Source organism: Pongo abelii, chromosome 14 (assembly GCF_028885655.2).
Source record: "Pongo abelii isolate AG06213 chromosome 14, NHGRI_mPonAbe1-v2.0_pri, whole genome shotgun sequence".
In the NCBI taxonomy this organism is placed as follows: domain Eukaryota; kingdom Metazoa; phylum Chordata; class Mammalia; order Primates; family Hominidae; genus Pongo; species Pongo abelii.
Genome location: NC_071999.2, coordinates 55,748,484 through 55,892,662, shown reverse-complemented (window position 1 = coordinate 55,892,662; position 144,179 = coordinate 55,748,484). Strand labels below are relative to the sequence as shown.

Sequence of the window (144,179 nt, the reverse complement as noted above, 5' to 3'; positions counted from 1 at the left end):
GAGATTTAGATTAGATATTAGAAATAACTTCATATCTCTGCAAGACACCTAAGATTGCCTGGGGATTTTGAGAACAAGAACTTGGCTGAAACAGCTTAGGCTCTACCCTACTTGGAACCAGAAGACATTATCAACATCCTAGTTGTCCTTTAAAATGTGAGATTCTATCTGCCATTTCTATAGGCATGAAGATCTTAATTGATCTACTCAGAATCTACAGCAAGGCAGAAAGAATGCAGTGGAAGAGAACAAAAACAAACAAACAAAACTTGGTCCTCAGTCGTCAAGGGCCCGTTCTAACATTGGAAGTTAATGGTACTCTAACAAGACAGTGGCAGTGAAGGCCCTGGAGAAGGGAGAAAGGCAAAGAGGGCACTGCTTCACTTGTACTCTAGTTATTCTATCCATCAATCGGTAAGCTTGTAGAGGAGCTTTCAACTTCCATATGTGCAAGATGTTCTGTAGAATGCATGTAAGAAAGAAAAACATCCTTGCTTATTCTTTAAGAGCTTACAATCAAATTTGAAAAGATCCACACGTGAAATATTAAAAAAAAAACCATAACACAACAATCGGTAGCACAGTTGTGAAAGCAAGAAAAGGTAAGGACAATCAGTATGGACTGGACTCATCATGAATGAGAAGGCATTTATAAAGAGCCCCATAGGATGAATGGAACTTGAACTGTCATGGAAGAGTTGGTTGAGAGGGCATTTCAGGTATAGGCTAAACATAGGCTAAAACCTGAGGGAGGAATACTCCTGAATACCAGAGCATGTTGTTAAATGGAAGTTTCTGGCTATAGTGCAGATGTTTTAGAGAATACAGGAGGTGATGAAGTGAAATAGCTGAATAATTGGTGGTCACGGATTGCTTTTTATTTATTTATTTTTAAATTTTTAATTTTCGTGGGTACATATGTGTATATATTTATGGGGTATTTTGATACAGGCATGCAATGTGTAATAATCACATCAAGGTAAATGGAGTATCTATCACCTCAAGCATTTATCCTTTGTGCTACAAACAATCCAATCATCCTCTTTCAGTTGTTTTTAAATGTACAATAAAATCATTATTGACTATAGTCATGCTGTTGTGCTGTCAAATACTAGGTTTTATTCATTCTTTCCAACCATTTTTTTGTACCCATTAACCATCATCATTCCCTGCCACCTCCACCACTACTCTTCACAGCCTCTAGTAGCCATCCTTCTACTCTCTATCTCCATGAGTTCAATGATTTTAATTTTTAGCTCCTACAAATAAGTGAGAACATGCAAAGTTTGTCTTTCCGTGTCTGGCTTATTTCACTTGACATAATGACCTCTGGTTCCATCCATGTTGTTGCAAATGACAGGATCTCATTCTTTTTTATGATTGAATAATGCTCCATTGTATGCATGTACCACGTTTTCTTTATCTGTTCATCTGTCTGTGGACACTTAGGTTGCTTCCAAATCCTGGCTATTGTGAATTGTGTTGCAATAAATATGGGAGTGCAGATATCTCTTTGATATACTGATTTCCTTTCTTTTGGGTCTATACTCAGCAGTGAGATTGCTGGATCATATGGCAGCTTTATTTATAGCTTTTTTGAGGAACCTCCAAGCTGTTCTCCACAGTGGTTGTACTAATTTACATTCCCACCAACAGTGTGTGAGTGTTCCCTTTTCTGCACATCCTCACCAGCATTTGTTATTGCCTGTGTTTTGGATAAAAGCCACTTTAACTGGGGTGAAATGATATTTCATTATAGTTTTGATTTGCATGTCTCTAATGATCATGATGTTGAGCACCTTTTCATACACCTGTTTGCCATTTGCATGTGTTCTTTGGAGAAATGTCTATTCAGATCTTTTGTCTATTTTTAAATTGGGTTATTAGATTTTTTTCCTATAAAGTTGTTGGAGCACCTTACATTTCCTGGTTATGAATTCCTTGTCAGTTGGGTAGTTTGCAAATATTTCTGTGGGTTTTCTCTTCATTCTGTTGATTGTTTTCTTTGCTGTGCAGAAGCTTTTTAACTTGATGTGATCTACAAAAATGCTTTAAAAATCAGCCAGAGAATTCTAAATTTGAGGATGGAGAAAAGAAACAAGTGTCTGTTCTTAAGTAAGTCAAGGATATATTGAAAATGACATTTCAAAGACTTCTTTAGCAGCAACTTTCATAATTAAGTATTTCATATGGATTCTGTATAAAATAAAAGTTCATCTTGCTATTTATGCTTTTTTATATTAAAATATAGGGTGTTTTATTAACTGACTACTTGATTATTTTAGAACACACTTAAGAAGCCTAAGTATAATCAGATAACCTCAACATCAGTAGGACAACTGATACCGAAACTTAACTTGGAGCTTTAAACTCTTTTCCAAATGGTTTGTCCTTTAGATTTTCACTGCATCTAAGCACTGTGAGCTAGTTATTGCTCAGAAAACACCAATAACAGTAATAACAGCTAATATGGCAAAAAAAAAATTCAGACAACTTAACTATAGACTCTTAACAGTTTTATTTCAGATTCCCAATACAGTGTTTATATAATGCTCATGTGCCATTGAGAAGGGGTGCTGGAAATGAGTTTTCAGCATCAGTGTACCAGGACAGCAGGTCGAGCACAGAACTGAAGCCTTGGGCTCTGTCCTATCTCTAGGTCTAGTCTATTGCTTTCTTAGTCAAGTCATTTCCCCATTGTAGGTTTACCTAAAAAGACGGGATTAAGCTGAATAAACTAAAAGAAAAAAAAAAAACCACAACATTTTTCAGCTCAAACTTTATAAAACTACATTTGTTCATGTTTTGGGAGTTCCAGCATGAGCCTAGCTTGACATTGTAGGGCATAACAGGGCCTATTTTTCAGGTGGGTAGGAAATGTCTAGTTGCATAATGATAGAATTATCTTGGGAGAATAACCCACTAAAAGAGTTGAGCTCACACCCTTGGGTCAACCACAGTGCTCTAGCACTGGAAAAAGAGGACAACATTGAGTTATATTGTTTACTACTTAGAGCTTCTTTTGGCCCAGTCCCTGGGATTAGTAGTTAAATTCTAGGAAAATTTCAGAGACATTGGAGTACAAATTACTCATAAGACCACTTAAATTAATTAAGTAGTTTCACCTATGAGGAATCAAAACGCCTGACTCAAGCTTGTGTATGCAATAAGAACATTTATCTACATAACTGGATTTCAAAGGTAGGGCAGCATTAGTTTCATCCTAAGACTGGTTCTCCTTGTGCTCGCAGTATGGCTGCCAGTGGCCATGGGGGATATATACTTCCTGGTTTACAATGTAACATGAAATATGAGTCCTTGTTTTTATTCTGCTTATTTCATCTCGGATTATGGTGCCCATCCCTGTACTAATCTCAGGGGATGGAAGACTGCCATTGGCTTCAACTAATTAGGTTCTATCACCAGTGATCCAGATGTGGTCAGTTTCCTCTGAGGTATTTGGAAAATAGGTAGTTTTCTGAAAATTACTTTGGTTCTCTAAAGTACTAATGAATATTTTGCAGAAAATGAACACCTTCCGTGACTCTGACCCACTGGTGTCTGGGCTGGTGGGACAAGAGAGCATCTGCTGTTTGATGAAATAAATTTACGTTGAGGTCATCAGAACAGGAGGTTGTTGACAAGCATGGGTGTCTATAATAGTCTTGTAAGAGCTGAAAGTGTTACTGGCAATGAATCTGTATAGGTCTGCAGCAACCACAATTCTTGCCTTCTCAGAAGAAAGAATTTGGCTCAGGGGCATAAGGCAGAGTTGAGAGACTGAGGCAAGTTTTAGAGCAGTGGTGAAAGTTTATTAAAAAGCTTTAGAGCAGGAATGAAAGGGAGTAAAGTACACTTGGAAGAGGGCCAAGCAAGCAACTTGGGAGATCAAGTGCGCAGTTTGACCTTTTGACTTTGAGTTTTATATGCTGACATACTTACAGGGTCTTGGGTCCCTTCTCCCCTGATTCTTCCCTTGGGGTGGGCTGACCACTTGTGTGCTATTGCTTGGGAGGGGCCGCATGCGCAGTGTGTTTACTGGAGTTGTACACATGCTTACTTGAAGCGCTCCTCTCTTACCAGTTGATTGCTCCTAGAAGGTCATATACCAGTCAAACTCTGCCATTTTGCCTCTTAGTGTGCATGCTTGAACCCACTGGCCCAACTCCTGAGATCTTATCCGGAAGCTGCTGATCACCAGTTTCAGGTGTTTTCTATCTATTGGGAGGCTGCCTTTCCCTGGCACCTGGGTTTCTCATTCGCTGCTATTGACTTGGGCTGAAATTACATGTTCCATGCAGCTGGAAGGAAGTTCCTAAGAAAAGCTATCAAACACATGTGAGGATTGGAGACTACAGCAAATGCACAAGTGATGAACCTGCTGGCTGGTTCAAGAAAATTCAAGAAATATATTTGGACAGACCTCTGTCCAAAGATTTGGCTAAAATAAAGAAGAGCAGACACTTAAAAAAGTATTTTTTCTTTGATTCATGGTATAATTTTAAATCGTGAATCTAACCCATTTCTTGATAGGTGGGTTTGAACTGCAGAAATTCTAGTTCAACTTTTACCTCTTCTGATGGCATCATTTTAATGTTAATGCATGTTGATATATGTCTTCTTTCTTTAGCAATAGGACTTCCTTGAGCTGATTAGAGTAGCTGTGCCATCTGCAAAAACTCTACCTTAATACATCTACTTTAAAACCTTAAAAACCTTAATGCATCTACTTTGCATGTAAACAGGGAGCATGGCTGTGGCCTAACTGAATTTCAATGCCTGTAAGTGTGGTTTCCTGAAAAAGAAAATGAAACCCTGTCTCCATGTCTTTACAGCATGCATGCTTTTTTTTTTTTTTAAACTGTGCATCTGAGTCACACTGAACAACTCTCTTTCTACTCCAAAGGGGGAAAATAAGTTAAATTTATGTTTCATGCCTGTAAGGCATTTTAAAGTTAATCGGGCCCTTTGGGCCTAATTTAATTTGTGTAAGATTGCTGTTGATGATTAGAATAGCTATTTAAGATTTTTGTTAACAGTCTGTTAGGTGGACTTAATGGAAGCACTCCAAAAGCAGTCTGTTCACTTTCCCCTGTCAAATTCAGGTTACAGAGCCTTCACAGATGTGAGTAGACATCAATATGAAAAGGGGATAGAACACAAATTAAAATCAGAAGTGTACTCAAACTGCCAGTGTTGAGCTTTGGTTAAACACATCTGTCACATAAAAGCAAACACTCAGAGCCGTTACGTCTTGTAACAGTTGTCTTTATTTTTCATATCTTTGGCATTTTCATCATTTCATGTTAGTGCTGTCTTTGGAATTTTTCATACAAGTGATTGCTTTTTTAACATCACTGATTTCTCTACACAAACATTTGTAAGGCTTTTGTCCCAACACTACAAAGAGAGAGAATACCAAGCAGAGCTGGAATTCGAATGGTCTTGTAGAATCTGAAAAATCGGCTGACCAACACAGAGCACTTCAGCGAAGTGAATGTATTTGACTCATTCTGGCCAATATTAGATCAAACTCTCCCTTTGATTCCTGCTACATGGTTATTTTTCATCGTTTCAAAATTTACAGCTACCATTCTTATTTTACAGATGTCAGTGATCATAAGAAGCCCAGGTCTCCCTTCGGTACAATCAAGGAGATTTCAGGATGCTCTTGAGTCACTCTCCTGATATTTGTTATAAATCACATCTATTTTTTTCAGAGTTAAGATTTTATTTATCTCATTACTTTGCTTCATAGCTTTTACAATTTCATTCCTTTATTCTGTTTTCATTTTCTGTTTTCCAGGCATTGTATTTCAAAACCATGGCCCTTCTATTTCCTCTTTCTTATTATTTTTCTCTTCCATGTTCACTTCTGCCTTCCTTAATTTTCTTTCCCTTCCTTTACTCTCATTTCTTTCACAGAGTGAGTGATTTCTGTGAAAGCAAGGTAAGTATCTCATGGGCTCCAGCTAAGGATGCAACCACCAAATGCAAGATCAAGAGACAAATGAGCTCCACCTCCCCCAGCGCCATGTTCCCCTGCCCAGGAAACCTGCTTCCTATGTGGCTGGAGGGGTGGGGGCTGTGCACAGCAGTGAAGATGCTAAGAGATTACAGGCAGATATTTTGCAAATAATCTCTTTTAAAGTTATTGATTCATATAAGTGGAATATAAGATTTACGTTAATCCTATTCCTTAAATCAGAAATGTCTAATGTTATACTGTTTTATGCAGTGGGTAATTTACATTAAGAAAAAGGATTTTTTGAAAAACTAATAGGAAAGCTTGTGGATCATCCCACCCCACCCCACTTTTTTTCTGGTCACCCCTGCCTGGTCACCTCAACCTTCTGCTTTCTTATGCTGCCATTTGCACCATGCATCACATTATATCAGCTCTCTCTCTTTGTTCAGAACAAAATCCTTTTTACAGCAAAGTGGAGAAAATTCTTGATGCCATGAATGCTGAATGAGACTTAAATACAAAGGCCCTGCAATCACATTTCCCCCCATAATCAATTATGTAATTATAAAGCTTTGTCAAGCCATTGTATACCCCCTCAAATATATTTTAAAGAATTTTAAAGCTTTTGTTTCTACACCCCTGACAATGATGATAAAACACCCTTACCTCTCCCATTTCCACATGTCTATCACCTTTTTAATAATACTCTTGATAAAAACATGAGATCACTGATATTAAAGTAGAAAGGTCTTGCAGCTTTTTTTCTAGTTACTTAGATTTGTGGAGCTCTAATTTGATTGTGGGCATCCTTTATAAGGCTTGTTCCACCTTCTCCTGTGGAGCTATACAAGCTGTGACTCCTGTTTTAAGAACTATGTTCTCTTCTCTGTTGCAGACCTATGTTATATCTGCCTTAGTGCATGGGCTGCTGGTCAATGCTAATAGCTGGCTCTCAGGGAAAAAAGAAAAACCATCTGTGGCATCTGCCAATTTCTGTGGTGTAAATACTCTGAGCTCTGCCAATTTCAAGCTATCCATTTGACATTGCTGGACCCAAAGTTGGCAAGTGATGTGCACAATTGCCTTTTGCAAGAAAGTAAGAGCTGTCTTGGGGATTATTAAGCTACTCAAGAAGCATCTGCCTACTGGCACCCACTGCTTTTTTAATGTACTCTGGGAGGAGAGGGCATATAAATAGTGTTCTTGGCTTAAGGGGTTTACAGTCTAGCCAGGGAGAAAGAGCCCAAGCAATGACCAGAGAAAGCAGAGTGCAACAGTGATCCACAAACTCCACTGAAGGGATTCAGAGCAAAGCCCTCAAGAAAGGCACTTTAGCAAAGAAAAGTGTGTTTAAAGGATGCAGAGGGTTTCATGACATGGAGGAAAAGGGAAAAGGCATTCCAGGCAAGGGAAGGCTGGAAGGTTGGAATAGGCACGGAGTGTTCTTAGAAAAGACAAAACAGAATCTCAGACTGCCTGATGACCCAAACGGGAAATTTTTGGTACTATGACAGAATATTCACTTCCCTCTTTACCAGGTACTTTTACACACATGTTTCTTTTGATCCTTCCTATAACTGTAGGAGATTGGTAAAATACAATAGGTGTTATTATTATTATTATTATTATTATATTCACTTAGCAAAAAAGTATACTAGAAAAGTCAGAAAACTAAGGGAAGTTAAGGGCCCTTGTGGACCCCTTTAAGCCAGACCCAGAATGCTCTCTCCCCAGCTTATCGTACCCCCGTGTTATCACACCGCAGTCTGCTCTGAGGACCCTCATTAGGCAGTCCTCCCATACAGTAGCCTCTCAAACTGCAAGACTTTTCATTGCATGAGCAAGATCCATTTTTCCTTGCAATGAAACTGAAGAACTGCCTCAATGGCTTTACAAAGAAAAGCAAAGTCTATTTCTCTTCTAATGTCTGTCGTGAAAAGGGCTTTGAGGGCATGGTGCAGTGGAAAAGTCACTGAGCTGGGTATCAGAAGAGCTAGATTCAGGTTTGGGATCTGATTCAGGTTTGGGATATGATGGAGAGCTGTGTGACATTAGGCAGATGGCTTAACACTTCTGGGTTTCCATATACCTAAAGGACATACTTGTGGAAGAAGAAAATTACAAAATGAAAGAACTGGGATGCAAGAAGTAATGGTGAGCATGGAATCTGGCAAAGATTCAAGTAAAACAAAGCAAGGACTGAGTATATAAAATCATAATCATAACAAATTTTGACTATTACATGTAACAGCCAATCTCTTAACTGGGTCATAATAGTCAAGAAAGTGAAAGGCAGAAAAATGACAAAAAGAATAATTAGAATGTTAATAAGAAGAGTAACAGGATTTTGAAAAATTTGTGCTGGTTGATATCAACTTTTGGCACTTTTCTCTTTTTCTATACTGTTAACATAATTAATGAAAAAATAATAATTCATACTTCAAAAAATTTAAGAAGTTGCACATATTTTCAGTTTGAAATAGTATAAGCATTTTACAAATGTTATTTTAAGCTTTAAAAAGTGAGTAAAATTAATAACCAAATGGTGGAAGCAACCCAAGTATCCATCAATAGATGAATGAATAAACTAAAGGTAGCATGTTTATACAATGGAATATGATTCAGCCTTAAAAAGGAAATTATGACACATGCTACAACATGGGTGAGCCTTAAGGACATTATGCTAAGTGAACTAGACCAGTCACAAAAGGGCAAATACTATAGGATCCACTTATATGAGGTAACTACAGTAATGAAATCATCGAGACAGAAAGTAGAGTGGTGGTTGCCAGGAGCAGGGGTAGGGGAAAATGAGAGTTATTATTTAGTAGGTACAGAGTTACAGTTTTGCAAGATGAAAAAGTTCTAGAAATGGATGGTTGTGATTGGTGCACAACAATGTAAATGTACTTAATGTCACTGAACTGTACACTTAAAAATGGTTAAGGTGGTTCTTTTTTTCTTATATGTATTTTAACTTTAAAAATAATACTTTTAAAATGTGAGAAAAATTATCCTTGAATCTGTTTTATGTTAGTGAGTGAAAGCATCTCTAAGAAGAGAGTCAATTACTTTGTCAAGGCAGTCCCCAGCCTTTTTGGCACCTGGGACCTGTTTTGTGGAAGACAATTTTTTCATGGATTGGGTAGGGGGCGGCGGTTTTGGGATGAAACTGTTCCATGTCAAATTAGATCATCAGGCGTTAGATGAGAGCACAACCTAGACTCCTCACACGAGCAGTTCACAATAGGGTTCATGCTCCTCTGAGAATTTAATGCTGCCCTTGATCTGACAGGAGTCAGAACTCAGGTGGTAATGTTCACTCACCTGCCACTCACCTCCTGCTGTGCAGTCCGGTTCCTAACAGGCCGTGGACCAGCGGTACTAGTCCATAGCCTAAGGGTTGTGGACCCCTGCTCCAAGACACCAAGCCCACAGCACATCTGGTGGGGTCAGACATGACCCTTACCTTTCCTTCCCACACCCCTGTCCCCAGCTTCTCATTTCATGGGCCCTATTCACTGGAGCCAGTTTGTCTAATAACTCCAGAATCTGTGCTCCCTCTCAATTAGCACTCCAAGTTTTGGGTCAGGCCCTCATCATTTCTTACTTTGATCAACACATTAAAATCCTGGCCAGTCTCCCTTTTACCATCTATCCTCCACTCTGCAAGCTGAATGATCATTCAAAAGCATGAATCTGTTAAAAAGAAATCAAAAGAAGGAAAGAGGAAGAGATAGTGGTTAGCGATGTGAAATGAAGCAGAATAGTCAAGGAGAAAACGTAGCCTAGAAACACTTACGGATTGGCGTCTTTCAGGAGAAAAGAGTTAGTAAAGTTGTGGAGACAGAGAAGCCAGATAACAAGGAGTGAGAAGAAAGTGAAGAAACTAATATAAAATTGCCTGTTTTCCTGGCATTATGTTCCCCATTTGTTTGCCTGGCAAACATTTAGTCTTTAAAATCCAATCCAATGTCATCTTCTCCACAAAGTCTTCCTTAATATCTGCAGGCAAAGTTAAGAGCTTCCCTTGCCATACACCAGCGTGCCTTGTTCATGGTTTTACTATGGAATTTATTACATTCCTCTAATTATTTGTTTTTATCATTTTCTGTCACTGGACTGTGAGCCACTGGGGAAATACATTATTTTCTATTTCTCTTTGTACCCCTAGTTCCCAACATGATGTGAACAACATCTGTGCTGGTTGAATGAATGAATGGTGTTGAAAGCATCTACATCAGGGGTGTCCAATCTTTCGGCTTCCCTGGGCTACACTGGAAGAAGAATAATTTTCTTGTGCCACATATAAAATACACTAACACTAATGATAGCTGATGAGCTAAAAAAAAAAAAAATCGCAAAAAAATCTCATGTTCTAAGAAAGTTTATGAATTTGTGTTGGGCCACATCCAAAGCCATCCTGGGCTGCATGCAGCCTGCAGGCCACGGGTTGGACAAGCTTGACTATAGCTTTAAAGTGATCTTAATCTAATCAATTCTTCCCCACTCAGAAGAAACCTACTACATCAGAGTCTATTGAGAATCTATCTCCCTAATCACCCTCAGGCACAGAGTTATTATATATTGATATCATACACACTAAAAAATTCCATCATACAGGTCTAGAAATACTTCCATAATACAGTAATATTTTAATAGGGTCATAACACACAGCCACCCATTCTGCCTGTAGCCAGTCATGGAGCAATACATTTTGTACATAACCTGTAATTTCTTCTGGAGAGTGTAATTACAATGCCAATATGACATCTTATTTTTATTATTATTATTTGTTTAGTTAGTTAGTTAGTTATTTTTTGAGACAGAGTCTCACTCTGTTGCCAGGCTGGAGTGCAGTGGTGCAATCTTGGCTCACTGCAACCTCTGCCTCCCGGGTTCAAGCGATTCTTCTGCCTCAGCCTCCCGAGTAGCTGGGACTACAGGTGCCCACCACCACACCTGGCTAATTTTTGTATTTTTAGTAGAGATGGGGTTTCACCACGTTAGCCAGGATGGTCTAGGGGTTGATAAACTACAGTGCACAGGCCAAATCTGGTTTACTGCCTGATTTTGTAAATAAAGTTTTATTGGAACACAGCCTTGCCCATTTATTTACTTATTGTCTCTGGCTGCTTTCATGCTACAATAGAGTAGTTGCAACAGAAACTATAGTCTGCAAAGCCTAAACTATTTACAACCTGGACCTTTAGAGAAAGTTTGCTGACTCTTTTTCTAATGGATAAGCTAAAAGTATGTAAGTAAACATGATTTCATGTCTTATGATATGTCAGGTGAATGGTACAATCCTTTGGTTTAAGTTCTTAGTATTATACCTAAAGTATATCTACCATGAAATGCATTTTCCACTTTTCTTAGTCTCAACTGGTTAATCAAAAGAAATGGATTCTATGGCATAATTCAGGATGTTACCATTTGCTTTTTAGATCAGCTCTTCACCCACTGTTTTCCTGTCATACACATGGTGTTTTTAAAATTGTAAATGAAAACTCATTTGAACTTACATTAGTAACTTCTGTTAAATTATACTGGATTGCTTATTAAGTAAGCATTATTATCCACATTAAATCTGTCACAGATGAAAAAATTACACATAAAGAACACTGCTTGAGGCCCCAGGGCATGCTATAATATACACAGAGGCTCCTGAATACTTGGTTTTCCATGTGGATCTCTGATTTTGCTGAAAGAAGTCTATAAACTGATGTAGTCAGACAGCTCCCCACTGGCTACACATCTCTATAGAACTTAGAAGCATTGTTTATTTCAGCAGAGGTCTGGAATGAATTTTCCTTATAACTTAACTCCTGAAATGACTGTTTCAAAAGGTCAACTGTGGTGAACTTGCGTATGTGACTTGCAATCACAGCTAAGTCACGATCCTTCAGTTTTTCCAGAAGTCCACTAGAACGTTAGCTCCATGGCACTGTTATCTTGCATCTCCAGGTCCTGAAACAGCCCTTAGTGCATACTAGGTATTCAATAACTTTTTTTTGAATAAATGTTTTATGCAAATTCCATCACAAATATGGAGGATCTTAGGGGGTATTTTTGAAAAACAAAGAAAGTTGAAACTCCTTCACATGGAGTTTGGATGTTGAACTTAGAGGTTTGATTTAGCCATTTTTAAAAAACGAATGTGTGTGTATGTTTATTTAAGGTACCTTAGAGACAGGTGCAACCTATAGCCCAAGGACAATGTACAAAACCCAATGAGGGGACAAGCCTCCACTCTTTTATAAGATGCAGAAAGTTGCAGGAGTCTATCACTCTTACTGTAACCATGAGAACAGGCCAGAAGCACTACAAATGACAGTTTTATTTGTTGTTACTTTCATTTGCATGTTTCACACTCATCAGAGAACCCAGGAGCCAAAAATAAAAATAAAAATAAAAATCCCTCAAGTTAACTACATTTGCAAAAGGATCAAGCTCTTCCTAGAGAGAAGAGTCCCACAGCTGCTTTTGTCCCTAGGGACATGTTGGAAGGAGCACAGAAGAGGAAGGGAGAAACCAGCCTATCTTTAAACAAATTTTGGGTGATTGTATATGGGTTGGCATAACAGAGTAGAATCACAAGGTACCCCAGGAATAGAATTAGTCTGTACCCACCCAGCCTCCATTGAGTGGACAGGAGTCGTACACTGAAAGCTGGTGCCAGGGTAGGAGAACTGAGAAATACCCTCCCCAGGTACACCAGGTCTTCCCAAAGTACAAGTAGCCCACTGAGCACAGGAAGCAAGGCAGGAGAAGCTAGAGGGATTCTCCAAGGCATGTGAAGTTCATCCATTGCAAGGCAGTCCCCATTACACACTGGGGGTAAGGCAGGAAAGCTGAAAGAAATCCCCTCCTAAAAAGCACGGGGCTTTCACCAAATGCAAGGCAGCAGCCTGCAGTAGCCAGAGGCAAAGCAGGAGAACTGAGAGAAATAGATGCTCCCCAAAACCCTTTCAACTCTCCAATCCCCTCAACCTTACCCACCCACCTCACCCCTACCTCCACCCTCCCTACACAAGGTCTTTACTGAGTACATTGTAGCCACCTATTGAATGCTGGAGGAAGAGCTATCTTAAGGCTCTGAGATGTGGAGGCAGAGTTTAGGCAAAGGAAAGGCCCCAGCAACCCGAGAAGTTGGTGGCTGGGCTGTAAGGCATAAAAAGAACTTCCACAGTTTGGAAAGTTGGGGGCTGGGCTGTGTGAAGCTTGGAGAACTTTCCAGAGTCTTACTGTCTCTAGGATTCCAAGATATGCTGACAGAAAAGTACTGATCTTACTTTTCAGATATTAAAACCCGTCATAAACTGAATTCCAATAAGCTGCGACAAAGCTCAGACCCAACCCAACCACACAGAGATCAGATGGGCCCTGTCTCCAATCACAGGGGACTGACAGAACCAGGGCTTTGCCATTTTATAGGCATCAGTATTATTTGCCTCAGTCACTATCGTTGTTTCTACATGAAATGGTCAGCATACAACAAAACATGTGTATATGTATCAGCAGTGTTTGATTGTTTTAACAATGTTTATAGATAAATGATAGATAAATAGTTACTAATACCATGTTCATGGGTGAAAGATTTAATATTATTAAGACATCAGTTGTCTCCAAATTGATGATAGATTCATCGCGGTCCAAATCAAAATCCCAACAGGCTTTTTTTGTTTGTTTGTTTTTGTAGGAAATGACAAGCTAATTCGAAAGTTCATAGGAATGAAAAGCATCTAAAATAGGCAAATTCATTTTGAAAAAGAAGAACAAAGTTGGAGGACTAAGACGACCTGATTTCAAAGTGCAAGGCTTCAATAATCAAGACAGTTTGATACTGGCACAAAGATAGACAAAGAGATAATGACACAGACATTAGGTCCAGAAGACAGTCCAGTAATAGACTTTCACATATATGGACAACTAATTTTTGACAGTGCCAAGGCAATTCAGTAGAGAAAGGATAGTTTTGCAACAATGGTGCTGGAACATTTACATATCTGTATACAAAAAACCCCCAATTTTGATCTATGCCTTGCTTCATATGCAACAATTAACTAAAAATGAATCTCATATATAAATGTAAAATGTAAATCTAGGCCGGACACAGTGGCTCATGCCTGTAATCCCAGCACTTTGGGAGGCTGAGGCGGGTGGATCACAAGGTCAGGAGTTCGAGACCATCCTGGCTAAGACGGTGAAACCCCGTCTCTACTAAAAATACAAAAAAAAAAATTAGCTGGGCGTGGTGGCAGGTGCCTGTAGTCCCAGCTACTCGGGAGGCTGAGGTGGGAGAATGGCCTGAACCTGGGAGGCAGAGCTTGCAGTGAGCCGAGATCGCGCCACTGCACTCCAGCCTGGGCAACAGAGCAAGACTCCGTCTCAAAAAAAAAAAAAAAAAAGAAGTAAATCTATAAAACTTCTAGACAAAACATAGGAGAACATTTTTGTTACATTGGGTTAGGCAAAAATTTCTGAGATGCAACAACAAAAGCATAGTCCATAAAAAAAAAAAAAGAAAACAAATTGAAATACATCAAAATCTAAAACTTCTGTTCTTGGAGAGACACAATTAAGAGAATGAAACGAGAAGCTGCAAACTGGCAGAAAATATTTCTAAAGCCTATATATGATAAAGGATTTATAGCCAAAATATGTAAAGAACTTTTAAAACTCAATAATAAGAAAAGAAACAACACAATTAAAAATCAGGCAAAAAATCTGAACAGACACTTTACCAAAGGACATACACAGATAGCAAACAAATACAGGAAGATGTGCTCAACATCATTATTCATCAGGAAAATGCAAATTAAAACCACAATGAGATAACACTCCACACTTATTCGAATGACTAAAATTAAAAAGACTGACTATAGCAGGTGTTGGTAAAATGTATAGGAAATACACCTCTCATATGCTACTGGTGGGAATGTAAAATTGTCCACGTGCTTTGGAAACTTTTTTATAGTTTCTTAAAAAGGCAAACATACACCTACCACCTGACCCATCCATTCCACTCTGTGATGGTTAATTTTATGTGTTAAGCTGACCAGATCTTGGGTTGTCCAGGTATTTGGCAAGGTATTATTTTGAGTGTGTCTGTGAGGGTGTTTCTGGATGAGAATAATATTTGAATCTGTAGAACAGGTAAAGCAGATTGCTGTCCCCAGTGTGGGTGAGCCCCATTCGATTTGTTGGAGGTCTGAATAGAATTAAAAGCTGAGTAATAAAGAATTCTTTCTCTGCCTATCTTCAAACATGGACATGGGTCTTCTCAGATTAGAACTTACACCCTTGGCTCTCCTGAGTTTCCAGCTTGGCAACTGCAGACTTTGAACTTCTCAGCCCCAGTAATCACACGAGCCAATTCCTTATAGTAAATATTAATATATATGTACATACATACACACATATCTATATATTTATGTACATATATGTTTGCTGTAAGAAATTAGCCTGAACATGCGCTCATGCATGCACGCGTGTGCACACACACACACACACACACCCACAAGGTCCAATAAGCATTTCCTTTGAGCATGACCTTTGATGATTACATCAGGGCTCATAAAGTTTTGGACTTTGGAGCATTTCAGATTTTGGATTTTCAGATTAGATATACTCAATCCGCATCTCCTATTGCTTCTGTTCCTCTGGAAAGCCTAGACTATTACACACTCCTAGGTGTTTATGTCCCCAAAAATGAAAACATCTGTCTACACAAATACTTATAGACAAATGATCATAGCAGATTTATTCATAATAGTAAAGAACTAGAAATAACCCAAATGTTTCCGCAGGTAAATGGATAAACAGAATGTGGGTTATCCAGTGTAGCCATACAATTAAATACAATTCAGCAATAAAAAGAAGGGAACAATTTATGTATATATATATGTATATATATATGTATATAAAACCACATGGATGAATCTCAAAACTATAACGATGGGTAAAAGAAGCTAGATAGAAAAGACTATATATATGTATATACTGTATAATTCCATTTATATAAATTGCTAGAAAAAAATTAATCTATAGTAACAAAAAACTGATTAGAGGAGGGAGCATTGGACTGCAAAGGGGCATGAACATACTTTTGGGGGTAATGGGAAGGTTCTGCTTGGATTATGATGGAGGTTTACTGGAATGTACATCTGCCAAACTCATGAAATTATACACTTAAAATTGATGTAGATTATTGTACTGTATTGTAGGTTATATTTCAATGAAGTCATTTTTACAAAATGGAAATATACTGTTATACATATGCAAATATGTAACAAATGGTTTGGACGATCACTTCTGTACAAGAACTTTACATTTTCCTTTATATAGTTCCAGATTTTAAAAATGTGCTACAAAGTATATCAATGTATTTCTTGACAGAACTTAAATATTAAAAAAATCCAGTTTTATTACAAAGACTGGGGAAGTTGACAAAGATTCTCTGATTGGCCAAACTTTAGTCAGTCTCCTGAAACTTCCCCTAGGCCCATCTGGGAACTTCCTTGTAAAATCCAGTTTTAGAAAACAGCCCTGCTCAGTTGGTTTAGCAAGTGGTCCCATCCTCAATATCTGATCACCCTTGATATCTGATCGGGTTCCTCATCCTATACCATTCCCCTAACCACCCCGGGTGATGTCTGATCACTCTGGCCTGTCTTCAGCAAAAATCACATTACATTGGGTTAGCCAGAATTCCCCTTACCCCTGATATTTCCTCCTGGTAATTTTCCATCCACTGACCCCTACCCTGCTGCTTGGCTATAAATTCCCACTTGCCCATGCCATATTTGGAATTGAGCACAATCTCTCTGTCTCACTGCAAGACTCTGTTGCCATGGTTCCTATACCTTCACAATGCTCCTAAATAAAGTCTGCCTTACTGTGCTTTAACAAGTATCATCAAATAATTTTTTCTTTAACAAAGTACGGAAACCTTTAAGAAAAATTACAGATTACTCATAATCTCATCACTCAGGAAGAGCCTTCTTAGCATGTTTACTTAACTTAAATTAGTTACATGTGTGTATGTGCTTGGAAACATGACTGTACAGATGCACATAAAATTGAGATCATTCTGTATGTAATTTTTGTATCATGATTTTTTATTGAAGATTATAGAATGAGCATTTCCAAATGTCTTTACTTATTGTTTGAAAACATGATTTTTGTGGGAGCATATGGAATATAGTTTCCACTATATGAAAACACCATAATTTACTTAACTTATTCCTTATGGTTGGATATGTAGATTATTTTGAAAATTATAAACAATGCCCCAATAAATATACACATATGTTAATCTTTTTATGCATCCCTATTTGTTTTCTCAAAATAGATTTCTAGAGGTAGAATTTTTGGATCTAAAGCAATACAGACACTCCTCATTTTGCACAGTTCTGATATCATTGAGTTTTTGAAAAACATGGCATCATACAAAGAAAGAGCTGCCTGCATGTAAAGGCTATTGATGCCTATGACCATATTGCTCTTCCAAAAATAGTGCCAGTTTACATTTCCACCAGCAATCTACACTATACCCCAGCCAAATCTGGATAATGTCACTTTTAAAAGTCTTTGATAATTTGAGAGGTAAAAACATGGCATTTAATTCTTAATTTATTTTTCTTTATTATTAGAATGGTTTAACTTTTGTCATATTTATTGGTCATTTGTATTTCTCCCTTTGTGAACTGTACCCTGCTTTAAATCTTGAAGCAAAATGCTCTGCAAAGGCAAAATGGAATTTTCAAGCTTTCTATCTCTATAACAATTCCTCTACTCTCTCTCTCTGTAAAACTTTTAAATCTTTAGAATCACTAAAATAAAATATTTAAAACTTATGTAGGATAATATCAGGAAGTACAGAAGCAGTGAATAAATGATCCATAGTAGACAAATGCTGCTGGAAGAGAAAAAGTGAAACAGAAATCTAAACCTATCTTCCCTTAGCTTAATTAAAAGCTTTCAACCCCATAAAGTTTGAGTGGGGTCAGTATTCTCAATAAAACCATACCTTAGATACACAATTTTCCATTTCCTGTAAAAAGAAGCTATAGTTTGTTTCAAACTGTAGTTGTTGGAAATACAAATGTTTCAGGTTCAATGTATATTTATAATACGTAACTTTCTACAATCAATGTCATAAAGACCTGTTTATTTATATTCATTTATTTTTAATTTTTTTTACTTTTTTTTTTTTTTTTTTTTTGAGATGGAGTCTAGCTCTGTTACCCAGGCTGGAGTGCAGAGGCACGATCTTGGCCCATGGTGACCTCGCCTCCCAGGTTCAAGCGATTCTGCTGTCTCAGCCTCCCGAGTAGCTGGGATTACAGGCACACACTGCCACACCCAGCTAATTTTTGTATTTTTAGTGGAGATGGGGTTTCACCATGTTGGCCAGGATGGTCTCGAACTCCTGACCTCAGGTGATCTGCCCGCGTCGGCCTCCCAAAGTGCTGGGATTACAGGCGTGAGCCACCGCGCCTGGCCAGAATACATGTTTGAAATGATGAAGTTTATCATTAAAAGGACTATGTCTGGTCTGAAGCACATCTGTTAAGATAGGACAGAGAATGTCAAACCCAAATGGTCTTTCAGTTTCAGGGCTCAGCAAGGGCCGGGGGCATAGTAGGCAATGCCCTCAACAATTAAGTGCATCAACTAGAGTGAAGGATGTCTAAGTATATACTATTCCTACATTCTTAGGATTTTTGTTTTCATTTTTTAATGAGGCGATTTACAGACTACATAATTCACAGGAGTTACGTATTCAGTCTAATAAGTTTCAACAATTATTTACCGCTATAAATACTGATATTATCTCTGGCTCTGAATAAAATCTTCCTCACCATGCTTTCCTAGACATCACTGAACACTTTTTCTTTTTACCACCAAAACCAAAATATGCTTTCATCATCTCAGAAAGTTCCTTTGTGTCCCTTTTCAATTAATTACCTACCTCCTAAACCCAGAGGCCACTGGGTTTCTGATTTCTGTCACCATGTAGTCAGGTTTTATTGTTTATTGACTTAAATAACATGAATCAGCAGTATGTATTTTTGTGTGTGGGGGGGATTATTTTGCTGAATATGATATTTTAAAGTTTCATCTCTGTTGCTCTGGGTATCATTCCTTTTTACCACTGAGTTGTAGTTAACTGTATGGATATCCTACAATTTGCTTATCCATTCTCCTAATGATGGATATCAGGTTATTTTCCATTTGAGGCCTTTATGGACAAGGCTGCCATGAACATCGCTGCATGTTTTTTTATGGACCTAAGTTTTTGCTTTTCTTAGATAAATTCCTATGAGTGGAATTGCTGAGTTATGGTGGGAGTGTATATTTACCTTTATAAAAAATTGCCAAGCACTTCTCCACACTGGTTTTATCATTCTAAACTTTCACTAGCACTGCATGAAAGTTTGAGTTTCTCTTCATCCATGTCAACATTTATTGTCAGTCTTTTTTATTTTAGCCATTCTTGTGGGTGTATTGTGGTGTCTCATCATATGTGTGTGTGTTTTAATGAAGATATAAAGTTTAATGAGTTTTTGACAATTGTATAAAACCAGGTAATCACCATGTAAAACAATATACAGAGCGCTTCGATTATCTCAGAAATTTCCTTCTTTTACTTGGTTTTCTTCTTTGGGAGGCAACTACTTTCTAAATTCTATCATCATAGAGTTTTATCTCTTCTAGTAATTTAAATAAATGGAAAAATACAGTGTGTTAGTTACCTATTCCTGCATAACCAATTGCCACAAACTTAGGCTTAAAACAACAGCCATTTATTTTATTTTCTTATTTATTTATTTATTTATTTATTTATTTATTTATTTATTTTTGAGACGGAGTCTCGCTCTGTCACCCAGGCTGGAGTGCAGTGGCACGATCTCGGCTCACTGCAAGCTCCGCCTCCTGGGTTCACGCCATTCTCCTGCCTCAGCCTCCTGAGTAGCTGGGATTACAGGCACCCGCCACCACGTACGGCTAATTTTTTGTATTTTTAGTACAGACGGGGTTTCACCATCTTAGCCAGGATGGTCTCGATCTCCTGACCTCATGATCCACCCGCCTTGGCCTCCCAAAGTGCTGGGATTACAGGCGTGAGCCTCCGCGCCCAGCCAACAACAGCCATTTATTATCTTACATTTCCATAGGTCAGAAATCCAGCAGAGCGTGGCTGAATTCTCTGTTCAGGGTTTCACGAGGCCAAAACGAAGGTGCTGGCTGAGCTAAGAATCTCATCTGGTTTTCTTTCAAGCACCGATTGTCAACAGAATTCCTTTTCTTCTCATCCTTTCCACTCGGACCCCTCTTTCCTCAAGCTAGTCTGAGTTCTTCTCAAGCTCTGAATTCCTCTGCCTTCCCCTTCGGTCTCTGCTTTTAAGATTTCCTGTGATTAATTGGTTCTACTAGGAAAACCCTGAATAATCTCCCTATCTTAAGGTCAACTGATGAGTAACCATAATTACATCCACAAAGTCCCTTTTGCCACATAATGTAACATATTCATGAGTACAGCATCATGAAGGTCATAGGAGCCCAAATTTTGAAACCTACAGTAAATACTCTTTTTTTGTTGTTCATTTGCTGCAATCAGATTAGTATCTGATTGCAAGATTCAAGCATATTTTTGCAGTTATCAGTAGTAAAAAAAAATTTTTGAGAAGTATTCTATTATGTGAATATATGATAGTTTGTTTAATCATTCTCTTCGTGGATTGATAGGTGTTTTTCCAATTTTTGGCTTTTGTAAATAAGAATGCTAGGAATATTCTTTTGCAAGTTCTTTGTTAACATATGTTTGCATTTCTCCTGGGGAGTACCTAGAAATGTAACTGTTGAGTCATAAGGGATATATATGTTGAATTTTATAAGAAACTCCCAAACGTTTCTCCAAATTGCTTTCACCATTTTTTTACACACCCACCAACAATGTATAAGACTTTCAACTGCTCATATTCTCTCTACATTTGTTGTTGTCAACTTTTTCATTTTTAAAAATCATTCTAATGGCTGTAAAATTATATCACATTGTGGTTTTAATTTGCATTTTCCAGATGACAAATGAAATTCACCTACCATTCTTGTGCTTGTTGGCCGTTCATATGTCTTCTTTTGCCAAGTTTTTTGCCCATTTAAAAAATGAAAATTTAAAATTATTAATTTGTATATATCATAAGTACTTCATCAGATATGTACTGTGGATATGTTCTCCAGTTTGTGACTTGCCTATTCATTTCTCAATGATGGCTCTTGAAATACAAAATAATAATAATTATAATAATTTTCATAAAGTCCAATTTATCAATATTTTTGTTAGTATGATTAGTGTTTTTGTAGTTCTAAGAATACTTACCTATCTTCCTAGAAGCTGTATATAGGTTACAGATTATTTGTTTTTAAGGCTATGATACATCTCATATTAATTTTTTTGCTACAGAATGACATAGGGGTTGAAGTTGCCTTGATTATGGCGTATAAAAAGTCTTGATATCAACTTTGCTCTTCTTCAAAGCTATTTTGGAAGTTATAGGTCCTGTGCATTTCCATATGAGTTTTATTGCCAGCTTGTCAATTATGCAAGAAAAGCCTGCTGACGTTTTGAATAAGGTTGTGTTGAATCAATTTATTCATTTAGGAAAAAATTTACATCTTGACAATATTTGATGCCTTTGATCAATGAACACAGCATATCTCTCCATCGATTTGGGACTTCTTTAATTTCTTTCAGCAATGTTTTGTCATTATCAGTGTACAGGTCTTGCACATCTTTTGTCAAATTTATCCCTAATTATTTCTTGCTTTTTGATGTATTGTAAATGGCACTTCTTTTACAATTTCAATTTCTAATTGTTTGTTGCCAATATAGTAAAAAAAAATTGATTTTGGGTATTGACTTCTATCCTGTGAATATGCTGTACTTATTTATTAGTCCTAGTGATTTTTTTTTGTAGATTCTCATTCGATTTTCTACATAGATGGTCATGTTGTATGCAAATATAGTTTCACATCTTCCTTTCCAATCCGTATACCTTTTATTTATTTTTCTTGACTTATTACACGGATTAGAATCTCCTAGAATAATGTTGAATAGAAGTTGAATAGAAGGATGATAGTGGACATCCTTGCCTTGTTTCCAAACTTAGGGGGAAAATATCTTTACCATTAGCATGGTGTAGCTATAAGTTTTTCATAAAGGCACTTTGTCCACCTGAGAAAGTTTCTTTCTATTCCTAATTTCCAGCAAGTTTTTTTGTTTCTGTTTTTATCAGAAATATATGTAAAATTTTGTCAAATGCCTTTTCTGTATTTAGTGATATGATGATAGTTTGTTTTAGACCACTAATATAGTGTATTTCATTGAAATACTGTTCATTTTTCTTCAGCATTTTTTCTGCTTGTTTTGGCTTGGGTAGGTTCTATTTATCTACTTCCTCCCTACAATTTCCAATCTGTCATTAAGCCCATCGGTTAAATTTAAGTTTCAGTTTTTGTAGTTTTTACTTCTAGAAATTCTATTTTTTAGAGTGTTCATTTCTATGTAGAGATACCCTATTCTATTATTCACTGATACCATATTTTCCTTTAGAACTTTAAATCTCTTTATAATTGCTGTTTGTAGCCTTTGTTTGCTAATTCCAACATCCGAACCAGCTTGGAGTCAAATTCTATATGGACTGCCTTTATTTTCTTAGTATGGTCATACTTTTCTGTTTCTATGCATGTTCAGTATTTTTTGTTTAGAGACTGGACATTGTATTTAATACATCGCGGTAACTGGATTTTGCGATGTTCTTCTGAGGATGACAGGTTTTTATTCTATGAGACAGTTGATGTGTGTGAATTCCAGCTGCTAACTTTCCTCTTTCACATGCGCTGCTGAGATTGTGCTCAGTTCTCAGGGTTCTCCTTTGCTGCTCTCTGGATTTGCCACTGCATTATTTGTCAGTCAGTCAAGTCTTCGGGCATAGATGGGGCTCACCCTCTCAATGGTTTCTTTGTTTCTAGGTATCCCCCTAGTTTCCAGCTGCTCTGCTGTTCTTTATTCTTTATTCTGTTCTTTATTTTTCAGGGCCATAATGATTCACCTTCCTGCAGCCCAAGTTGTTGCATGGTTGGCAATGTGCTTAGAGAAAGAAAAGAAAAGGAAAGGGAAGGGAGAAGGGATGGAGGGAAGGAAGGAAGAAAGGGAGGAGGGAGAAAGAAAAGAAAGAAAGAAGCAGGAAGGAAGAAAGGAAAAGAAAAGAGAAGAGAAGAAAAGAAAAGAAAGGAAAGGAAAAGAAAGGAAAGGAAAAGAAAAGAAGAGACAGCGAAGCCATAGATCTGGCCTCATGTAATTTTGTCTTTCAGGACTAGACATTTTTCTGCATGCTTATTTGGTGGACCACTAGGGTCTCCTCCATGCCTTTGGAGTTTGGCTGTTAGTCAGGGATTTGAGCAGAGTTTATGTTCAGAACTTGTGTTTCACTTTTTCCCTTACTCTTTCCCTGCCAGGATTGTCCCTTTAAATTTCCAGCTGCTTTTCAATCCCTCAACTCTTATCTCTGGCACCTTTAACTAATAAAGATGTGGTTTTCTTCCACAATTTTCTGTAGCCGTAGACACAGGGATTGGGCCATGCCCTTGGGCCAGAAAGCCACAAACTCATTTTACCCCTTCTAATTGCAGGTTTGTGTACTTAACCTCTCCTGCAGCCTCAGTCAGATCCAGTTTTAAGACAGATTCACTGTCTTAAAATATTTTTATTTTATTTTACCCAGTTTTTATAAATGTTATTTGAAGGGTGGGTTCATGTGACCCACCCTGTTTACTCCTCTGCTACTACCAGCAGTAGCGATTGGTAACTATCTTCTTGTACCATTTAAAAAATATAATTGGAATCATTGTATACAAGTTCTGTGACTTTTAAAAAATACATTATGCCTAGACAATTTTTCCATGTCAGTATGGTAAGTCCTCACTTAACATCATGGATAGATTCTTAGAAACTGCCTATGATTTTAAGGAAACCAATGTGTAATGAAACTAATTTTACCACAGGCTGATTGATATAAATAAGAGTTAAGTTTCTATGGCATATTTCTGGTCACAAAAACCAACAAACTTCTAAATAAAGACCAAAACACTTTCAATATTAAAATTTGAATAAAGGTAAACGATATATACATTTAAGAAAGATTAATAAAAGCAAGCTATCTACATTATTTACCTGCTTATTCCATTTTACGGTCCAGACTGGCTGGAGCGTCTCCAGGCAGCGCAGGGTCAAGGCAGGAACCAGCCGTGGACAAGACACCATCCCATTGCAGGATGCACTCTCATACACCCACACTCACCCAGACCGGGACACTTCAGACACGCCAACTCACCTAATGCTCAGCTCTCCGGGAGGTGAGAGGAAACTGGAGTACCCAGAGAAAACCCATGCAGACATGGGGAGAATGTGCAAACTCCACCTGGTCAGTGGTCCCAGCCAGGAAGTGATTTCTTTTTTTCTTATCAACATGATAACAAAACAATGTTGAACAAAATGGCATTGAGGACCTGCTGTACTTAGATTGTTCTTTTTAATGGTTTCAGTGTATTTCTTAGTATGATATACTCTGAATTATTTATTCATCCCTCTAATTACGTAGATGAGGCTAAAGAAAATGAGCTTAACAAAATAAATTATCAAATGACCAAGGCTTAAACCAATGAATAGTTTGGCATTTACATAATATAAAGCTGACTCTTGAGCAACATGAGTTTGAACTGCATGGGTTCACTTATGTGCAGAGTTTTCTTTTCTTTTTCTTTTTCTTATTTATTTATTATTATTATTTTTTTGAAGTCTCACTCTGTCACTCAGGCTGGAGTGCAGTGGTGTGATCTTGGCTCACGTCAACCTCCACCTCCCATATTCAAGCGATTCTCCTGCCTCAGCCTCCTGAGTAACTGGGATTATAGGCGCCTGCTACCATGTCCAACTAATTTTTGTATTTTTAGTAGAAACGGGGTTTCACCATGTTGGCCAGGCTGGTCTCGAACTCCTGACCTCAAATGATCGGCCCGCCTCAGCCTCCCAAAGTGTTGGGATTACAAGCGTGAGCCACTGCATCCGGCTATGTGTGGATTTTTCAACCAAACCTGGATCAAAAATACAGTATTCCCAAGTATATAAAGAGGGCCGGCTTTTCCTGTACTTGGATTCTGCAGGGCCCCTGCAGGACTTGAGTATGCTTGGATTTTGGCATACGCGGACGTTCTGGAACCAATCCCCTAATGATACAGAGGGACAACTGTACTGACAACAAATACACACAGCATGCCTAGATATACCCATGCCTGTGTTTGTATATGAAATATAGCCTTGTTGTCAAAAGGATGGGCTTTTTGTACCCAAATCAATTGCTTCTCAACGGATCCTCTTGTCTTTCTGTTTCCTAGGGCTGCTCCTGTGCCATGAGGAGTAAGGGAGATGGCTCACAGCTGGTCTCTACACATGTTAGCTATTTGCCTTATTACACTCACAGATAGGGCAGCTTAGAGTACAGTAAGTTTCTCTATTCTACATCATTTCTTTGCCACATACACCTATGTCTTTTTCTTCTTTTAGCAATGACTATTACTTTTCTCTGATACCTCTTTAAGCTATATAATGCCCAACATTCTATCTTAAGCAAAATACTTAGCCACACCACACCTTTAAAACCGCAAAGACCTACTAAAATTTTAAGCTGTAACTAAAATTTTGTAACTAAATGCACCTCATATCCCTACAGATCCAACATGCAATAATATCAACATCCCTGAAGCTGAAATTTGTGCCATACTCCCGTGGTGCTTTCAAAGTTCCTGGGGCTGTTAAAAGGCCCTGCAGCTGTTGTTTTCATTAGCACCTGAAGTGCATAGGAGGTGCTCTGACAGTATTTGTCAATCATCATCTACTGCCTCAAAATGATGCCAAACACAAACTTTCCCACAAAGGAAATTGTGTCAAAGTTAATCCTTCAACAGTAGCTCTTAATGCACCAAAGAAAATTTACTTGTATTCACTTATCTTCTTTTGAATGTCATGAGTGATATATAATTTGATAAAAAAATTGCTACTCCCCATTCTACTTTTTGTTTTTTTGAGGGGAGTTATTATTATTATTATTATTGTGAAAAAACACATAACATAAAATGTAACATCTTAACCTTTTTTTTTTTTTTGAGACGGAGTCTCACTGTGTTGCCTAGGCTGGAGTGCAGTGGCGCCATCTCTGCTCACTGCAACCTCCGCCTCCTGGGTTCAAGTGATTCTCCTGTCTCAGCCTCCCAAGTAGCTGGGATTACAGGCATGCGCCACCCCACCCAGCTAATTTTTGTATTTTTAGTAGAGACGGGGTTTTGCCATGTTGGCCAGGCTGGTCTTGAACTCCTGATCTCAAATGATCTGCCCCCCTCAGCCTCCCAAAGTGCTGGGATTACAGGCATAAGCCACCACGCCCGGCCCATCTTAACCATTTTTAAGTGGCATTAAGTACATTCACATTGTCGTGAAACAGATCTCCAGAACTTTTTTATCTCGCAAAACTGAAACTCTATGCCCATTTAAAAAATCCTCATTTTCTTTTGCTTCCAGCCCCTGGTAACCGTTACCTTCTGCTTTCTGTCTCTATGAATTTGACTACTTTAGATACCTCATGTAAGCAGAATCACAGTATTTGTCTTTTTGTTAACTGGCTTATTTTACTTAGCATAATGTCCTCATGGTTCATCTATGTTGCAGCATGTGACAGAACTTTCTTGCTTTTTAAGGCTGAATAATATTCCATTTTATGAATTTACCACATTTTGTTTATCCATTCATGTCAATGGACATTTGTGTTGCTTGTAGCTCTTGACTATAGAGAATCATGCTGCTCTGAACATGAATGTACAAATATCTCTTCAATATACTGACTTCAAATTATTTGGATATATATCCAGAAGTGGAATTGCTGGATCATATATATGGTAGTTTATTTTTAATATTTTGAGGAACCGCTATACTGTTTTCCATAGCAGCTGCACAATTTTACAATCCCACCAATTGTGCATAAAGGTTCCAATTTCTCCGCCTCCTCATCAACACTTGATATTTTATGTTTATTGTTTTTTTTTTTAGAGTAACCATCCTAAGAGTGTGAGGTAATATCTCATTGTAGTTTTGATTTGCATTTCTCTGATAATTAGTAACACTGAGCAACTTTTCATATCCTTGTTGACCATTTGTATCTCTTTGGAGAAAGGTTTATTTAATTCATTTGCCTATTTTTTAATTGGTTCATTTGATTTTTTGTGGTTGAGTTGTAGAAGTTTTTATGTATTCTGGATATTAACCCCTTATCACATATATGATTTGCAAATATTTTCTTCCATTCTGTAGGTTGACTTGTCACTTTGTTGATTGCTTCCTTTGATGAACAAGAATTGTTTAAATTTGATATAATCCCATTCGTCTGTTTTATCTTTTTTTGCCTGTGCTATTGGTGTTGTATTAAAGAAATCATTGCCAAGTCCAATGTCATGGAGCTTTTCCCCTAGGTTTTCTTCTAGGGGTTTTATAGTTTTGGGTTTTTCATTTGGTCTTTAATCCACTTTGAGCTAGCTTTTGTGTATGGTATAAGAGAAGGGTCCAACTTTATTCGTTTGAATGTGGCTATTCAATTTTCCCAACACTATTTGTTGAAGAGGCTGCTCTTCTCTCATTAAGTGGTGTTGGTATCCTTGTTGAAGATCACTTGACCATATATGTGAGGGTTTATTTCTGAGTTCTCACCTCTGTTCTATTGGTCTGTATATCTTTCTTTATCCCAGTATGACACTGTTTTGATTACTGTAGTTTTGTAATATATTTTGAAATCAGAAAGTATGGATCCTCCAACTTTGTTCTTTTTCCAAATCGTTTTGGCTATTCAGGGTACCTTGAGATTCCATATGGATTTTAGGATAAATTTTTCTGTTTCTAAAAAAAATGCCATTGGAATTTTGATAGAAATTGCATTAAATCTGTAATCACTTTGGGTGGTATGGACATATTAACAATATTAAGTCTTCCAGTCCATGAACATGAGGTATCTTTCAATTTATTCACATCTTCTTAATTTCTTTCAGCAATGTTTTATAATTTTTAGTGTATGAGTCTTTCACATTTTTGTTTAGGTTTATTCCTAAATGTGTTATTTATTTTGATGCTACTATAAGCAAAATTGTTTCCTTAATTTTCTTTTCAGATTGTTCATTGTTAATATACAGAAACCACTTTTTCTTCACAGTATTAAAGACATATGTGTCACATAAACACAAAACCATCAGCTCAAGGTTTTTTATAGATTATTGTAGTTTTAATTTTATAAGATAATGTTGCAATGTATAACATTAAAATTTAAAGTGTTCAATTATGTTATTGTCAAATGCCATCATTTTTTAATGACAAACTTCCCTCCATCTTTTTACATTGTATAATTATATGTAAACAGATCACCTGAGTTCAAATTAAATCTTTTTTTTTCAACTTTTATTTTAAGTTCAGGGGTACATGTGCAGGATGTGCAGGTTAGTTACATAGGTAAATGTGTGCCATGGTGGTTTGCTGGATCATCCCATCACCTAGGTATTAAGCCCAGCATGTATTAGCTATTCTTCCTGATGCTCTCCCACCCCTTACCCCCTGGCAGGCCCTAATGTGTGTTGTTCCCTGCCATGTGTCCATGGGTTCTCATCATTCAGCTCCCACTTATAAATGAGAACATGCGGTGTTTAGCTTTCTGTTCCTGCATTAGTTTGCTGAGGATAATAGCTTCCAACTCCATCTGTGTCCCACAGGACATGATCCCATTCCTTTTTATGGCTGCATAGTATTCCATGGTATATATGTACCACATTTTCTTTATCCAGTCTATCATCGATGGGCATTTATGTTGATTCCATGTCTTTGCTATTGTGTATAGTGCTTCAGTGAACATACACATGCATGTATCTTTATAATAGGATGATTTATATTTCTTTGGGTATATACCCAGTAATGGGATTGCTGGGTCAAATGGTATTTCTGCCTCTAGGTCTTTGAGGAATCACCATACTGTCTTCCACAATGGTTGAACTAATTTACACTCCCACCAACAGTGTAAAAGGATTCCTTTTTCTCTGCAACCTCACCAGCATTTGTTGTTTTTTGACTTTTTAGTAATTGCCATTCTAACAGGTGTGAGATGGGATCTCATTGTGGTTTTGATTTGCATTTCTCTAATGATCAGTGATGTTGAGCTTTTTTTATGTTTGATGGCTGCATGTATGTCTTCTTTTGAGAAGTGTCTGTTCATGTCCTTTGCCCACTTTTTAATGGGGTTGTTTTCTTCTTGTAAATTTGCTTAAGTTCCTGGTAGACTCTGGATATTAGACCTTTGTTAGATAGATAGATTGGAAAAATTTTCTTCCATTCTGTAGGTTGTCTGTTCACTCTGATGATAGTTTTCTTTGCTGTGCAGAAGCTCTTTAGTTTAATTAGATCCCATTTAAATGATCCCATTTGTCAATTTTGCTTTTGTTGCAATTGCTTTTGGCATTTTTGTCATGAAATCTTTGCCCATGCCTATGTCCTGAATGGTATTCCCTGGATTTTCTTCTAGAGTTTTTATAGTTTTGGGTTTTACATTTAAGACTTTAATCCATCTTGAGTTAATTTTTGTGTATGGTGTAAGGAAGGGGTCCAGTGTCAATTTCTGCATATAGTTAGCTCGTTCTCCCAGCACCATTTATTAAATAGGGAATCATTTCCTCATTGCTTGTTTTTGTCAGGTTGTTGAAGATCAGATGGTTGTAGGTGTGTGGTCTTGTTTCTGAGTTTTCTATTCTGTTCCATTGGCCTATGTGTCTGTTCTTGTACCAGTACCATGTTGTTTTGGTTACTGCGACCTTGTAGTATAGTTTGAGGTCGGGTAGCATGGTGCCTCTAGCTTTGTTCTTTTTGCTTAGGATTGTCTTGGCTATTCAGGCTATTTTTTGATTTCATATGAATTTTAAAATAGTTTTTTTTCTAATTCTGTGAAGAAGTCAATGGTAGTTTAATAGGAATAGCATTGAATCTATAAATTACTTTGGGCATTATGGCCATTTTCATGATATTGATTCTTCCTATTTACGAGCATGGAATGTTTTTTCATTTGTTTGTGTCGTCTCTTCTTTTCTTGAGCAGTAGTTTGTAGTTCTCCTTGAAGAGGTCCTTCACATCCCTTGTTAGCTGTATTCCTAGGTATTTTATTCTCTTTGTAGTAATTGTGAATGAGAGTTCATTCATGATTTGGCTGTCTGCTTGCCTGTTGTTGGTGTATAGGAATGCTACCAATTTTTGCACATTTAGTTTGTATCCTGAGACTTTGCTGAAGATGCTTGTCAGCTTAAGAAACTTTTGGGCTGAGATGATAGGATTTTCTAGATATAAGAACAAAGACAATTTGACTTCCTTTCTGCATATTTGAATATGCTTTATTTCTTTCTCTTGTCTGATTGCCCTGGCCAGAATTTCCAATACTATGTTGAATAGGAGTAGTAAGAGAGGGCATCCTGTCTTGTGACTATTTTCAAGGGGAATGCTTTCAGCTTTGGCCCATTCAGTATGATACTGGTGTAGGTTTGTCATATATGGCTTATTATTTTGAGGTATGTCCCATCAATACTTAGTTTATTGAGTTTTTAACATGAAGGGATGTTGAATTTTAGCAAAGGCCTTTTCTGCATTTATTGAGATAATCATGTGGTTTTTGTCTTTAGTTCTGTTTATGTGACAAATCACATTTATTGATTTGTGTATATTCAACCTTGCATCCTAGAGATGAAGCTAACTTGATTGTGATGGATAAGCTTTTTGATGTGCTGCTGCATTGGGTTTGCCAGTATTTTGTTGAGAATTTTTGCATCAATGTCCATCAAGGATACTGTCCTGAAGTTTTCTTTTTTTGTTGTATTTCTGTCAGGTTTTGGTATCAGGATGATGCTAGCCTCATAGAAAAAGTTAGAGAGGAGTCCCTCCTTTTCAAATTTTTGGAATAGTTTCAGTAGAAATGGGGGTAGCTCTTCTTTGTACCTCTGGTAGAATTCAGCTTTGAATCCATCTGGTCCTGGGCTTTTTTTTTTTTGGTTGGTAGGCTATTTATTACTGCCTCAATTTCAGAACTCATTATTGGTCTGTTCAGGGATTCAATTTCTTCCTGGTTCAGTCTTGGGAGGGTGTGTGTGTCCAGGAATGTATCCATTTCTTCTAGATTTTCTAGATTATGTGCATAGAGGTGTTTATAGTATTCTTTGATGGTTGTTTGTATTTCTGTGGAGTCAGTGCTGATATCCCCCTTATCATTTCTGATTGTGTTTATTTGATTCTTTTCTCTTTTTGTCTTTATTTGTCTAGCTAGTGGTTTATCTATTTTATTAATTTTTTCGAAAAACCAGTTCCTGAATTCATTGATTTTTTGAAGGGTTTTTTGTGTCTCTATTTTCTTCAGTTGCACTCTGATCTTGGTTATTTCTTGTCTTCTGCTAACTTTGGTGTTTGCTTGCTCTTGGTTCTGTAGTTCTTTTAGCTGTGATTTAGGTTGTTAACTTGAGATCTTTATAGCTTTTTGATGTAGGCATTAAGTGATATAAATTTCCCTCTTAACACTGCTTTACCTGCATCCCAGAAACTCTGGTATGTTGTCTCTTTGTTCTCCTTAGTTTCAAAAAACTTATGAGTTTTAAGGCATTAGTTTCTGCCTTAATTTCATTATTTACTTAAGAGTCATTCAGGAGCAGGTTGTTCAATTTCCATATAGTTGTGTGGTTTTGAGTAAATTTCTTAATCTTGAGTTCTAATTTGATTGCACTGTGGCCTGAGAGACTGCTATGATTTCAGTTCTTTTGTATTTGCAGAGAAGTGTTTTACTTTGGCTAATGTGATCAGTTTTAGAGTAAGTACTGTGTGACAATGATAAGAATGTATATTCTGTTGTTTTTTGGTGGAGAGTTCTGTAGATATCTATCAGGTTCTCTTGATCCACAATTGAGTTCAGGTCCTGAATATCTTTGTAAATTTTCTGTTTTGATGATCTAATATTGTCAGTGGGGTGTTAAAGTCTCCCACTATTATTGTGTGGGAGTCTAAGTCTCTTTGTAGGTCTCTAAGAACTTGCTGTATGAAGCTGGGTGCTCCTGTATTGGGTGGATATATATTTAGGATAGTTAGCTCTCCTTGTTGAATTTAACTATTTACCATTATGTAATGCCCTTCTTTGTCTTTTTTTTTTTTTTTAACCTTTGTTGGTTTAAAGTCCATTTTGTTAGAAACTAGGATTGTAACCCCTGCTTTTTTCTGTTTTCCATTTGCTTGGTAAATTTTCCTCCATCCCTTTATTTTGAGCCTATGTGTGTCTTTGCATGTGAGATGAGTCTCTTGAAGACAGCATACTGATGGGTCTTGACTCATCATCCAGCTTGCCATTCTGTGCCTTTTAATTGGGGCATTTAGCCCATTTACATTTAAGGTTACTATTGTTATGTGTGAATTTGATCCTGTCATCATGATGCTAGCTGGTTATTTTGCAGACTGGTTGCTTGATAGTGTCACAGGTCTGTGTACATCAGTTTGTTTTTGTCGTGACTGGTAATGGTTTTTCCTTTCCATGTTTAGTGTTTACTTCATGAGCTCTTCCAAGGAAGGCCTGGTGGTTACAAATTTCCTTAGAATTTGTTTGTCTGAAAAGGATATTATTTCTTCTTTGCTTATGAAGCTTAGTTTGGCTGGATATGAAATTCTGGGTTGGAAATCCTTTTCTTTAAGAATGTTGAATATTGGCCCCCAGTCTTTTCTGGCTTGTAGGGTTTCTGCTGAGAGGTTCGCCATTAGTCTGATGGGCTTCCCTTTGTAGATGACCTCGCCTTTCTTTCTGGCTGCTCTTAACATTTTTTCTGTCATTTCAACCTTGGAGAATCCAATGATTGTGTGTTTTGGAATTGATCTTCTTGTGGAGTATCTTACTAGGGTTCTCTGCAGTTCCTGAATTTGAATGTTGGCCTGTCTTGCTAGGTTGGGGAAGTTCTCCTAGATGATAACCTGAAGTATGTTTTCTAACTTCATTCCATTTTCACTGTCTCTTTCAGGTACCCTAATCAGTTGTAGGTTCAGTATCTTTACACAATCCCATATTTCTTGGAGGTTTTGTTCATTTCTTTTTCTTTTTGTTCTTTTTTTTATTATTCTCATTTGCCTGTCTTATTTCAGAAAGCTAGTCTTAAGCTCTGAGATTCCTTCCTCTGCTTGGTCTATTCTGCTATTGATACTTGTGATTGCATTGTGAAGTTCTCATGTTGTGTTTTTCTGCTCCATCAGGTCAATTATGTTCCTCTCTAAACTGGCTATTCTGGCTATCAGCTCCTGTATTGTCTTATCATGATGCTTAGCTTCTTTGCATTGGGTTACAACATGTTTCTTTAGCTCAGTGAAGTTCTTTATTATCCATCTTCTGAAGCCTACTTCTGTCAATTCAGGTATCTCAGCCTCAGCCCAGTTCTGTGCCCTGCTGGAAAGGTGTTGTGGTCATTTGGAGGAGATAAGGCACTCTGGCTTTTTGAGTTTTCAGCATTTTTCTGTTGATTCTTTCTCATCTCTGTGGGCTCATCTACCTTTGATCTTTGAGGTTGTTGGCCTTTGAACGGAGTTTTTGTGAGGTCTTTTTTGTTGATGTTTTTGTTGTTTTCTCTTTGTTCTTCTTTAAGCAGTCAGGCCACTCTTCTGTAGGGCTGCTGTGGTTTGCTGGGAGTCTGCTCCAGGCCCTAGTTGCCTTGGTATCACTACTGAAGCCTGCAAAATGGCAAAGATGGCAGCCTCCTCCTTCCTCTGGAAGTTCTGTCCCAGGGGGTACTGACCTGTTGCCAGCCTGAGCTGTACCTGTAGGAGGTGGCTGGAGACCCCTGTTGGGAGGTCTCACCCAGTCAGGAGGAATGAGATCAGGGGCCCACTTAAAGAAGTAGTCTGGCTGCTTTTGGGTAGCACAGCTATGCCGCATGGCGGCGGACACTTCCTCGTCCAGTCTGGACTCTCCAAAGCAAGCGGACCAGAATAGCTGAGTTGATCAAACTGCAAAGATGGTGGCCACCACTCCACCTGGGAACTCAATCCATGTTAGGCAGACTTCAGCTTGTCACCACTGGCTGGCTGGAATTCCAAACCAGTGGGTCTTAACTTGTGAGGTGCTGTGGAAGTGGGGCCCACAGAACAAGACTGCTTGGCTCCCTGGATTCAGCCCCCTTTAGGTGTACCTAGGGATGGATCTCCCACCTTGCAAGGAATCCTGGGGCTGGAGTATGCAAAACTCCTGGGTCTCTGTGTGTGGCTGACTGGCTCCTCTGCTGGGACTCCACACAGCTTATGAGGGGATCTCTGGATATGCTGATTGCAAAGATCCATGAGAGAAGCATGGTTTCCCACGTGGGATCACAGAATCACTACCTGTTTCCCTTGGCTGGGGGTAGGAGTTCCTTTGGCGCTGTGCTGCTCCTGGGTGGGCCATAGCCCCACCCTGCTTTTCTTTGTTCTCTGTGTTTTGGGCTATTTGCCTAGTCTGTCCCAATGCAAGAATCTGGATATTTCAGTTGAAGGTGCCAAATTCACTCACCTCTTTTATTCCTCTCTGAGAGTGCTGCAGACCGCAGCTGCTTCTAATCAGCCATCTTGGCCCCCTCCCCAGCATAGGTCTAAAAGAAATCAGGCAAAGCCATAGCAGTCTTATCAACCAAGTACCTTGCCTTTCTAACTTATTTTGTGTAATGCTCATGGGAATTCATACAGAAAATATGTGAGGAGCTGTAGAAGCCAGATATGCAGATGTTGGGGCTAGAGAAACAGATCTTGGATTTAAGGTAAACATGAGAGGCTAAAAATTGAACTGGTGGATCCGGTGATATTTTAAAAGACATAATAATAACCAATGCTTATGGAGAATTGTTACATAGCAGGCACTGTTCTCAGACTCCTAACTATCTTAACTAATTCAATTCTTACAATAATGCCGTGAGTGAGCTAGTTTCTGATTCTTGTAAATTTCCAATAGTCCATTTTTCACTTGGCCATTTTATGAGAGCAGGACCCAACTAAGGCACACATATCAGAAGCTACTCATAATCAAATTTGATTGAACCAAACTTGAGCATATACTTTAAGCTTTGAGTCTAGAGATAATACTTCAGATTTTTCCCTAGAAATGCCAGATGTTTTTAAAGTTTAACATTTTATTCTTAACTTTTAATTTTTGTACTATTTTAAAATGTATACAAAATAAGGGAGAATAGTATAAGGAATCCCTAAATATTCCATTTCCCAGATTCTGAAATTTTTACTAATTTGTCACTCTTGCTTTATCGATTCTTTTCTTTTCCTCTCTTCCTCCTCATTATCCTCCTCCTTCTTCTTCCTTTCCTTCCTCTTCTGCCCTTCTGTCTCTCTCTCTCTCTCTACTAAGGATTTTAAAATCAAATGACAGATAGTAAGTCAGTTTCCTTATACAGAATTCAGCATGCCCCTCTACTATGAGGATATTTAAAAATATAACCACAACAATATTATTGAACCTAACAAAATATCCATGTGCCCTTGTTATCATCTAATATCCAGTCCATACTTAGTTTTCCTAAGTTATCTGAAAAATTTATTCTTTTGTAGTCAGATTATTAGAAAAAGGAACTGAAGAAATGCTATATACAGTATTTGGATATTATATCTGTTACATCTCTTTCAATAAAATTTTGCATATTTATCAAAACCTATATGGAAATTTATTATAAGGGGAAAAAACACCTCTCAAGTCTAAACATGGTATACAACTACTCCTTCTACTTTCAAAACCTTTCCATAGATTCTAATAATAGAATAAGTGGATCTTTTACTAAGAAAGACATTTCAACAAGATTGAAAACAAAGAAAAATATATAAAACATGTAAGAATGTAAAGTGGTTGGAGAGATTGAGAAGATGACTATCCTAGAAATCCTAGCGTGATAAAGCCCTTTGATTTTAGCGGAAAACATTATTTTGAATGTTTGACAGCAAAAGCAGAGAGGGAAAGTGATGGACAACATGACTTCATAGTAGTTGGTCAGGAGAGGCAAAGTTTTAAAGCTCTAAGCTCCATCAGAAATTTGCAGTGTGGATGAACCTCTGTATAATGAATGTTGAGGTACAACGTGGATAATGTTAATAGCAGTGTATTAGTCCATTCTTGCACCCCTATACAGAAATACCTGAGACTGGGTAATCTATAAAGAAAAGAGGTTTAATTGGCTCACAGTTCTGCAGGCTATACAGGAAGCACAGCATCAGCATCTGCTTCTTGGGAGCCTCAAGGAGCTTTTACTCATGGCAGAAGGCAAAGGGGTAGACAGCACTTCATAAGGCCGGAGCAGGAGGAAGAGACAGGGGAGGTGCCATACACTTTCAAACAACCAGATCTCATGAGAACTCACTATCACAATGACAGCACCAAGGGGGATGGTGTTAAAGTATCAGAAACCATCCCCATGTTCCAATCACCTCCCACCAGGTCCCGCCTCTAACATTGGGGATTACAATTGAACATGAGATTTCGGTGGGGACACAGATCCAAACCATATCAGGCAGTCTTTCCGAAACACCATGGAAATGTTCTAGATACAATCTTTGCTTAACCCCACACTCAAAGGCAGAGGAAAATTGACGTTTAACAGCCAAAGAGAAAAAGGATCTGACAAGGAAGGATGAGCCAGAGAACTGGGAGAAAAAAAAAATAGACAAAGATAGCAGAAGCCACGAGAAAAGAAATGCTTTTTCAAGAAATGGTTAAGAGACTGACAAAGGGTCACTGAAGTTATAAAAATGTTGACTGGCTCTTAGGAAGGGCTCTGCTGTGGGAGTGGAGGAGGGCTGGAATGGAATTAGAAGTGAGGAAGTAAATACAGGGCAAACAGGGAGGCCTTCCAAGGAGTTTGCTTCTGAATGGAGGATGGAAGTAAGCTGGATTGACAGAAGACGGGATTTTTAAGCAGCAAAAAATAACCAGCGTATTTGATGAAAAGAAGCCAGTGTAAAGAGTGCATTTGGAAACTTATGAGATGAATAAACTTAAAATAAAAAAGGATTTAGTGATTGCTTTATGGGCTACATTAAAAAATATTTTCTTATTTAATTCATAAATATTAATATTATCCCATTTACAGATGAGGAACTTGAATTTCAGAGAGCTTAAGAAAATCACTCCATTTACATAGTTAGTAATAAGGGTTGTGGGGCTGCATCTGTGTCTGTCTGATTCCAGACCTTGTTTGTGTGTGTGTGTGTGTGTGTGTGTATGTGTGTGTGTGTGTTTAAAATGCCTTTTAAAAATTACACAGACAATTCAAGGACATACTTTTTTTTGATAAAATATCTAAACAATGTAGAAATCCACTGTTAGTCATTTGGTTTAGATCCTGCCAGATTCATGTGTAATTTCTTTAAAACATCAGAATCACACTATTACCCTCCAGTGGCTTCCAGTCATTTAAAATCCAAAGTCCTTGGAACCACAGAATCAAAGTTTACGGGGGAAACTGAATATTCACACAGTCTCAAAATATTCCCTCATAAATGATTTATTAGTTGCAAAGCAGCAAATGTACCTATGCAGGGGAAACCACTTTAAATGAGTGATCAAAAGTTTACACCATCACCAACGAGATATTAATAGAATGACATCTGGGGTCTCCCAATGTATGCACTGAGGTCACAGTATTTATGTAACATTATTGCCAAAAATGCAAATGAATTTAATTGTGAGGGAATTTTTATACAAGCAGAAATAGAGGGAAAGCCTACAAAAACACTTACCTTAACTATTAAAAAATATTAATGTTATGAAAGACAAAGAAAGGCTGAGGAATGGTTCTAGCTTAAAGGAAACAAGGAAACAAAAGACACATGACAATTAAATGCAATCCTGGATCAGAACGAAAAGGAGAGAGGGGTCCTATGAAGGGCATTGTTGGGGCATTTAGTGAAATTTGAATGTATTAGACAGTAGCAGCTTGTCAACGTTCAATTTCCTGAGTTTGATAATCATACCATTATTATATAAGAGTATGCCCTTGTATTTAGGAGATTGATAAAAAGTATTTAGGGATTAAGGGTCATGATGTATGCAACTAACTCTCAAATACGTTTTAAAAAATGTTTGCTGAAAGAGATTGATGGAGAAATGAAGCAAACGTGGCAAAATGCTAACAACTGATCAGCTTCTAAAGAGTATGTGGGAGTCCTTTGTTGTATTCTTACAATGTTTTCTCAAAATAAAGAGTTAAGAAAAAAATCTATGTCCTTATAGAAGGCCCTCTGAGGTCCCAGCGCTCTTCTATTCCACCAAGTCCCCAGCATGCACTCTGTTCCAGCTACACACCCCTCAACAAGCATGCCCCTGCCTCCAGCCTCACTGCCAGCCCTTCCCTCAGGTCCGAACATCTCCATGGCTACTCCCCCACTTCCCTCAGGTCTCTGCTCAGTGTCACTGCCTTGTTGCCTTCTCTAGAGTCCTCATCACTTCATATCCCCTTCCTCTGTGTGGCAGACATTGTCAGCTGGCTGACCCATCCTCCATTTCCAACTCCTCTTTCTGTCTGCCTCTGCTTTTGAAGCTACAAAAATCAAACAATTTCCCAGTCTTCTTTTCAACCAGTCACGGCCATACCACAGCATTCTGGCCAATGACATGTGAAAAGAACTCTTCTGTTGCTGGTGTTTTTTCCTCCTTCTCCTTCATGCCTGTAATGCTGACCTACTGCCTGGAGGTACAGCAGCCATCTTGTAAGCAAGAGGACAAAAGTCATGGGCTGAGGATAGTAGAACAAGAAGCTAGAAAGAGCGTCTTCAGTCCTTGGTGGTCTACTCCAGCTTCCCTTCCCCTCACCAGTTTCTGTTACCCACAGTAAATAAATCCTTATTTATTTAAGCCTCAGCTAATCAGGTTTTCTCCTAGAGTTGAGCAGGCTAAAAAAGAAATGATGCACCATGCTTTATTTTTCTTCACTGCATTTATGATTATTGGACATCACGGGTTATATTTATCTGTTGATTTGTTTATTGTGAAACTTACACTAGAATATACGCTTCATGAAGGAATTTGGTCTGTTTTACTTGTATTTGTCTCAGCCCTAGAGCAGAGGTTGACCAGGTAAGATACTTGATTGGTATTAATATTTTTCAGGTTAGTGAAATGTTTTGTGACTTGCTTTTCTCCATGGTAGTAGCTATAGTTTGACCTATTCTTTGTAACAGCATTCTTTGCAACAGGGACATAATACTGTTTTGGTGCTCCATGATTTTATTTATCTATTCCCTTATGGTCAGAGATTTCAGTTATTTACATTTTCCCTTTTCTTAAATTACACATACTGTACATGCAACTGTGCACACATGTGAATATTTCTGTAGGACAAACACCCTTCAAAGAGACTACATCTGTATTGTCCCCCACACGGCTAGCATATGACACTAGCTATTACCCTGCATTGTTGGTGAACTTTTATTTCTGCCAATGAGGGGTTGGGGGTGGGGGGATCATATCAACAATGGTGATCTCATTTGCATTTTCCTGATTACTCGTGAGGTTGATGATCTTTTCATATGTTTGTCAGACCTTGAATTTTCTCTATTACCTTTCACCTATATTCAATCAAAGTCTATGCCATTAAAAAATATGTGGTTGCTCTTTGTATATTAATTTATTAATTCTTTGTTTTTTACGTTGCAAATATGTTTTCTCAGCCTTCCACTGGTTTTAAAATGTTATTTATAGTGTCTTTTATCAAATTAAGGTTTTAATATTTTATGTAATAAAATTTACCCAGTTTTTTCTTTATGACATCTTGACATTTGGCTATTGTGTCTTATTTCAAAATGTCTTCCCCATTTAATGCTTGTCAATATATCTAATAGTATATTCTTTGAAAAAAATGTTTATTTTTAACTTTTATGAATACACAATAATTGTACACGTTAATGGGGTATATGTGAAATTTTGATACAAACATGCAATGTATAATGATCAAATCAGGATAGCTGGGATATTCATCACCTCAAACATTTATCATTTCTTTGTATTGGAAACATACCAAATCTACTTCTCTAGTACACAATACATTATTGTTAACTATACTTGCTCTATTGTGCTACTAACTACTAGATCTTATCCCTTCTGTAATAACTGTAGTTTTGTACCCATTAACCAACCTGTTTTTATTCCCTTCCCCCAACACACTCTTCCCAGTCTCTGGTCTCTATCATTCTACTCTGCACCTACATGAGAGAAACATTTTTTGCTTCCACATGAGTGAGAACACGCAATAATTGTCTTTCTTGCCTTAATTCTTATTTGTCTTTCTAGCTTATTTCGCTTAACAAATGTCCTCCAGTTCCACCTATGTTGTTACAAATGACAGGATTTTATTCTTTTTTATGGCTGAATAATATCCTGTTGTGTATATGTACCACTTTTTTTTTTTTCTTTTTGAGACTGAGTCTCACTCTGTCTCCCAGGCTGGAGTGCAGTGATGTGATCTCGGCTCACCGCAACCTCCACCTCCCAGGTTCAAGCGATTCTCCTGCCTCAGCCTCCCACCACATTTTCTTTATCCATTCATCCACTAATGGACACTTAAGTTGAATCTGTATCTTGGCTATTGTGAATAGTGCTGCAATAAACATAGGAGTGCAGACATCTCTATGATATACTGATTTTCTTTCTTTTGGATATATACCCAGCCGCGAGATTGCTGGATCTTATGGTAGTTCTATTTTTAGTTGTTTTGAGGAACTTCTTCTTTTTTTTTTTATTATACTTTAAGTTTTAGGGTACATGGGCACAATGTGCAGGTTAGTTACATACGTATACATGTGCCATGCTGGTGTGCTGCACCCATTAACTCGTCATTTAGCATTAGGTATATCTCCTAAAGCTATCCCTCCCCCCTCCCCCCACCCCACAACAGTCCCCAGAGTATGATATTCCCCTTCCTGTGTCCATGTGTTCTCATTGTTCAATTCCCATCTATGAGTGAGAACATGCGGTGTTTGGTTTTTTGTCCTTGTGATAGTTTACTGAGAATGATGATTTCCAATTTCATCCATGTCCCTACAAAGGACATGAACTTCTATACTGTTATTCCTAGTGGCTGTACTAATTTACACTCCCACCGACAGTGTATGAGGGTTCCTCTTTCTTCATATCCTCACTAGCATCCATTATTATTAGTCTTTTTGTTCTGTTTTTTGTTTGTTTGTCTGTTTGTTTTTGCTCCTGCTTGAAAGTCTCTCATGATCAAGGTAGACTATAATATACATGATGGATTCATCGTATGTATTATATATTTTACCCTGTCATGGAATAACAATTACTCAAAATTCTTTAAAAATAAGCCACTGTTAAATAGATTGTACATTAAAATGAACTTAGAGAAAGTATTCGATTTTTGTTCTTAGCAAAAGTGAGTAGGACATTAAGAATCACTTCAATGCTTCTTTAACAAATTACCTATCATTAACTAGAAATGATCCATCAAGTCTATGATTTAAACTTTTGAGAAAGTTTAGATTTTTGAACAGAGGCATTTAAGATCCTTATGAATGTGGTTTCAATTTTTCAAATGGAAAGTACAGATAAAATAAAATGTACAAATGATTTTTTGAACAAAAGCTTGAAATTTGGTTATTTCTGTGGACCATTTGCATTTTATGGTCAAATCAGCATCTCTAAGATCCACTTGCTAATTAAGAGTGAATATTAGAGAAATAGATGATGACAATTTAAAAAGAGATATACTTTATGCTAAAATATATATCATATCTTTATGTAAACATATTTTAAAATATTTTATATTTTTTCCTCCAAGAAAAAAAGAGTCAATTCAATCATGTTCAACAAGTATTTAAAAACATATTTTACCTTATTTCAACTCTTCTGACCATTCTTAACAATATTTTGAAACAAAAGCGATCAAAATGACCAAACAAATAAAATAAACACATCTGTTGGCTTCTCTTGTTTTCCTAGCACAGAAAGCCAATGTGGGAAGGCTCTAGTCCAGTTTTCAAAACTAGTTTAGTTCTCCCTTGCTGCACTCAGGGTTTAAGAGTTGGAGATTACATTGAACCTCCCAAGATGAAGTTTTGACTTCATGAATATACCCATAGTGATCTTGTAACAAAAGCTAAACAAAAGAACCATGTGGCCCCTCAACCCCCTCTCCTTGCCCCTTTTTTTCATGGTAATTACCATAGGAAAGGAAGCTTTGGAAAAACAGAAGGAAGAGAGGAGCAGATGAAAGAGTAGATAAAACTCCAATGTCTGCCCGGCCATAAAGCCTGCCAGAAAAGAACTTGGAGAACAAGAGTAGAAAATTCCTACACATGTAACTAACCTGCACATTGTGCACATGTACCATAAAACCTAAAATATAATAAAAAAAAAAGAGTAGAAAATTCCTTAGAGGAAAAGAAGTGTGTAAGGGAATGAGGATGAATGTAAGGAAAGGTACTGAGAAGATCTTTTAAAAAATTTAAATATAACGCTGGGCGTGGTGGCTCACGCCTATAATCTCAACAATCTGGGAGGCTAAGGCGGGCAGGTCACTTGAGGTCAGGAGTCTGAGACCAGCCTGGCCAACATGATGAAAACCCATCTGTATTAAAAATACAAAAATTAGCCAGGTGTGGTGGTGCACATCCGTAATCCCAGCTATTCAGGAGGCCGAGGCAGGAGAATTGCTTGAACCCGGGAGCCAGAGGTTGTGGTGAACTGAGATTGTGCCACTGCACTCCAGCCTGCCCGACAGAGCAAGACTCTGTCTCAAAAATAAATTAATAAATAAAAATAAAAATAAATAAGTAAAAAAACAAAAATAAATTTAAATATATAGACCCAAGTCAAGCATTTCTTTCCATCACAGTAAAAGGGTACCTGCTGAAACTTGAAAATACAAGATGATCCTGGAAAGTGATAAAGGTGGTCACATTGTTTTCATTAAGGATCCTGGAATTTAGTTGGCAAAATCATTGAAACTCACCTGACCTTTCTCTTCTTCATTTTTATCACTACTACTATTTCTGCCACCTGATTTCAATACTATAAAGCCATATCTACACAGATAATCAAAATAGTTCAGGAAACCAAGAAGCTTTCTTGGTTTTCTCTCCAAGTGAAATTTTTCCAAGTAAATTTTTCTCTCCAAGTGAAAGGATATTCCGCAGGGGTTAGATTTTATAATCCAAAATGGAGGGGGAAATCCAGCAAGGTTGTCTTACTGAAATGTAGGCAGCATGAAAATTCATGGCATTCCATCACTCTTAAACTTGAAATCATCCACCAAAGCTACAATAATTAGAAAAAAATTATATTGACTTTTAAAAAATCCACTTTTGATTTTTTTCTGCCAATATCAAGAATTCTCCTTGGAAATAAACTAACTGATTACTAAGCCGAAACCAAATAACTGATTATTAAGACAGAACCAAGCACAATGATTTATATGTCCAGAAAGAAATGCATTTTGTGTTGACAAATTGCAAAGGTGCAAATGTACATCAGATGACATCTGGACTGGCAGGTGAGAGTTAACATTTTTAACTGATTTTCTTTTCCTTTACCCACTCTTGTCTATTTTTCTTCTCTAGCTTCATTAAGCTTCACCAGCTTCACAAGGTCTGGGAAGGCAGTGCATATATGATGTTCTGAAAGCACACCATCCTATGTAAACAATTGTTTTTGGCAATTCAGAGACTTCAGGGCGGTATTGCATCTTTGTTTTATCCCCAAAATCAAATGTTTAGGCCAAAGTTAGAACGGCACGTGCATTTACTTTTATAACTTGGCATATTCAAACATTACAATGGTACATTTAAAAAAAAGAATTTGGTCTTTTTTGCTCTTTCTTTCTTTCTTGGGCCTACACCTTGTCCTAGTTCCATTGTTTTCTCTTTCACAGTACATTTTCATATCTTGGTGTATCTCTTCAGCATCTGTTTCTCCTCAATCATAATTTTCATTCAAGAATAATAACTCTTTGGTCTCTTTGGACATGTTTTGTTCTGACCTCACCTATGAACTTCACCAGGGTGCGCTGAAGGTTAACAGCTCCGTTTCTGGAATTCTCTTGGATCCTTTTTGAGGAAAAATGCCAAAGAATATAAGCAGGGCTCAAATGTATCTGGGCTCTGCCAAGTCCTTTGAGGACAGCTCCACAGAGCTGTACCTTCTGCCAGCTCCCTTCGGTTCTCACTGTGCCCAGCTTCTCCACGATGCCACATAGGAACTTGCATATTTTGCTCATGCAGGAAAGGAAACTTTGGATTAACAGAAGTGCCAGAATATTCGTTTATCTAACAACACTCTACCTTGCCCATTAACAGGTAGAAAATTGCTTCTCACTTCACTGAGCTTTCTACTCTCTTCTCTTTTCCATCCCACAGGGTGCTGAATGTTTCCAGTGCTCATTTAAAAATGCTCCCATCAGAGTTACCTAAAGAGCTTTTCCCACAATTGTTGAAACTGTAGAAAGGTTAGGTGAATGGCATAAGCACTGCTAGAAGTAGTTGGTTGGAGGGACCTTCTGGCAGTGCTTTGCCTAAGAGGCACTGGGTCACAGGGTCACTCCATGAACATGCCATCTTTCCTATAACATATGTCAGGCTATTTGCTTCAGCTGTGACTCCTTCTGTTGCAGTAGGAAGTAAACCCAATCCAAAGAGGCTTAAGCAAAAAGAGACTTCACTGGCTTGTATAACTTAAATGCTCAGAGGTGGGGCTGACTTCCTATGCTGCTAAATGTGGACCTCAAATGCTGCTATACGGCCACAGTTTCTCTCTATACATCTGTTGGCTTTTGTTTCATGAATGTCTTCTCTCCATGAGTGCTGGCTCATTCATAGGCGGGCTGACCCCATCAAACTCACGAGATGGCTGCAGAGGCTCCAGAACTTGTATCTTCTCAGCTTTACTTGCACAGGGGTCACTGAAGTCAGATATTTGACAGTAGAAAGATCAGCCTCATGAAACTGGACTTGCTGTGTATTGATAAAGAGAAGCAGCCCTGGAAATCTGATATATTCTTTACCTGGAAACCCCTGCAAAATCCTCATTGTTCTCTGTTGCCATTGCTGATGCTTGGTAACAAAACCTTGCTTCGTATCAAGTAGTTTTCATCCTCCCTCCAACAATTGCTTCGAGGGAGGCTAGACTCAGCCCCAACTCCTACACTGAATTCTAGTTCACCTTAGACTCGTATGGTAGCCTCTTTCCTCTTGACTGTGATTAATTAGGCAAGAACATGTGACACAATTCTGGCCACGGAGATGTGAGAGGAAGCCAGCTGAAGGCTTTTGAGAAGTGTTACCCTGCTCCTGAGAAGGAATACACAGGAAAAGATGGCCTTTTCTTCTAGTTATTGTTGTCTAGACATGATGCCAGCAGCTGCTAGTAGCCATAGGAGAACTAGCCAAAAGATTAAAGACAAAGCTGATGTGCTGGGAATGGCATGGCAGAAAGAAGGAAGGAACAAAGGGCTTTGATGACACTGAGGAGCTGCTATATTAACCAACGCTGGAGCCACTCTGCTTTTGGACTTCTTGTGATGTGAGACAATAAATTATTCTTATTGATTAAACTATGTTATGTTGAGTTTTCTGGTTTAAAGGGAATTTGACCTTTTGCTGTTTCATCTCTTGGCCTACACTTTTTTTTTGGCCTGTACTCTTTGCATCTGCTGTTTTCTCTTTTACAGTGCATTCAGCTGAAAGCATCCTAAAAGATACTGTCTCATTGGCTCTAGCTGGGTCATGTGCCCATTCCTGACCATGCACTGTGGCGATGTGCTGTGTGATGGGAGTTAGGCTAGATGATCCAGTACCCTTCTGCAGTGAGATGGGCTCATCCCATCTGACTTCACGGGCAGAGTTTGGAGGAAAAGGCATATCTACTGAGAAATGAGGGTATGATTTCTATAAAATAGTGAAATACATGTTGTGAAACAAACATATCAGATGTCTAATACTTTGTCCTTTTGAATGTGCCTTTTATTACAGAATGGCCTCAAATTGTGAGTACAGTGGGTAAGAAGTAGGCTATCTGTTACTTCGTCTGGTAGCCCAGCAAACATAACTACGGAGGTGTTTTAGACCAAAGGTAGATCTGCTATGCTATTGACTCATCTAAATAGACTATGAAAATTTTTCCTGAGTTAGGCTCTCATATCTCTAGCTTTGGAACACAAGCCATTTTGAGATCATAGCAAAAGACAGTGCTACCCATAGCCAAGACAGACAAAACACAGTTGCCAGATGATCCAGGGCTTCCTAAGAATACTAGAAAAAGCAGGCAGCGATTTAAGCAGCACGTGCCATCCCTCAGGCCCCAAGGTTTTCTGGCACCCTTCTGTTATGCCCTCTGAGGTTCAGTTGGTCTTATGGCTCTGACTCAGTGTGGTATGTAGAAGAGTGGGGCCTCAGGTCAGCCTGTGTCTAGTGATTTCAATTCTGCTTTTGGCTGAAATTCCATCTGTCAAGAAAGTTTTGCAGTCAGCCATTTGATAGTGGAAGGGTTAGCCCATGAAACTGAATTTCCTGCGTATCTGGAAAGAGAGGCAGCCCTAGAGATCTAACATGCTCTGTGAAAATTAGGGGTTCATTTTTGCTATAGCTGGTTAGTCTCTGCTGAACCTAATATATTTCAACATTTGAAGATTTTTTTAAAAAAGAAAAATTTTTCTTTCTATTTTTTTATTATGAACTTAAGTAACTTCATGGCAAGAAAATCTAATCAACATTAAATTATTTACTTCCCTCCAAAGTAATTTCCTCTCTGTCAATGCACAGACATGCATTTTTACTTGGTTATAATTAGTGTGAACATACTCGTTTTTGTTTAAGAAAGGTTTTCTTTACCTTGGCATTCAGATTTGTTTTCATAGGCGAAGAAAGCACTGGGAAGGAGAAGGAACCTTTGCTGGCAAGTTGGGAGGATTATATGGGGTCATACTATCCCAGAGTTAAAGAAACCTTAAAAGACCCAACATCCCTCTCCATATCTCTTCTGATGATTCTTTTGTGCTCACAGACTAACCAGTGTGGCCTTTTCATTCAAAGGCCTCTCCAGATCTCCACAGCACCAAGGGTGCAGTCTGGCTCCTAAAGGAGTAAAGCAATTCCATCCTCAGGTCTGCCAGGGCCCACCTGTCTGTCATGGGCATGCACCATTGCCCTGGCTTTACTGGGCTGTTGGGTTGTCTAGTGGTTTTCCTTGCAGAAAGCAAGCAGGAACAATGCTGCTCCGGACTGGTTTTCCATACCACTCCTCTCAAATATCTTCTATTTTCTTAAGTGTGATCACACACCCACGGTTTCCAATCTATCAAAGCATAACATTGCTAGTCGCTTTTTTCTAAGTTAAGGAAGTAGCCATGTTGGGTTTAATTAAAAACAGCAACTATTTGTACAGCTGTCCCTAAGTTCATGGCTCATAAAAGGATTAACTTCAACCTTGCTGCCTAAGTCTTTTGGGAGTGACACAAAAAAACATTTAGGCTTTTCTGGGCAGTGCCAGGCCTGAGCCTTGAGGCTTGCTGATGCTAGTTCAGCCACCAGGCTCTTGGTGCTCAAGTGGCACCGAGCAAAGCAGAGAAGAGCAGAACTTCCAGATACACAACTCCTCCTTCTTTTGTTTGGGGGATGCAAGGCCTTGAAGGCTGCTTCAACACGTTTCTGAAAATTCCCCTCGGGTTGGGAAAGGCACAGTCTTCCTTTTGCAAGTTTTTCTAGAGCTCTTCGTACTTTCGCCCTAGAGTGGGTCTTTTGCACCCCCACCTCCCAGACCTCAGTGGTCATTGGCAGGCATCCTTCGAAGGAGGTGGGGGCGGGGTATCCCCGCCGATGGATGCGCCCGCACAAAGCAGCACGTTTTCTCATCAAAGCCCTGGAGAGAGGGAAGAAGCAGCGCTCAGCATTTCGCTGATTTTCAAGTGCACACCGAGCAGCGCGTCAGGCAGCTTTGGGTCAGAACACGCCTGATTCGGACTTCGGGCGAAGGCAGAGGCCAGCACGGGTCACCGATTCAGAGCCGGGGGCGGGGCCGACCACACACGCTGTGAGACCCAGAGGCCGAGGAGCTGCGGGTTAGAAAATGTGACCCTGGCGACCCCAACGCCCCCGCCTCCCTCGCTGCTGCTCCACCTGCACGCGGAGCACGCCGAGCCGCCAGCGGAGGCGATGGCCAGCCCTGCGCCCTTAGTGGCCTCCATCAGCCACCAAATGGTGGCTCTGCAGACCTTGCAGCTGCTGCAGCAGGAGTGGGGCTGGGGGGACGGTCTAGGCGTCCCCGGGAACCCGCGGGACCCAGACCACGTGTCCACCGCTCCAGCCCGTGGCTCAGGCCCGCCGCGGGCCCGGCCGGGGCCCCGGCGCGAGGAGCAGGGCGAGGGCGTGGGGACCAGGAGTCGGCGGACTGCGGCGCGGGCGAACTCTCCAGAGGAGGAGGTAGTGCGAGGCGCTGAGGGGGGCGCCGAGTTGCTGCCCTTCCCCCGGGACCGCAGGCCCTGCACCCTGGCCCGGATGGCGATGCGCAGCGCGCTGGCCCGCGTGGTGGACTCGACTTCGGAGCTGGTCAGCGTGGAGCAGACGCTGCTGGGGCCCCTCCAGCAGGAGCGGTCCTTTCCCATCCACCTGAAGGTGAGTCTGGCCCCCGCCATCCCCTCTGGCGTGCAGGGTAACCTCCCATTCTCCAAGGGTGGGGCTGCTGGGATGGCGATGGGTGGATCGCAGGATCCCAAACACTGCTGCCCACTGTGATTCAGCCCCGGTGGGAGAAGGAAGAGGGCGGGGGACACTCTGGGGACTCAGCAGGAGGGGCAGGGAGCCCCACACCCACCTGAGGCCCGCCTGGCTGGCACAACCGAGATGTGGGGACTGCCTTGCCAAAACCTCCCCCTGGAACTCCTTCCTCTCTCACATAAATCAGCTTCCTGCGCTAGAAAGGCCCTTTCCGCACGTGCAGCTTGTAGAGATAGAGGACAGCTCCCCCCACCCACTTTCCAAATTAATAACGCTTCCTCCAGAGCCTTAAATACACTTACTAAGTCCCTTCTGCCTTTTGTATGATGAAATCAACTACTTTTATTTAAAGTTCCTTCACATTCATGAATCACTATTATTTTTTGCATAAATCCAATTCCCCACAGAGCTAAGGGGTCTTACAGAGTCAACCTACATTCTCATAAAGTGGGGTGAGAGCCGGGTGGGTCCCGGGTGTTAAAGCGTGAATACTAAATGCTAAACTCTTGCTAAGTCACCCAGCTCATATAGGTAGGGCACGTTTCCTCTTAAGGTACCAAACTGTGTTAGCCAATTTAGCCCGGGAAGGGAGCAGCTGTCTCCCAGGCTGAGTGAGATTGCGGAAATCTGGGGGTCTGGGTTTCAGTCCTGGACTTGCCATTAACTAACCTAATTGGTTTAAGGTCACGAATCTCTCTGAGACATTCTGGCTTTCAGATTTTGACCAGGAGCATTGCTGTATTGATTTCCCTGGGGCATCTAGCAGAAGGAGTTGGGGAGGGGTGATGAGGAGAGCTTAGAATATGTCTCAAGAGTTGCTATTCTGTACAAGCCAAGGTTTGGAAAAAGTTGCTATATATTAAGTTGCACTATACACTGTAAAAGATTTATTTAAAATCAAACATAATAAAGCCTATTATATACCCCAATAGGTATTGTTTCTCTACATAGGGGTTTCTCAATCTCTGTACTATTCACATTTTGACCTGGCTAATTCTTTGTTGTCGGGGGTTGTCCTATGTATTATAGGATGTTTAGCAGCATCTCTCGCCTCTACGTGTTAGATGCCAGCAGCATATTCCTCGTCGCAAGTTGATACAGCCAAAAATGTCTCCAGACACTGCCAAAGGTGGTGGGGATGGTGGGGTGGGAGGCAAGATGAGAAGCACTCCAAACTCACTTTAGAAAGTTAGAAAATGAAGCTGCATTTCACCAAATGCTCTCCAATGTAAGATGTACTTTTTTTTTTTTTTTGGTAACACCAACATTTTTTTTTAATCCTGTCATTAAACTATGATACACCATTGATTATAAGTTACATGCTAATTTAAGGGTTTTTTTTTTTTTTTTAATTTGAGACAAGGTCTACCTGTGTTGCCAAGGCTGCAGTGCGGTAGCCATTCGCAGATGCGATCATAACACTACAGCCTTGAGCCCTGGGCTCAAGTGATCCTTCTGCCTCAGCCTCCTGAGTAGCTGCAACTACAAATATGTACCACCACATCTGGCTGATTTCAGGGATTTTTAAAAAATGTGAATAAAAGTGCATTTTAAAATAGATGAAATATGAAGTGACTTGTGATGTCAGTAGCACATACAGGGCATAGGTAAGGCTGGCAAAAAGAGAAACTGACAATCAGTTTTACCTAAGGTGACCCTGGAAGGCTTCTCAGAGGAGGCAGCGTTTAAAAAAAAAATACATGTTATTTCCCAGACATTAAAGGGAAAAATATTTCAGGAGAATCCTTTGGTTAAGGCCCAGCAGCACTGAAAGGGCCTGAGGCTCTGGAGGAACTACAGTTAAGTTCAATATGGCAGAAGGCAAAAACTGATGCTGGAGACACAAATAGGGGCCAGTTAGGGAAAGGCCTGTGTGTCATGCTGAGGACCTTGGATTGTCTTGCAAGCAGAGGGTAGGTAAGTCACAGAAGCCTGGATAAATCACAGAAGGGTAGGTTTCAGTTTGAAAGTCAGGTCAGAAGACAGTTGTCTAAGGGCTTGACCCAACTCAGTGGCAATGGACTAAACCCCGTGTCTTCTGCTCTGGAAGCAGTCCACTATAAACTATGCCATTTTAGCTTAATGCCACAGTCACTTCTACTTGGAAATCCTTTTAGCCCTTTCTTTTTTTTTTTTTTTTTTTGAGACGGAGTTTTCGCTCTTGTCGCCCAGGCTGGAGTGCAATGGCGTGATCTCGGCTCACCGCAACCTCCGCCTCCTGGGTTCAAGCGATTCTCCTGCCACAGCCTTCCGAGTAACTGGGATTACAGGCATGCACCTCCACGCCCGGTCCTTTTAGCCCTTTCTAATTGACTTTTGATTCTAAACATTTTCCATCCTCCTCAAGCCTTCTTCATCCAAACCTCAACCCTCTCACACCTTTTCTGAGAAAATAGAGGCCAGTGGACAGAAATATCTTTCTACCTAAAAAATTGCATTTCTACTCATCTTCATTTTTGTCTCTAAAATTCAAGTGCTGCCCCCCATCCCCATGTATATTCATGTTAATTCCACTGGAGCAAATCTTTCACTTGCTCCTGTTTCTATCAATGTTTTCTCTCCTTACATTTTCTACTGCCCCCTCTTTGCTGACCCTCTTGGTCCATAACACTCTTTACTTACCCACCCCTTGAGTCCCCATCCTTCCCTTCCTTGTCATGAGCAAACTTTGAAAACATTTAGATGTATTGCTTCCACTTTCTAGAAGTATACAGCTACTGGAATCTGCTATTCACCCGCAGAGGGATAATGAGTTTTAGGGCCCCTGGGAATAGCCAGGGCTTTCGAGAGAAGCAGAGAGCAGTTTCTCTGCATGATTTGTTCCCTTGGCAGCACCTAGGAATTTTGCTTGGTTTGCTGTTTGCAGAATAGGTAATATCTCCGTTTGAGATAGAGTAATGATTACACAGCACTTAGACTTGAGGAGATAGCATTCTGTCTTTCCAGGGGGCTGGTTATGCGGACTTAGCTTCCTTAATACTAGTGTTAATTCAAATGACTTGGAAAGGTGTTTTGTATATTTTTAAATTAGGAACATACAGATTTTATACAATAGAATGATTTCAGAAATCCTTTTAGGAGGATTTCCGGGAATGGAAATAACTATTTTGTATCACCTAGAAGTATGTGGGAACCTCCCCAACATCAGATCTCTTTGGTGGTGTTACTTACCACAGAAGGTAGGAGGAAGACTCACTTGAACTAAAGCCCATGGCGCAGATGACAGGCATTAGAGATCCTGCAGTGGAGACAGCATAGCACAGCAGTCAAGTCCCATGGAGCATTTCAAACCTACTCTTCCACTTCCTGTCATTGGCCCTTGGGTAAGTTACTTAGCCTTTCTGTCCCTCAGTTTCCTCCCTGTATAATGAGGACAATGGTATCTAACCTAAAGGGTTACTGAGATAATGCATTTAGTCAGTGGCTTCCCAAAGTTAATCTCCATCTTTTTGAGCTATTATGATTATCATTATTATTACTGTTAACAGGTTGATGCCTCATGAATTCTTATTGACTGTTATTTTTGTGAATTCTATTCTTGATATTAATGAATATGATCCATGAACTCTGTTTCTACTTTTCTGGAACTATCGACAAAAACACACTTAGGATGACCCAAAGAGATTTCCAGGAAGCCTACACTATCTAGAGGTCAGCTTTAGCCTCATGCCTAGTGACAGGCTTAGAGGTGTCACCAGTGAGTGACTCACTGATCAATCCACCAGAAGGTTAAGGCAGTGAAATTTGCAGGCATGAAGGCAGAAAAATTCTCACCACAATGATAACAGACATTTAAAAATAGGATTTTACTCTTTAATTAAAGAAACCAACATAGTATTCCTTTTGAACACTTAGAAATGATCATACACATGCAAACACCCATGCAGTGCGTTTCTTCATGGTGGATGAAAAATGCTTAACAGTACCAAATCTTATTAAATTTGCTGCAGAGACTAGATTTAACCAGCTTAACAAACATTTATAACAGGAGGAAACTGAGGCTTGGAGGAATTGAGGACTTTGCTCAAGACCCTGCAGCTAAGAAGTGATGGGTTTCATCTAACTTATTCTCCTATATCACAGTGCTTGCCCTTAGGGGTGTTATGAACATCATGCTGAAATTGTGTATGTGAGAGATCTTAGGGGCCGTAGTTGTACATGCTCTGCACTGTGTACACTGCTTGGACTACAACAGTCACATCGTAGCCTGGCAGCTCCGCTGCCATAGCAAAATACCACAGACGGGGTGACTTAAATAACAGACATTTATATTCTCCCTGTTCTGGAGGTTGGAAGTCCAAAATCATGGTGCCAACAAATTCCATTTCTAGTAAGAGCTTCCTTCCTGGCTTGCAGACAGCTGCCTTCTCGCTGTGTCCTCACGTGGCCCGTCCGCAGTGCGTGCAAGCAGAGAGAGAAAGCTTTGCATGTCTTTGGTGTCTCTTCTTATAAGAACACCAGTCCTATCAGATTCAAGCCACCTTGTAACTTCATTTTATCTTTACCTCGCTAAGACCCTATCTCCAAATATAGTCACATTGGGGGTTGAACATATGAATGAGGGGACCACACAATTTAGTCCATAACACTGGATGATCTCTGTACCTCCTTCCATCATGGCCATCTGATACAGTGACAGAAAGCACCAGGTAAACTCAGGACATCACTGTCAAACTAGTAATACTAGCAGGAATGCATTCGATATTTGCCACCCAAAGGGAGCATAGAAGTGTGCAGGACACCAGAAGGAAGCTAGTCTAGGATTTTTTAAACTGCTGAAAATGACTAACTCACATAGGGACCGTTAGCCAAGCCAATTATGAAGTTACTCTGATTGAGTTTTGTCTATCTTCCTCTGAGAATTAAAAACATTTATAGTTTCCAAGAGTTCTGTTCTAAAGCAAGTTTCATGGAAATTGTGGCGGAAGCTAACTTTCAGAGGCAGAAGAACGTTTTTGCCCTTGCAGATGAAACCTGCCTGTGAGGTCACCTGTTTCAGTGAGCGCATTCTGGTACCAATTATTCCCTCATGTTTGATAGTCCTTGCTGGTTTTCTCATTCTGTGTTGCAAGAGCAGCAGTCATAAAACTGCTGGCTTTGGCTTCGCAGTCATTGCAAACTCCAAGTATGAATATTGACTTGTTCAGAGGAAGACAATGATGATGAGTGCTTTTTTTCCCATTGGTAAAAAAAATAATAAGCAAATCTTTCACTTGCCCCTGGACCTGTTTCTATCAATTTTCTCTCCCCTTATATTTTCTACTGCCCCTTTCTGCTGACCCTTTTGGTCCATAAACATGCTTAAAGCTTTCTCTAAATACCCAGCCCCATGAATTCCCATCCTTCCCTTCCTTGTCATTAGCAAACTTTGAAAACATTTGAATGTGTCGCTGCCACTTTCCAGAAGTATCTGTATTTGTTAATATCAAGAACAGAATTCACAAAAATAACAGTCAGTACGAATTCATGAGGCATCAACCTTTTAACGGTAATAATAATAATCAAATCTTTTTCCCATTGGGGAAAAAAGCACTCATCATCAATGTCTTCCTCTGAACAAGTGAAGCCAGCTTCTGCAAATTTGAGATTTGTGTCTTCAAAGATTACTAACATACTATTGAAGACATAAATGCTCACCGTTATATAATCAGTAGCCATAGCCAAGGGTGGTACTCATTATCTGTGACAAAATCATGCTTTTATGTTAGAAAAAAGGTGCAGTGATGAGTCACAGAATTTCTGTTATTCTCTCCCCCTAACCCATGGATACGGTGACTGCTCTAGAAGTAGCTTATGTATAGCTTTGCAATTTCTTATAATATGAATGATATGAAAATCAGGACATAAAAGCTTTCTGAAATGAACATTTAGGGAAAGATACTTCAGGAAAGGCCTAAAACAAAACTACTTATGTTTGACATCCTGGTGAAAATGTTACAGTGTTTTATTTTACAATTTTTGGGTTTGCCTGGTGAGCATCCCTGAATCAAGTGCTTATACCCATCACAAAAGTGCTTTTCACTGGATTTTTAGCTGGAAATGGTGTGGTACCCAAAGCAAATGCAACAGGAGCCTTAGTTATTTGTGTGCATTTCCAGTGGGTACACCACAAGTAAAAATGTTTAATTTCCTGTGGATGATAGACTTTTTAATGGTGACTGGCTAATACTTTGGTTCTTCATTGGGTGTTTTTTGTTCTTTTATTTTATTTTATTATTATTATGCTTTAGGTTTTATGGTACATGTGCGCAATGTGCAGGTTAGTTACATATGTATACATGTGCCATGCTGGTGCGCTGCACCCACTAACTCGTCATCTAGCATTAGGTATATCTCCCAATGCTATCCCTCCCCCCTCCCCCCACCCCACAACAGTCCCCAAAGTGTGATGTTCCCCTTCCTGTGTCCATGTGTTCTCATTGTTCAATTCCCATCTATGAGTGAGAACATGCGGTGTTTGGTTTTTTGTTCTTGCGATAGTTTACTGAGAATGATGATTTCCAGTTTCATCCATGTCCCTACGAAGGACATGAACTCATCATTTTTTATGGCTGCATAGTATTCCATGGTGTATATGTGCCACATTTTCTTCATCAGGTCTATCGTTGTTGGACATTTGGGTTGGTTCCAAGTCTTTGCTATTGTGAATAATGCCGCAATAAACATACGTGTGCATGTGTCTTTATAGCAGCATGATTTATAGTCCTTTGGGTATATACCCAGTAATGGGATGGCTGGGTCAAATGGAATTTCTAGTTCTAGATCCCTGAGGATCACCACACTGACTTCCACAAGGTTTGAACTAGTTTACAGTCCCACCAACAGTGTAAAAGTGTGCCTATTTCTCCACATCCTCTCCAGCACCTGTTGTTTCCTGACTTTTTAATGATCGCCATTCTAACTGGTGTGAGATGGTATCTCATTGTGGTTTTGATTTGCATTTCTCTGATGGCCAGTGATGGTGAGCATTTTTTCATGTGTTTTTTGGCTGCATAAATGTCTTCTTTTGAGAAGTGTCTGTTCATGTCCTTCGCCCACTTTTTGATGGGGTTGTTTGTTTTTTTCTTGTAAATTTGTTGGAGTTCATTGTAGATTCTGGATATTAGCCCTTTGTCAGATGAGTAGGTTGTGAAAATTTTCTCCCATTTTGTAGGTTGCCTGTTCACTCTGATGGTAGTTTCTTTTGCTGTGCAGAAGCTCTTTAGTTTAATTAGATCCCATTTGTCAATTTTGGCTTTTGTTGCCATTGCTTTTGGTGTTTTAGACATGAAGTCCTTGCCCATGCCTGTGTCCTGAATGGTAATGCCTAGGTTTTCTTCTAGGGTTTTTATGGTTTTAGGTCTAACGTTTAAGTCTTTTTTTTTATTTATTTTATTTTTTTATTTTTTTATGTATTCTTTTTTTTTTCTTTTTATTATTATTATTCTTCTTCTTCTTCTTAGTATTATTATTATACTTTAGGCTCTATGGTACATGTGCGCAATGTGCAGGTAAGTTACATATGTATACATGTGCCATGCTGGTGCGCTGCACCCACCAACTCGTCATCTAGCATTAGGTATATCTCCCAATGCTATCCCTCCCCCCTCCCCCCACCCCACAACAGTCCCCGAAGTGTGATGTTCCCCTTCCTGTGTCCATGTGTACTCATTGTTCAATTCCCACCTATAAGTGAGAATATGTGGTGTTTGGTTTTTTGTTCTTGCGATAGTTTACTGAGAATGATGATTTCCAATTTCATCCATGTCCCTACAAAGGACATGAACTCATCATTTTTTATGGCTGCATAGTATTCCATGGTGTATATGTGCCACATTTTCTTAATCCAGTCTATCATTGTTGGACATTTGGGTTGGTTCCAAGTCTTTGCTATTGTGAATAATGCTGCAATAAACATACGTGTGCATGTGTCTTTATAGCAGCATGATTTATAGTCCTTTGGGTATATACCCAGTAATGGGATGGCTGGGTCGAATGGAATTTCTAGTTCTAGATCCCTGAGGAATCGCCACACTGACTTCCACAAGGGTTGAACTAGTTTACAGTCCCACCAACAGTGTAAAAGTGTTCCTATTTCTCCACATCCTCTCCAGCACCTGTTGTTTCCTGACTTTTTAATGATTGCCATTCTAACTGGTGTGAGATGGTATCTCATTGTGGTTTTGATTTGCATTTCTCTGATGGCCAGTGATGGTGAGCATTTTTTCATGTGTTTTTTGGCTGCATAAATGTCTTCTTTTGAGAAGTGTCTGTTCATGTCCTTCGCCCACTTTTTGATGGGGTTGTTTGTTTTTTTCTTGTAAATTTGTTGGAGTTCATTGTAGATTCTGGATATTAGCCCTTTGTCAGATGAATAGAATGCAAAAATTTTCTCCCATTTTGTAGGTTGCCTGTTCACTCTGATGGTACTTTCCTTTGCTGTGCAGAAGCTCTTTAGTTTAATTAGATCCCATTTGTCAATTTTGGCTTTTGTTGCCATTGCTTTTGGTGTTTTAGACATGAAGTCCTTGCCCATGCCTATGTCCTGAATGGTATTGCCTAGGTCTTCTTCTAGGGTTTTTATGGTTTTAGGTCTAACATTTAAGTCTTTAATCCATCTTGAATTGATTTTTGTATAAGGTGTAAGGAAGGGATCCAGTTTCAGCTTTCTCCATATGGCTAGCCAGTTTTCCCAGCACCATTTATTAAATAGGGAATCCTTTCCCCATTTCTTGTTTTTCTCAGGTTTGTCAAAGATCAGATAGTTGTAGATATGTGGCGTTATTTCTGACGGCTCTGTTCTGTTCCATTCATCTATATCTCTGTTTTGGTACCAGTACCATGCTGTTTTGGTTACTGTAGCCTTGTAGTATAGTTTGAAGTCAGGTAGTGTGATGCCTCCAGCTTTGTTCTTTTGGCTTAGGATTGACTTGGCAATACGGGCTCTTTTTTGGTTCCATATGAACTTTAAAGTAGTTTTTTCCAATTCTGTGAAGAAAGTCATTGGTAGCTTGATGGGGATGGCATTGAATCTGTAAATTACCTTGGGCAGTATGGCCATTTTCACGGTATTAATTCTTCCTACCCATGAGCATGGAATGTTCTTCCATTTGTTTGTATCCTCTTTTATTTCCTTGAGCAGTGGTTTGTAGTTCTCCTTGAAGAGGTCCTTCACATCCCTTGTAAGTTGGATTCCTAGGTATTTTATTCTCTTTGAAGCAATTGTGAATGGGAGTTCACTCATGATTTGGCTCTCTGTTTGTCTGTTATTGGTGTATAAGAATGCTTGTGATTTTTGTACATTGATTTTGTATCCTGAGACTTTGCTGAAGTTGCTTATCAGCTTAAGGAGACTTTGGGCTGAGACAATGGGGTTTTCTAGATATACAATCATGTCGTCTGCAAACAGGGACAATTTGACTTCCTCTTTTCCTAATTGAATACCCTTTATTTCCTTCTCTTGCCTGAATGCCCTGGCCAGAACTTCCAACACTATGTTGAATAGAAGTGGTGAGAGAGGGCATCCCTGTCTTGTGCCAGTTTTCAAAGGGAATGCTTCCAGTTTTTGCCCATTCAGTATGATATTGGCTGTGGGTTTGTCATAGATAGCTCTTATTATTTTGAGATACGTCCCATCAATACCTAATTTATTGAGAGTTTTTAGCATGAAGCGTTGTTGAATTTTGTCAAAGGCCTTTTCTGCATCTATTGAGATAATCATGTGTTTTTGTCTTTGGTTCTGTTTATATGCTGGATTACATTTATTGATTTGCATATATTGAACCAGCCTTGCATCCCAGGGATGAAGCCCACTTGATCATGGTGGATAAGCTTTTTGATGTGCTGCTGGATTCTGTTTGCCAGTATTTTATTGAGGATTTTTGCATCAATGTTCATCAAGGATATTGGTCTAAAATTCTCTTTTTTGGTTGTGTCTCTGCCCAGCTTTGGTATCAGGATGATGCTGGCCTCATAAAATGAGTTAGGGAGGATTCCCTCTTTTTCTATTGATTGGAATAGTTTCAGAAGGAATGGTACCAGTTCCTTCTTGTACCTCTGTAGAATTCAGCTGTGAATCCATCTGGTTCTGGACTCTTTTTGGTTGGTAAGCTATTGATTATTGCCACAATTTCAGCTCCTGTTATTGGTCTATTCAGAGATTCAACTTCTTCCTGGTTTAGTCTTGGGAGGGTGTATGTGTTGAGGAATTTATCCATTTCTTCTAGATTTTCTAGTTTATTTGCGTAGAGGTGTTTGTAGTATTCTCTGATGGTAGTTTGTGTTTCTGTGGGATCGGTGGTGATATCCCCTTTATCATTTTTTATTGCATCTATTTGATTCTTCTCTCTTTTTTTCTTTATTAATCTTGCTAGCGGTCTATCAATTTTGTTGATCCTCTCAAAAAACCAGCTCCTGGATTCATTAATTTTTTGAAGGGTTTTTTGTGTCTCTATTTCCTTCAGTTCTGCTCTGATTTTAGTTATTTCTTGCCTTCTGCTGGCTTTTGAATGTGTTTGCTCTTGCTTTTCTAGTTCTTTTAATTGTGATGTTAGGGTGTCAATTTTGGATCTTTCCTGCTTTCTCTTATGGGCATTTAGTGCTATAAATTTCCCTCTACACACTGCTTTGAATGCATCCCAGAGATTCTGGTATGTTGTGTCTTGGTTCTCGTTGGTTTCAAAGAACATCTTTATTTCTGGCTTCATTTCGTTATGTACCCAGTAGTCATTCAGGAGCAGGTTGTTCAGTTTCCATGTAGTTGAGCGGTTTTGAGTGAGATTCTTAATCCTGAGTTCTAGCTTGATTGCACTGTGATCTGAGAGATAGTTTGTTATAATTTCTGTTCTTTTACATTTACTGAGGAGAGCTTTACTTCCAAGTACGTGGTCAATTTTGGAATAGGTGTGGTGTGGTGCTGAAAAAAATGTATATTCTGTTGATTTGGGGTGGAGAGTTCTGTAGATGTCTATTAGGTCCACTTGGTGCAGAGCTGAGTTCAATTCCTGGGTATCCTTGTTGACTTTCTGTGTTGTTGATCTGTCTAATGTTGACAGTGGGGTGTTAAAGTCTCCGATTATTAATGTGTGGGAGTCTAAGTCTCTTTGTAGGTCACTCAGGACTTGCTTTATGAATCTGGGTGCTCCTGTATTGGGTGCATATATATTTAGGATAGTTAGCTCTTCTTGTTGAATTGATCCCTTTACCATTATGTAATGGCCTTCTTTGTCTCTTTTGATCTTTGTTGGTTTAAAGTCTGTTTTATCAGAGACTAGGATTGCAACCCCTGCCTTTTTTTGTTTTCCATTTGCTTGGTAGATCTTCCTCCATCCTTTTATTTTGAGCCTATGTGTGTCTCTGCACGTGAGATGGGTTTCCTGAATACAGCACACTGATGGGTCTTGAGTCTTTATCCAATTTGCCAGTCTGTGTCTTTTAATTGGAGCATTTAGTCCATTTACATTTAAAGTTAATATTGTTATGTGTGAATTTGATCCTGTCATTATGATGTTAGCTGGTTATTTTGCTCGTTAGTTGATGCAGTCTCTTCCTAGTCTCGATGGTCTTTACATTTTGGCATGATTTTGCAGTGGCTGGTACCGGTTGTGCCTTTCCATGTTTAGCGCTTCCTTCAGGAACTCTTTTAGGGCAGGCCTGGTGGTGACAAAATCTCTCAGCATTTGCTTGTCTGTAAAGGATTTTATTTCTCCTTCACTTATGAAGCTTAGTTTGGCTGGATATGAAATTCTGGGTTGAAAATTCTTTTCTTTAAGAATGTTGAATATTGGCCCCCACTCTCTCCTGGCTTGTAGGGTTTCTGTCGAGAGATCCGCTGTTAGTCTGATGGGCTTCCCTTTGAGGGTAACCCGACCTTTCTCTCTGGCTGCCCTTAACATTTTTTCCTTCATTTCAACTTTGGTGAATCTGACAATTATGTGTGTTGGAGTTGCTCTTCTCGAGGAGTATCTTTGTGGCATTCTCTGTATTTCCTGAATCTGAATGTTGGCCTGCCTTGCTAGATTGGGGAAGTTCTCCTGGATAATATCCTGCAGAGTGTTTTCCAACTTGGTTCCATTCTCCCCGTCACTTTCAGGTACACCAATCAGACATAGATTTGGTCTTTTCACATAGTCCCACATTTCTTGGAGGCTTTGCTCATTTCTTTTTATTCTTTTTTGTCTAGACTTCCTTTCTCGCTTCATTTCATTCATTTCATCTTCCATGGCTGATACCTTTCTTCCAGTTGATCGCATTGGCTCCTGAGGCTTCTGCATTCTTCACGTAGTTCTCGAGCCTTGGTTTTCAGCTCCATCAGCTCCTTTAAGCACTTCTCTGTATTGGTTATTCTAGTTATACATTCTTCTAAATTGTTTTCAAAGTTTTCAACTTCTTTGCCTTTGGTTTGAATATCCTCCCGTAGCTCGGAGTAGTTTGATCGTCTGAAGCCTTCTTCTCTCAGCTCATCAAAGTCATTCTCTGTCCAGCTTTGTTCTGTTGCTGGTGAGGAACTGCGTTCCTTTGGAGGAGGAGAGGCACTCTGCTTTTTAGAGTTTCCAGTTTTTCTGCTCTGTTTTTTCCCCATCTTTGTGGTTTTATCTACTTTTGGTCTTTGATGATGGTGATGTACAGATGGGTTTTTGGTGTGGATGTCCTTTCTGTTAGTTTTCCTTCTAACAGACAGGACCCTCAGCTGCAGGTCTGTTGGAGTACCTGGCCGGCCGTGTGAGGTGTCAGTCTGCCCCTGCTGGGGGGTGCCTCCCAGTTAGGCTGCTCGGGGGTCAGGGGTCAGGGACCCACTTGAGGAGGCAGTCTGCCCGTTCTCAGATCTCCAGCTGCGTGCTGGGAGAACCACTGCTCTCCTCAAAGCTGTCAGACAGGGACATTTAAGTCTGCAGAGGTTACTGCTGTCTTTTTGTTTGTATGTGCCCTGCCCCCAGAGGTGGAGCCTACAGAGGCAGGCAGGCCTCCTTGAGCTGTGGTGGGCTCCACCCAGTTCAAGCTTTCTGGCTGCTTTGTTTACCTAAGCGAGCCTGGGCAATGGCGGGCGCCCCTCCCCCAGCCTTGCTGCTGCCTTGCTGTTTGATCTCAGACTGCTGTGCTAGCAATCAGGGAGACTCCGTGGGCGTAGGACCCTCTGAGCCAGGTGCGGGCTATAATCTCCTGGTGCACCGTTTCCTAAGCCCATCGGAAAAGCACAGTATTTGGGTGGGCGTGGCCCGATTTTCCAGGTACCGTCTGTCACCCCTGGAAAGGGAACTCCCTGACCCCTTGCGCTTCCCGAGTGAGGCAATGCCTCGCCCCTGCTTCAGCTGGCGCACAGTGTGCTCACCCACTGACCTGCGCCCACTGTCTGGCACTCCCTAGTGAGATGAACACGGTACCTCAGATGGAAATGCAGAAATCACCTGTCTTCTGCGTCGCTCACGCTGGGAGCTGTAGACCGGAGCTGTTCCTATTCGGCCATCTTGGCTCCTCCCCGATGGGTGTTTTATTAATACACAGTTACACATCTATTGAGACTGACCTTGGGTTCAGGTGATGGATGACTGCTCTGGGCCCTGTGATTTGTAGTTCAAAGCCAGATGTTGATGAACCAAATGAAGTTGGGGCAAATCGTAATTCATGATAGTATGTTTTCCACAACATCCCATTAAAACAGAAAACATCACTCCCCTTTTATGTAGACATCCAGTGTAGAGGTGCTAATGGGTCTGGAGAAGGGATTTGTGTTCTTTTGTTGGGCCCAGCACTGGACTGCTTTAGTGGAGAGCAACTTGTTGGCCAGGGAGAAGTTTATTAAGGAGAGGCCTCAACACAGACTTCTTCCTTCCTTGCCTCCTTCCTTTCTCTCTTTCTTTTTTTCTTTCCTTTTTTTTTTCTTTTTCTTTTGAGATAGAGTCTTGCTTTGTCGCCAAGGCTGGAGTGCAGTGGCACGATCTCGGCTCACTGCAAGCTTTGCCTCCTGGGTTCACGCCATTCTCCTGCCTCAGCCTCCTGAATAGCTGGGACTATAGGTGCCTGCCACCACACCCAGTTAACTTTTTGTATTTTTAGTAGAGACAGAGTTTCACCGTGTTAGCCAGGATGGTCTCGATCTCCTGACCTTGTGATCTGCCCGCCTTGGCCTCCCAAAGTGCTGGGATTACAGGGATGAGCCACTGTGCCCGGCCTCTTTTTCTTTCTTCTTCTCTCTCTTTCTTCTTCTCCTCCTCTCTCTTTCCTTCTCTTTCTTCTCTTCTGTTCTCTTTCTCGCTGCCCTCCCACCCCCATCTCTCCATCTCTCTCTTTCGTGCTCTCCGTAGAGGATGTGAAACCTTCAGGGAGAGCTAGAGGGGGAAATGTGAGAAGAAACAAGCTTGTGGAGGCCAGTGTAAGAGAATAAAGCTCAAGGTATCTCAAGATGTGACTGTTTTGAAAAGAGCCAACTTGTTGTAGAGCCGGTGGTTAAGTGAGTACAAGCTGATTTACAATTTACGTAGATTTAGAAGTGATTTTGAAGGTGACATGGTAGGAGAAAAAAGCACAATCCTTGTGGATTGTTTAAATGTTATCTGCATTTTAGAGCCTATTAAGTCATATTGGGTTTTTGACCTTATTATCCACTGGTGTTGGTTTCAGAAAACAGGCTTTCAAATGGACTCACACTGCTAGATTCTTTTTGTCTTCAAGACTTCAGTTATGATGAGAGTGTTTATTTTCAGTACCAAGCTTTAAAAAAAGGCTTAACTTGTCTTCTGTTTTAAGATTTTGCAGGTGCATTTTCAGTTGTTCAAGAATTCCAGATGTGTGCATTCCTAATAAATGCACAACGCAGAATGCAGAAAAGTACACAGTGTGGCGGTTTTTCCGAGAGACCTCCCTCACAGTGGGTAGGAGAGAACAGAGCTGAGGAAAGGAGACCTCCAGCTGGGCGGTCTCTGATTAGCCCAGGGTTGGTTTTACATGGGGTGTAGGTTTGATGCCTTGAATATCTCTCGAATAGCCAAGCCCTTTCAATTACGCTGCAGGGAGGAGGGATGGGCCTACAGGCCAGTCTTCCATTTGGATGTGCTCCCTGCCAATTTTTGAGCTTCGTACCTAACTCATAACACTCAGTCAATCTTAAGAAAAATAGTGTGAAGATGGCCAAAAAAGAAATATGAAACGATTCACTTGTAGGCATTTTGTTCCATCCCCAAAACTGGTTTAGTGCTTCTCCCGCTTGCTTCCAAGAAGCCCCTGTCACCCCACCAGAGCAGCTACAGCTCTATAATTCCTGCCAGTCTTGTCTCCCACACTACATGGCTGAGCTTGGCTCTGTGAGCCATTACTGCACCTGGCATCATTTGGGATCTGGGGCAAATCTGATGAGTGTTTGAGTTCTGAAATAGAGGAGTTAATTTTTTTATTATACTTTAAGTTCTGTGCAGAATGTGCAGGTTTGTTACATAGGTATACACGTGCCATGGTGGTTTGCTGCATCCATCAACCCATCATCTACATTAGGTATTTCTCCTAATGCTATCCCTCCCCTAGCCCCCCACCCCCCTACAGGCCCTGGTATGTGATATTCCCCTCCCTGTGTACATGTGCTCTCATTGTTCAACTCCCACTTATGAGTGAGAACATGCAGTGTTTGGTTTTCTGTTCCTGTGTTAGTTTGCTAACAATGATGGCTTCATGGCTTCATCCATGTCCCTGCAAAGGACATGAACTCATCCTTTTTTATGGCTGCATAGTATGCCATGTTGTATATGTGCCACATTTTCTTTATCCAGTCTATCATTGATGGGCATTTGGGTTGGTTCCAAGTCTTTGCTATTGTGAATAGTGCTGCAATAAACATACGTGTGCATGTGTGTTTATAGTAGAATGACCTATAATCCAGTAATGGGATTCCTGGGTCTAATGGTATTTCTGGTTCTAGATCCTTGAGGAATCGCCACACTGTCTTCCACAATGGTTGAACTAATTTACACTCCCACCAACAGTGTAAAAGCATTCCTATTTCTTCACATACTCTCCCGCATATGTTGTTTCCTGACTTTTTAATGATCTCTGTTCTAACTGGCATGGGATGGTATTTCATTATGGTTTTGATTTGCATTTCTCTAATGACCAGTGATGATGAGGTTTTTTTTGCGTATGTTTGTTGGCCACACAAATGTCTTCTTTTGAGAAGTGTCTGTTCATATCCTTTGCCCACTTTTTGATGGGGTTGTTTTTTTCTTGTAAATTTGTTTAAATTCCTTGTAGATTCTGGATATTAGCCCTTTGTCAGATGGATAGATTGCAAAAATTTTCTCCCATTTGTAGGTTGCCTGTTCACTCTGATGATAGTTTCTTTTGCTGTGCAGAAGCTCTTTAGTTTAATTAGATCCTATTTATCAATTTTGGCTTTTGTTGCCATTGTTTTTGGTGTTTTAGTCATGAAGTCTTTGCCCATGCCTATGTCCTGAATGGTATTGTCTAGGTTTTCTTCTAGGGTTTTTATGGTTTTAGGTCTTACATTTAAGTCTTTAATCCATCTTGAGGTAATTTTTGTATAAGGTGTAAGGAAGAGGTCCAGTTTCGGTTTTCGGCATATGGCTAATCAGTTTTCCCAACACTATTTTTTAAATAGGGAATCCTTTCCCCATTGCTTGTTTTTGTCAGGTTTGTCAAAGATCAGATGGTTGTAGATGTGTGGCATTATTTCTGAGGCCTCTGTTCTGTTCCATTTGTCTATATCTCTGTTTTGGTACCAGTACCATGCTGTTTTGGTTACTGTAGACTTGTAGTATAGTTTGAAGTCAGGTAGCGTGATGCCTCCAGCTTTGTTCTTTTTGCTTAGGATTGTCTTGGCTATACGGGCTCTTTTTTGGTTCCATATGAAATTTAAAGTAGCTTTTTCTAATTCTGTGAAGAAAGTCAATGGTAGCTTGATGGGAATAGCATTGAATCTATAAATTACCTTGGGCAGTATGACCATTTTCACAATATTCATTCTTCCTATCCACGAGCATGGAATGTTTTTCCATCTGTGTATGTCCTCTCTTATTTCCTTGAGCAGTGGTTTGTAGTTCTCCTTGAAGATGTCCTTCACATCCCTTGTAATTTGTATTCCTTGGTATTTTATTATCTTTGTTGCAATTGTGAATGGGAGTTCACTCATGATTTGGCTCTCTGTTTGTCTGTTATTGGTGTATAAGAATGCTTGTGATTTTGGCACATTGATTTTGTATCCTGAGACTTTGCTGAAGTTGCTTATCGGCTTAAGGAGATTTTGGGCTGAGATGATGGGGTTTTCTAAATATACAATCATGTCATCTGCAAACAGAGACAATTTGACTTCCTCTCTTCCTGTTTGAGTACGCTTTATTTCTTTCTCTTGCCTGATTGTCCTGGCCAGAACTTCCAATACTATGTTGAATAGGAGTGGTGAGAGAGGGTGTCATTGTTTTGTGCCAGTTTTCAAAGTGAATGCTTCCAACTTTTGCCCGTTCAGTATGATATTGGCTGTGTGTTTGTCATAAATAGCTCTTACTATTTTGAGATATGTTTTATCAATACCTAGTTCCTTAAGAGTTTTTAGCATGAAGGGCTGTTGAATTTTATCGAAGGACTTTTGTGCATCTATTGAGATAATCATGTGGTTTTTGCCAATGGTTCTGTTTATGTATGGATTACATTTATTGATTTGCATATGTTGAACACTCCTCAGCAAATGCAAAAGAATGGAAATCATACAAACAGTCTCTCAGACCACAGTGCAATCAAATTAGAACTCAGATTAAGAAACTCACTCAGAACTGCACAACTACATGGAAACTGAACAACCTGCTCCTGAATGACTGCTGAGTAAATAATGAAATTAAGGCAGAAATAAATAAGTTCTTTGAAACCAATGAGAACAAAGATACAATGTACCAGAATCTCTGGGACACAGCTAAAGTAGTGTTTAGAGGGAAATTTATAGCACTAAATGCCCACAGGAGAAAGTGGGAAAGATCTAATATCGACACCCTAATACCACAATTAAAAGAACTAGAGAAGCAAGAGCAAACAAATTCAAAAGCTAGCAGAAGACAGTAAATAACTACAATTAGAGCAGAACTGAAGGAGATAGAGACATGAAAAACCTTTCAAAAAATCAATGAATCCAGGAGCTGGTTTTTTGAAAAGATTAACAAAATAGACTGCTAGCCAGATTAATAAAGGAGAAAAGAGAGAAGAATCAAATAGACACAATAAAAATGATAAAGGGGATATCACCACTGATACCAAAGAAATACAAACTACCATCAGAGAATACTATAAACACCTCTGTGCAAATAAGCTAGAAGTCTAGAAGAAAATCGATAAATTCCTAGACACATATACCCTCCCAAGACCAAACGAAGAAGAAGTCGAATCCCTGAATAGACCAATATTAAGTTCTGAAATTGAGGCAGTAATTAATAGCCTACCAACTAAAAAAAACCCAGGACCAGACGGATTCACAGTCGAATTCCACCAGAGGTACAAAGAGGAGCTGGTACCATTCCTTCTGTAACTATTCCAAATAGTAGAAAAAAAGGGACTCCTCCTAACTCATTTTATGAGGCCAGCATCATCCTGATACCAAAACCTGGCAGAGACACAAGAAAAAAAGAAAATTTCAGGCCAATATCCCTGATGAACATCGATGCGAAAATCCTCAGTAAAATACTGGCAAACTGAATCCAGTAGCACATCAAAAAGTTTACCCACCACGATCAATTCTGCTTCAACCCTGGCAGAAGTTAATTTTAACTCTGTCACTAACTTGCTGTGTTACTTAGCTACATCACATACTCTCCTCAAGCAAAATTTCTTTTCATCTATCATGGATTGTGGTGAGCACTGAGTGAGACAAGGTATAGAATGAGTCAAGCTTGCAGTCTGGTGCTGAGTAGGTGCTCAGGCGTGTGGGCCAGACCAGTGTTCTTCAAAAGCTGGTTTGCATGTTATCCAATGATTGGAAGTGTTCAGGGACTTTACTCTGACATTCAAGGCCTTCCACACAATCATGTCCTCATATTCAACACAAAATTCTATTCTTTTCAGACTAGTGTTCTCCTTCTCCCTGACCCCGCCCCTTCTTGACTCCACACTTCGGCTTCTGTTATTTATTTTGGTTACAGGGGCCTATAAGCCAAATAATGCTTTCCTCCATACCACCTATCTATCTTGTAGTATCTAATGTAGTCCTTCCCACCTACCATTTCTCTGATACTTCATGCAAGCCTCCATTCCCCTCTTCTGCAAGAAGCTTACTGATGGCCTCCACTTTTGTTGTTGAACCTTAATCTTATTTTTGTGACAGTCCTACTGAACAATTGCAGATAGATTTCATCTCACCAATTAGATTCTAAGTTTCTACAAGGCAGATTTTTTTCTTTTCTTTCTCTTTTCTTTTCCCTTCCCCTTTCTTTTTCCCTCTCCCCTCCCCTCCCCTCCCCTCTCCTCCTCCTTACTGATCTCCCAACATCTAACAGAGTCCACTATACGTTTAGTTATTAATGTAAAGGACCACTTAAAAAATACAAAGAGCTTCCATATCCATGAGCTAATTTGACTTTTGAAACCCCTCAATGTGGTAGCTATTATTGTTTCCATTTTACAGATGAGAAAACTGAGTGTTCCATAGGCATAATAGCTTGTCCAAAGGGGTAGAACCAGCATTCCGATGGCAAGTCCAGTGCTCTTGAAGGAATGAACTGTGTCTCCATCCCCTGGGTCTTTGTAATGACCTGGAGAGCTTCCCATTCTAACTAACATCTGCAAAGTCCCTGTACCATGTGGGGTAACATACAGGTACTGAAAGTCTATTATTCTGCCTACCTCAGGGCAGATATGTGCTAAAAATTAATAAGCCATATTGTAAAAACTAGAGCTATTTCTTTGATTAGATTGTCTCCTAAGCACATGAATTTCTCTAGTGTGTCCAAATGAATTTTGAACAATAAAAACCCAGCACTCTATAGGAAGGAGTCACATGACAGAACGAGCTTTGCATGAACCCTGTGCTGTGCTTAAATTATGAGTGTATACATGTCTATTCTTCCATAGAATTGGGGTTTTGTGTTTTTACCATAGCCCTTATCATACTGCAATGGACATTTGATATATGACCTATGTGTCTCATTTCCCTCTAGTAGGTTATAAGCTCTTTATAGATCAAGTACCATATCTTATTGCCTTTTATCCAGTCATGTGGTGGAGGCTTGATACACATTTGAAATAAATTTAACTAATTCATTTAGCTGAGTTAAACAGGCCAAGGCCATTACCCCAATAGATCAGTTGAGTCACATGAGAGTATCTCAACTGGCTTAAAAATGTAAATGCTGGCCATCAATTTGGACTGCTGTAGTAATCAATACATTTCATATCCAGAGTCTGAAATTACACAAGGCTTTAGAAGTTTCAAAACCTGCTTTTAGATTGCTCAACCATGTAGTTCTAATTCTGGCAAAGTACTCAAAGCATCGTGTAGGATATTACATCATTTCTGGGAGCATCTGGGATTTGCTAAATAAAAGCGGCTGGGAGGATAGGCTCTGTTGTTGAATGGAAAGCATCCTAAGTGAAATCATCACCAATATTGACCATGTGAGTTTCTACTGAAAGCCCATGAGCCATTTAATATACTATTGCCTTAATGCTGTGACTTGTGACCCCTACCTTCCACTGCAGACTCAGCAGAAGTTTGGTCGAAGGCAATGATTATTGGATCCAGAGTTGGCCTTCAGACCTTCTCGAATGGTAAAGAAGCACACACCTGTTTTATTTTTCCCTACCCTGGCTTAAGAGTCCCATGGAAAGCCTATTCCTATTAATTTGTTTTCTTTGCTAATATATTTGAGAAAGGATAAAAAGGAAATACTGTACTAGAATAGTAAAATAAAGTGAGTTTGCAAAGCTTGCCAGAGATCTGAAGTTTGCCCAGGGCCTCAGGGACCAGTACAGCCCAGCAGTCGAATTTTATTTTACATGTAATTTCCCCAAGCGACGCCTTCTTTGATTCTTTACAGTAAAACGTGAAATTGACTTCAGGTTTTCGGCCCACAACTATATTTTTAAAGGCATTTTAGTCTTCTTTGGGTGATGAATTCCTTTGCACACTGGCTAATAGGCACATGTCAGCACACGTTTTAGTGGTTCCTTCTATTTTGAATTTCCCCTTGCGTGTTTTCTTTGATCCTTATACTTTGTACTTAGTGTTGGATTACTTGTATAAAGCAATCAGACAATTTTCCTTGATGTAGATCTTGAGGAAATAGTCCAGAGTGATTTTTCTCTCCTACTTTCCCATTCCCTAGCAGTATGTTTCAGCACACAGGCCACCCCATAAGCTATGGGATAGGTCATCTACAGCAGGGATGTACAATTTTTTGGCTTCCCTGGGCCACATTAGAAGAATTGTCTTGGGCCACACATAAAATACACTAACACTACTGATAGCTGATGAGCTAATTTTTTTTTAAAAATCGCAAAAAAATCTTACAGTGTTTTAAGAAAATTTACAAATTTGTGTTGGGCTACATTCAATGCCATCTTGAGCCACAGGTTGGACAGGCTTGATCTAAACAGCTCTTTGACACCTTCTGGGCAGAAATGAGCAACACACAAAGGTAGGGAAGCAAGAATGCTTTAAAGAGAAAAGAACAAAAAGTATGGTAGCTTGCGAATCCTTGAGCATGGTATGGTTCTGTCCTGGCACCTAGCTCGCAGGTTGTCCTGCTGCCATGTTTGCTAAGTTGAAATGAACATTGGTTTTGTTTCTGGGGGATGTTTTCTAATAAGCACTTTGTCAGAAACCCAGGTCCTTCTCAGTCAAAAAACACGGTTTTTCATAGGGAGAAGAATAGTTTCCCCTTATAGACAGAATTAGGAAGGAAACTCTGGTCCCTCATCAAACTTTGGTTCAACTTTTAGTTCTTCCTTCCATTTTTTTTGAGTGACAGTATCTGTTTCTCTTTTCCTACATTATTGAGTTGAATTTTTGGCTCATGGATTTTCAGGGATTATTCTTTATTTACATAATCATTTAAGTCAAAGCATTTCTCACTGTGGCTACATCCCACAAATTTGTGATATAGTTCAGTATAAAGTATTTGAAATTTTCAATTATTTTTTCACTGATCCATGAATTATTTAGAAGTGGGTTTTCTAAGTCACACATGTTTTGGGAAGGGTATCTATGTTATTGATTTCTCATTTATTTGCATTGTGATTTGCATGATAGAGTCTTTCTGATATTTGTTGAGATTTGCTTTGTGACATTATAATATAGTCAACTTTATAAATAGCCCACATATGTTTGACAATAATGTATATTTTCTTATTTCCATTGGCTCAAGCTTGTGATTAGTGTTTTTCAGTCTTTCTCTGTTTTGTTGTTTGATCTATCTAGTTTCAGAGGAAGCTAAGTTAAAATCAGCTTGTATGTGTGTAGACTGAATGTATGTTATGATTATCATATTAGGGACATACAGGTACAAAATTGTGACATCTGCTTCGGGAATCATTCATTTTATTAGTCATAGTTTATTTCATCCCAAATAATGATTTTTTATGGTTTTATTTTGGCTTCTCTTTGCTTGGCATATATTTAAATATCCATTCACTTTCAATCTTTATGTGGTTTTAGTTTTAAATGTGTTTCTTGTAAACAGCATATAAAACCAATATAGTAATCACTATCTTCCAAAAGCTGAGTTTATTGCTTTGCACTTGTTGTGCTTTCTGATATGTGTAGGCTTACTACTACTATCTTTTTTAGTGCTTTCTGTTTACCTTGCCTTATGTTTGTGTCTTTATTTCTCAAGTTTACTTTCTATATACATAAAGTCAATAATCTGTTTTTTCTTTTTCTTTGAGACAGGGTCTCGCTCTGTTGCCCAGGCTGGAGAGCAATGGCATGATCATTGCTCACTGCAGCCTTGACCTCCTGGGCTCAATGTGATCTTCCCGCCTCAGCCTCCTGAGTTGCTGGGACCACAGGTGCATGCCCTCTTGCCCAGATAATTTTTGCTTTTTTTTTTTTTTTTTTTTTTTAGAGACAGGGTTTTGCCATGTAGCCCAGGCTGGTCTCGAACTCCTGGAGTCAAGCAATCTGCTTGCCTTAGCCTCCCAAAGTGTTGGGATTACAGGCATGAGCCACTGTGCCCAGCCAATAAAATTTTAATTCATCTTTTCCCTCTGCTGATTTTGAAGTTTTATGTATTATTTCTCTACTTTTAATAATAACTCTTACATTTTTCACACATGTACCTAACAAGTCTGAAATTTATGAGCTTGCCACCTTTCTCTTGAATAATACAGTGCTTAGAGTGCCACTCTATTCGACATGTCACTGCTGTTCAGCATTTGAGAAACATCTTGCTCAGATGGTTCTAAAATGAACCGTCATTCATTTACCACATTTAGATGTCCTAAACTCCACGTTAGTTTTTATAATTTTTGTTTTAAACAATGAATTCTTTAGATTTATACCATGTTTTTGAGTTTTTTGTTCACTGTTGCATCCTGAATCTCAACCATTTTCAGTTGAATTTCCTCTTTCAGAATTATGTCTTCAGAAATATCTAACTGTGAGAGTCTATTAGTGGTAATTCTACCCTTTTAAATGAGAGCATATTTATTTTTCCCTGAGTTTTAAATGATAGTTTGGTAGGAATAAAAAAAAATTCTAGGTTGACAGTTATTTGAAGCTATTATTCCATTGTCTTCTCTATTGTTGTGGTGAGAAATCAGCTGCTGTCTTGTCATTCGTTGAAGTCCATCTGTATTTTTCTTTCTGATTGCCTTTAAGAGTAATTTTGCCTCGATGAGTTTAGATTTGGATTTCACTTAACTTGTTCTCCCTATGACATATTTTACTTCCTTAATATAAAGATTTCTGTTTTGGATCTACTCTGTATAATTCTAATCCATTGTTCTCTTTGAATATTGCCTCTTTCCCATTCTCTCTGTTGTTCTCCTGGAAGTGTTTGTTGGACTTTCTCATTCTGTCATCCATGTTGTTCAACCTCTCATTCATATTGCCCACATCTTCAACTTGTAATCTTGCATTCTAAGGCATTTTTTTCACATTTATTATCTAGTTTCCTCATCCTCACTTTATATATGTTTAATCAGGTGTTTAAGCTGTCAATTAAGTTTTAAATTTCTACTATAATTATCATTTTTTAGAAGTGGATGGGCTTCTTTTGCAAGCCTATTTTTTCTTAAAACACTTTTCTGATTTCTTCCTCTATATCTTTAATCATTTAAGGCACAGGTCCCTAATTCCCGGGCCATGAACAGGAACTGGTCTGTGGCCTGTTAGGAACCGCACCGCACAGTAGGAGATGAGCAGTAGGTTAGCAAGCATTATCACCTGAGCTCCTCCTCCTGTTGTTATCAGCAGCAGCATTAGATTCTCATAGGAGCACAAACCCTATTGTGAATTGTGCATGAGAAGGATCTAGGTTGTGTGCTCCTTCTCACAGGTGGGAATTGAACAATGAGAACACTTTGACACAGGGTGGGGAACATCACACATCGGGGCCTGTCGTGGGGTCAGGGGAGGGGGGAGGGATAGCATTAGGAGATATACCTAATGTAAATGACGAGTTAATGGGTGCAGCACACCAACATGGCACATGTATACATATGTAACAAACCTGCACGTTGTGCACATGTACCCTAGAACTTAAAGTATAATAAAAAAATAATAATCTTAGTTCAATCTGTTGTTAAGAAAAGCACTAGGTGTTCCTGTTAATATCTGCAAGAATGATTGCACTTAAATATCATTGTAAAACTAGGGCTAAGAGAATGAAGATTTAACGGAGAAATCCCAGCCACTCATCATCAGATAATAGGTGGCTAATAGAACAAGTAAAATATTAGAAATTTTTAGAGTAAATAAGAAGGCCTTATCGAAGCTACCAAATTCACACCACACAACTGGATATTTGGCAGTACTTTAGCAGCAAATTTTCTTTCTTCTAATTCTCAGTTTTATTAATTAAATTACAGAATATTTTCTGAAACTATACCTGACAGTATCCAGTATGATCAGGAAGTAATTATTGAGATGATTTTTTTCAAGAATAATATTTATTCATCCAATCATTCATTCAATCACTGAACACTTGTGGGCCATCTACTACATGCCAGCCAGAATAAGGTGACACATGAGTATTAAGGTGACACATAAGTATTAGAAATTAGTTTCTTCTCAAAGTACAAATGTACTGCATTTTCTCCTTTGTTCACCTTCAATTTATTATGAAATAGTCAGCATGTTGTGATCTGCCCTTCAAGAAAAAGGTTGTTATTTTTTAAGGTGCATACTGGGTTTATTTTATAATTGGTAACAAGAAAATTTTGCCAATCATAAAATAATTTTTATTTGATAAAGCATGCAGAAATACTTAAGGATGACTAATTATTTGACTAAAATAGAAAAAAATTATCTCATCTCTTAAAAAAAAAAAAAGAGAATCTAATGCCTGATGATCAGAGGTGGAACAGTTTCATCTCGACACCATTTGCCACCACCAGCCATAGAAAAAAATTGTCTTCTGCAAAACTGGTCCCTGATGCCAAAATGTTGGAGACTGCTGATTTAAAACATATTTTATAGTCTCTATTTTAAATTATTTGAGTTTAATCTTGTCCCATATTGCATCTGCTATATCATGGTAGATTGTATTTTAAATTTCATATTTTGACTTCCATCTTCAACATAGGCATTATGCAAATACTATTGTAGGGCAATGGTTGCTGACATGTTTCCCTGGAATAGGTTTTTGTTTGTTTTTGCTATGTGTTCATGGCTATTTCAGCCTAGTTCAAAATTTTAAGTTAATTTCTTAGCATGAGTGTCCCCAGGATGTTCATCTAGTACAGAGAGCAATTCCAAAGTCAAATGACTGTGTAATACAGGTCCTCTATTACACATTCTCAGGGACAACTTTACTCTCCATCCCAAACCCAGCCCAAGAGAGACTAACTTTCATTTCTTCATAGTACTGGTAGGCAGCTAAAATAATCTTTAAAAAATTTTTGGCTTCTGAGTGATTTCTCTTATTTTCTTGCAAGCTCAGAAAGGATGTTTGCCCTATTTTTATTTAGAATTTTAGGAATTCAGTAGCAAAGAGAATTCCTTAGGAAAACTAAGTTATAGTTTTGTTGCCAGAACCAGAAGTCCAGGGGACGTCATTTCCCTATACTGAAAAGAGATTGTATATTCAACATTATCTTTGATGTGGAATCATCCAAATGTACCATTTATTTGCAATGGATTTTAGAAAATAAACCATTTAGGGATTAAAAATATTGAATTACCTCCTTCTTTTAAACTACCTGGGAACTGTTCTTTCTAAATTGGCATTTGGGGGTTTCTTGAGACCATGTCCGTTAAATAACAAATTCTGTATTGGAATACTGAACTACTGAACACAGTGAGTATGGGATAATAGAAACACAGGCTATTTGTGTATTTGTCACAGTTCTTTTAGGAACAAGTAACAGAAACTCATGTCCAACTGGGTTAAGTAAAAAAGTGATATTTATTGACCGAGATGGCCAAAAAATCTTGGGGTTTATTGTTCAAGTATAGCTAGAGCCACATACTCAGAAAGTATTAGATTAGAATCTGGCTCTTTTAATCGCTTGGTTCTCCTTTCTTCTGTGTTGGCTTCATTCTCATTTGGATGTTATCCTTATGGTGGCAAGATATTTTCCAACAGCCTCAGTTAAAGAGGATAGCAGATCCTCTTTAGGTCTTGTCTAGCAGATATTCTGGGCCTGTGGCCTATTGGCCTTGGCTTAGATCATCTGTCCATTCTGATCAGTCCACGCTGTGATTGGCCTGGTCCCTGGAGTTGTGATCAGCTTTGGTCCAACTGCATAGGCTAAGAATGGGGTGTAGTTTTCCAAGAAATAAAAAAAACAGAGTGCTGTCACCAGAAGAGAAAAAGAATGGAAGCTGGGTAAGCAAAGTACAACAAATGTCCCCCATAACCTATCTAATTTCTCGTTTGTGTTTGTTGTTCATTTCAGGATAGTGTTGAGTTTAGAAACATCTGCAGTCATTTGGCTCTACAGATTGAAGGACAGCAGTTTGACAGAGACTTGAATGCTGCCCACCAGTGTTTGAAGACAATAGTCAAGAAGCTGATTCAGTCACTTGCTAATTTTCCTTCAGATGCCCATGTGGTAGCCTGTGCTTCCTTGAGACAGATCTTACAGAATCTCCCAGACATATGAGTGTTAAAGGCATTGGGAGTAAAACCACAGCCAGCACTGTTAAGAGAACCAGATACCTTACCTTCCTAATTGAGTCAGCAGACAATGGATGTTTTTATATCCAAAGCGGAAAGACTTGATGGTACGTGGAGCAGTCTGACCAGTGGCATCTGTAGCCTTCAGGATTATAGCATGTTAATGAAATTTTTTTAAAGCAGTAGTTCATATTTTTAACTATATTGACCTATTTGCTGACTTTCTGATTGAAATACATTCTACTTTGTGAAACTGATTTGATTATGTATGTATATATTTATTCATATTAAGTATTAGTTTTTATTGAATGATACCTTAATTTGTATTCATATTAATGTAGGTCTAAAGGGTTTAATGTGGTTATTTATATAATTAAATTTCCATGGTTCTTAAAATTAAAATTACCTTGAATAAATGAGATATTTGATCATTGCTATGTTCTGTTAATACTTACTGGACACTTCCTTTTATAAGAACGATCTTTGTAGGACTACATGCGTCAGTAATTATAAGTTTCAATCCTGACATTAATAACTTACTGTTGAGCAGAGAAGAGTTGCTTCTAAACCTTGTGCTTTTATATACTAATTTAAAAACTTAAAGTGATAGTGAACTATGAAGTAGCAATCATGTATGATATGTAAACACAAAGCACAGTATTATTAAAGTCTCATGTGGAAAAGTCTAGCTTTTACTGTTTCTAAATATTCTGGTTGAAGTAGGAAATTCTTTAAAAAAAGGGAAGGAGTGGATCTACTGGCAGGTTTCCCAAACCATTTAGATCCAGGAAGAGCGAAGGTGATTTTTTTTTTTTTTTTCAACAACAGTCCACACATACTTAGGAAAAACTAAATTTCTTGTTGTTCAATGATGACTGTGTTGAAAGCCAAAGTAAAATGCTATTTTTTCCCTTAAAATTTTAATAGAAACAGCAACAGATTTAGAAAAAAAAGATTATAGTGATTATGTGCAGCTTGTTTTCTAAAAGAATCATCAGCTGGGCCTGCGTGGTGGGAGTACAGTACTATTTCTAAGGTGTTAATAGTAATCAAAGCCTTTTTAATCTCACCCACTCTAATCCTAGTTGGTTCTAAAGGTTTTCTTCCAGAATCTGAGAATGAAAGGTAAACATATTGCTTCTCTTTGGACGTAACTGACCATTTCCAGAGAAGGGAACCAAGTATATGATACTGAATTCTAAAGGAAAGGCGGACGCTCTGTGTGTCTGTGTGCATGCGTGTGTGTGTGTGTGCGCTCATGTGTGTACATGTGCATGAGTGTGTAGGGGTGAGGTGGGTCAGAAATAAAGGGCATTTATTTCTTCACTTGATCTCAGCCAAAAGGCTGAGAAGCGGTGGGCATTTATTTCTTGAGAATAATCTTTGCCACTCAGTTTTCCCACACCTAAGAAACATTATATTCTGGGGGGATGCCTTTCTTTTATGATGAGGTCTTTCTTCCCCCAGGGAAATTAGCTCTGTACTTTTCTTTCAAGAGCCATCATTATTTATATGCTGCCTACCCCATTGTAATTAATGATTCCCTCAATGAATATTAAGGTTTTTTTTTACCTTACCCAAAGAAATAGCGAACATTTTTTTATTTTCTGTCTGTGCTTGTGCTTTTTCCTCACTTTGTACCATGTTTCCTATATGCTGACAAAATTCCTATTCATCCTTCAAGATCTGACTTACCCACCACCCCCTCCATGAACCCTCATGGGCCATCCTAGCCAGAGGTGAACTCTTCCTCTTCTGAACTCCCATAGAACACATTTTGTGCTACTTTTCTGGTGTTTATCACATGCCATCTTAATAGCATAGTTGTTGGTAAATCTGCTGTCAAGATTAGCTTGCTGAAGACAGGGATTATCTAGACATCTTTGTATGTTGCATAGCATCTACAGTTCTTAAAGTTCTATGATGCTACTAGAACTTTGGTTGCCCCTACCACCTTTTTACACCCCTCCCCCACCCCATGCTAACTTTGGTGTCTTATGTTCTATGGTCAGTCTGCATAATCAGTTGGTGCCACATGCCACCAGTTCCCTTCCCTTTTTTCCCTTTGGTTGAATGCTGCTTGCAAAACTCAATCCCTGGTCAAGTCCAGCTCTCTGCCTACTCCATGTCTGTAGAGGAGCTCTGAATATCGCTGGAGAAAAACACCCAGCCATACCAATCTCACTTCAGCTCGTGGCTCCCAATCTCCAGGGACCCTTGGCATTCTCCATTAGCCCTACTTCATTTCCTAGACCTGCAATGTTCAGTATGGTAGCACTGGCTGCACGTGGCTACTGAGCACTTAAAATGTGGCTCATCTGAATTGAGATGTGCTGAAAATGTAAAATGCACACTGGCTTTTGAAAACTTATTACTAAAACAAAAGAATCTAAAATATCTTGATACTGTTTATACTGATTACATGTTGAAATGATAATATTTTGAATATGTTGGGTTAAGTAAAATATACCATTAAAATTAATTGTACCTATTTCTTTTCATGTTTTCAATATGGGTACTAGAAAACTTAATATTCCATGGATGGTTTGCATTATATTTCTATGAGATAGCGCTGTTCTGGAAAATTCACTAGATAATTCACTGCTGGCCTTAACAATTCACTCCCTGAAGACTCTTCCACACCTTTTCAAACTTTACCCTTGTTTACTCTTCTCATTCTCAGCTGATGAGCTTGCTTCTGATTGCACAGGGACAATGGAAGCCATCAGAAGAGCATGTTCCTCGTCTCACTAGCAGGTCTACCTACCCTGCATCTGTACACAGGTACTCCGAGTTTGCTTCTGTTATAAGGAGGGCCGCCCTGCTCCTGTGCAAGGCTGGTTGGCCACTAAGGCTCTGGACTCTGTCCCTTCTCACTCACATTCATTCTCTTGCTTGCATTATCAATTTTTGCCTCTCATAATATCACTGAGTCAGCATGATATTATGTTATAGTATCTCCGACTCAAAAAAAATTCCTCTGGCTATTGCTCTGTTTTTTTGCTCCTCTTAACAGCAAAATTCATTGGAATAATTGTCCAAATTAGTTGCTTACAATTCTTTTTGTCCGATTCCCTTTTGAATCCACTCCAAATGGATTTGTGCCCACAACGCCATCAAAACTTCTCTTGTCAAGACTCCTGATGACCGTCTCACTGATAAATTCCATAGTAGAGTCACAATCCTCATATTACTTGATCTATCATCAGCTTTTGATGCAGTTGACTGTTCCCTCCTTGAGTCACTTTCTTATTTGTTTTCCAGGTCAGCAGACTTTCATGGTTTTACTTCTTCATTGGCTTACTTTACAGACCTTTGTCCTGGTTCTTCCACATCTCTTGATTTCTTAATTGTGTAGTGCTTTGGGGCTCAGTTTTGGTCCTTTTCTCTAACTACACCTACTAGTTGGTGATTTACAATACTGGCTATTCACTAATGATGCCCAATGTATGTCCTTCACCCTGAGCTCCAGACTTCTGTGTTCAACTGACTACGGAATATCTCTACTTGGATGCCGAAAGTCATTTCGAATTCCAAAATGGAATTATGGATTCCCAAGACTGCTTCTCTGCCATCTTTCAAATTTCAGTTGGCTATGGCTCTTATCCTTCCAGTCACATAGGCAAAAAACATTAGCGACATCCTTGACTTCCCTATTAGTGTCAGCTAAATTCACTCAATCAGCAAATCCTGTTGGGTCAACCTTCAAAACATGTCTCAAATCAGATCACTTCTCACTACTTCCATAGCCACTATTCTGGTCCTAGGCACTATTGTCTCCTGCCTGGAATATTGCAGTACCTCCCTGAGTGGTCATAGTACTTCTCTGCTCTCTATAGTCTATTCTCCACACATCAGCCACAGTAAAAAACATTAGCTCAATTACGTCTCTGCTCTACCAATAGCTTCCCTTTTTACTCAGAATAAAATCCAAATTCTGCCTTTTGGAACCATCTCCTACTACACATCTAAGACACGAGTCTCTTTACCACTCACCTCTTCAAATACAACGATTAATCCTATGGCCTTTGCACTTGCTCTTCCCTCTGCCAGAACAACGTTTCTCATCTATTTCAAGGAGGTCTCTGCTCCAAAGCCTCCACAACAGGGAGGTCCTCTCTAGCCCCCTCAGCAAAAATAGCATCCCCTATTACTCTCTTATCCCTATTCCTTGCTTTGTTTTCTTTGTTGCTCTCACAATGGCCTGAATTTGTTTATGTTTTTATTGCCTATTGTAGTGGCTAAATGGTGGCCCCAAAAGTTATGTTTATCTTAATCAAAGGGACCTGTGAATATTATCATATATTGCAATAAAGTGAATATTACCTTAGATGGTAACAGATGTGATTACATGAGGGATATTGTGGTGAAATTGTTTGGGATTATCTGGGTGGACCCCAAATGCCATCACAAATGTGGTTACAAGAAAAAGGCAAAGTGAGAGAACACAGGCAGAAGAGGAGAGGAAGAAATGTGTCCATGGGAACAGAGAGTACAGTGACGGGCCCACAGTCAGGGAATGCTGACAGCTACCAGAAGCTGAAAGAGGCCAGGAGCAAATTCTCCTCTAGTGCCTTCAGAGGGAGTGCTGCACTGGGGCCATCTTGATTTGGGCCTTCTGGTCTTCAGAACCATGAGAGAATACATTTCCGTTGTTAGAAGCCACCCAGTTTGCGGTAATCTGTTGCAGCAGCCATAAGAAATGAATATAACTGTTTTTCCTCTCTAGAACGAAAGCGCCAGGGATGTTGTTCACAGCTGTATTCTCTGTACAGCAGCAGTGCCTAGAACAGGGTAACAGCTCAATAAATATTTGATGAATTAAGTCTTGTGGTTAGTCACTTATGTTTTTTGGTAAATATCTAAACCCAAAAAAAGTGAAAAGAATCATTTTAAGGATTAAATTGATCAGTGCATTTTAGGCAGGTGTTGAGTTAAAAACAATCATGTAGCAATCACTCAATAAATGATTAATAATCGTGATGGTCATCCTAACAATGACTGGGCCAGCCTGGGCCATTCTGAGTGGCCTTTTCTCCTCAACTTTCCCATGTAGTGTTTCTCCTTTTCTCTCTCACTTCAGAGTCAGACTGTGTTTTTCAAATTTAAGACCATGTAGTACCTTGGGTAATGTGTGACACTTGCATAAAGACAGGTTGTGGATGTCGTTTTATAACTCTGAAAAAAGTCACATCATCTGATGTTTTCTCCATTGAATTTCCTTAACTGTTTCACCCTCCCATTTCCTTTAATTCTTATTTTTAGATGATCTATAATAATGAATTTCTGGACGGTGGAAACACATTTTCATATAGAATAAAAGTCGGGGACATACTGGTGATCTTTTAATTAGAGCTGGATACAGGAGTGACAAGATGGTACCTGTCCCCTGCTCTTGTCTTGAGATGCTCTCCTCACTGTATTCTGTAATCTCCTGGCAGCTCCAAGAGCTCCCAGATCAGCTTATCTTACATCCTTTTGACTGCATGCCTTACACTGATTGAGGAACTATCTTCAGGTTCCTTTGGCTGTTTTCCATTTCTTGATTTAAATGAAGGCCTTTGGAGGGTAGGAAGCCATCTGGACACTTGCTTCTGACAGAACATAGGACTGCAAGAACCAAATCTTCCACATCTTAAAATTCCCTCCAACATTTGGCTCCATTTTCCATTTTTCCTTCATGCTCTGGTGCCAGATCCTCATGCAGTAAATCTATCTGAGAGGAGTGCAAATCTTGTAGATTCGTGAGTTTCAAGACACATTTAATTCAGCAGAACTTCAACTAGCAGTGTTCCATATCATCTGGGTGTCCTCATCAGGGATCCCAGTGTTCCATTCTACAGCCAAGAAATTACCACAGTCCTGGTTTCACTTAGCTACATACCAGAACCAAAGGCCTAGGCTGTCACAGCCCCAGTATGTGTTACCAGAGAGTTTTACCTTTGTTGGATGTGACATGTTTACTGCTTTGCTCAATAGAAATGGTATTTGAAGCCGAACCATAGTTTATAAATTTCTCTTCTTGCAGACAAGTTCATATCTGCTCCATGCATACAGTCATAATTCAGGAGACACTTCCAAGGTTGGCAGAAATCTTTCCTGGCACAGAAGTACCAATAATTTGTTCCCCTTGACTTGGTGGAGACTTTGATAATAATCACGGATTTATTTTCTTTTTCCTTAAAAAAAAGCATTACAAAATGCCTATGGAGCATAAGGGTATCTGGCAGAAAAACCAATTCACAGGGATCCTAGAAACAAGTTGGAGAAGACAGTGTTGGCTTAGGTTGGTACAAAAGGGAGAGAGGAGATTCTGCAAAGACCCCTGCCTCCCTGCACCTGTATTCCAGCTCTGAATGGAGCTCGAGAATACAGGAGGACAGCAAAGCTTGGCGCCGTGTGTGTGTGTGTGGCGGGGGTAGTGCAGATGGAGGGAGGAGAGGGGAAGAGGTACACTAAGCCTGATGCTGTAATCCCAAACATGAAGAAAGCAGTGGGATAATCTGGAAAATTAATGTCCTTGGGATATCCACAGACCCACCTTAAAGAATTCCTCAAATGCACTTGGTTTGTTGATTTGCCCAAATGAAAAAATATAGTGCTCCTCACAAATGACACTTTTCATAATGTCTAGGAAGTGCTGATGCTCTTTTATACACAGCCTCATTCAGTCCTCTGAGTTTGTCTTTGATACCCTCTTGTCTCTCATTCTTTCATCTTATCTCAGCCCATCTCTGTCTTGGGCCATATTCCACAGAATTGTGGCAAAGGCATTTAGAAGGCTATTAATGGCATTATGTTTTTATGGCTAACTATTCTTTTATACATGAATAAAGTTAACAGATGTTGGTCTTTCTTTTCCCTCCATTTTTTATATATTCCCTTGCCTCTCTTCCAGTCTCAGTTTACATGATACTTGTTAGACACCTATTTCCTGTGTAACTCAGAATGGAAGTATATGAGTGTACAGCAGGATTACTGTTTACACTCACATTGCATTAATTGGCATACTCAGAGGGAATAGAAATAAGCTATTTATCCATTTTATTGCCTTGCAGCAAGTTTAATTGAAGGATGAAAGGGAGAGAATGAGATAAAAGTTATCTCATTCTGTTAGCTTTATTTATGTATAAAAGAAGAGTCATATAAACCATAATGGAATTCATAGCCTTCTAACTGCCTTTGCCACAATTATGTGGAATGTGGCCCAAGACAGAGAAGGGCCGAGATAAGATTAGTGAATGAGAGACAAGAGGGTATTGAAGACAAACTCAGAACGCATTTGATGTAATTGACCTCACACTTTTGCTTAATTAAATTTAAATGTTTACTATGATACCCACTTTATATTATAAAATTGTACTTTTCTGCAGCCCCCCTCAAGAATATTTCCTGTTCTTGAAGCAAATTTTTGAATTTTTCATAAAAAAGTGGGGTAGTTTTGTTGTTTAGTAGTATCAGAAGCTCTAAGGTTAATGGGGATGGAATTACTGCATAGTCATGAGGTTGCACTAAAAGTTGTTTTGCTCCTGTTTTCTGGGACTTGCTTCTTTAGGGAAAATGTTGTACCGTTAAATCACAAAACATTCACAAATTCACATGCACCATAAGTGGGCCTGTGGGACAGTGTACTTCAAGTTCATCTAGAGCATTTAGAAGCAAACATTCCTACATTTCTTGGGCCTAGCTCAAATGCAAGCCACCCTCTAGTCTGCTTGCAGAACACAGCTAGTCCATTGTTTCCAGGTGTTTTAATGAATGAACCTGCTCAATAGTTGATCTAGTCCATATAGAAACAATTGAAAAAGAATTGATAAGAAATCCAATAAACTCAGTAAGGCTCTGTATGTGTGCGTATATGTGTGTGTAATTTTTTGTATCAATAAACACATGGTTTACAGGTGTTCCCTCTCATTTTCTTCCCCTCATTTCAATAGACTGATATACAGGTTTAAAAGATCTTTGAGTGTAGAGATTTTTCTGTCGACAATGGGTACTCAAAGAAATGAGAAATTTCAGAATGACATGCAATTGTAAGTAATGATTACATATCTAACATGCTCCCAAATGGACTTCTATGCATTAATTATCATTACATTACAATTTCCAAGATGTCTTTTAGCTACAGGTTTTAAACACTGTTGATAACAAATAAAATGAGTTCTTGGGGGGGAAAAAAGAGGGAGACTCTTAGTAAACCTGTGTCACAAGTGAAAAATAGAGTTTGCCAAATAAATAACTCAGACACTTTTATATTTGTCTAGATAACTATATCTCCATTTTTTACCTTTTATTTAAATATAATTATAGATTTATAGATTCTGTTCATAAATTATTCACAGATTATAGATTCATAGTGGCAAAATCTAGTACATGGAGTCTGATGAATTCTTCACCCAACCCAAATGATGACAACTTGTATGACTGTAGTACAATAGCAAAACCAGGAAACTTACATTGGTACAGTACTGTTAACTGGATTGGTACGGTACATACACAGGATTAAATTGCATAGAACTACACACACACACACACACACACACACACACTCACATGAATACATGTAAAAACTGATGAAAACTTTTCATCAGTTTTCATGTGAGTGTGTGAGTGTGTGTGTGTGTAGTTCTATGCAGTGTATAGATTTGTATAACCACCACCACAATCAAGATACAGAACCTTGATTCCCCACAGTTGGTTGGCCCAGTTGGGTTCTTTATGTTCTTTTTGTTTCTTTGGGGAACATGTTAGACATGTAATCATTACTTACAATTGGATTGTAACTATCCAAACTATCAATATGCTAGGTATTATTGTTCATTATTGTTAGTTTGTTGTAGAAACAACATAATTTATATAAATAAACTAAAACTCAACTTAGTCACAGGAACTAGACTCTTTAGTTCCTCTAAAAATATGAGTGAGTGAGTGGATGGCTGGCTGGCTGGCTGGCTGGCTGGCTGGCTGGGTGAATGGATAGATAGATGGATGGATGGATGGATGGGTGGATAGATGATTCGTCTGGGTTGCTCAGCATTTTATCAGCATTGGTTCTGGCTTCTGGACTGAGACTGGATTACCTTGTAGAGGAGAGCTAAGGAATCACGGAGTCAACTTCTATTTTTTTCACTTTCTTCTTTCCAAAGTTCATTTCCTAAATAAAACTGTTTTTGTAAAATCTGTTGGCAATGTTCATACCTGAATAATGCCATGAAATTGGTAAACTCTACATTAAAAAATGACTATTATCAAAATCTTCATCTAAGTGGTTGAAGTGAAAGCAAGCATTCTCTCACCTTGGTCTGACAGAATGAACGTCTATATGTGGACTTCTCTTTCCCAAACCCATATCACAAATGGCACGAGCTGAATATTTCCAAGTGTGGGTCTGACTTTTAAGTGATTTCCCACATTTTCACTTCACAAGAGATCCCTTAAAATATTGTAGTGGTGACAAGGACTTCACTCAAATAGACGCAGAACCGGCCTTTCACATTTCTAACGCATTTTTCTGGAGTTCAGACTAAAAAATACTGCTTATTTGATCTATCAGGTGAGATTGGTAATCCCTCACTAATTTAAAAGTTACCATGTTGAATTTGATCCAATTTAAAAAATATGCTTAAAATGTCATTTTTGTGATTTCTTTTTTGTTATTCCAGCCATGAAATATGGAAGCTCAGTCTCCTTAATATAAATGAGTTAATTATTTCAAAGATCAAAAAATGACATTTGCTCTTTACTTTTAAAGTAGATAATAATGCTTTTATGGAAAAAATCTCCTAGAATCTCTATTTCAATCTAATCGAGGGAAATTTGTATAATTTATAAGAAATAAATACACTGTGGAAAACAGAACTATTGAAAAATAATGCATGGTATTTCCTAAGCTGAGCCATAAAACATAGCACTTGTTGATTTTACCATATAATTCCAGGGTTATCACTTCGATGTTTTAAGCAAAGACCTCTATCAGTTATCTAAATGTATATATATTGGATATCAAAAGTCTCAAACAAATTATAGAGTTTTTTAGTGATGTAAGGAAGGAAATTTAAACTCTCAGTTGTCCTTCCTGAAGCTTACAGCATTTTAGTGAAACTCACATAGATCAATGTAAGCATATATTTCATATGACACAGCTCTCAAACTACACACCAAAGAGTTCTGGTATCCGTGCATTAGTCAGAAAAATCTTAGTCTACAGCCATACCACCTTGAACGTGTCTGGTTCCATCTGATCTTGAAAGCTAAGCTGGGGCGGGCCTGGTTAGTATTCGAATAAGGATCACGTGGGAATAACGGGTGCTGTGGGCTTAAAAGAAATGTATTTGGTGTTTTATCTTTTCGGACCATTTGGGTTTTCAAAGGCAACAGTTCAAATCAAACCTTAAGCAGAAGTTTTAATTTTAAGAGATTTTTTTTTTCTGTCATTCTACAGTCTTTGCTAATTTCATGTTAAGAATTTCCTCCATTACTTCAAATATTTATTTACCTATGGCTTTACTGAGAAGACTTATACATATACATACATATGTATAACTAGATTTATACATATATAGCTATATGTAACTATTTATATATATATATAGCTATATGTAACTATTCACATATATCAACAAGTAACACCCTGAATCCTAATTGTGATTGATGTAAAGCTGTTTGTTTTTAAAGACTGAAGTTTATGCCCCTCTGCAGACATAGCTGTGGTAGGGGCTGTGCTACACCTCAGATGCATGGAGACAGGACCTTTATAATTGCTTTTCTTGGGCTTAGTTTTGAGTAAACTGTTGATCTTGTCATGGCCTTTCTTGCCTTTACCCTACACACAGATTAAAACTCTCCTTTGAAAATGTTAACCACATGTGCACACCCAAGTGGGATTTCTGTAGCACTAGCCCGGAGTCAGCAGATGTGAAGGCTGGAAGAATGTCAGTCAAACCTGAAATGCATCTTCGCCTGAGGTCTCAAGAGGAGTTTCTCAGAGTAGTTGGGATCGGCAGTGTCCACGGGGGCCCCTCAGGTCTGAGATCCAGTGTCCACTCCTGCAGCCCCTTCTATACACCATCAAGCTGCTTCTATATTTATGCATTTATATTGATTTTCAAATCACATTTCTATTGAAAATAGGGTTCTGCTACTGAAAAAAAGGTAAAAAAAAATACTATAAATCAGTGAATAAAATAAAACAAAACACCCCACTGATATTCACCAACTTTCTTCATCTTACAGATTTTTTTTTTTTTTTTTTTGAGATGGAGTCTCGCTCTGTCACCCAGGCTGGAGTGCAATGGTATGATCTTGGCTCACTGCAGCTGCTGCCTCCTGGGTTCAAGTGATTCTCCTACCTCAGCCTCTGGAGTAGCTGGGATTATAGGAGTCTGCCACCATGCCCAGCTGATTTTTTGTATTTTTAGTAGAGATGGGGTTTCTCCATGTTGGCCATGCTGGTCTCCAACTCCTGACCTCAAGTGATCTGCCTGCCTTGGCCTCCCAAAGTGATGTGATTACAGGCATGAGCCACCATATCCAGACATCTTACAGATATTTAAATACGAAGACAAGTCCAGTTCTTCTAACTCCTGATCCAGGCTTCCCTCTGTAAGGCCCTAAAGCTAAAACACATCAGGCTGCTGGGGCAGCTAGGCTTTCCTACTTAGCATCTGCAGGCCATATGGCTAGTGCTGGAAGGCTGGCAATGGCTAGGAAGGGAGCCTCAATGCTAAACCCATTTGATGGGTCCATTTCCTTCCTGGGCTGAGCCACAGAGTTTCTGCCAGGAACGTTTCACAGGTGAGCAGGCTTCCCTCTCAGAAATGCCCATCATCACAATCCTTTCTGGGACAGGAGGTTTTAGCCAATTTTACGCATGTCTATTTAATAGATAGGAGTGCTATATACAGGAGAAAGCTCTCAGTAAAGCCATGGATTGCTGGAGGCCTGAGGACTCCTTGTAAGAAGTCTGGCATATATGAGCACTCCTTCTTCTTGGTGTTCTTCCTCTCACTTCTCTGATTACTTCTCTTTCTAAAGGCTTTCCCTTGGTCCTCAACTTTCAGTTTCTGCCTAAGCTGTTCCAATTTGCACTTCCCTTTTCTGGTTAGATGGTTTCTAAAAAGGACCAAAAGTGACCTTCATAGTTTGTCAATTTAAGTCAGAGCAACAAGTTGCAGTTTTCTGGTGCCCTGACAAGCAAAAGTAGGGCTCTCCCTGGTAGGTGCTTCCAGCTGCCACGCATGCACACACATGCAAACAGATGCAGGCACACACATGCATACCCATAGAAGCACACACATATACGCTTTCCTGCATGAAACCCCTAGGAAGTCTATGTATGTTCACTGGTACCACAAGTTATCCTGAAAATGTTCAGAACATTTTCTATCTCTCTGTAACACTACTTTTAAAAATGAATTTCTGGGGTCAAGGTCATTAAAAGGAAAACATCATTAAGCTCTTTGAAATCCCACTGGGCTTTAAAGATTTAAGAATCCAGGGATGTACAATATAAATTTTGCCAAACTTTAAAATAAACTAAAAAATTCACAACAGTTGAATTCCTCCCAAGGCCCCTTTACAACACTTATAGATTGCTGAGATACGGTTATGATGAACAGCTATGGGTATGATAGCTTTGCATGAACCACACACAACAAAACACCTCTGTGTTCTACAGCCCTTGGCACAAGACATTCCCGGTGGCCTTTCCCCTAATGCGGTGATTTCCAAATGCCCGTCTGTGGACCAGGGCCACTTACTGACATAGTCTTCAACTTTCAATAGCTAAATGAGAAGGATTGGGCTTTATCCTTTATTTTGAGGCTTTTATCCTTGCTTTTCTTGCCTTTCCCTTTTCGTATTAAAACATTCATTTCTTATAGAAAGCAAAGGTAATAATAGATGGTAGAAACATATTGTTTTGTTTAGATGACCTTTCATTGTAAAATTAAAAGATGGAAACTCTGTATTGGGTTTAAAACCAATTTTAACTCTTCATGAAATTTAAAGTCTGGAAAACATTTCTGTAAGGCTGGGCCAAATCCCAAACCTGGGGGAAAAATAGCTTCAGGAGTGAATGCCTACAACCACTGAAATTCTTAAAAGAATTTAGCTTTTTAGCTTTTTTTTTTTTTTTTTTTCAGAATTTCTTTTCCGGAAAGTATAGAGAATGAGGATGGTAGAGGACTCATCGCTATAGTTTCCTCTCTTTCCCCAACATCCACAGACGTATCAATGGTCTGAATGTAATGTCCTCTTAAAATATGAAGCAGAAAATGGGTTAGGTTGAAAAAAAAAGTGCGCCCCAAGCATCATGAGAAAGCTGCTTGTTGTTGATCTGTTCTTGTCCCTCCTGGCTCAAAGGATCATGTGTGACACTGTGTCACAAACAGAGTCCCTAACGTGTTTACTTTACCCTGACAAATACTATAAATTTTCTTCTTGTAGTGAACGAACATTGTTTATGCAGCTGTGTTCCTTAAATCAGTACTGACTTTCTGTCCCACTGTATCCTTTTTGCAAAGACACTTAAGGAGAACTTTCTCCTGGCATTTGGGGAGAACTTTTCAAGTCAGACCTCCTAATTAGGAACAATCATTGTGCACTGGATCCACCAAAAAGAAAAAAAGTGTTTTTGGCCTGGTCAAGTGTTTCCATCTTGGGTTACAGGCTTCATCTAAAGCAGCTTCTCCCTTGGCCTGAATGGGCTTTTCCGTGGAGACAGAAGGTAAGATTGCATTCTCGCTGACCCAACAGAGATCTAGAACAAACTCTCAGGAAATCTCAACCCCTCAGGCAGTTGAATTCTCACTCTTCTGAGACCAGCTGAGGTTATTTTACTTCATTTAACTAGCCAGATGATAGGTTGACTGATGGGGCCATTATGTCCAGCGTCAAGTAATTTTAGAATGAAAATTATGCAATAGGTTAGACCACAACTCAATTTTTATCACCCCAATTGCATACAACGTCCCTAATGTGATTGCCTTTGGGCTAAGATGGAAAGAAACGTTCAGTCCCAAAGTGGCTATATTTTCTGGAATAGATTGAGTGAAACGTCTCTTTTTTTCAACCGAAACACATGGAAATAAATTTCTTCGGTTTTACTTTCTAAATATCTGGTACAAGGTAAAAACTGCAGTGATTAATATGTCCTATGGGGCTGCCGGTTGGTGAGGAAAGGTTGTCAGGCTTTAGATAACTCCACCAAGTTGCTATGATCATTTTTAGGCCTGGGTCAGTCAAGTAGGTAGACAAGCTTCTTGACGTGTGGAATTGACTGGGACACTGGTAATTGATCCTATTTAAGAAAATGTCCTCAACACGATGATTTTGCTTAAGTATCTTCTTATTTTAAATGTACCCCAGGACACCATAGTTGTTTCTCTCTGTGGCTTTTTAATTCCCTTTTGGTTCCAATTGACCTTTCTAAGTTTTTTTTTTTCCTTCTGAAATAAAGAATTCTAAACTCATGATTTTATAGAAAAGCTCAGTTTGCAAGAATATCAGCAATTTCTTATTTAAATATCTTCTACTATACCCAATTGCTAGAGCATAACTCTTGGCTCCTAAACCCAATTTATAAATCAGTCATCCTTTCCACCCCTACTCACCCCAAATTTGTTCTTCTTCCTGGTGCTGCTGTCTTATTTCTTGGCACCCTCATCTACTCAACAGCAGCAGAAGAAAAGAAGAAACTTTATAGTTGGAGGATCTTCCTTCTATCTATTTATTCATCCATTCACTCAACACATATCTGTGCCAGATACTGCTCCAGGTACTAGAGACAAGCATGTACAGGATAGATATGGAACTCTGTTCTCACAGTGATTATACAGCGATTATATTCAAGTACATTTCTTCTAGAAACACTTGCAGGGACCCCCAACCTCATATAAGTATATATACTTAAATATGTCTAACAGATCTTGATATATTATATATTTAAGTAAATAATGATAGAAAATGAATATTCTTACATGGATGCCCCAATTTCTTTCAGCTGCCTCAGATACTCACTGGATAGGGATAGCCAATGATATGCCAGACTTGGTATTGATTGATAATGTTATGGCCCCCCCAGGGAAGGTTAGAAGAATGGAAGCTGCTTATTTCAAATTTGAATGAGCAATCAAACATTCCTATTCTGATTAATATTTTTTTGCCTTGATGCACATATAAGAACTGGGACTAGCAGAAAGGGTTTAGCTTAGGACTGTGGAGAAATGCTTTTCTTCATTTCTGATAAAGCTCCATTTGCTGTTTGATCCTGTCTTCTTGATCTCCCAAGTTCCTGATAAGTCTACAAAGCTAAAACACTCACAGTTTGATCATTAGTAGTGTAGATCTTCCTCTCATTCAATGAAAGTCTTCTCTTGGAGGTTAGCAGTAAATGTCTCATTGCTGTGACCCACTGGTCAGTCCTTATGCCTCTTCATCTTTGCACATGCTGATCCCGTTTCTCAGAAAGAAAGTCCCTTTAGCCAGGCATCATCTCCTTTGAGAAGCTTTTGCTGACCTCAGACTGGAGAACTCTTATTATAGCATTTGACACTCCACCCAAAGTGAAGAACAGTAAGTTGCAGTCTGATGAAGTCATATGATGCCTGGGCTGGCTTATGAGTAAAGAGGTGAGAAGGTCTCCTACTGAAACAGATTTTCCCTCTTTCTTCCCCTTACAATAGCCTTTCAAAGTTCTTGAAATGTCCATTAAGGAATTCCTATACTTTACTTTTGACTTCACAATTTCTCAGTCAAAAGCTCAGTATCATTGCATAGGATAATACATTACCTTAAAAAAAAAAAACACCTCAACACTCAAAAATTAAATTTGTGTTTGGGAAAAGGCTTTATAGGTAGTGGTACCTGGAAACTGGTGCTTGAGAGAAGCAGGAGGAGGGAGGGGAGATGTCAAATATCATGTTTTAGAAAATTTGTTTGTTTTTGATGACCATCTTTAAGAGATTTTAAATGCCATGCACGAATTCAAGAAAGAGAATAAAGCAGGATTCTAAGAAATAATAGAAAGCTTCTTAAGGAAGCTGGTAGAGTATAGTATATCTCTGATATTTCTGCTTATCTACTAAAGCTCATTAAAACTTATTAATGATTAGGAAATACTTATGTTTTATGAAATTTATAAAAAAATTTAAAGATAGCAATCTAAACTCTCTTTAAAAATTAATTTTTATATATATCTTAATACCATTTAACACACTTAATTTTAGTACTTTACTAAAGTTTGCAGAGGCAGACTACTCTTAAAAGTAGGAAAACAAAAGGCAGAGGAGCAGACAGACTTATTTTTTTTTTTGAGAAGGAGTCTAGCTCTGTCACCCAGGCTGGAGTGCAATGCTGCGATCTCTGCTCATTGCAACCTCCACCTCCCAGGCTCAAGCAATTCTCCTGCCTCAGCCTCCCGAGTAGCTGGAATTACAGACTTCTGAAATTCTGAATAGTATAAATACAACTGGAATTACACTTTATTTTTAAATATACATTTCTAGGTAAAAACATAATTAAAGATCAAATAATTTTGGTTAAATTTTAAAATAAGCCCAATATGTAACTAAATAAGTCTTAGCAGAAAAATGTGAGGATAAAGTTGAGATTCCTCCTATTTTTTTAATATTTATAGCATTTATTTATTTGTAATTACTTGTGAAGTTTCAAGTACTAAATATTACTCTGAACTGTCTAATATGAGTCAGAATTTAGGGCAATAGGATATATAAAACAAATTTTTCCTTACTAATACATGTTTTTTAAAAAGTTGTATTATGTTCTTCACTGAGAACTAAATAATCACTAAAAGAATTGCAGAAGTCATAAAATCATTAAATTAAGGAAAGAAAATCTATATATATTTAGGATAAAGATATTTAGTATGCTAAGATCTCTATCCAATGGTCAAAAAACAACCAACCAAAGATGAAAATAAAAAATAATTTCTTGGAATATTATCTGAAGACTTCCAATTTTAACATGCAGAGCTAAGTGAGTATTTTCTTATTCATATCTCAGAAAAACCAAGCAAAACATCAAGGGAATCAAGAAAAACAGTAATGCAAAGCTTATGCTTTGTAAAACTAGGAAACAACAGAGATTTTTAAACGAGAGAGAGAGAAGACTTAGTGGCATAGGACATAGGAAGTACCAGAGTGAAGATGCCTGTGGATTCTGAGCTTCAAGAAAGTCATAAAAGCACAATTCTAAGTGATATATACTGAAATGTAAATGGAGGTTTTTACAATAGAGAGGCAGCAAACCGCTTCTTATACAACCAAATAGTAAATATTTTAGAATTTCTGGGCCATATGGTCTCTGCCATAACTATCAAATTCTGCCATTGTAGTGCTGAAGCAACCATGTATAATACACAAATGGGCATATCTATATTCCAATAAACTTTACTTATAAAAAGAGAAAGCTAGCCAATGGGCTATAGTTTGCTGATATTTGTTCTCTAGCAATAAGGGTGTGTCAGCTTGAGTGAGTGCTTTCTTCCCTGGGCCTCAAAGTGGTGAGGTTTCTAGAAAAAGGAAAGGCGAAAAAGCTGAACGAGAAGTGGTAGGAAACTGCACAAAGAAGATCGGGCATTGCTGAAAGCATGGCTAGACATGTGGAAGGCAGAATTAGAAAAAAATGAGTAAAAAGAATAAATAAACAAGATATTTAAAAGGGTTATATGACAGATGCAAAATATATAAAAAATAAATCAAACATATGCATAATTGGTGTTCTTGAAGAAGAAAATCAAAATAATAAAACAATAACTGTTAGGATTATTACACAAAAATTATGAATATAATGCATTGTTAAACAAAATGCAGTTACACATTAAAAAACTAACACACCATGAGCAATTATATTTATTCTAGAATGCAAGGATGGTTCAATATTAGGAAATCTATTAATATATTTCTACCACACTAATAGATTAAAAATCATGTTTCTAGATGCTGAGAGACATTTGATAAACTCCAGCATCCATTCTTACTAAACTAGCAAATAAACAACAAAACAAAACTATCAATAAATGGCAATAGATACTTCCTTAACCTAGTGCAATATACTAATCTCAATCTAAAAGCTAGTCCTATAATCTATAAGGAAACTCAGAAATGTTTATATTAACGTCAGGAACAAGACAAGAATGCCTACTGCCACAGCTATTCATAGACATTGATCTAGATGTCCTAAGCAATGCAGTTTTACAAGAGAGAAATAAAATGTATACAAATTAGAAAAGAAAAAGACAAATCATAACTGCTTGAAGATTATAAAAGTAAAAATTTTATTATATAAAAAGTGAGCCAACTGAAAAAAAATATTAGAACAATAGTGGAAGTCAGTTAGGTCTTTGGTTATAAAGTAAATATATACAATCATCATCCTTCCTATATTAAAATAAAAAAAGCCATAATAGAAGAAAAGACTTCATTTTTGATAGCAATATCACTAGAAAATATTTAGAATAAATTTGTCAGATGTGAAAACCTATGTAAAGAAATCTTTAACCGGCTGGACGTGGTGGCTCATACCCACAATCCCAGCACTTTGAGAGGCCGAGGCTGGCGGATCACCTGAGGTCAGGAGTTCAAGACCAGCCTGACCAACATGGTGAAATCCCATCTCTAATAAAAATTAAAAAAAAATAGCTGGGTGTGGTGGTGCATACCTGTGGTTGCAGCTACTCAGGAGGCTGAGGCAGGAGAATCACTTGAACCCAGGAGGCAGAGACTGCAGTGAGCTGAGATCATGCCACTGCACTCCACACTCCAGCCTGGGTGACAGAGTGAGACTCTGTCTCAAAAACAAAAACAAAAACAACAACAACAACAACAACAACAAATCCCCATAAAACAAACAACATTACACTGTCTCTTGTGGACACAAAAGAACACTTGAACAGATATAAAAGTATATTATATTCTTGGGAAGGGAAACTCAGTATCAGACAGTTTTCAATTCTCTCTAAAAAAAAATAAACATTTTATACAGTTCCTATAAGAATATCAATAAAATTTGGGAGTCTATATATGATTCTAAAGTTCATATAAAGGAAAAAAACAAGCAGGAATAACCAGGAAAATTCAGGGGAAAAAATAGAAAATACATGGTACTAGCCCTACCTGACATTAAAATATTTAGGATGTGATGACATTTCAATTAGTGGGAAAAGGGTGAAATTAATAAATGTTGTTTATTCTAGCCCTAAAAAATTAATATTGGATTCTAACCTCAGACCTTACATCAAAATGATTTCCTGATGAATCAAAGATTTCTATGTTAATAAAAATATAAAAATACTAGGACCCACCATGGAAAAGTTTTAAAAGAATTGTAGTAAGGAAGACCTCTTTAAGTCCATTACAAATCTCAGAAGGCATAACAAAAAACTGATGAATCTGACAATATAAAAATAAACTGGGCAAAAAATTTGCAGCTCACGTAGTAGACTAGCACTGTTAATGGAAATACAATGTAAGCTACACGTGTAATTCTAAATTTTCTAGTAGTTAGTGTAAAAAGTAAAAAGAAGTCGTTTTTAATGAAATGCATCACCTTTTTTAATTAAAGAAATTAATTTTAGTAATATGTTTTATTTAATTTGTCATATCCAAAATAATTTTATTTCAATAAGTAATCAATATAAAATATTATAAATGAGATATTTCTATTCCTTTTTGTTCCAAGAAATCTGGTGTGTATTTTATAATTACTGTGCATCACAATTGGAACTAGCCACACTTCAAGTGTTCAAGAGCCACATGGGGCTGGTGGCTACCATATTTGACACACTTTAATGGGTTAATTTTATTAATATAGAATATTCTAATATAGAATTATATCAATAAGGAAATGTCTAACAACCTAATAAAAAAAGGCAAAGCATTATTAATTCACTAAAGTTGAGAGAATTTCAAGTTAAATTATCAGAAAATATTACTTTATATCAGATTGACAATGATCAACACATTCTATAACATGCTGAGTCCATGAGGAAGGGGAGAGTGAGTCATTTCACACACTGATGCTTAAAGTATAAATTTGTACAATATTAGTTGAGGGAAATTTGTCAATATCTATCAAAATGACAAATGCACATACCTTTGACCTAGCGATTCCAATTTGAGGAATGTTTCCTACAGATGTATTTGCAAATGTGTGAAATGATTTATGTACCAATGACCTGTTAAGCTATTGGTTATACATGTAAAAATTTGAAACTGCCTAAACGTTATCAATAGGGAACAGGTTAAATAAATTATGAAACATTACACAATGAAGTGCTATGTGATAAAAACTAATAAGAAAGTATATTATGTAATAATGTAGAAGCCTATTTAAGCTCTATTGTTATGTGGATAAAAAGGCAATGCACAGATAAGTATAAATAGTGTGGTCCCAACTGTGTAAAAAAGTACAGGTACATGTATGATATACACATGTACAGACATATAAAACATGTCTGGAAATATCCATATATAATTAGTAATTCAGGTTGCCTCCTGTGAGGAGAACTGGTTGTCTCAGTGACAGAGATAAGAGGGAGAGTTACTCTTTAGTGTATATCCTTTTGTGCCATCCAAGTTTAGTACCCCGAATATGTATGACCTATTCAAAATTAAATAAAATATTTAAATTAGTTTTTGAGGGCATTGAAACAACAAGAACAACCATAGAGAAAATTTTATTCTATTTTTGATATATATTGCATTTTCTTCATTTCTGCTTAATATTTCTCAACATAGCTGTTGACACAGGCACTGTCGCTTTCTAAATGAAGACACCAATATGAAGAACATGGGTTTGCTACCTAAGAATTTCATTTTTGGCTTCAGCTTTCTTGAGAGTCAGGAGCACTAATTAAATGGTTTCGCTTAGTTCTTTCTTTCTGACTCACTCTGTTTAGTGGAACCAAATGGCAGGTATTTCCAAATCATAATCTCTTTCACCAATTGCTCTCTTAACTTGATTGTACGTTCCTGGGTGGAGAAGCATCAGTTGGGTTTCTATTGAAATCAACAAGTGCCCAGTTCCTCAGAGGCCAGCCACTCTGGATTAAACTGCATCAGGCCTGTTCCCAGAAAATTAAACTAATGGGCTTGTGCTTTTTTTTTTTTTTTTTTTTTTTAGTGTATAGAGGCTCCCTTGTTCATTTTGCCTTGTATCTCTCCTGAAATCCTGGCTGGTTCCAAGTCCTGACTACCCCCATGAGGAGAATCACAGCCCACCTTTAGTGGTACTGATCCAAGCGGGCCTTCCTTGCCCACCTCCAGACAACTAAGGCATTGGCAACACAGTATCTGGCACAGATTGTCTGCAGGCAAGATTATTATACCAATTGAAAATGCGGTCACAATGGCAAATTGGAGTTTGAGGCATTTAAAAGGTAATAATAAATCTACTGGCAATTGAATAGTCATTAATAACACTACCATGGAAAAAGATTGACATAGATTTCTCAGATTCTCATGAATTCAACTTTGAACTCCCTAACTTGGTGTAAACAAAATGATGTTGTGGTTTGTGGTGGTACAAGGGCGCGCTGAGGTCTCAATGTTGGATCAGAGTTTTCCAGAATCTACATATATGCTCCTTGGAAGTTAATTTAAAATCATGTAAAATCTCAACCAACAGTGCAGTGCAAGGTGCTGAGGGCTCCCTGTGCACCCCGTGAAAATGGCCAAGGCATTGAAGGAAAGGGATTAGGTATTTCCATGCCAACCAGTGGAGGTCAGTGTTGAGTCGTCAATCTCTTGCCTTAACTGGATGCATTATGTTGCCACAGTAGACCGGTCTCTGCTTAGAAAACGGATATTCAAAAATGAAAATGTGGGGCTGATGACACTTCGAAGTATGAACAGCAGCTCCGTGCTGCTAAAGAATGGTCACCTGGAGTAGCTGAAAACATCTGAAGCGGCCTTTGGAAGGGTTGCTGCACTGGGAGCAGGTGGATGGAGGGGTTACTGTGTAGTTATGCAGCTTCAGCTACTGAGAGCTCACTTTGCCTTTCAAACCGACTCCCTTCCCAAATTCCTCTCTACTGAGAGGTTCTGGGATCCAAGATGAGCATGTTGGTCTCTTTATTAGCTAAGCGAGTTTTTAAAAAGCAAGGAGAGGACAGCTAAAGTGGCTTCCCAAGAGTAAAGGGACCTTCTTGTAGACAACAACTTTTTTTGTAGTCACAATCCTCATTTCTATGAAATTTGAAAAGCCTCTTCAAACATTCATTCCAAATTGAGAGTCAGCCCCACTGCTGGCTTGCTAGTGGTCACTCTCAGAGTGGGCCTTCCTTATTAATCTCTAGATACTGTACACATGGGGAAACATAAAGTGTGAGGGAAGAGCCTAGCACTGTATGCTGCAAAACTAACCACTAAAACACCAGGAAAACATAAGGAGACAGAAAAGTCCAAGAGGCCATTGAAATCTCTGTACTTTCTTCACCTCGCCTCTCTCTTTTCCTTAAGGGCCACAAGCTTCCATTCCATAATTCGAGGATTTAGGGTATAAAGCACTAAGCAGAGTATTTGCCCAAAGCAAATATTTAAGCTCCTGGACATTCCTTCAGCACTATTATTTTGGTCTTCATCATGATTAACGTGATTTGGCTGGAACGGAGGGTGGGCAGAAGTTTTAATGTGTAGGAAAGCCCCTGCGGTTCTATTTTTAGATGCTTATGTTCTTCCTCAAAGGGCAGCCTAGGAGGAGTGAAGGCAGCTCTGTTTGTTTAATGCCAGGGGGTGTAGGTAGCAATTAGTAACTTAAAATTATCCTTAATGAGGAGGCCTCTTCATTCCTCAGGGTGTGGTTCCTGTTCAAAGCTCAGATATACAAAGTGTATTTTTTGAAACTGAAGGGGAAGGGGTGCTTTCCCACTTTCTGAATTTGGTATTCCGTTTTACATTTTGTCGGTGTTTTTGAATATTTTAAATCTATTTTTTACACTCAGTCAACCAGGCTGAGCATTAGCCATAGATAGGACTCTTCTGATAAAAGTACTATGTGCTTTAACTTCCAGATGCCACCTCTGTCCTTTTCATACCATGAGCTTTTATTCTCTTGTGCCCTTTCTCATACTACTTTCTATTTGTCACACTCCTTTCTTTGTGCTTTCTTAATCTGCCACCCTCAGCAGAGGCATCGTACCCAAATGCTGAAATTCTATTTATTCTGCAAACTTAGTTCAAATGTCATCTCCTGCATGAAGCCTTCAGTGCCCCTTGCCAATCTTTTTTTCACAGGCAAAATTAATCATTCCCTTCTCCATACCCCCAGAGTTCTGTGTACAGTTGGATAGTGTCTACACACATATATGTGGACATCCAGTAGTTACACAGCAAATCTTCAGCAACGCAGGAGACAGATAATCTAAAACTTCTACTGTTGCTATTGAGAGAATGAAGATAATGCAATACAGTTAGTAATCACAGAGTAAAAGACTCCAACATAAGCAGAAGAAAGAGAAGTATCTAAATAGAAAGTTGTAATTGCTGCCCACAAACAAGAGGGTCCTAATATAATACCACTCCCTTCCATAATAGTGAAGAGAGGAAAAGATATTTTGTAGCAGTCATCTTGTAGAGTCCATTCTAAGGCAGACCCACTAAGTTTCTGCATTTGTCTGAGACCTGCTACAGTAGCAACTAGGAATGGAAACTGCTGGTGCTACAGAAATGCTGTTATTAAAGGATCTAGAGTTTAGAATCTAAACTACAATGTCAAAGCTTTTTACAATTGCAGAGACACACAATTGTCTGTATAAAAATCACTTTGCTACAAGGCAGTTAGTTACTAATCTGACCAACCTGCTGGAGTGAAGGTGAGACATGGACCAAAGTGGAATAGAGAACAGGATCAGCAAATAGCACAAACCCATGAAATGCAATATAATACAAGAATCCACACAGGAATAAGGCAAGGGTGTTTTACATGGCCATTTCTGCTGAGGATTGTATCAATGCACTAATGAATAAGGGCTTGCAGTGAGTCCAGATTGTGATTATCTCTGTGTTATTTGAAGGTTGTAATATGCATAGATGTGTGTGCATGTGTGTAGGAGGATAAAACTGTTACTTCTTCACCAGTCCACTGCCCTACCCCAACCAAGGCAAAGCTCATTGTTTGTGGTTAACTGACTCAGGGAGAGGATGTATTAATCAAAAGCAGAGAATAGGGACCCTGTTCTGGCTTTTGAGGTTTCAAAAACATAACCCAGGGAAAGGCAGGGAAAATTCGGAGCAAAGATCCTCACTTCAAGGAGAAAGATAAAGCTTCTCCAGCTTGGGTGAAAGAGGAGAGTTGGAGGAGAAGCAAGAAGCCCTGGACAGTGGCATGCCTTTTCTGCAGGTGGAGTGAGGAGGGAAGGAGGCCCACACAGGTGTGTGGGTGCCAAGAGCTAGGGGGAACCAGGGTTCCAGAATACAGAAGGCTCCAGGAGCAATGGCTGTGTGCACTAGTGCTTTGACAGTCTCCTCGAGGTTCCAGCAGTCTGATACAGGCAGTGACCAGCGGAATTGTCCTGCTTATCATTTCTAGAGTGGCCTGGAGGTTGACATGAGACCTGGACAGCCTCAGAGAGTTTCTCTTGCCTCATTGCACGTTGGGAGCAGCCAAATAGCTTGCATGAGCTCAAGAATGGCCCAAATATAGTACAAAGAGTCCCCAGGCTGGACAAGGCCCTGCACACATGATTTAAGGATTGTGGGTAGAGACCCAGAGAGATGGAACAATGGGAGCTGGCATCATCAGGTGAGAAAGGACTAAACGCATTGGACTCCTAGCCCTGTCCCCATGCCACCTTGAACGTCTATGGCATCACAAATTGCCTAGGTGTCAGTGTATGTCCCACTGGACAAAGGGAACTTAACGTAAAAATTAAAGTAAATAACCAAAAATATTAAAAGTTTAATTTTTTGCACAACTGAGTTTGCACTCAGGTTTGTGACTGCGCCACCCATATTGTGTTGTACACATATATGGGCTATTTATTTTGAATGAGTTGTAAATATACATTTCATTTCATGTGGGTTAGGTCACTTTCAATGACTTCCTTAGTTATCATATTATGAATATTAATGAGTGGTTGCAGAACCAGGTAGACTGAATAGACAACTGCCATCAAGGTGTCCAAAATGGCATACCACCTGCAGAATGACATGTGAACCAGGCCTATTTGGTGGTGCCACCTATTATAATGGCACTCTGAAATCTGCTCTTCTGTACAATTGCTTAATTCTTCATCTATGCATCTGTTAGACTGTGAACTCCTTAGTTAATAGTTTCCCTGCGCCAAAACAGTGTGACCCAGAAGAGGGGCTAAATCAACTTTTGCTAAATGAAGAATGTTCCTAATAATAGGGGACAATAATACATTCTTACAATTCCTCTGTGGCCCCCAGTAGATTCTGGCAGATTTGGGAGCACAGAATCTGAGCTCTATACTTGTTAAGTGAATGAACAAATAATAATTTTTAGGCAAGATAAAATATGTGACACCAAAGGGATATTCAGTGTACTCCGCATTTTGCAAACATAAGTGAATCTGCATCTCTGTCCATTTTCCTTAGTTATATGCCTAAAGATCTAAGCAGGAAAACACCCTTAATCTTTTCATATATTTGAGAATAAACAATTCTCAAACTGCCATGAGAATAAACAATTGCCATTGAGTTCAAGACCTACCAAACACAAGAATGCTTTTAAACATTACAATGAAGAAACTAACACCTACTCTTTTTCCATTTCCTAGTCCTACTTAAAAAATGTTTTTGATTCTTCTTTAAAATGTAAGGGCTTGTAAAGAAAAAACACTTCTTGTACGTGCTGCTTGGTGATTGAAGCTTTAAAGTGCAATAGAAGGCTCCCGTGTCTGGAGCCCTTATTATATTAGCACGTTCCAGAAAAAGATTAGATTTCTCTCAAGATTGACTTTGGCTGAGTTTCCTCCCTTATGTCCTACTCCCTCAGTGTCTGAGCTTCCTGCCTTGGACTCCAGGCTGTGATTCTTACCACTGGGCCCCAGTTTCCTGGAGGATGAATCCCAGCACGCTTTTTCATGCCAACTACTTCCCTTGGGTCGAATCCCAGTTCTAGACCTACTCTCTGCACTCACGTTCCTACCCTATTTGTCCCAGAACAACCAACTCCATCCAATGTACTCCACGTTCGGATCTTACATCCTCTCAAACCTGATCATGCATCAAGGCTGTTTCAAAACCTGTGATACATCTTCATTTTCAATTGCAGAATTTTCCTTCTGCTTGTCTATAGCACATTTTATTCAATGTATTAGTTAGAGTGTGTTAACTGCATTAACAAACAACCCCACATTTGTAGTGGCTTAACACAAAACATTTTACTTCTTGCTCACAACACAGTTCAATGCAGGTCAGATGGGGTGTTGGGATCCACTCCACATGGTCTCTCTCAGGGATGCGTTTTCCTTCTATCTGATGCCCCTGCTCTTATTAGGGTCTTCATAAACCTCACCGTTCAGTCAGAGGGTGATGGAAGAGCAAGGATTGGACATAAGAGGTTTTCATAAGCAGGCCTGGAAGTAGCACACCTCACTTCCTTTTACATTCCATTGGCCAGAGCTCAGTCACATGACTGAGTGGGAGTGGAGTCACATGACCACTTCTAATCGGAATACAGTAGTTCCCACTTATACCTGGTTTCAGTTTCTGAGTTTTTTGTTAACTGTGGCCAACTGCAATTCAAAAAGATTAAATGGAAAATTGCAGAAATAAACAATTCATAAATTGTAAACTGCATGCCATTCTGAGTAGCATGATGAAATCTAACACCATCCTGCCCAGGCCCACCCCAGGAGGTTCATCCTCCCTTGGCCTAGCGGATTTGCACTATAGATGCTCCTCACCTGTGAGTCACTTGGAGGCCTTCTTGGTTATCAGATTGACTGTTGTGGGATCACAGTGCTTGTGTTCAAATAACCCTTATTTTACTTAATAATGGCCCCAAAGCATAAGACCAGTGATGCTGGCATATTGTTATAATAGTTCCACTTTATTATTAGTTATTATTAATCTGTTACTGTGCCTGATTTATAAGTTAAACTTTATCATAGGTATGTATGTATAGGAAAAAATATAAAATATATAGAGTTCAGTACTCTAAGGGTTTCAGGCATCCACTAGTAGTCTTGGAACATAGCTCCCTCAGATAAGGGGGGAATATTATATATATCCTGGTGGTATGCTGAGAAAAAAGGGAAAACAGGTACTGGTGAGCAATGGTAAACTGAGTCACAATTGTATAACTTTTACTATGAAAAGTACATAGTTCCTAAAACTTTTAGGCCAAAAGTGTCTACTGATGCATAAGAAAAATCATACTCTGACCCAATTGCCCTAACAGATTTGCAGTCCCATTCTTTAAACCGCAAGGATAGAAAAATGAGTGGGTAGAGATCATTAATATTAATCATACTAATTATCTTTAATTTCCAGTTTATGTACCTAATCTCAGTTCTGCAGTTTGCTATAAAAATAACTGCAGTGTGAGTTAACATTTTAGCTTGCTGATAAAAATAATATTAAATAAGATTTACTGTTAATTGATAAATTTAATAGAAACACAAATATGTGTAACATACATATATTATTGAATGGTTCAAAGTAGAGAATTTTAATATTTTAACAATCTGAAGTACAGTTTAAATTTAGAAATATTGAAGAAAAACAGGATAAATGTCATACTCCATATTGTGCCATACAATGTCCTTCCCAATCTAACCTCAGTCTACCTTTTTCACATCATCTCCACTGCTCTCTCAGGGAATAGAACTTGCTGGAATGAAGAGAACTAAGGTCAGGGGCTACATTTCTACTGTCTTCCCCTTTATCATCAACTGCATTTGTTGCCTGAGAGAGTGGGTGAGATACTGGACCACTCTGGAGACATGCATGGACATGAGTTCAAGGTGAATCTGCTTCTGTCCTTTTGCTGTAATCCCTGATCTCACAGGTAAAGTTGGGGAGGAGGCCACTGGCGCCCAAGAGGATCTGTTTGGCTCAAAAAATATATGACCCCTGACCAGAGGCTACTTTTCCAGGGTTGGCCCCTTCTCTATGAAAGCACTTATAGATCTCCTATAGATAATATGAGCTAGTATAACTCTAGCTTTTGGTTAATCATGGTAATTCCCAAAACAAGCCAAGGATTTCACACCTTGGGGCCATTTTGTGTGTTTTTTGAAGCCAACCCCATCAGTAATAGAATATTTAATTCTTAATTAGATGGAGATCACATGTCAGCCTAGCCTTCACCAAGTAATTTTGTTGTAATAATATATAATTATATAATACATAATATATAATCACATAATTTTATTATTTTATCATGTATGATAACTACATACTTAATTTCCAACCTAGCCAGCCAGCTTCCAAATGTGGACCTTTAATCTCGTGTATGAGAGTCATTTGAAGTAAATCTGGGTATAGATCCTGTATTTAACATTGATTGTGAACTTCAGCAAATTAATCATTTGAGCCTCAGTTAAAAGGAACTGCTCAATAATGCCTACATCAAGGGTTATTGTGAAGTTGGATGAGAACATGTAAAGAACACCTGCTCTTCTCTTTTGAGAACAAATCTACTACAACTACCAATGTCTTCCAACTCACAGCACAAGTACAAGTAGCAAGTCAGCCATGATTCTCATATTAAAAAACTTAAACATTTTCACCAGATGCTATTGGCAGCCTGGCAACCTGAAGTAGTAAGTGGAACACAGGAATAGGAGTCAGAAGCCCTGGATTCTATGTCCAATTTGGCTCCAATTCAACTGTGTGGCTTTGGGCAAGTTAATTTTTCAGCTTCCCCTTTTGTAAAATAGGACATAATCCTGCTCTGATGACCCGGACTTGAATGTCACAATGATTGTTTGTAATGCCATCATTATTGTGACCAAACACTCCATATTAAAAAAAAAAAAAAGTCTTTTTACTCAACTTTTTAAAAAATGTAAACTCATGACAAGGGCCTGGGGTGTGTAACACATTCACTCAACAAATATCTATTGACCTGTGCTTGGCTGGGCATCGTTGAGCTAGGATACGGTGGTGAATACAAAGGGAAAGTCAAAGTGTAAACAATAAGCAAGTAAATAAATCAACTAGATGATTTCAAATACTTACAAGTTGTTCAAAAACTAAACCATGTCTATCCATATGCAGAAGAATAAAACTGCACACCTACCTACCACCGTATACAAAAATTAACTCAAGATGGATTAAAAACTTAAATGTAAGACCTCAACCTCTAAAAATCCTAGAAGAAACCTAGGAAATACGCTTCTCCATATCAGCCTTGGCAAAGAATTTATGACTAAGTCCTCAAAGGCAATTGCAACAAAACTAGAAATTGACAAATTGGTCCAAATTAAACTAAAAAGCTTCTGCACAGCAAGAGAAACTGTCAAAGAAGTAAACAGACACCCTACAGAATGGGAAAAAATACTCACTAGCTAGGCATCTGGCAAAGGCCTATTATCCAGAATCTATAAGGAACTTAAATAAGTCAATAAGCAAAAAACAAACAATCCCATTAAAAAGTGGGCAAAGGACACGAACAGACACTTCTCAAAAGAAGACGCACAAGCAGCCAACAAACATAAGAAAAAATGGTCATCATCACTAATCATCAGAGAAATGAAAATTAAAACTATAATGAGATATTTCATACCAGTCAGAATCACTTTTGTTAAAAAGTCAAAAAATAGCAGATGTTAGTGAGGCTGCAGAGAAAAGGGAAGCCTAATTACACTGTTGGTCAGAATGTAAATTAGTTCAGCCACTGTGGAGAACAGTTTGGAGATTTCTCAAAGAACTGAGAGTTGAACTATCATTTGACCCAGCAATCTCACTACTGGGTATCTACCCAAAGGAAAATATGTATGTTTACTGCAGCACTATTCACAATAGCAATGGTATGGAATCAACCCAGGTGCTCATCAATAGTGAATTGAATTTTAAAAATGTGGTACATATGCACCATGGAATACTACATAGTCATTAAAAAAAAAGAATGAAATCATGTCCTTTGCAGCAACATGGGTGCATCTGGAAATCATTATCCTAAGTGAATTAATGTGGAAGCAAAAACCCAAATATTGCATGTTCTCACTTGTAAGCGGAAGCTAAACATTGGGTACATATGGACACAAAGACAGGAACAATAGACACTGGGAACTACTAGAAATGGGAAGGAGGGATTCAGGGAAGGGTTGAAAAAAAACTACCTGTGGGGTATTATATTCAGTACTTGGGTGATGAATTCATTCATATTCCAAACCTCAGCATCACACAATATAATTTGTAACGAACCTGTGCATGTACACCCTAATTCTAAAATTAAAGTCGAAAAAAAAAAAGAGGAGCAAAGAATGCAAGAAAACCCAAAAACCAGAAGACAAACTAAGCTATGTGAAGACAGTAAGTATGGAGGAAAGGGCTCGCTTACATTGATTGATTAAGGAAGGTCTTTCTAAGGAGGTGATATTTGAGTGGGGACCCAAAGAACATATTCAGTTCTTGGACACCTTATCAACAATGGAATGACGTAAAAAACAGTGCACAAGCACCATTAACAAGTGTGAGTTAAATTTGATTGATTAAGTTCAGTTCCTGGAAGTGAATAGAGAAGAACAGATAGTAGAAGGAAAAAATAGGCCAAGAAAAATAAGAGTCAGTTAGGACTGCTGTCTCTTTCCAATCTGTCTTCCCCCAGCATACTCCTATCTGTGTGGAGTCATGCTGGGGTGCTGGACATTTTAGGGAATAGCTAAAGGGAAGTTGCATTGGGGATTCATTTTGTTTGGGTTTAGTGAGGTATGTTTATGAGACTCACAGGCACTTCTCTGTAGTTATTGAGCTAATATATTTCCTATGTAAAAATATCTTCCAGGATGGAATGTTGGACAAAAGTAATGGGTAGATTCTTGAATTATTTGATAATTCAATTAAAGAGAAGACTAAATCACATGAGCCATTGAAAAGATATTCCTACTGATTTGACATAAAATACTGGCATTGATGAAGAAAACAGAAAACTCATGTTCACCATTACAATAGGATATATAATACACTGGTTCTGAGTGTTATCAATTTAAAGAATATTTAGGAGTTAATATATAAGAAATTGAGTTAATATATAAGAAAACTTGAAAAGTCCTTAAATCCTACAGCTCATGTATGAAAGAAACTTGATAGAGTTTTCCCCAGATTTGACAACAGTCCTAAAAAAATGTAAGACATTGCCAACAAGAAGTTGTGAAGTGGTAAGTTTTCAGCTTGGAAGGAAAGACTGAAGCTGAATTCTATTTCTTTGTGTAAAAAAATGCTGTTACAATATTTTTTGTCATAGGAAAAGGTGATCAAAGAGCAGCCAAGAAAATGTGGAAAACATGTAACGGCGTCAGGCTGTTAACTAATAAAAATACGTTTCTGGATTTTGTGATTTTTTTGGTTTTTGTCAGATCTTTAAAATTGTCATTTGCTGTGGTTTCTTTTCTCATTTTAAATAGATGTTTACATTCAGGCCAACTTGTATTCATAATTTTGGGAGGATTTTTCCTTAAAGATTGAGTCCTTCACTTGGGTAATTTTTAGGTTCCACAAAACTTGGCTCTGACCCTGCAAGCTGGCCTGGTGGAGAGGTGAGGGGAGATGGGGATGTTTCCAGAGTGATGTCCTAGGTAAGGGGAGATTCTGGATGTTCCTAGAGTGGTCCAGAACACGTACACACTGTCACCAACACATATACATGTGTCCTACTCTACCCTGTTCCGACTGCTCCCCAAAAGGCCACCAAGGTGGCTTTTCTCACCCACCTGCAGCTGCTGAAGGCCCAAGTCTCCCCACCCACATCCCTGAACCTCACATGGTCACCTCCTGTCAGGGGCATGGAGTGGGTGGGAGAGCACTGGGCAGGTGTTGGGTGTGTGAGCAGGAGAAAGCATAGGTGCCCCTGCATGTGTACAACCCTGCCTGGCCCTGCACATTGCTCAGAGAAGAGCCCAGCCAAGCCCAGGGGACACATCTATGCAGCAGTGGTTTCTCCTGGAACCTGATGGTATTCATAGATTGCTTTAATGAGTGTGATTAACAGGTCCACAGGTTGGATGCATGATGGTGAATTTTGGGACTGGAACCCCAGGGCCAAAGCCCCTGGACTCTTCCTTTGTGTCCTCCCTCCCTCCTCTCGCCCACTCGGTCTTCTTACAAGCCACCGTCCAGAATCATCTCATTCTGCTCTGAGAGAAGGTAGCCATGTCCCCTTCCCTGCCACCTTTTCTGCCTTCTTTGGGTACAGCTGAAGTGAATTTATTCAGGTTGGGCAATAACACGTTAAACTTTTTTTTTTTTTTTTTAATTTGAGGAAGGAACACTTTTTTCTAAAGAGCACAAAGCCTCAGCCCTGGTTGTTTCTTCTGGAATGTACCAGGACCTCGAGAGGGCATCCGTGGCTAATCTCTATAGGAAGCCTGACTGGCTTCTATTGTCTCACCTGGAAAATGGGGTTATTGACAGTTTATACAGCATTGGGTTGAACAGGGTCCTCTTCCTACCCCAGCCAGCACGTTGCCCGCCCACTCCACACCCCTCGCATCCCACAGACTAACCATCCCAGCTTGGCTGTTCCAAACTTTCCCCAGACATGCCTCCTTTCCACCAGTGTGTGTGAGAGACCAAGGATTCATTCCTCAGAGCTGTCTCTGAACAAGAATGACGGTCAGACTCCATGGAGAATGCCTCAAAAATAACACAAAAAAGCAGCAGGGGTCTCCTTAAATGGAGAGTGTTACTTTGGTTCACATGATATCCTTGTGGGCCTGAGAGGGCACCTCAAAGTCAATATTGTGTCATGAAAAAAATATAAAAGGATTTGGGAGAAGGAAAACAAACTTCTCTCCCACACAACTCCCTCCCCCTTCAGATCTTTTTATTTTATTTTTTTTTAACAAAAGAAAGAGATATTGATGGTAATGGACATACAAATAATCACGTGACAAGATGGCTCTGGGAGGCTGGGTGTGGTGGCTCACGCCTGTAATCTCAACACTTTGGGAGGCCGAGGAGGGTGGATCACTTGAGGCCAGGAGTTCGAGACCAGCCTGACCAACATAGTGAAATCCCATCTCTACTAAAAATACAAAAATTAGCTGGCCGTGGTGCCACGTGCCTATAATCCCACCTACTTGGGAGGCTGAGGCAGGAGAATCACTTGAACCTGGGAAGTGGAGGTTGCAGTGAGCGCCACTGCACTCCAGCCTGCGCAACAGAGTAAGACTGTCTCAAAAAAAGAAAAAAGAAAGAAAGAAAGAAAGAGAAAAAAGATGGCTCTGGGAAACAAAGACTTGTGGAAAGACTTGCCGTTTAGTTTCAATTTACCTGATCAGACCTTAACATTATGAAAAATTCTATGCAGACACGTTTTGAAGTGGGCAGTAATTTACCTCACTGGGTTTTAGCTTCCTCAGATGCTATGAAAAGTTAGAACAAAATGATTTCCAGGGTCCGTTATAGGGCTAACAGTCTGTAATTTCATAATGATGAAGTATTCTGTTTAGGTAACATGTTGTTCTATATTTTAAAGGTGACTTGCAATCAAGTAGGCATTGATTAAGCACTAACAAGGCATATAACTTAGAAAAGTACTATTCTGTAGAAAATAATCGTGTTCCTGAAAATGTGCACTAAATATATGTGTGTGTATACATACATACATGTTTAAATAAATCAACTTCTATTTTATACATACCATGAGTTTTCTGCTCTCAAGAATCTTGTGATGAAGATTTTACAGGGCTTAGTTATCTAGCATGTCAAGTTCAATTTTCTTAAAGAAAAAGAAACATTCACACTGAATGTTTGCATTGTGTAGGTCTCATCATCTGGAGAATGGCATTGAGGCACCGAGAGGTTACATGGGTTGTTCAGGAGCACGGGCAGCAGCAGAACCAATACAAGAACTCGGGAACTTAGGCCTACACTCTGACCCCAGTGTCCCACGCGTCCTTCCCTGGTTGCAACTGGAGAATTAACATGCTAACCTGCATGTATGCTGTCCACACTCTGCACACACCGAGCTCCGAAACACTGAGCACCCTCTAGCAACATTTCATGCAGAAAACAGACAACCTTCTGGATGCTGTTGTTGTGTTGTGACGAGGCTCTGTTTGGCAATACGACGATGCTCCAGATGTATGTTTTCCAAAATTGAAGCCATTATTTACAGCCATACAGAGGGAAAATAAACTTCACTCGGCTGCAGACTTCCTAGAAGCTACTCTCTCCTTGATATAACCCAGGCTCCCCCTCTGGGTTTACAGCTGAAAATAAAGTGCAGTTGGTGCGGGCTGCTTTCACAGTCCCAGGGGTGTGAGGGTGAAAGGGTGTCTGTGAGGACGCCAGCTTTTGCTCCCAACTCCCAAACATCACTCGCTGTTATGATGAAGTCTTAACCTAGCATCTCTCATCATTTCTGTGGGAGGGATTTTCCTATGAATCATTTCCACATTTGAACATCCCAGGCGAGGGCCCTTGATGCTATTTTCCTCTCAGGAAATATTTATTCCCTTATAATATTTTCATTTATTGGCTCCTTGAAGAGTGATAGAGTCTCACTCTGCTTTTCACTCCAGGACACAGAGGACAGAGTGGTTGCTCTGTGTTCTTTCTGAAGCCCTGGAGTTGGAGATGTTGGCAGCTGTTGATGGAGGCTCAGTATTTAGAGTGTCCTCGACAATGAGGTTCTTTCTGCTAAGTGCCAGGAATTGTTCTTTTGACTTCAACCTTTTCTTTCACAGCCTTGGTATTATTCGTCAGTGTTTTCACACACACGCACAGGAGGGTCTGGGGGAATGTGTTGGGAGATGTCACAGGCTAGCCTAGAACTGGTGCCCATTTTTCCACCCCCTCTCTAAGAGGAAGCTGAGGAATGTGGTCCAGCCATGAGCCCTGAGAGGTGGGGAGATTGGTTTGCTGGGTGTCTAGCCAGGCTCCAACCAGGATAAGTGTTGGAATAAGGCAAGAGAGTTGGTTAAGAGAATACTTACAAGGCTGGGGACAGAGCCTGCACACAGCTGGAGACTGAGAAATGCGAGGTCCAGTGGAACTCAGCCCCTGCCCTCAGGAGTCACAGTTGAGAAATAGAGATGCTATCAGATTATCTAACTGTGGGAGAATCCTATGGTGCTGGGGAAACGCCTGCTGTGCCATGGACAGAGCTGTGAGAGTGGAAAGGAGGGAAATGTAGGCTACTGGCTTGGGCTTAGCGGAGGTTTCACAGCAGAGGATCCATCAGAGTGAGTCAGAGAAGAGTGAATATGGGTTTGTGAAGAGGAAACGTGGACAATGGGTATGGGCAGAGGGAAGGCCCTGAGCTGGGTGGTCCAACATGAGTGGAGAGTGAGGCCACAGAGTCCATCAGGGAGATGGGGGTGGAACTGGTCTGTGGGGACAGATGGCGGGGAGTCTTGGGCGCTGCTATGTGGGTAGTAGGTCATTGTTAAAGGTGTGAGGGCAGGGGAATAACATGATTGGATCCATGTTTTAGGCAGGAGGTCTGGTGACCAGTGGAGAATGAAGGGAAAGTAGGAACAGCAGAGGGCAGGGAGCTCAGTGAGGAAGCTGTTTCCACACGTGGGGCGAGAGGTGTCAGCAAAGATGCAAGGATGGCAAGTGGGAGGTGGTTCAGGTGACTTCTGCAGGGATTTGATGTGGCCGGCGAGGGGTGCTGCCCTTTGATTCGCTCCATCTTTGCTATCTCCCTGCCCCCAACACATGCTAGTGTTCCGTTTCCCTTTGAGAGTCACGGGACATGAAACCCCAAATGCTACTTTAAATGTTAGTAATTACAACAGAGACTGCAGACAATGTTATTCATTTCTCTTCTGATTTAACAGTGGGAGGTCCCTCTTGATTGGAGAAGCAATACTAACAGTAACATTTCTGAGCTTTGTTTTTTAAATCCCCTCCTGGGCATTATTAAGTGGGCCTGACCTCACCAGGAAAACTCATAGTCAGTATAGCATTTACTAAGTAAATGCCAGGCACTGTTTTAAGGACTTTTTGTTATGTTAACCCATTTTATCCTCATAATAAGGAAGATGATGCCAGAAAAATTATCAAAAACTTGGAACGAAGGCAAAAAGGTGAGAGACATGTTCTTTCAATATCATAGGAGAGAAAAGGCCACTCAAGGATTTTCTTGAAAAATGTCCTTGATTTACCTCCTCACTGAACTTTGATTAAAGTTCCAAGGCTGAAGGAAGTCACTTGTTAATTTGAAGACTTTGGTCCAGCAGATTTACAAATAATTTCTCATCAGGGAAACCGAGAACCTCAGTGATTTATGGCATGTTGGACATTACCCAGATTATATCTAACCTGGCAATCTTATCCTAATATTTCTCTGTTAAATTTTCTGTAAATATCTTACTCCCCAGATGCTCTTTGAGAGGGTCATAACATTCATTTTTGACTCACTCAAAGAGTTAAAAAATAAAGGATTTTATGTTTTCTAAAAATTCTATTTTGAAAATTATTATTTGCACTTTACAGATGAGGCACAGAGAAATTATGGGGTTTGCCCAAGGACAGAGAGATTCAGTTGGTAAAGCTGGGATTCTAACTCAGGAAGTCTGGTTCCAGAGAGGTCTTGTATTTACCCACCATGTATTAGTGAGCCATTTTCTCCATTCTTAACTGTTCTGGATTTCTCTTCCTGCTGAATCCTACGAGTATTTATTTCATTTAACAAATATTCACTGAGCTGCTACTATGTGGCGGGTTCTGGATTAACCTACATGGTAAATTGTATTCATGTTGCATAGTACAAGTATACAAATTAGCTCTTGTCTATGTGTTCAGGAACTAAAAAACAAAACAAAACAACGAAAAACCAGGCAAGGAAACTTCTGGGCAATCACATAATTTGCTGTGTCATTTCTTTAGAGTCTTGTGATTATCTATGAATATGGCATATGGTGAACCAAGTGTATTTGCCACACAGGTAGAGAGAGAAACCAGAACGGGTAAAAATCAGGCTCTTTGATGATGGGGTTCAGGCCCATGTAAAGTCCAAGAGTTAGGTATTTTCTAGAACCTTGAACCCATCAAAGCCTTATTAGTAAAACCACACAAGCAAAATGATGTCACATGAAGGTCTCCTTCTGCCAAATCTCTGCCACCATGATCTGCTTCAAAACGACGGCTGCCTCGAGATTCCTCCACCTAATTTTCATCTCAGTGCTGGTCCTTTATGCTAGAGTCTGTTCAAGCAATTATGAGTAGTGGTTTCCTTCTATTTTGGCGGCCAGTATGTTCTGTCATTTTAAAGGTGTTGCTGCCTTTAGATAATGAAAGTATAGAATAAAGGGCCTGGAATATCCATGGCCACACCTGTATTTCTCTCTCTGTTCCCTGAGAACATTTGGCAAGTGTTGGTGATAAATGCTCTATTCTTGGAGAAAACTGGTTCTTCCCATGATGTTTTGAAGTGTTTATCTCCAAGTCATGAATAGCAACTTCAACTCCCAAGTCAGGAAATTCAGCTACAGCCCAGAGAAGAAGGAAGTGATGCTACAAGAGTGTTTCCCAGTTAGGCGGTTCAACATTGAGGAAGACAATGCTTAATTTACCATTTAGCTTTGCAGCCTCTTAATCACCCAGTAGTTGGCCAAGTTGCCTTAAGTGATCTTTTTTTATAGCTGAGGATAAGGCCGTAAGGACTATTCAGCACTCAAATTTTCAGATTCCAATTTTCAATTTCCAATGGGTCATATTAACTCCAGGATCAACTACCATATTTGGCTTCTAATAGAGCAAAATTCTAGGTGAAGACTGTTCTGTACTCCCCAGGTACTCCTCTCAAAAACAAAATTTAAGAAAATTGTAACGTTACACTGATTACTATTATTACTGTCACATCTTCTGATTTAATCTAAAATTCCTCTAAGATGTGAAATAATTGAAAGCTAGTGAATGCCTGGCCTCATTCCTGATTCCGGGTGCATACATCTCTGTCTCACTTGTCCCAACCCCAGGTGCCCATTGAATATGGGTTTTCTCCAAATGATTTGATGTCACACCTGGGTAAGTTACTCTTCAGCTTAAGTCAGCAGGAAGGAACATTAACCCAGGCCATCTAGTAGATTATCCATTGGCAAACTCAGGCTTCAGAGGACCAAAAGTCATGGCACTTCCATAGGGCATGACGTAAGCTGACGGGTTGTCTCTTCTCCTTATATAAGCAGCCCAAGTAAAAGCCCAATTATGTTAAATCTAGAGAAGAACAAGGAGTCCCCAGACTCTCTTCAGTAAGAAAAAGCTAATTTGCACATCTGAAGACAGCCAGTTTCAGGTTGATAATTGACAGCTCTAGGGAAGAACAGTTCACTCAGAGCTGCAGGACAGGTTCCAATATGAATCACTTACTTTTATAAAGCACTTAACTGTTCACACAGATGCAGGGAAGGAGATTGATCGCTCCACTACAGATCAGAGAAAGAACCCAGACAGTCCAAGCAGCTTGTCTAAGGTCACCGCTAGGGAGAAGTGGCAGGTCAGGGATGGGAGTCCACGCTTTCAAATGCAGTGGCCATGCAATCTCTCTCTGAGTGTCTCCAGGACAGGTTGCCATTTGTGCTCACAGAAAATGCACTTGAACATTTCTCCTGAGTGTGACATGCTCTGTGGAGGGAAATGTCCATTACCTGGGGGCACAAACATCTTTCTTGGAGAATAATGTGATCGAAAATTCCCATTGCTTCTCCTCCTTTGAGATGGAAACAAGTTGGGGAGAGGTATGCAGTGAACAATTCAGAAGAACCAATAACCAAGCTAAATTAAGGCAGATATGCAGATGGAATTCCAGTAGGTTTGATTTCCACATGAGATGCCCAGCTGCATTTTTCCATCACTTTTTATGGGCCTCTAAGGAGCTGTGAAAAATACCTTGTCTCTAGGGACCAATGTTCTGAAGTAAGCAGCTAGGAAAAAATCCTTCTTTAATATGTCTTGAAGTGAATTCATGATTGCACCAGAAATATATCTTAATACAACATGAGCACATCAATAACCCAAAAAGCAGAAGTGCTTCCAAAGCACTTCAAGTGGACGTTTGATTAACATCTCATAGCTCTAGACATTTGGAAACTCTCTGCATCCAGGTTGCACAGAAATCCATGTGCCTGGCAAAACACAGGGGGTGGGTCTCTGAACTGAAGCTACAGCTTATGGCTTTGCAAGAGCAAGGGTTGGCAACCTCTTAAAAACAGGGAGTGGTAAGTCTGTGATCTTTGTTCTGGCAGAGCAGTCACAGCACAGGCCTAGAGGGCCTGGCCATATCTCTATATGTGTTCCTTTGGGCGTGGTATGGGCCAGCATGGGGAGAGCCTATGGCAAGGATCAGGGACTGGTGGCTGGGGATGGGTGTGTAAAAAGTGTCTGTTGCTGGAGTAAATTTCAGAGGACTCACATCAGCTAATCAGTACGTCTCCAGCACTTTGTATTGAATTTGTGAGCACCTATTTTCTTTATGTTTTACATTCCTGCTACCTGTTTGTGGCAGACGCTATTGGCTGTCAATCCATCAGCTATAGCCTGTACTTTCTTTTGCTCACAGGACTTCACTGCAGTCACCCTCCTCTGAGAGGCTGTATCGGCTGGGTCCCTCCCCATACTAGGGAGGGAAGCTCCACTGGTCTAAGCTAATCATAGTGGTGTCATTCTAAGTGAATGAAACTACAGAATAATTATAACTTAGAGTGAGATGGTTTGGGGATCAACAAGGCTTCCAGTTGGCCAGAGGGTGGAATCTGTGTAAGACTGTGTGTAAGATGATGTAACCCGGAAATATAGATTAGAATCAAGCTATTGGGGTACTTTGAATGATAGGCCAGGAAGCTTAGATTTTGTTCATGTCATTGTTTGGTTCAGATAGTTTATTTGGAAGGCTATCTCTGGGGGCACAAGGGAAGAAGTAGGGGAAGTGAGATAGGGAAGGGAGAAACCAATGAAACATTTGTTAAATGAGTGATTTGCTGCTGTGAGCAATGGGAGCTCAGTCCTGCTGGGCCCCCTGAGAAATGGAGAAACACACTTTAGAATCCATCCACCGGAGATAAGGAGACTGAGGAATTCAGCAAGTGATTCCCAACCCCCATTGGTTGAGGTTGCCCTCAGCAGTGTTGACTTTTCCCAACTTCTGGGTTACACCTTTTGTAAAACAAGCTCCCTTGATGTTGGAGAAAACTTTTAGGAAGAATAGAAAAGAGACACATGCCTTTGAAGTGGGAAACTGTCTTGGGAGATCATGTTGTAGGTGAACCCAGGCTGAGGGGAGGTAGACCCAGGCACCAACAGCATCTGCTACATTCAGTAATTAATGGAAGACACAGAAAATGTTTGAAAAGGTAAAGGACATGATTAGAAGTTATCCTGAAAAGATTTTTTTTTTCTGTAGACAGTGTATATGATGGATGGGAATTCACATTTTTATTCAAAAGACAATTTTGAGTCCTGTGCAATATGCTAGGAATATGGTAAGGAATAAATCTTCTGACTTCAAGAAGCTCACTATATGGAAACTAGGGCTATTTTGTAGAAGATGAGGAGGTTGTGCTAATGGTCAAGTGTGAAATAATGAGGAAGCGAATTAAAGCCATGGCAAGGGAAGGCAGAAAGGATAAAATGGTTGGAGATAAAATTGCAGAGATCAAATGAAGAGGTCTCAATAGCTTCTTGGACAAGGAGGTTGAGAGTGAGGGAGAATTCATAGATGACTAAAGTTTTGGTTATGGCTATTTGAGAATATCACACTGCCAACAACAGAATCTTAGATGCTGAGAAAAGAGCTATATTGGAGGATGGCACAGAGGCTGGGAAAATGATTACCACGGCAAAGAGACAACATATGCACATGTCTGATTTCCATTAGCCATTTATTGGAAATGGCTTTTGTTTCAGGAACCATGCCAGTCACTGTACTAAAGTCTAGTTACAAAGACTAATGAAAAATGATTTTTGTTCTCAAGGGACTTACAGACCCTTTGTGAGGGAGGTGGTTTTCTAGATATGTGAGGAGTCATGATCAGACCACTAACAGAGGGAAGAGAGTGTTAAGAAAGGCTTCTTGAAATATATGACATTTGAGCCAAGTTTTTTGGGGGTATGGGGGAAAGAGATAGATGAAATACTTTTATTCTAGAGGGCAGCCACTATGCATATAAATAAAACCACAGTTTGAATACATATGGAGAAGGACATACTAAATGTTAAAAGATATTCATGGCTTACAGAGCCTAAAAGTGTAGTGGGCTCTTGGCATCAAATTTCAAGATTTTCTGACTTCTAACATAAAATCTCAAAATCAAAGCCATCTATTTTTTAATCTCACAAATATTTGCAAATAAAACAATTAAGTAGAATTTTTTTTATTTGTTATATTTTATCTAAGGCAAAATCTTGTCAAAATTATCACAACTTCCTAGTGTTCTGAGCTGAGATTCGAAGGACAGATAGGAGTCTTCCAGGCAAAGACAGGCGTGGTCTAGATCATGGTTGCTATTGATAATTTATGCCACAGATGATAAGGAGCCATAAAAAGGGCTCCATGTAGGGGAATGTTACAATCAAATGTGTGTTTTAGGAAGATCCACGAGGCAGCGATGTGGGGAACAAGAGACCGAGGCAGGAAGACCATTTGCAGATGCTCTAGAGCAGCCGTTTTCAAAGTGTCTAGGGATGTTGGTGGTGCTCAAGATCTTCCTGGAGGTCCATGAGTTCAAAACTATTTTCACAGTTACTAAGATGGTATTTGCTTTTCACTTTCATTCTCTTACTGGTATACAGTGGAGTTTTCCAGAGGCGAAGTGACATGTGATGACAGTATTTCTCTGATGGCTGGTCAAATGTGCTTCATTATTTTTGTGTTTTAAACATTCCTTTCTACTTTCTAGTTAATTTCTAAAGTGGCCTATGTCCAATATGGTAAATATTAATTGGTACAACCCTCATGAACAAAAGCACTTTGAGATTCTCACCAATTACAGAGTGTATAGAGGTTTTAGTACCAACAAGTCTGAGAACCACTGCTTTATAGATATTTACCAACTTGATTTGGAAAAATAGCCATTTAAGGAAGGCAGGCAGAAATGCTCCAGTTATTTGGGTAAGAAAATGCAGGCAGAAAATCAGAGAATGTTTGATTGATTGCTTGAGCAAACCCAAGGATAGATGGACAGATGGATGGATTGGGAACTCATCTGAAGAAAGCCAGTGTTTGAGTGCCAGCTCTGGGTGGGAGGAATGGAAACCTATCTGGCAGAACAGGGGAAACGAGCGGAGACAGGAAGGCGAGATGTCACACTTACTGACTCCCAGCCTGTTCTCTGCCTGGCCACAGACTCTGATTGCCCCTTCTGCATTTGCACACTCACAGATTCCATCTCCGTGAGATTGACCACAGGCCTTCTCCACCTCCCTCTGCCCTGTGCCTTATCTCATTTCTGTGGGAATCCTTTTGGGAAAGGACAAATGATGACTTTACTTTTTGGACTGAGTTTATTTCACTTCAGCAACCATGTAGCCTGAGGATGGTATTCTCCCTCCACCCCAATTCCACATAAGGCAAATGACTGCATTCTCACAGAGGCAAAGAGCACATATATTTCTCCAGAAACATAGTAAATGTTAAAGCTGGTTTTATGAGGGCTCCTTAGCTGTAATCTGATTCCCACATGATAATGTGTTGCAAATTACTAGTAAATGCTCTTTTCAGAAGTCTGCAAACTGATGTTTGCTCTCAACAAATGAGTCATTAGTAAAAAACAAAATGACCCTTCACATTTGTGAATGCCAATAAACCCAGGTTTTAAATCAAAAAGTCCTTGGGGAAATACATTTGGTGGACTCAGTTTGCTAAAACGCACAGAGCAGTAATCTGTGGCATGCAGAAACTGCTATCTAGGAATGATTCAGACAGAGGTGTTTTTACTCCTAGGGTGAACTTCTAGACCATACTATCCTGGAATGAGGGGGGCTGCAGCACTGCTCAGGGGCTCCACCATGGCTGTACTCGTAAGCCTGCCACCTGAAGACCTTGACCCCTGATCCCCTCTGCCAGCTGTTCTTCCAAATTGACCACAGCCTTAAGCTTCTGCAGGGAGGAACTTGCTACTACTAACATAGAAACTCACAATCTCTGTTAAGATGATAACACATCAATCTCTGTTAAGCTGTTAACACATCTGTTAAGATGTGTTAACGGCTTAATAGGGCATTCTTCAAATGTGTTAGGAAGAACTCTCAGTTCTGGGAGGTTAGAAAAAAAGTGTGTCATGATAGAATAATTTTTAAAAACTCTCTTTGACGAAATCAGAATATATTAGCATCTTAAAGGCTCTGAAGTCCTTCAATAAAGACGCACATTTAAATTACACTAATTTCATCAGGTGGCAGAGTCTATATGCCTGCTTCCGTTTTCTAAAAAGTTACATTTCCCAGGACTCCCCTGGAGGCTGGATGCAGGCATATGATGTAGACAGGACCAATCCGTGAGACCTGGGAGAGGAAGTCAGCACATCCAGAAGGGATTGCACCTCTTGATAAGCATGGGGCTGCAGGTATCTGGTTTTCCCGAGGTGGCTGTGATGGAGTGCCTGGCGTCCACTCTCAAAGGCTATGGTTGCTCAGTCGTATGTGATAGCAGTAGTAGTGACGTCTCTGCTAGAGATGTACCACAATGCAATTGGGCCTCATTTTCTGCCCGTTTTTGGCCCCAACTATTTTACTCCTGGCTGTGTAGCACACAAGTCTGGCCTCCCAAGGAATAATAATAATAATGAATTCCCTTGCTAATTAAGCTAGATAGAGTGAATTCACATTGCAATTAAACTTTGGTACACTATGGCAGCTATCTAATACTTAAGAATATCCCACAAAATTACTGGTTCATGGAATGTAAGTTTGGAAATGCTTTTCTTCAAAAATAGGACTTGGGGAGAGTCTGAATCTTAATTCAAGATAATGCAAGCTCTAAGGGTGGGAATTTCTGCTCCTGTGCTTGGTGATATCTGTCATGCTGGTTGTACAACGTGCTGTGTTTTTTGCTGTCTTTGGACTAGAAGCCTTTGAGGTACTTTCTAAATCTACAATCCCATGAACACGTTAGCTGGACTAAGCACCGTTCTTTATCTCACACCCTAGCAGGCCTTTGTGAGAAAATACAAATGTGTCAATAGTTTGATTGCCTATTGGGACTAACAAGAGGCTAGAGATTTATACATGAAATCATTCCACAATGCAAAAAGATACAAAATTAAGTGCTACATTTTGAAGCTTAATATAGCTAACTTATTAAACACATAAATCAAAAGCAATTTTTTCCATTATTTAAGATTTCTTTATTTAAATTCATGGCTCATAGGCCAAATCAGTTTTATCTAAATTGAGTTCATGGACATGTTTTATTTTGCTCAGACAGGGCTTTGTTTAAAGGGAATCAGTGGACATTTGGAAAACTAGGAAATTTGACCTTAAAAGTTAAAAGAGCTGGCACTATGTGTGGAGATCATAATGCTATTCTCTGATACAAAGAATATTTTTCTTTTTGTCTTTTGATCCCTAAAATTATTCTCCACAAAAAGACAACAGCCAACCGCTATGTGGTTCATTTTTACTTTATTTTTTAAGTTCCCCAAATATAAACATGTCCAGTAGTTCATGAGATGAACAGAAGAGCACCCACCTGATTTCTCATAGCTATGGGATGGAAAGAAGAAGGAGGAAGCAGCAGCAGATGGAGGAAGTCAGAGATGGAGATTGAGAGTCTAGGTTTTAATCTGGTTTGGCTGTGTCCCTACCAAAATCTCATGTCAAATCGTAATCCCCACATGTCAGGGAAGGGACCTGGTAGGAGGTAACTAGATCATGAGGGTGGTTTGCCCTATGCTGTTTTTGTGATAGTGAATGAGTTCTCACCAGATATCATGGTTAAAACTGTATGCCAGTTCCCCCTTTGCTCTCTCTCTCCCCTGCTACCATGAGAAGACACGCCTTGCTTCCCCTTCACTTTCTGCTATGATTGTATAAGTTTCCTGAGACTCCCAAGTCATGCTTCCTGTTAAGCCTGCAGAACTATGAATCAATTAAACCTCTTTTCTTCATAAACTACCCAGTCTCAGGTAGTTCCTTATAGCAGTGTGAAAATGGACGAATCCAAGTTTGTCACTTGATCTTCCTGAGAGTGAGATATCCAGCTGGTAAGAGATAGGTCTGGAAATGGAATGCATTCTGATGCCCACTGCGGTGTTCTGCTTACTTTATCATGCCCCTCTTAATGAAATATAAAGTTAGATATTTCTTAATACAGGGGAGGATAAAGGTTAGAAAGGTGAGGGCAGGTCTATGGAAAGATGAAATTTACATAAACTAAAGCTCTCTCCTTACCTAGAACTTTGTGACATCTCAGTGCTTCTTATGGACATCTTTGATCTAATCCTGTTAAATGATGAGAGAAAGATATTACTTTAAACAATGGATTGTGGGAATGAACAAAAAAGGCTTCCCAAAAGCAGAAATTCTTCATGTAATGCCATGCATAAAAATGTGATAGAGTCTTATATTAGTGTTCTCTAAAGGGACAGAACTAATAGGATATATATGAGTTTATTAAGGAGTATTAAACTCACATGATCACAAGGTTCCACAACAGGCTGTCTACAAGCTGAGGAGCCAGGAGGCCAGTCCAAGTCCCAAAGCTGAAGAACTCGAGGTCTGATGTTCAAGGGCAGGAAGCATACAGCATGGGAAAAAGATGTAGGTTGGGAGGCTAAGCCAGTCTAGCCTTTTCACGTTTTTCTGCCTGCTTTATCTGGGCCATGCTGGCAGCTGATTAGATGGTGCCCACCCACATTAAGGGTGGGTCTGCCTTTCCCAGCCCAATGACTCAAATGTTAATCTCCTTTGGCAGCACCCTCACAGACACACCCAGGATCAATATTTTGCATCCTTCAATCCAATCAAGTTGACACTCAGTATTAACCGTGACAAGTCTATTAGTTCAGTGGTTAGAAACTTAAATACTTTCCGTAGCCAGGAAAGTAAAGCAGGTTAGTTGTAAGTCTGTAGGGTGCTGTAGTGGCCATGGGAAGCTCTGGAGCATTTATCCCTTTTCAAAGGGGGAAGCCACTACTAAGTTCCAGCTTACTGGTGCCATGGGAGAATGTGGCCTAATATCACCCAAGATTCAAAATTTTCAAGAGAAGATGGAAATCTGGATTTTCATGTGAAATGTTCAGCTTAAAAAACAAACAAACAAACATGCAAAATCTATAAGCCACCAATATGTAGTCTCTGTTTAAAACCATTATTTGATTAGGCTACTTACAAACAAACGTAGAAACAGGATTTCTATTCCAGAACATGGCAAAAAAGATAACAGAAACCGTCCCTTAATAACAGATCTAGTAACTGTAGATGAGATATGAAAATCAACATTTTAGATGTTTAGCCAAACTCTTTAAAGAGTGAGATAAAGCCCTGGAGTGGTAACCCTATGAGCTGATGGTATGCCTATCCTGGATTTGGGGGTGAGGTAGTTTCCTGTCTTAGTGACCAAGAGACTTGGGTTATAATGACTATTTAGGAATAGGAATTGAGATCTGGGACCCACAAGAGGCTCACAAACCTCTTATGGAGCCATGACTCTTAAATGGTTAATCCCTTGTTAAAAGGAAGAACTATAAATAAAGCCACCCATCAATATAAGGATATGTCAGGGAATTGGCTATTTTAGCCCTGACTGTGGTTGGAAAAGAGCTCACAAAGGTGCATGAATCCTGAAGCTAAGAAATTAGTAAAAAGTGTGCCCAGGCCAGTGACAGCACTGGGTTATCTGGCAATTCAACACAAAACCTCTTTGGAAGGCAGTACCCTTCACCAAGGACCACAGATCATTTCCACAGATAAAACTCAGCTGCAGATAAATTCAAAATCCAAAACTGAGTCAAAAACTGAAACATACAATGATACCATCGACCAAGAGTAGAAGTCAATTGACTGAATAAGTAACTTGATTTGACCCTTGAGGATATGCAGGTAATACAAGTCCCAGAGAGAGATTATAAAGACAGGTATTGTGAAAATGACTAGGAGCTCAAAAAGGAATTTAAAATGTAAGAAACAAACAACATCTTCAGGGGTCAAACAGGCAACCCACAGAATAGGAGAAAATTTTTGCAATCTACCCATCTGACAAAGGGCTACCATTCAGAATCTACAAAGAACTTAAACAAATTTACGACAAAATAATCAAACAATCTCATCAAAAAAATGGGCAAAGGATATGAACAGACACTTCTCAAAAGAAGACATTTATGCAGCCAACAGACACATGAAAAAATGCTCATCATCACTGGTCATCAGAGAAATGCAAATCAAAACCACAATGAGATACCATCTCACACCAGTTAGAATGGCGATCATTTAAAAGTCAGGAAACAACAGGTGCTGGAGAGGATGTGGAGAAATAGGAACGCTTTTACACTGTTGGTGGGGATGTAAACTAGTTCAGCCATTGTGGAAGACGGTGTGGCGATTCCTCAAGGATCTAGAACTAGAAATACCATTTGACCCAGCCATCCCATTACTGGGTATATACCCAAAGGATTATAAATCATGCTGCTATAAAGACACATGCACACGTATGTTTATTGTGGCACTATTCACAATAGCAAAGACATGGAACCAACCCAAATGTCCATAAATGATAGACTGGATTAAGAAAATGTGGCACATGTATACCATGGACTACTATGCAGCCATAAACAGGGATGAATTTATGTCCTTTGTAGGGACATGGATGAAGCTGGAAACCATCATTCTGAGCAAACTATTGCAAGGACAGAAAACCAAACACCGCATGTTCTCACTCATAGGTGGGAATTGAACAATGAGAACACTTGGACACAAGGCAGGGAACATCACACACCAGGGCCTGTCGTGGGGTGGCAGGATGGGGGAGGGATAGCATTAGAAGAAATACCTAATGTAAATGACGAGTTAATGGTTGCAGCACACCAACATGGCACATGTATACCTATGTAACAAACCTGCACATTGTGCACATGTACCCTAGAACTTAAAGTATAATAAAAAAAAAATCATGAATGAAAAAAATACCAACTTGAAATTCTATATAGAGCAAATATATATATATGTATATATGTGTATGTACACACACACACACACATAATTTAGATAAATAAAACCTGAGAAGATTTGTTGCCAGCAGACCCATATTACCAGAAAGCCTCACAGATGTTCTTTGGCTGAAGAAAAATAATACCAAATGAAAATTCAGAGCTACAGGAAGAAAGGATAAATATTAAAAATGGTAAATATTTGGGTACATATAAAAGACATACTGGACTTGGTTAAAATTAGCATCTATTCTTCAAAACACACCACTAGGAAAACAAAAGCAAGTCACAGAATGGCAGAAGTGTTTGTCCCGTGGGACTGCTGACATGGTTCTCACTGCTGCCACCCTGGAGGGATTGGCTGGGACTAGTGCTAGAGAACAGCCAGAAGAAAGCATCGTGGAGCCTTGACCTTCAGGAGCTCCCTTTCCCGCTATTGAAGCCATGGCTAAGGGGTGTCTCCTGGAGCTTTCTGTGTGTATGCTGGTCCTGGTCTTACTTCCAGGTTTCTGGCTGCCTTGAGTCTACGCTAGGGGACACTGGAGGAAAAGTGGGAAGCTCACCACCTATTTGGTGATGCCTTGAATTCTGGTCCTATTTCCCAATTTCTGGAGTCCTACAATAGCTGTCCCAGGTGCTAGAGCTCCACTGGGGAAGACAGACAGGGTTCAGTATGCTTCTCCCTCTTGAACCATGGTCCCATGAACTAAGTCTTGTGCATGGTAAGCCTGAGCTTACCGTGGACATCCAGGTGGAAATGCATGTCTGGAGTTTTGAAATGAGCTCTGGGCTAGAAATAAACATTTCAGCCTTCAATGTATAGATGTTGTTCTCATTTACAGAAGTGGATGAGAGCCATCAGGGATAGTGTGTAGGATAACAGAAATGGACTGTGAATAAAACCCTGGAAACTAGCAACGTCTAAGTAGTGGGCAAAGGAAAAGGAGCCAATGATGAGGGTTCAGACAGGCAGGAGAAAAACCAGGACACAGACCCAGGGGAGACAAGTCTCCACTCCAGCTGTCTTCTGGCTGTGCACACCAGTGTTGCTCTGTGTGTTTGGCCAGCATTTCCCAGGGTTCTGTATGTACAGCACCTGTATCAGAATCACTGGCAGGGGCGGGGGGTGGGGGGCGGGATGTCAAGTGTGTCGAGTCTTAGGCCATGCTCCAAACTTCTTTAATTATAGGCATAAGCAGTGGGGCCTGCTTGCCTGAGTTTAAACTAGCTGTTCAGGGATTTCTCATGAACAGCTGGAAAGCCACTTCCCTATGCCTAGGGAATGTAGGGACTCCTGAGCCTGTCACCAGCATAAAGAGAAGGTGCTGAACAGAGGGAAAAGTAAGAGAAGAGGAGGAGAAAGGAGTGATGACGAGGGAAAGAGAGAGATTCCCGAAGTTTGGTAAGTGGTATGGAAGGAGAAAGAAGAGGAAGGGGAGATTAAGAGGAGGAGAAGGAAGAGAAGGAAGACAAGGAAAGAGACCCTTTATTCTCTTATTCTCATTATTTCAAAGCAGACATACTAGGACTAGCTGAATCTTGGGTTCATCTTCCATGTTTTCAGTCTGCTAAGAGCCCAGCACGAGCCTGCAGGGCTCCAGGCTGGGTGAGGAGACAAGGAGACGGGTGGAGTGCAGCCACTGCAGCTGTGCTGAACATGATGCTGAACGTGATGGGAGTGAGCAATTTGGGCTGACACTATCCTTCTTTAAACAGCATCCAATGCTCAGTGAGCCCTGTTGCTTTTACATGACTCAATCAACATAGGTTAATTGGTACATTTTGTGCCAAATCCAGTAGTCATGTTTTATGCTGTGTTGCTCTAGCCAGACAACATCTGTTTGGAAGGGGAATGAAACTTGCTGAGGCAAAGCTACACACATCCTTTTCTCTCCACCCCACCCCCAACCCTCCTACTAAAGAGTACATTTAAGAAATCTTTTGAAAAAGTCCAAAAGCCAATGTCAAGTAGAAACCACATTAGATGAAATGGGAATTCATCACTAAAAGTGCTTAGAGAAAAAGCATTTGACCCCTTTTGAGCCTCCAAATAATCCACACGATGCAAGTTTTCTTGGCCTTTACTTTCTGTCTTCTCAACCTTGGTTCTTTCCTGTGAGTGCCTCCACAACAATGGCCATGTCTCCTTCATCTTCATATTGCTGGCTCCCAGTACAGCACCTGGCACACGTGAGGGGTTCAAAACTTTTGCTGAACTAAGCTTAACTTTCATTCTAGTGTCATTTTAACATGTCTGTGTTCTCGGTGTCTTCTACATTTCTTCTTTCCTCCTTCACATTTCTCCTGGGCTTCTTCTTTTCTAACTGTTTATTTTATTCTCTTCTTCTTTGCCCTTTCTGTCTTTTACTCTTCTCTCCCCCAGGGCCTGATTATTGCCAGAAGAGGACCAAGTTGGGAACCAGAATGTGGAGAAAGCAAATTCCTCTAGCCTCTTCCAAACTTCCCTCTCTCCTCTTCTTTCTCCTTCCTCCTCATTTTCTCTTCCCTTGTCTTCTTCCATTGATCTTCCTTTTTCCTTCCCCTGTCTGCACCCTTCAGGCTTCACTTTCTAAAGTCCTCCATGTAGAAACATCTTATTAATGTGAAGGATGCAGTGCTATTCAAGTCATTGGAGTAAAAGCTATTTTTCATTTCCTAATAATACCCTGTATTTAGTGATTCTTCATTTTGAATAAATTCTCCTCTACATCACAAACACAAATTCATTCTAAGGTGCAACATGGCAGTAGCTCATGCCTGTAATCTCAGCACTTTGGAAGGCTGAGATAGGTGGATCACCTGAGGTCAGGAGTTAGAGACCAGCCTGGCCAACAAGGTGAAACCCTGTTTCTACTAAAAATACAAAAATTTACCAGGTATGATGGTGCGTGCCTATAATCCCAGCTACTTTGGAGGCTGTGGCAGAAGAATTGCTTGAACACAAGATGCAGAAGTTGCAGTGAGCCGAGATTGCCCCACTGCACTCCAGCCTGGGCAAAAGAGTGAGACTCTGTCTCAAACAAAACAAAACAAAGCAAAACAAAAAAAACCCCAAAAAAGGTGCAACATGACCCATTTAATGTACTTCATTCTTCAGTATTCTTAATTAGTGAACACTCCAACTTTATGGATAATTATTATATCTTCATCAGCATTTCATGGACTATCTGATGGAGTGAGCACTCAAGGGATTTGACTCAAGTTCCCTGAACAAGCTAAATGGAATAGCACACTGCCCCTTCATCTCCAAGACAATCCATTGTGTTAATTTGTTCAATCTTCTATGAACGATGATCAAATGCTTATGAATAACAACTGTGCCAGAAATGACTAAGATTAGAGGTTCATAGATAAATGTTTTAAGAAACACTTGAACACTCCGAACTTATTTAATTCCATTATTCTTTTGACTCACTGCGTTCTCATTGGTAGTTCACAGCTTTCTGTATAGCCTAGGTCCTTCAGCCATCCAGAGGTTTTGTTTGTTGATAGTTAACGACTCCTGGAAATGAGAGGAAGAACACAAAACTTCAGACCAGTTCAGAAAAGATGAGCTTCTGATGGAACTATATAATTTTTCAGGAAGAAATAATAAAAGAGTGGAAGAAGGAAACCAACACTGTTGAACTCCTTTTATGGAGTTCACAGAAGCAACTATGAATGATTCTATGTTATGATGCAACTTGTAATGTGTTAACTCTTTAAATTCTCACAAAACACTGTAAGGGAGGAATTATTATATTATAGATGAAGTAATGGAGACTCAGAGGGGTGAGTGGACTTGTTCAAGGTCACAGAGTGCGACAGTGGTGAAATCAGGATTCAAACCCGGGTCTGGCCAAGTCCAAAGCCCATGTGTGTTCTAGTACACTCTACCTGCAGTGCCTTAAACGCAGTGCGAGACTATAAACACAGCCTTTCCACCTGTCTCTTCTCTAATATTGTCTCTTACTTTGTTTCATCAATAACAGCACCTCCCATTTTATGGTGCTTTACAGACATTTATCAGGTGTTTTCACAGACACTGTCTCACTTAGTCGCCACAGCAATCCTGGGAAATACTAGTGTTACTGTTTGCAGTTTACAGATGTGGAAGCTGGGATCTGGAGTGATGATGGGGTTGGCTTCTGGTCAGACAGCAAGTCAGTGACGGGGCTGATTCTGAAAGGATGATGGGGCTGGGCCAGGTCACTGGGAAGCCTGCAGGGCAGATCCGGGAACTAGGATTGGTAAAAGACAGGTCAACAGGGTCAGGGCAGGAAGGGCAGTGTGGCTGGCTGAGTATTTAATTCAGAGGTGAAGTCTATTTTCTGTGAATTGCAGAATTTTCTGACAGTTCTGTTTCCTACTTTGCTGTTTAGGGCACTTACATGATCTCCCTAACTCCTGATTCTGAACATTCTTGCTTCACCCAGGGTCTTGCACTTTTCTTTCTATGTTCATCTTCTTAAAGCATGGTTCATTTTCTTCTTCCATCTGCACAGGCTTGATTTCTGATGCAGGCCCTCACCATGTCTTACTTGAATAACTGCAGAGCAGTCTTCTGATAGGGCTTCCTGTCTTCAGCCAGCTCCCCTGCCCTGCTGTTCACACTAGACTGATTTTCCTAAAATGCAAATGTGATCACAGTTCTCTGCTTAACATTTGTTAGTGGTTCCCAATCTCTTTTAGGACTAGATCCAGCCTCGTTATTACAATGAATGGGATCCTTCATAACTCAAGCCCTTTCCAGCCTCCCCAGGACATCAGTGCCACAGCAGTACCGAGCTGCTGCTTGATCTCACACCCCTCTGCATCTCACACATCATTGTCCCTCTGCCTGCAGTTGGTGATCTCTCCTGCTCTCCTTTAATTAACTGCCAGGCAGCTGCCTTCCCACCTCTCTGGTGTTGTCTCCTTTCCTAAAGACCCAAGCGGACCTAGGGCTACCATTACATATGCACTTGTGGGTCTGCAGGGCACTCTCTCTCTCCACCAGTTGGAGGCACACTGGTGGGAAGAACTTTATCTTTTCACCTGTGATTCTTTCACTCCCTGCAACATCCTTTCCTGGATGCAGATCTTTCCTGGATGCAGGGGGACTTTTTGTAATCATGGGAGGTGGCTGTTGCTTTTTTTTTTAGCACAATAAAGGGCAGGAGATTAACCTCTTCAGTGTGAGAGTGTGTTTTTGTTGTTTTTTTGTTTTGTTTTGTGGGGTGGCCTGGGTTAGGGAGAGTTCCATTCTTAAACCACCTTGGTGGCATCTTCCCCTTTAATCCCCGCCTTCAAGATGTATACAGCTTCTTTCTTTCTTTCTCCTCCATTTAATGTGTTGACACTCATAAAAGTTGTGAAAAGAATGCAAGCTTCCATCAAGTTCAAAGTCATTGGATTTAGATGAAAAAGACATTTGTAGGCCTTGAGAGGCAAAGAAATGCCACCCATAATAGTGAGGCAGCAGCCAGGATAGGTTCCGACCTGGGCTTTACCCTGTTCCATGAGCACAACAGGGATATGAGCTGTCTAGATTCTGAGAATGATGAGTCTGTATTTTAATTATAATGCTCCAGGAGTAGGCATTAATTCATACAGTCAGCATCCTGGCTAAAATCCATGCTTGTGATAGTCGTAATCCCCAAACATTGCATAGTCAGAAACCCTGGGAAGACACAGAACTAAACATATAAATCTTTTAGAAAATCAAAACTGTATCACTGATATTTTCTTTTCTTTTCTTTTTGAGACGAGTCTCGCTCTGTCGCCCAGGCTGGAGTGCAGTGGCGCGATCTTGGCTCACTGCAACCTCCGCCTCCTGGGTTCAAGCAATTCTCTGCCTCAGCCTCCCGAGTGGCTGGGATTACAGGCACCCACCACCACGCCCAGCTAATTGTTTTTGTATTTTTAGTAGAGGTGGGGTTTCACCATCTTGGCCAGGCAGGTCTTGAACTCTTGATCTTGTGATCCACCCACCTTGGGCTCCCAAAGTCCTGGGATTACAGGCATGAGCCACCATGCCCGGCCCAATATTTTCAAGTTAAGAATCTCTACTTATTTGGTATATTTCATTAATGTTTTAAAGAAATTGCCTATTAGAATAACAGGTCAGCTTTAAAATGCCCACTTCAGAGGCATAATTGAATACTTTTTGATTTAGACTTGTGGTTTTAGATAAAACTTTAATGTGTCAAAGAGAATTCAGCCTTACCAGATGCCTCTGGCAGTCAGATTGGGGCCCATGATTCATTTGGGGCAATGAAAACTTGTGGTACTTCCAAGTAGAAGCAGTCAAGAGCAGGCATGTCTCCTCCATCTCTCCTTTCCTCGTGAAAGCGACCTGATTGGTGCGGGCATTGGATGGGAGAGGCCACGTGATCCACACTGTATTTGCCTGAAGGAGAAACACACCTGGATCATGTTGTGAGAGAGCATGAAAGACTGAATTGTCCATTAGGGATCCCACATGTCCTTGCCCCAACAGCTGGGCTTCCTCCTCCTTCTTTTTTTTGCACATGACCTTAGCCCCTAACTGTTCCACTCCACCCCTTTTGATAAAATTCAGATCACTCAAACCATCACTGCTAATTCACTAAAACAATTCCTCCCCCTTCTCAAACTCTTTTGACAAACCACTGCTGCTGATGGCTGAACTTCAGCTGACATCTTCTTGCTAAAGCCCTATAAAACATTCTGCCCTCCTTCCCCAAGTTAGAACTCCCCTTTGGATCCTTCTCATGCCTGGCATTTTTGAATAAAAGCTGATATGAATAGTGCTCTGGTTGATTTTTTCCGAGCAAGGACGGGATCCCCAGTGGACAATTCAGTCTTTCATGGTCTCTCACAGCACAATCCAGGAGTGTTTCTCCTTCAGGCAAATACAGTGTGGACCACATGGCCTCCCCCATCCAGTGGCTGCACCATCCAGGTCACTTTCACAAGAAAAGGAGAGATGGAAGAGACATGCTGTTCTTGACTGTTTCTACTTGGAAATACCACAAATATTCATTGCCCCAAATGAATCATAGGCCCCACTGTGACTGCCAGGGGTATCTGATGAGGCTGAATTCTCTTTGACACATTTAAGCCATCAAGATTTCAGGCTTATTTGCAATCATACCATAGCCTAACCTATAGTGGCTAATGTATTTACTAAATTTATAAACAATATATGAACATTTTCTTAAATTTAAGATTCATCACATTTAGAAATTTGCTTGATTAAATTTTCAGTAAATACTTACATGCATGGGAAGTTTTACTATTAGAAAATTGGGCCAGGCACAGTGGCTCACGCCTGTAATCCCAACACTTGGGAAGCCACGGCAGAAGGATCACTTGAGGCCAGGAGTTTGAGACCAGCCTGGTCAACATAGCGAGACCCTCATCTCTACAAAAAATACAAAAGTTAGCCAGGCATGGTGGCACATGCCTGTAATCCTAGCTATTTGTGAGGCTGAGGCAGGAAGATTGCTTGAGCACACAAGTTTGAGGCTGCTGTGAACTATGATCATGCCAGTGCACTCCAGCCTGGGCAACAGAGCGAGACCCTGTCCCTGTCCTCCCATTGCCCCCACCTCCCACCAAAAAAATGAATACTGAAGTGCTTAAAAGTATTTATATTTGTAAGTATAATTGAAAGTATTCAAAGATGTTTAATTAGCTTGCTTTATAAAATGAGACCAAATATTATTCAAGGGATCCTTAACTGTGATTGCTAAAATTTGCCAGAAATTTTTATTTTACAAGTAAAATAGGATTTATGAGATGAGCACAAAAGCCTAAAGATGAATTGCATTTTTAAATATGGAACTTGAATAAATCTAACATTGCTGTCTAAAAACCAGACCAAACCCCTGAATGATCTTTTCTGTGCATAAAGTGTATACTCAAGAATATGTAAAAGACCTCATATTTAGCAATTTGCTATGGAACCAGGTAGAGCTGACACTGACTGATGAGCTACATGGGGGGGTCACTATCCAGGGAATAGCAGGATCTCAGAAGGAAGGCTCCAAAGGATGGAAGGTGGCTGGCAGAGGGAAGAGAGAAATTGCAGGACTGGGCTCCAGGAGAGAAGTTCTTGCTGTGGAGGGGTGGCCAAAGAGTGTACGTGGAGATCCAGGGTAACTCAGAGAAGTCACAGAAGCCCCCTGAGTTCTTAGCACACTGAGAATCTAAAATAGGTTCAATATTTCCCTCACGGGTCACTTCCTCCGCTGGGTCACTTCCTCCGCTGACTCCCTTCCTGGTGTTTTTCCACTGGGAAAGAATGGATCTAAGAGAGTGGCACTGGGGGCCACCTGACTAGCTGAATAAGAAGACTACTATCACTACTGTGCCCTTCTGCCCTGACCTCTTCATGATAAGGGCTAAATAAGAGTAAGCCCTTACATGTGCATAGGACTTTAGAGTGTACAAAGTGCTTCATAAAACTCCCAAAACTTACTCATTTAACTTTCACTAAAGACCTCTGAAGTCTTTATTTCTGCCACACATTTAGTTTCATCCCTAGTTTACACACATGGAATCAAAATCTCATAAACTTCTAAATCTGTGGGAGGCCTAAGAGATCGCTGGGATCAAGCCATGCTTTCAGTAGATGAAGGATCCAAGACCCATAATAGTTAAGTGATTTTACTGAAGCCATACAGCTAGTATGTATGTCAGTCAGATATTTTTGTGTTTGTTTCTTTGTTCCTTCCAGATATCTCTAAATGAAGCTGATAGGCTGGGCTTAAAAAGGAAAATATGTATATGGGGGGAGTGGAAAAGGAGGTTACAAAGATGTGGAATAAATCGACCCTTGTCTAAGGGAATGTGTTTGCAAACTGGATGAACTAGTTTGAAATGAATTTTCAAAGGAATTCAGATTTTCTTGTCGTAGCTAATGATTGAAGAATCTCAGTGACACTAGTTCAAGACATTCTCCATTAAGGATTACACATTAAAATATTTGGAAATGGGGGCTGTGGTAAGCCTAAGATGGGCTTCAATTATCCTTGTTTCCTTCTGCAATCTTCTCCCCTTGAATGTGGGCTGGACATAGTGACTCACTTCCAATGAATAGAAAACAATAGAAGTAAAGGAGTGCCACTCCTGAGATTTAGTTGTAAAAAGACTATGGCTTCTTTCTTGAGTGTCCTCTTTCTCCTTCTCTCTCATCCCTCACTCTGGAGAAAGCCGGTTGTGTTTATAGTCAGCCCTGTGGAGAGGTTCATGTGACAAGGAACTGAGGGAGGCCTTCGGCCAACAGTGGGAAATAGAGCCCTCTGTCCAACTGCCCATGAGGCCTGGCAACCACCAGGTAAGTGGGCTTAGAGCTGGCTTCCCCCGGTGGAGTCTTCAGTGGAGACCACAGCCCTAGCCCTAAGTGACTGCTTAACTGCAGCTTCATGAAAGCCACTGAGCCAGAGGCACCCAGCTGAGAAATACTGGGATTCCTGACTCACAGAAATCATGAATACTGTGAAACTGACATAATAAATTTTTTTTACACTGCTGACTTTGGGGGCAATTTGTTATGCAGCAGTGGATAACTAACACAAGAGTGAAATAAGGACAAAAGAAACCTTAATTAACTGGTTATCTTCTCACTTTGATCAATGTGTACCACAGTCTTAAAGACACACTTTGGAGTGTTTTTAACGTTTCTTTAGCACTGTTAACAATAAGCTTCCAAATCACAAAATTCAAAAATTATCTATTTTCCCCATTAAACATGTTGCTTGCTCCAATTATGGTTAAAAATACATCCTGGGGCCAGGTGTAGTGACTCACACCTGTAATTCTACCACTTTGGGAGGCTGAGGTAGGAGGATTGCTTGAGGCCAGCAATTTGAGACCAACCTGGGCAACATAGCTAAACCTCATCTCTAAAAAAAAAAAAAAAAAAAAAAAATCTTGGTAATGAAAACAATACTGGGGACCAAGTTAGGTATAAAATATGTTTCACACTTACCATATTTAGATGCAAGGTCTAGAAGAATTGTTCTGAAGATATGACGGAGTTGGTATTTTAGGTGTAAATCACTGCCTGAATCAGAGTGCTTCTCTCCTTCCTGGAGGCCAACTCCTCAGCAGCTGGTTAGCCCTGGAAAGTTCTCAAGGATCCCCTGCACTTTTGCTAACATCACATTGCTTATTTGAAGAGCTGTGGATATGCCTGAAAAAGATATAACAAATTCCTATTTTATAATCACATTTAGAAAGAGAAACATTTCCATATACTATCCCCTACCCATCCACTCAGCCTGTGATCAAGTTCAGCCTGAAAGATGGAGGTTTAGAGGAAAATAGAAATCGATTGCAGTAACAAGCATGACGAATAGTGTGCCAGGAGAAACAAACCTAGACTGAAGGTGTGAGCGCTCGAGTTTACAAAGTCAAGTTTTGCATTGGTTTGGCTGGTGGGAAAACTCCAGAATGCTATGCAGCAGAAATGAAAAAGTAACATCTCAGAATCTCTGATCATTTTGGATGTCTATCAATAAACCTAGCGTGGCAGATTAGGGGAGAATAAGTCAAGAAGAATTATGACCAGAGAAGATTAATTGAAGTCAAGGTTCCTATTACTAAATTTGTTTATATCTGGGTGCTGAGTTAGAAGCCCAACTAGTTCGTCTGCCTCACTTTCGTGTTGCTAATTTCTTTAAAAAAAAAAACAACAACAAAAATCATCATGGCAGATGGGAGGCAGGACTAGATTGCAGCTCCGACACAGATGGACAGAGCAGTGTGCAGAGGCTTGCATCGTGAATTTTAGCTCCAGAATGACTACAAGAATAAACCAGGAATCCTGAGAGGACCCACAGACCCTCTGAAAGAAGCGGACTGCTCCTGCAGGACCTGGAAGACATTCTAAATACTGTGAGTGCCCAAACTGCAGAAGTGGGAAAGGGAGACCCTCCGCTCCTGAACACACACCCCTACTGGAGTAAATAAATGAAGGTTTAATTTGCGGGAGAAGTTTCCAACCTTACCTGGACCTGAGCCAATTTAGAGAGCCCAGCAAAATACAGGGGTAGAGGAAGCAGCGGTAAAGGCCCCAGGAGCTCGCTGGGTCCCCAAGCAGGCTATTCCTGCCTGGCACAACAGGGATCCTTCAGGAGGGCAGCCAGAGGTATGGGGGAAAACACCACAGGAAGAAGGGAGTCTCCAGCTGAAATTTGTAACAATTTGAACCCAGCAAGAAGCTTCCTGGCCAGAACTCAGGGGAGGGTGCAAATCTGGTGTGCAGACTGCACAGGCAGGGGAAGAACAAAAGCTGTGTTCTTTCACAGCTGGGAGGCAGGTAGCCTGGGGCAAGTTCTCAAGCCCTGCTCCGCCCACTGCCTGGAAACAGCCTCAGGGTTGTTAGCGGGTCACAGTGGGAAGGAGACCGGCCCTTTGAATTGTGTGGGAGCTGAGTGAGGCCTGTGACTGTCGGCTTTCCCCCACTTCCCTGACAACCTGCATGACTCGGCAGAGGCAGCCATAATCTTTCTAGGTACACAACTCCATTGACCTGGGAACCTCACCCTCATCTTCCACAGCAGCCACAGCAAGACCCATCGAAGGAGAGTCTGAGCTCAGACACCCCTAGTCTTGCCCCTACCTGATGGGCCTTCCCTATCCACTCTGGCAGCTGAAGACAAAGGGCGTATACTCTTGGGAGTTCTAGGGCCCCGCCCACCACCTGTTTCTCTCCATACTACCACAGCTGATGCTCTCTGGAGAGTGCCACCTCCCGGCAGGAGGTCAACCAGCACAAAAATAGAACATTAAACCACCAAAAAGCTAAAAACCCTCACAGAGTCCATTTCACACCCCTGCCACCTCCACCAGAACAGGTGCTGGTATCCGTGGCTGAGAGACCCATAGACAGTTCACATCACAGGACTCTGTGCAGACAACCCCCAGTACCAGCCTGGAGGTGGGGAGACTTGATGGGTGGCTAGACCCAGAAGAGAGAAAACAATCATTGCAGCTTGGCTCACAAAAAGCCACATCCATAGGAAAAGAGGGAGAGTACTACATCAAGGGAACACCCCATGGGACAAAAGAATCTGAACAACAGCCTTCAGCCCTAGACCTTCCCTCTGACGGAGCCTACCTAAATGAAAAGGAAGCAGAAAAACAACACTGGTAATATGGCAAAACAAAGTTCTTTAATACGGTGCCCCCCTCAAAATCACATCAGCTCACCAGCAATGGATACAAACCAAGAAGAAATCCCTGATTTACCTGGAAAAGAATTCAGGAGGTTAGTTTTTAAGCTAATTGGGGAGGAACCAGAGAAAGGCAAAGCCCAATGCAAGGACATCTGAAAAGTGATACAAGAAGTGAAGGGAGAAATATTAAAGGAAATAGATAGCATTAAAAAAAAACAATACAAACTTCAGGAAACATTGGACATATTTATAGAAATACAAAATGTTCTGGAAAGCCTCAGCAATAGAATTGAACAAGCAGAAGAACAAAATTCAGAGCTTGAAGACAAGGTCTTCGAATTAACCCAATATAACAAAGACAGAGAAAAAAGAATAAGAAAATATGAACAAAGCCTCCAAGAAGTCTGGGATTATGTTAAACAACCAAACCTAAGAATAATCGGTGTTCTTGAGGGAGAAGAGAAATCTAAAAGTTTGGAAAACATATTTGGGGGAATAATACAGTAAAACTTTCCCAGCCTTGCTAGAGACATAAACATTCAAATACAAGAAGCACAAAGAACACCTGGGAAATTCATCACAAAAAGATCATCACCTACGCACATAGACATCAGGGTATCTAAAGTTAAGATGAAGGAAGGAATCTTAAGAGCTATGAGACAAAGGCACCAGGTAACCTATAAAGGAAAACCTATCAGACTAACAGCAGATTTCTCAACAGAAACCTTGCAAGCTAGGAGGGATTGGGGCCCTATCTTCAGCATCTTCAAGCAAAACAAATTTCAGCCAATAATTTTGTATTCAGCGAAGATAAGAATCACATATGAAGGAAAGATACAGTCTTTTTCAGACAAACAAATGCTGAGAGAATTCGCCACTACCAAGCCACTACAACAAGAACTGCTAAAAGGAGCTCTAAATCTTGAAGCAAATCCTGGAAACACATCAAAACAGAACCTCCTTAAAGCATAAATCACACAGGACCTATAATACAAAAATACAATTTAAAAAGCAAAAACAAAAAAACCAAGGTACACAGACAACAAATAGCACAAGGAATGCAATGGTACTTCATATCTCAATACTAACATTGGATGTTAATGGCTTAAATGCTCCACTTAAAAGATACAGAACTGCAGAATAGATAAGAACTCACTGACCAACTATCTGCTGCCTTCAGGAGACTCACCTAACACATAAGGACTCACATAAACTTAAAGTAAAGGGGTGGAAAAGGCATTTTATGCAAATGGACACCAAAAGGGAGCAGAGATAGATATTCTTATTTCAGACAAAACAAACTTTAAAGCAGCAGCAGTTGAAAGAGACAAAGAGGGACATTATATAATGGTAAAAGGCCTTGTCCAACAGGAAAGTATCACAATCCTAAACATATATGCACCCAACACTGGAGCTCCCAAATTTATAAAACAATTACTAATAGACCTAAGAAATGAGATAGACAGCAACACAATAATAGTGGGGGACTTCAATACTCCACTGATAGCACTAGACAGGTCATCAAGACAGAAAGTAAACAAGGAAACAATGGATTTAAACTATACCTTGGAACAAAAGGACTTAACAGATATATACAGAACATTTCATCCAATAATCGCAAAATACACATTCTATTTAACAGCATATGGAACCTTCTTTAAGATAGACCATATGATAGGCCATAAAATAAGCCTGAATAAATTTAAGAAAATTGAAATTATATCAAGCACTCTCTCAGACCACAGTGGGAAAAAACTGGAAATCAACTCCAAAAGGAACCTTCAAAACCATGCAAATACATGGAAATTAAATAACCTGCTCCTGAATGAGCACTGGGTCAAAAAATGAAAACAAGATGGAAATTTAAAAATTCTTCAAACCGAACGACAATAATGACACTGAGAGGTGAGAGCGTGCTGGCAGCCCTTGCAGCCCTCGCTCGCTCTTGGTGCCTCCTCTCCCTGGGCTCCCACTTTGGCGGCACTTGAGGAGCCTTTCAGCCCACCGCTGCACTGTGGGAGCCCCTTTCTGGGCTGGCCAAGGCCAGAGCTGGCTCCCTCAGCTTGCAGGGGGGTGTGGAGGGAGAAGCATGAGCAGGAACCGGGGCTGCGCGCAGTGCTTGTGGGCCAGTGCGAGTTCCGGGTGGGCGTGGGCTCGGCGGACCCCACACTTGGAGCAGCCGGCCGGCCCTGCTGGCCCTGGGCAATGAGGGGCTTAGCACCCGGGCCAGCGGCTGCGGAGGGTGTACTGGGTCCCCCAGCAGTGCCGGCCCACCGGCGCTGTGCTCAATTTCTCGCCGGGCCTTAGCTGCCTTCCTGCGGGGCAGGGCTCGGGACTGGCAGCCTGCCATGCCTGAGCCTTCCACCCGCTCTGTGGGCTCCTGTGCGGCCCGAGCCTCCCCGACGAGCGCCGCCCCCTGCTCCACGGCGCCCAGTCTCATCGACCACCCAAGGGCTGAGGAGTGCGGGAGCATGGCACGGGACTGGCAGGCAGCTCCACCTGCAGCCCTGGTTCGGGATCCACTGGGTGAAGCCAGCTGGCCTCCTGGGGATGTGGAGAACCTTTGTGTCTAGCTAAGGGATTGTAAATACACCAATCGGCACTCTATATCTAGCTCAAGGTTTGTAAACACACCAATCAGCACCGTGTGTCTAGCTCAGGGTTTGTGAATGCACCAGTCCACACTCTGTATCTAGCTAATCTGGTGGGGACAAGGAGAGCCTTTGTGTCTAGCTCAGGGATTGTAAACGCACCAATCAGCGCCCTGTCAAAACAGACCACTCGGCTCTAACAATCAGCAGGATGTGGGTGGGGCCAGATAAGAGAATAAAAGCAGGCTGCCGGAGCCAGCAGTGGCAAGCGCTTGGGTCCCCTTCCACACTGTGAAAGCTTTGTTCTTTCGCTCTTTCCAATAAATCTTGCTGCTGCTCACTCTTTGTGTCCACACTGCCTTTATGTAACACTCACCACCAAGGTCTGCAGCTTCACTCCTGAAGCCAGCGAGACCACGAACCCACCTGGAGGAATGAACAACTCCAGACGCGCCACCTTAAGAGCTGTAACACTCACCGCAAAGGTCCGCAGCTTCACTCCTGAGCCAGCGAGACCACGAACCCCACCAGAAGGAAGAAACTCTGAACACATCTGAACATCAGAAGGAACAAACTCTGGACACGCCACCATTAAGAACTGTAACACTCACCGCGAGGGTCCGCGGCTTCATTCTTGAAGTCAGTGAGACCAAGAATCCACCAATTCCGGACACAACACAACCTATCAAAACCTCTGGGATACAGCAAAGGTGGTGCTAAGAGGAAAGTTCATAGCCCTAAACACCTACATCAAAAAGACTGAAAAAGGCCTGGCACGGTGGCTCACACCTGAAATCCCAGCACTTCGGGAGGCCGAGGTGGGTGGATCATGAGGTCAGGAGATCGAGACCATCCTGGCTAACACAGTGAAACCCCGTCTCTACTAAAAATACAAAAAATTAGCCGGGAGTAGTGGCGGGAGCCTGTAGTCCCAGCTACTAGGGAGGCTGAGGCAGGAGAATGGCCTGAACCTGGGAGGCAGAGCTTGCAATGAGCCAAGATTGTGCCACTGCACTCCAGCCTGGGCAAAAGAGCAAGACTCCGTCTTAACAAAAAAAAAAAAAAAAAAAGACTGAAAGAGCACAAACTGACACAAGGTCACACCTCAAGGAACTAGAGAAACAAGAACAAACCAAACCAAAACCCAGCAGAAGAAAGGAGGTAACCAAGATCAGAGCAGAACTAAATGAAATTGAAACAACAACAAAGAAATACAAAAGATAAATGAAACAAAAAGCTGGTTCTTTGAAAAGATAAATAAAATTGATAGACCATTACCAAGATTAACCAAGAAAAGAAGAGAGAAAATCCACATAACCTCAGTAAGAAACGAAATGGGAGATATTATAACTGACACTGCTGAAATACAAAAAATAATTCAAGGCTACTATGAACACCTTTATGCATATAAACTAGCAAACCTAGAAGCGATGGATAAATTTCTGGAAAAATAGAGCCCTCCTAGCTTAAATCAGGAAGAATTAGTTACCCTGAACAGACCAATAACAAGCAGTGAGATTCAAACGGTAATTTAAAAATTACCAACAAAAAAAGTCCAGGACCAGGTGGATTCATAGCAGAATTCTACCAGACATTTCAAAGAAGAATTGGTACCAATCCTTTTGATGACACTATTCCACAAGATAGAGAAAGAGGGAACCCTCTCTAATTCATTCTATGAAGCCAGCATCACCCTAATACCAAAACCAGGAAAGGACATAACCAAAAAAGAAAACTACAGACTGATACCCTGATGAACATAGATGCTAAAATCCTTAGCAAAATACTAGCTAACTGAATACAACAATATATCAAAAAGATAATCCATCATGATCAAGTGGGTTTCATACCAGGGATGCAGGGATGGTTTAACATATGAAAGTCAATAAATATGATACACCACATAAACAGAATTAAAAACAAAAATCACGTGATATCTCAATAGATGTGGAAAAAGCTTTTGGCAAAATCCAGCATCCCTTTGTGATTAAAGCTCTCAGCAAAATTGGCATAGAAGGGACATACCTCAATGTAATACTGTCTATGACAAACACACAGCCAACATAATACTGAATGGGGAAAAGTTGAAAGCATTCCCTCTGAGAGCTGGAACAAGACTAGGATGCCCACTCTCACCACTTCTCTTCAATATGGTACTGAAAGTCCTAGCCAGAGCAATCAGACAAGAGAAAGAAGTAAAGGGCATCCAAATCAGTAAAAAGGAAGTCAAACTGTCCTGTTTGCTGATGATATGATTGTTTACCTCGAAAACCCTAAAGACTCCTCCAGAAAGCTCCTAGAAATGATAAAAGAATTCAGCAAAGTTTCTGGATACAAGATTAATGTACACAAATCTGTAGCTCTTCTATACACCACAGTTACCAAGCAGAGAATCAAATCAAGAACTCAACCCCTTTTACAATAGCTGCAAAAAACAAAAACAGAACAAAAAAATAGGAATATACCTAACTAAGGAGGTGAAAGACCTCTACAAGGAAAACTACAAAATGCTTTTGAAAGAAATCATAGACAACACAAATGAAAACACATCCCATGCTCATGAATGGGTAGAATCAATATGGTGAAAATGACCATACTGCCAAAAGCAATCTACAAATTCAACACAATCTCCACCAAAATATCACCATCATTCTTCACCGAATTAGAAAAAAAAATTCTAAAATTCATATGGAACCAAAAAAGAGCCCGCATAGCCAAAGCAAGACTAAGCAAAAGGAACATATCTGGAGGCATCACACTACCTGATTTCAAACTATACTATAAGGCTATAGTCACCAAAACAGCATGGTACTGGTATAAAAATAGGCACATAGACCAATGGAACAGAATAGAGAACCTAGAAATAAATCCAAGTACTTACAGCCAATTGATCTTCAACAAAGCAAACAAAAACATAAAGTGGGGAAAATATACTCTTTTCAACAAATGGGGCTGGGATAATTGGCTAGCCACATATAGGAGAACGAAACTGGTTCCTCATCTCCACATTATACAAAAATCAACTCAAGATGGATTAAGGATTTAAATCTAAGACCTGAAACTATAAAAATTCTGGAAGATAACACTGGAAAAACCCTTTTAGACATTGGCTTAGGCAAGCATTTCATGATCAAGAACCCAAAAGCAAATGCAATAAAAACAAAGGTAAATAGTTGGGACTTAATTAAACTAAAGAGCTTTTACATGGCAAAAGGAACAGTCAGAGTAAACAGACAACTCACAGAGTTGCAGAAAATCTTCACAATCTATACATCTGACAGAGGACTAATATCCAGAATCTACAACGAACTCAAATCAGTAAGAAATAAAACAAACAATCCCATCCAAAAGTGAGCTAAAGACATGAATAGACAATTCTCAAAAGAAGATATACAAATGGCCAAACAAATATATGAAAAAATGCTCAACATCACTAATGATCAGGAAAATGCAAATAAAAACCACAATGTGATACCACCTTACTCCTGCAAGAATGGCCATAATAAAAAAAATCAAAAAACAGTAGATGTTGGCATGGATGCAGTGATCAGGGAACATTTCTACATGCTGGTAGGAATGCAAACTAATACAACCACTATGGAAAACAGTGTGGAGATGCCTTAAAGAAGTAAAAGTAGGACTTCCATTTGATCCAGCAATCCCACTACTGGGTATCTACACAGAGGAAAAGAAGTCATTATACAAAAAAGATACTTGCACATGCATGTTTATAGCAGCACAATTTGCAATTGCAAAATTGTGGAAAGAACCCAAATGCCCATCAATCAAAGAGTGGATAAAGAAACTGTGAGATCTATATCTATATCTATATACATATATAAAAATAGATATATAAATATATGTATATATGATGGAATACTACTCAGCCATAAAAAGGAATGAATTAATGGCATTTGCAGCTACCTGGGTGAGATTGGAGACTATTATTCTAAGTAAAGTAACTCAGGAATGGAAAATCAAACATCATATGCTCTTGCTGATATGTGGGAGCTAAGCTATGAGGACGCAAAGGTATAAGAATGATACAATGGACTTTGGGGATTTGGGGGGAAGGGTGGGAGGGGACGAGGGATAAAAGACTACAAATAGGGTACAGTGTATACTACTCGGTGATGGGTGCACCAAAATCTCACAAATCACCACTAAAGAAATTACTCAAGTAACCAAATACCACCTGTACCCCAATAACCTATGGGAAAAAAAAGCATGTAGATTGACTTGCCTGAAGACATGAAAGAGGAGACTGCTACAGCCTCATGAAGCATAGACAATCAGCATACTGAAGAATATCTAGATATTTCGCCTCTCTTTTCTCCAATTCTCTCTTCTTTTTCTTCCCCTTCTCCTTCCACTTCTTCTATCTTGCTTTCTCTCTGTCTCCCTGTCTCTCATTCTCTCTTCCTCATTTTCTTCTTCAAAAACATTCAGACTCGATTGGAGCCAAGATGGCTGAATAGGAACAGCTCCGGTCTACAGCTCCCAGCATGAGTGACACAGAAGATGGGTGATTTCTGCATTTCCATCTGAGGTACTGGTTTCATCTCACTAGGGAGTGCCAGACAGTGGGTGCAAGACAGTGGGTGCAGCGCACGGTGCACCAGCTGAAGCAGGGCTTCACTCGGGAAGTGCAAGAGGTCAGGGAGTTCCCTTTCCTAGTCAAAGAAAGGGGTGACAGATGGTACCTGGAAAATCGGGTCACTCCCACCCGAATACTGCGCGTTTCTGACAGGCTTAAAAAATGGTGCACCAGGAGATTATATCCCGCACCTGGCTCAGAGGGTCCTATGCCCGCGGAGTCTCACTGATTGCTAGCACAGCAGTCTGAGATCAAAATGCAAGGTGGCAGCGAGGCTGGGGGAGGGGCACCTGCCATTGCCCAGGCTTGCTTAGGTAAACAAAGAAGCCGGGAAGCTCGAACTGGGTGGAGCCCACCACAGCTCAAGGAGGCCTGCCTGCCTCTGTAGGCTCCGCCTCTGGGGGCAGGGCACAGACAAACAAAAAGACAGCAGTAACGTCTGCAGACTTAAATGTCCCTGTCTGACAGCTTTGAAGAGAGCAGTTGTTCTCCCAGCACACAGCTGGAGATCTGAGAATGGGCAGACTACCTC

At 39.8% G+C, this 144,179-nt stretch overlaps 1 protein-coding gene and 2 long non-coding RNA genes across 6 annotated transcripts; 1 reads left to right on the top strand and 2 right to left on the bottom strand.

Moving 5' to 3' along the window:
- Positions 1–47,728: 47,728 nt before the first annotated feature.
- Positions 47,729–102,486, top strand: DLEU7 (deleted in lymphocytic leukemia 7). 4 transcript variants are annotated; one of them, XR_008512679.2, is made up of 3 exons: positions 47,729–48,749; positions 51,972–52,174; positions 75,870–75,959. XR_008512679.2 is itself a non-coding variant. In XM_002824283.5 (2 exons), exons 1-2 carry the CDS (start codon positions 48,291–48,293, stop codon positions 76,074–76,076), a joined length of 666 nt encoding a protein of 221 aa, XP_002824329.3. In that variant the 5' UTR covers positions 47,754–48,290; the 3' UTR covers positions 76,077–76,774. The 4 variants fall into 4 exon arrangements, 1 of the variants encoding a protein (XP_002824329.3); XR_002911068.3 differs by having other exon boundaries at positions 47,735–48,749; positions 52,028–52,174; XR_008512678.2 differs by lacking the exon at positions 51,972–52,174 and adding an exon at positions 97,232–102,486 and having other exon boundaries at positions 47,754–48,749; positions 75,870–76,197.
- Positions 75,340–80,699, bottom strand: LOC134759893 (uncharacterized). Its single transcript, XR_010136780.1, has 3 exons — positions 79,146–80,699; positions 76,138–76,232; positions 75,340–75,766 (listed from the first exon to the last, which is right to left on the bottom strand). It is a non-coding gene; the product is annotated as an uncharacterized LOC134759893 (long non-coding RNA).
- On the bottom strand, positions 90,413–136,994 carry LOC129049531 (uncharacterized). The gene is made up of 4 exons (XR_008512680.2): positions 135,290–136,994; positions 134,269–134,472; positions 127,747–127,833; positions 90,413–90,869 (listed from the first exon to the last, which is right to left on the bottom strand). It is a non-coding gene; the product is annotated as an uncharacterized LOC129049531 (long non-coding RNA).
- Between the last annotated feature and the right edge of the window lie 7,185 nt (positions 136,995–144,179).

What these genes read in the sequence shown, in the direction of transcription:
- DLEU7 (XM_002824283.5), top strand. Translation starts at nt 48,291, where the DNA reads ATGGCCAGCCCTGCGCCCTTAGTGGCCTCCATCAGCCACCAAATGGTG. An exon ending in CCTTTCCCATCCACCTGAAG is followed by an intron (nt 48,750 to 75,869) that starts GTGAGTCTGGCC and finishes TGTTCATTTCAG; the next exon opens with GATAGTGTTGAGTTTAGAAA.